Source organism: Ornithodoros turicata, chromosome 3 (assembly GCF_037126465.1).
Source record: "Ornithodoros turicata isolate Travis chromosome 3, ASM3712646v1, whole genome shotgun sequence".
Classification (NCBI taxonomy): Eukaryota; Metazoa; Arthropoda; class Arachnida; order Ixodida; family Argasidae; genus Ornithodoros; species Ornithodoros turicata.
The window spans coordinates 23,560,432-23,702,143 of NC_088203.1; the positions used below are offsets into that span (position 1 = coordinate 23,560,432).

At 45.4% G+C, this 141,712-nt stretch overlaps 2 protein-coding genes across 4 annotated transcripts; one reads left to right on the top strand and one right to left on the bottom strand.

The window, feature by feature from the left end:
• Nucleotides 1-8,495: 8,495 nt before the first annotated feature.
• Nucleotides 8,496-29,912, bottom strand: LOC135390054 (uncharacterized). Its single transcript, XM_064620068.1, has 5 exons — nucleotides 29,802-29,912; nucleotides 21,281-21,438; nucleotides 18,687-18,803; nucleotides 10,345-10,450; nucleotides 8,496-9,137 (listed from the first exon to the last, which is right to left on the bottom strand). The coding sequence occupies exons 1-4, from the start codon at nucleotides 29,836-29,838 to the stop codon at nucleotides 10,370-10,372; spliced, it is 393 nt and encodes a 130-aa protein (XP_064476138.1). The 5' UTR covers nucleotides 29,839-29,912; the 3' UTR covers nucleotides 8,496-9,137; nucleotides 10,345-10,369.
• A 12,831-nt stretch (nucleotides 29,913-42,743) lies between these two features.
• On the top strand, nucleotides 42,744-121,407 carry LOC135388301 (mucin-5AC-like). 3 transcript variants are annotated; one of them, XM_064617764.1, is made up of 4 exons: nucleotides 42,744-42,913; nucleotides 50,853-50,902; nucleotides 51,148-51,237; nucleotides 74,932-75,245. In XM_064617764.1, exons 1-4 carry the CDS (start codon nucleotides 42,862-42,864, stop codon nucleotides 75,106-75,108), a joined length of 369 nt encoding a protein of 122 aa, XP_064473834.1. In that variant the 5' UTR covers nucleotides 42,744-42,861; the 3' UTR covers nucleotides 75,109-75,245. The 3 variants fall into 3 exon arrangements, with proteins under 3 accessions (XP_064473834.1, XP_064473833.1, XP_064473832.1); XM_064617763.1 differs by lacking the exons at nucleotides 51,148-51,237; nucleotides 74,932-75,245 and adding exons at nucleotides 111,601-111,690; nucleotides 120,050-121,407 and having other exon boundaries at nucleotides 42,765-42,913; XM_064617762.1 differs by lacking the exons at nucleotides 42,744-42,913; nucleotides 50,853-50,902; nucleotides 51,148-51,237; nucleotides 74,932-75,245 and adding exons at nucleotides 106,024-106,186; nucleotides 110,419-110,468; nucleotides 111,601-111,690; nucleotides 120,050-121,407.
• Nucleotides 121,408-141,712: the final 20,305 nt, after the last annotated feature.

Here is a 141,712-nt window from a genome sequence, read left to right on the forward strand (position 1 = left end):
ATTGTAAAGCGTTACATCCATGTTTGTTGAACACACCCCAGGAAGCACTGAATGGTATGGCAACATTTCACCAATGTCATACTGAGACATTCCCCAAATGTCACTAATGTCCACAACTTTAACTTCATTTGCAACATTCATTTGGAACACTCGAGCAACGTGTACACAACACTGCAACAACAATGCGGCACCGTATGTACACATTTTTCGATGCGTGACTTCATAAGTGCCGTGCCTCTCCCGCCTGACTGGAGGTGGGGAAACCCCGTATGGTGATCAAGCAGGCGAGCTACCTATGGAGGTAGATTCTGCGGAGGATGCCGCCTGCGCGTCCCACTGGGTAGAGCATATACTGAAACACAAAACTGTTGGGGTACTTTGATTAAGTGTATTGCGGCGTAAAGCATTTGTAACGGTGACGATGATACATCCTTGCAATTAACCCATGTATCTACGACTCAGGAACAGGGAGGGATAACGGAGGTATTTTCCGTTACCGTTTCCATTTTCGTTACTGCTATATTTTCGTTTCCGTTATCTGTTTCTGATACCAGCTTTTAATTTCGTTTCCGTTACGTTTCCGTTACTGTTTGCGGTAATGGAACGGCTGTTACAGAGCTGCGGGCGGACAGCCCGTCCGGCTCTGTCAGCACCCTGTTTTGCCCAAGTGCTGCTTCGATGTCGTACACACTACACAAGTAATTTTACGTCGTTGGGATGCGCCCATCTTGCAGGATTTTTAAAGAAGTGTATCAACATGTCTTCAGTCACTCTGAGTCCAGCAACCCAATATGAGCGTAACCTTTATCCAATGTCGCATTCATATAGGCGGACGCTCCCAGTAGTAAACACTACTGCCATAGCCATGGTGAAATGAAGAAAGTAAAAAATAAAAATAAAATAAAAAATCATATGCTGTCATCCTCGTGCTATGGTGGAGTAAAGTGCGTGGAGTCTGTGTTGTGTGAGTCTCATGCCTTGATGTCATGTAGGTAGGGAATGTCACGAGTAAGTAAGCGAGTGATGCACCCTCGATATCCAATATTGCTGTCGTGTTTCCATGCTGTCTTGTAGTATTTAGAGCATTACAGGGAATAGAGCCATAAAAATACAAAAATAAAATGAAAAGTCACTGAAATGTTATCGCACAACAGTAACAGCCATTTCCCGAATTCAATACTGGACGATAATTTTCGTTTCCGTTTCTGTTTCCGGTAATGGAGGACAGTGGTACGCGTTTCCGTTATCGTTACCATCTCCAATTTCGGTAATATACCGTTTCTGTTTCCGTTACCATTACCGTTACCCTTCCCTGCTATACCGAACGACGTTCCTAGCATCTCTTTCTGTCAAGTACCATGTTTTTAAGTCAGGCTTGTGCTACTGGGATAGTAACTGAGAGGAATGCACGAGACCCCTCACAAAACCTGGACACATTATGAATATGTTGCCTGAAATGTTGTATTTCTTTTCCAAGAACCATCGCTGTAACGCTGTCCTAAATGTTGCAAAAATACAACGCAAATGCTGCCTCCACATTGTATTTGTGTTGGTTAAATATGGCTGCAATTGTCTCTACGTTGCGGAAACATAACCCAAATGTTGCCCTAAACGGGCAATAAACACGTGTACGACGCGCACTTTTTTTAATGCACTGTGATACGTTTCCAACGGTGAACGTTTTCAAAAATAGTTGTCGCAAAAAGTAAATAATGGCTCCAATCCAACTGAATATACAGGGTGTTCCACGAAAATCCCCCGGCTGAATAATTCGTGAACAGGTGGCGCTAGCCAAGAAACTTCTGTTTGGTAAAGACGGTAAAGAGATAATAAAGGCCATGAACTGAGTAGTGAGCAGGTCATTTCAATACGCTCATTAATTAGAAAAACATCGTAACTTTTAACTTTTACTTCGCACGCTTACGGAACTTCTGTTTTACGCATCGGGACCTTCAGCGAAAAATATTCAAAGAAAGAAAAAACGCGTCGACACTTAGTGATTTTTTCGAGTAATTAATCGGTTTCGGTTTACATATTTCTTGCGCTGAGCAGTGCGCCAATGCGCTCTTTGGATCAGTTAACCGGCTGTCAATTTCGTGTTCATTCGCATGGGTGACACACGGGTTGACGGAAGATTAGGAAGAGACGCTTTGATATGCCGTCTCACAGCGACTGGTAAACAGCACTGCCGGTTCTGTCGTTCCGTAGGTGAGATAGCATGCTGTTATCATGGATGATAACGAATGCGCCACGAGCGTGTGAACTAGTCGGTACACTCTTAACAATAAACTACATCACATAGCACGCCCCTAGCCAACCGTCATATCGAATGACAACGGTCTCGCCCGATTTGTTGAAGACAGGAGGCGGAGTCTTTCTTTTTGTCCTTATGTACGGCATCATTGGTACAAAAAGAAAAGAAGAAGAAGAAAGGCGTACGCCTCCCATACTTATCAAATCCAATGAGAGAACGTTGTCATGCGGCATGATGTTTGACTATTCTCTAGAGAACTGGCCTAGGATTTTCCCTCTCCCTCGCGCGCCCCGCTCACCCGGAGCGCGCCAATGGGAGGACGCGTGGGCGGAGTTAAAGTCCCTGGATGAAGTCAGAGCCGTATATTAAAAGGGAGTCTGGCCATTAATGGGTCATGCCTATACCTGAAGCTCCACCCACTTTTTCAGCTTTCCGACCAATGAAGTCTTGAAATATGGGGCGCTATCAATCAGCCTATCCTCACTATTTGCCCCCTTATCCAACATGGGCAACGCCATTTTGGGTGGCAAGTGGATTGGATGGGATTGAAATGGATACCTCTCGCAATCTGCAAAAGTAGTGGATTGTTGGTGCAAATTTGATGAGCGCCACCTAGGGAGCGTACGGCACGTCGGGAATTGTCGTCTGCTTCCGTCGTTGTACCGCTGCCGGTGGAACTACCTGCCGGGACACATTCTGTTGTCGGTATGATTTTTAAACAAATCTACATGAATAGTTGGAATATAAGAGGCAAGAATGTTTATATCCATGAAATCCAGCAATTAAATATAAGATTGTACAGCACAGCGCCGTTTTCGTTGTGATTTCGTTGTGATCGCCGTCTTCACTAGGCCCTAGGTCTAACACCGGCGACAAAACGTATTATTTTCAGTTAGATATCGATGGATGAGCGTACGTTGAAACTGATTTCCAAGAAACGTATATGAAAATGTACATTTGCAGCGTAAAACCAGAGTAGTCCGTGAAAATTTTTTGTCGCGAAATCTCCGCTTCACCACTGTTTGTTTTCGTCGCCATTTTGGGTGGCAGTAAGGTGTCATGGCGACCCCCTTGGTAAAAAGCAACCCAATCAGAGGAGCGAAACTGTGATTGACAGGTCGAGCCTCTTTTTGTGACTCCTCCCAATGGCCAGACTCCCTTTTAATATACGGCTCTGGATGAAGTCGACTTTCATTGCCATCTGGGGGCAGAGGTTCGAACGTAGACGGAGACGTGCTTTTCGCGATGCTACGTCCACTGGGTCGTTCCATTCACCATGGCCCTGAGTTGGCCCGTGTTCCATAGATTGCGCTGCTCGATCTCTGAATCTAGGGACGCGCGTTCCTTGGGACCACGAAAATGGTCGGCGATAAGTACTGCGTCTGAGCGATGCTCGCGTTTGTCTGTTTGTTTGTTTTTGCTTTTAATGAACGTTTTATGATGGCTTGTTTTTGCTTTTAATAAACGCTTCATGATCGGCGTCTCTGAGCGATGCCCGCGTTTGTTTGTTTGTTTGTTTTTGCTTTTAATGAACGTTTTATGATGGCTTGTTTTTGCTTTTAATAAACGCTTCATGATCGGCGTCCTTGGGCGATGCCCGCGTTTGTTTGCTTTATTAAACATATGGAACACGCGTTGTTAGAATGATCTTGATAAGACGTCCGCGGAATCGTTGCGCCCGTGTTTGGTTGATAGTAGGGCGTTCTTCGGCGTGTGCCTTCCCTGACAACAGGGTTTCAGAGGACAGCCCTCAACCCCATGTACTGTTGTCATCGCCAACAAAAGCCTGTCCATGCAGTTCCTTGCAATAAATGGCATGTGCATTAATTTCGCAGCCCGCTGTGGTCAGTTGCATGCGTCTCCTGGTTTCACATAGAAAGATGATGCGCGCCCAGTCGATTGACAGCGGTACGGTGCCACCAAAGTTTAATGAAAGAAACCACCAAAACAGTAGTTTTCTGTCGTCATTAGCCAGCATTACCCAACATACTCACAGAAACGGCCTGGGCGTCTCGTCAAAGTCCTTCTGTAACAACGAGTGTCATCATGTTCAGTAAAAGGGGGAAAAGAACCAGAGTCTGCTGTCGGCATTACCTAAACGTACGCACAAAAACAAACAAACAAACGCGGGCATCGCTCAGAGACGCCGATCATGAAGCGTTTATTAAAAGCAAAAACAAGCCATCATAAAACGTTGATTAAAAGCAAAAACAAACAAACAAACGCGGGCATCGCTCAGAAACGCCGATCATGAAGCGTTTATTAAAAGCAAAAACAAGCCATCATAAAACGTTCATTAAAAGCAAAAACAAACAAACAGACAAACGCGAGCATCGCTCAGACGCAGTACTTCGCCGACCATTTTCGTGGTCCCAAGGAACGCGCGTTTTAGGTCCACAGATCGAGCAGCGCCATCTCATCGCGAAAAGCACGTCTCCGTCTACGTTCGAGCCTCTGCCCCCAGATGGCAATGAAAGTCGACTCCGCCCACGCGTCCTCCCATTGGCGCGCTCCGGGTGGGCGGAGCGCGCGAGGGAGAGGGAAAATCCTAGGCCAGATCTCTAGAGTATAGTCTGATGTTTGGCCAGAATAGTGCTATGTGGTGAAATTCATTTTAAGGGTGTAGAGAAGGAGAGGGAACACCAAAGTGGTCTCCTGCGGTATTACGGTTGTTCTTATCTTCCGTCACCCCCGTGTGTCAACCAGGCGGATGAACACGAAATTGACAGTCGGATAGCTGATCCAAAGAGCGCATTGGTGCACTGCTCCGCGCAAGAAATATGTAAACCGAAACCGATTAATTACTCGAAAAAGTCACTAAGTGTCGATGTAGTTTTTCTCTTGCAATATTTTTCGCTGAAGGTCCCGATGCGTAAAACAGAGGTCCCGTAAACGTGGGAAGTAAAAGTTAAAAGTTAAGACGTTTATCTAATTAGTGAGCGTATGCAAATGAGCCGCTCACTACTCAGTTCATGGCCGATGTTCCAAGGATCTTTAAGAAAACTGAAATTTCTTCGATAGCGACACCTGTTCACGAATTATTCAGCCGGGGGATTTTCGTGAAACATCCTGTATATTCACTGCACTCTTTCGCCCTCATGCCCCGCCCAGCGATGTCCTGACGACAATAGTGAACGTCATTTTGACGTCACGCCTCATCAGCAGTTTATACATTAATTTCGTTGTAATATCGAGAAGTGAGGTCAATTGTAAACATATTCCCAGTTGTCCAATCTAAGGCAGCCAGTTCAAACTGTACCAAAAACACTCAATATTCCATTTCACGTGCGCACTATGTTTTCAGTGCTGTATTGCTCCACCAGGACACCGCAATGCTCCCGCAACCGGTTCCCTCGCGAGCTGCAGCTTCTCTCAGTGGGGTCCGCCATTGGCTAGGAAAGCGAAATCTCCCCCACCTTCAGCGCCTACACTCTTAAAAATGAACTTCACCACATAGCACGCTCCTAGCCAACCATCATCCCGAGTGACATCGTTCTCTCCCCTGATTTGTTGAAAACGGGAGGCGTCCGCCTTTTTGTGAAAATTAACATTTCTACATAAGTGTCACAAAAAGGCGTACACCTCCCGTTTTCAACAAATCGGGGGAGAGAACGATGTCACTCGGGATGATTGTTGGCTAGGAGCGTGCTATGTGGTGAAGTTCATTTTTAAGAGTGTAGGATTCGGTGTTGCTATACTTTGGAACTTGGTGATGTGACCCGGTCCTAAGGATAAGGAGAGACTCACGAGGTTTATGCTCTTTGAATGGCATTGTTTTATGTTAAAGACGCTCGCTAGAAGGAAAAGAATTTCATATTTGGATATCGCGAGCTACGTTCTTTCATTGGGCATAATAATTGGAGAATGTTCGTCGACCTATTTTGCGCCCCTTTAATAATGTATTTTTGTTGGAAAACTATGGCTGTAAAGCTGTCTCAATGCTGCAGCAGAATAACACACACAATCCCTCTTTGTTTTATTTGTATTGAAGGGACGTTGTCTCAATGTTGCGGAAATGTTCTCCAGCATCGCTGCTGGCGCAAAATTTTCAAGTGGGCATTACCCACGTTCGCGCAATGTTTGAGATATTTTCACAACCGTCTTGAAAATTTTGCGCGATTATAGGGTACTGTCAGGGGCTTGGATGAGTAATGTTGCTGGAAGGTGACTGAGGAACGTTCAGACTCTGTTCCCTAGCAACACTGGTGAAACATTGTTCTGCAACGTTGCACACTCTTAAAAATGAGGGGGATGTCGAGGTAGCTTGCCGTTGTTGGCCGCACTCAAGTGGGCATCGTCACGACTATAGCAAAAAAAAAGGAAGTGGGAGAGGAGTGTTGAGGACTTCAAAGTGGCGTATCTGTTCCTGCACTCTTAAAAATGAACCGTATAGCACGCTACTAGCCAGCCATGATCTCGAATGATATCGTTATCTGCCCCGATTTGTTGAAAATGGGAGGGTACGCCTTTTTGTGACAATTATGGACAGCATAAGTGTCACAAAAAGGCGTACGTCTCCTGTTCTCAACAAATCAAGGCAGATAACGATATCACTCAAGATGATGGTTGGCTAGTAGTGTGCCATGCGGTGAAGTTCATTTTTAAGAGTGCAGGAACAGATACGTTACAGATAGTAACGTTGGTCCACTTTTGGTAATATTACAATAATGTTAACAGATGTTGCAAAATGTTGTTCCACATTTACAATGTTGCTTCAACGTCACTGCAACAATGTATGCTACTAGGGAAGTGACGGAACGACAGAAGGAAAAATATCTGTTTCGAACACGTGAAAGCGTGGAAAGGACGGCTGTGAGAGAGAGCGCACGAGCTTCTTTGCCAGGGTTTCAAGCAGGGTGTCGGAGCGAATCGAAAACCTGAACCGAAAACAGAAAAAAAAAGAACGCTATTTTGGTGCGAACCGGAACGGAATCGAAACCGTATACGTTTTTTTCGCTCAGGAGGGAAACCGAAAACTTTATTTAACGGTCTTCGGTTCAATCAAAAACTTCGCCGGTTTGGACTACGAGTAGGCAAATGAAACTGTCGTCGTTTGTTCTGGAGTCATGTCATAGATACTTTACGAGGGTTACGGTTACGGTGCAATATATGTCGGTATATTATGACCCTTAGGCTCTCTTTGTAACGTTTTATTGTTCGCGCACATAGACTTAGATGTACATGTGACCGGTTGTGACTCTCTAGCAATGTGCGACCCGAGGGTGCTGCGAAACGGCTTCTCTATCGGTAATCTCGCGTAACGTGTCCCTTGTTTGAGAGCAGCGAAGTTGAATACATGTACGTATCCGCGAGGCAAGCGCGTGCGAAGTTTCGCCTCTTTTGTGGACAGGACACGAAGAAACGAAAACGGAGCCGTCGAGCACGTTTGTGAGTGAAGGTGTTCCTCGATTTGCGCCGTACTCGTGCGGTAGTGCTTGCTGGCGAGCAAGCAGTAACAGGCATTCGGATAGGACGCGATCGCAACAATCCAGCAAGAAAGTACTTTACGTATGACATCATGACAAACAAGTCCGTCTGTATCATGCGCTTCAAGAAAAGAAAAAGACTATTTGATCAGACAGTCACAATACAGGAACCGGGAGCTACCAATTTCACAGCTGCCTATTAATATTAAATACGATGTATGCATATAAACGGGTTTACATTTTGCAGCATTGATTTTTTTTCTGGGAATGAATATGTCCACCAGAAGCGGAACCGGTTAAAACCGATATGAACCGTTATTTTTTTTGCTCCGGAGCAGAACCGGTACCGGACCGTTTCTGATAGAACCGGAACGAAAACCGGAACGAAAAACGTTTCGGTTCTACACCCTGGTTTCGAGGGAGAGTTCATTATAAGTGCGTCACGTGGCGGTTGCTCACTGAAATAATCCGGTTTGTCCGCCAGTTGTGCTCATAAAGATGCATCGTGAGAAATAACCCAGAGTCAAAGCGATTCCGAGATGTCACTAACGAAGACTGTATATCTTAATAATATTTCCTCTTTCTATAAACTATGTCAGCAACAGCAATGCGCACAAGAGTTGTTTACAACTTGTGCACTTCTATAAGCAATCTAAGACAGCGTCTAATATCCTACACCAGATTCCCTGGGTAAATGGAACTCCTGATAAATGAGAAGTTTCTCCTGGTCCCTTCTGTTCAAAGATTCTGATGTAGGTTTGCATCCGAAAGACCAGAAGGTACATCCTCTTCTAAAGAAACTCAGTACGTGCATATCAACAGCACCAGCAGCGATTTATTTCGTTCCAACAAATAACCGACCAATGACTGTGCATGAAGGCCGCAATGCGGAAATGTGTTAACATTACACGTAGCTACCATGCTGTACGAGAAGCTGTAGTTCCGTCCCACGTGGGTCGGCTTCTTTGCGTCCGTCTTCACATGGAAGTAGATAGCCAGTTTGAAGAGTCCCATGTGACCTATTGTCACATGTAGGCTGGAATGTATTTATTCTGTGCCCAGCCTTCAGCTTCTGGGTGCTTTGTTTACAGCATGCATCAAGTCATTGTGTTACTATTCACTTGCCACGACTGATCCTCACACATATTTGTCGCCGTAAATTTCTTAAACCATACGTGTAGGCATATTGCCATGTCATCGTGGTCGAGCAAAGGAGAATGAAACTACAGCATGGAGTATAGTGGCTGGTGGATGGTTGTGTTTTATGCTGTGCAAGACGAGGCAGCCATCCTGCGTAACGAGCCCACGCTGGCTTGGGAAGAGAGCAGAATGTACATGCCTAATAACATAGATATGCTTATAATGAGCATGTGTATTTGCTTGGAAGAGTGCTTCAACACGTGATACCAGAAACCGTGGTCAGAAGTGAGAAAACTGTGTGGAACCCGTCCCAGTAGCTGAAAAGAGACGAAATATCAGTTATCAAAATGTCTTCTCCAGCTCAAGGCTCCTTTGAAAGCAAAATGATGCCTGGGATTTCACACTAAAAGCGCCTGTTTCAGTTGTAACAGTGCCTGATTCGCGCTCTTGCGTTTACGGTTGCGCTTGCGTGTTACGTCCGCTGACAGCGAACGATTGCAACGGAACATCATTCAGGAAGGAACGAAAGTACACGTAAGACGACGTATGGAACCGTAAAACGCTGTATTGTGAATCAGCCTTTACCCTTTAAAGTGGAAATACAGGGTGTTTCACCTAGTATGATAAACTGGTGACGCACTCGCCGGAGGATCGTGGGACTTTCGGCAATTACCTTCTAGAAACTTTTGCCGACATTTAAGACGGCTTTTGGAAAATTTTTAATTCAGGGAAATTTGTTTTTTCAATTGTACTTTGAAAATGGCCGAGAGAACTTCACTTTTTTTTACAAGAATATGAAGTCCTCCACGGATAACCACAGACCCAACAAAAACTATGCACAGTATCGCAACAGAAACAGTAAAAAAAAATTAGTGAACATTAAGCTTTAGTCCCGCCTACTTGATTTTCGCAAAGAAGCGCGCGCGACATGTGCATTTAGAGTATGAAGTGTCCCCGCCTCTTGTTTTACCTTTCTTTCCCCCGCTTTAACCTTCATGCTGGTGTCTACCGTCTTATCATTACCTGTTTAATTAGGAGGGTCCGCGTAAAAGCGACATAACAGTAGAGGAGATGCTCCTAGTTGAAAGTCATTCCACGTTTAAAAAACTCTAAAACGTTGTTAAAATATCCATCGCTGAATTTTGCGATGCAAATCACCCGAAATATGAACTACGCACAGAAAGAGCGGCAGGCAATCCACGTGAGAGGCCACATACTCTGTACACATCCTCCGCTAGACACTCAATCTGTACCTTTGCACAGGATGTGTCCTGGAGACCGCAGGGAGTTGGCATAGAGGTGTTGGAGTTTTATTGAACGTCGTTTATATTCTTGTTTATTATTGCATTCCAATAATATAGCATCCAGCTTCGCCGTAGCGATCTCCTTCTTTGTACATCAACCATCAACATTGATGCGTGACTAGATGTACGCTTTTAGAATGACGAAAATGGCGCCTTAAACTGTCACGAAGCTGGTAACACCGGATTAGTTGCGTGATAAAATATTTCTTTTCATACTCACTTCAATGAAGAAATCCATATGGATATTAATAACACTCCTCGCCATGACAGTGTCCGTAGCCATAACTCATTCCACGTTCCTTATGGGACTTCTTGTAAGGCCCTCTCTGAAAGGTCATCGCAAGGCCTAAGATTAGAAACACAAATGATTTTATTTGAGCTTGAGTGTTAGTGGTTAGGTGTTCGCACAAGTGTACCGATTCGGTGATGTTGTGCAAACCACACATTCTTTTTCCGTCTCTCCTCCTCCACTAAAAAGTCCGCGCACGCGTAATGAGGGGCGTGTGAAGCAGCAGTGCATCGCTAAGTTCCCGGTGAAAACCCATGACAGTGATTTCGATGCATCGAGATTATAAAGAATGTTAGTAGGACATTAACCAACGAATAAATCAAGTTTTTATTCACTACAAATACTTCAAGGGAGACCTGGGAGAAAAAGTTGTAAGAAGCTTCACGAGCTTCCTGCCTATTTTACACGTTTGACAAGCTCATCACTCTTAAGAATGGGTCGGGGTGGGGATACACTCTTAAAAATGAGGGGGGGGGGGTGATGGCAGGATAGGCTCGCCGTTGTTTTGCCACACAGAAGTGGGCGTCGTCACGACTATAACCAAAAAAAAAAAAAAAGGAAAACGCATAGCAAAACAAAACACAAAGGAAGGACGGACGGATGGAGGATAGAGGAGGTTGAAGGATGGGGATGGCGGTGAGGTGCACGAGTTCATCGGGGAGAGTACAGTATTAGATGGGTCGATCAGCAAGGCCTGTCTTCAGCAGGAAGAGAATGAGGTTTCTTGCTTTGGCGGAACGTTCGGCAGAAGAACCAGCGGGGTAGAGGATGTCTGCTAGCGAGCCCGAGGTGGAGCGAGGGAGATGTGTTTCGCGCGCAGAATGGTATGCTCGGCAGTCTCGCAGGATGTGTCGATTGTTTCGCGTTGTTGACAGTTGCCACAGCAGGCGTCACCCCTAGAGCCTATCTTGAACAGCTGAGAATTGGTGAACGCGCACCCAGTGCGGAGCCTATGGAGCATGGTCTGGATGCTTCGAGGAAGATTTTGCGTGGGAAGAGGAGGGCGATTATGATGCATGATGTCCCGTATTCCAGGGTGGCGCTGTTCAACAAGGAGCTGAACAGACATCTGCCTGTCGGCGTCGTCCGGAGTTGGCAAAACATTGCTGCAGCCCAGGTGTGCCGAGGACGCCAGCTGGTCCGCCCTTTCGTTGCCGCCGACACCGACGTGGGACAGTATCCATTGGAAGGCGATATCGCCTCCAGCTTGTTTATGTTGGGCGCACGATCTTCTGATGCTTCGCGCTAAGATGTTGTCACACATGGGGTTCATCACGTCCCATAGGGCGCTTCTCGAGTCTGTGAGTAGGACTGCTCTGGCAAACCCTCGTACCTGGACCGCAGCAGCTGCATGCAGGAGAGCCAGGAGCTCAGCAGTCGTGGAGGATATCGGGTAACGCGATGATCTCCCTTGCCAGGACACGTTCACTGACGGGATGTGGAAGGCACACGTGGCACTTTTGGTACGAACGTCAGTAGAGCCATCAGTGAATACCAGAGTATGTGAGTGGTAGACGTCAGTTATGAGGTTCTCAGCCGCCGTTCTAGCGACCAGGGGGCTACATTCCCTCTTTTTATGAAGGCCCGGAACGTCGAGCGTTACACCCGGTACAAACTCTCGCCATGGCACTGAAGGTAACCCAGCAGGATGTTGAGGCGATCGCTCACTGTGGGCCAGGGCACTAGTAGCGTATACGCTGGCTAAGCGGCCGAGAGACGTGTGTGACCTTTTTACGAGGGCAGAGAAAAGAGAGTGCTTGCTTCTGGACGTGGCCAAGTTGTCTAAGTGGCGGAGCCCCCTAAGCTCGGAGTGGATACTGACAGGCTTTTCCTTGGCTTCCAGGTAGGTCTGGGTAATTCCAGAAAAGCTGGGTATTCCAAGCGCCGTTCTTATCCCTGCCCGATGGAGCCGCTCAAGAGCCTGCCATTGTGAAGGTCCCAGATCCACGTACGGCGACACGTACAGGATACGCGAGAGAATGAGGGCTTTGTGTAGCGTGAGCAGCGAACTTGAACTGCAGCCCCATGATTTGCCACTGATCCTTCGGAGTAAATTAAGAGTCTTCTTGCCTTTACACACCGTTTGGCTTACTAGCCTAGACCAGCGTAAAGAGCTGTCAATGGTGACACCAAGGTAACGACAAACCACACATCTTGGGATGGGGGTGCTGTTGATGGAGAGATTAGGGAAACCCTTGCCCACGTACTTTCGGCGGGGAATGCAAACCAAGCATTGAGATTTTTCTGGAGATGCGACAAGTCCCCTTCCAAGAAGAGCCGCACTGAGGCCGTTCAATGCAATTTCGGCGGTGTCACGAAGCTTCTCCTTGTTGTCTCCCACAACGCGGAGGCAGATATCGTCCGCGTAGATGGTAAGCTGAAGGGTATACGGAGATGGGCGAATCCTGCGGTGGACACCGGCCATGATCAGGTTGAATAGAGTAGGAGAGAGAACACTGCCCTGTGGGACCCCACGTTCGAACTTTTTCTTTGAGCTCATGCGCCCATTGACGCACACATCGAACGTACGGGCAGAGAGAAAGTCCCAGAGGTATCTCAGCAGGCGGCCCTCGATACAAGCACCTTGTATCGCAGCCAAACATGCTGCGTGAGTGACAGAGTCGTAGGCCTGCTTTACATCAAGGAACAGAGCGAGGGCAAATGCATTTGACTCCCTTGCCTCTTTGAGCGATGTAGTCACTTCAGCGATGGCGTCAGATGCAGACCAACCCTTCCGAAAAGCTGTAATGTGTTCGGGGAAGTGATTGTCGCGCTCCAGGACCCAACACAGCCTCTTGTGAATTATCCGTCCCAATAGCTTGCCGACACATGAGGTTAGAGCAATAGGACGGTAGGAGGACAACTGCGAGGGGGGTCTACCCTTCTTGAGGACTGGAATCACCCTAGCATGCTTCCAGTCAGGCGGTATGGCCCTAGAGGTCCAGACAGAATTGTAGAGATGAAGGAGAGCCTCCAGCTGCTCTTCACCCAGATTCTTCAGTGCCTGATTGGGGATTCCATCTGGGCCAGCCGCGCTCCGTCGTTTGAGGCTACGAATGGCGTATTTCAGTTCCGACATGGTGATATCGTCGTCCACCGGAGAAGGGTCGGTGAGTGACTGGCGAAGTGTGGGGCGGCAATCACTGGAACTGGCGGTCTGCGCTAATTCCCTGGCAAAGTCTTCAGCTATGACCTTCGGATCACGTCGAGACGCGACCGATAGCGTGACGAGCGGGTTTACGGGTTCGGGAAGGCCTTCAATAGCTTTCAAGGTGCTCCAGACTCTAGTGGTCGGCGTATGGGCAGTGAGGGACCCGCTGAACTGTCGCCACTGAGTCCGCCGTAACTTCAAGCTATATCGTCTGTGGGCAGCCGAGACACGCTTATAGGAGATCCAGTCTGCTTGAAGACCTGTCCTCAGAGCCCTCCTTTGTGCCCGTCTACGTGCCGCGCGGAGACTTAGATAATGAAGATCAGGTGGAGGTCTACGGGCCGGATACGAAATTGTTTTTGAGCTGTTCGCCAGGGAGTTCTGAATACCATCAAGCAAGTTGTCTGTGGTGGCTGCAGTCAGTCCCTGCCTAAATTTTGCCCAGTTTGTGACAATTTTCGTTCTCCTGGCTTCGCTACTCCGACATGGCGGGGAAAAGAGAATAGGAAAATGGTCCGAGCCCCATGTGTCCGCTTCGGCTTCCCACTTTAGGGTGACATCAGGAGAAACCAGGGTGAGATCAAGGGCATTTACGTAGCGCGGAGGTCTCATGTAGGTGGGCGAGCCAGTGTTAAGCACCACAAGGTCGCTGGTAGAAAGGTAATCGGCAAGGGCATTCCCTCTTCTACAGTTTTTCCTACTGCCCCAGAGACTGTGGCTCGCATTGAAGTCCCCGCATATGATGAGAGGGCCAGGGCAGGCAAGACGCAGCGCTTTTAGGGTGTCGACACAGGGTTGGGCTTGGCCCCAGTGGTACACTGAAACCACCGACACCGATCTGGATCCAGACTTCAGGGAACACCCAACATATTCTTCGGTTGACGAGCAGAGCCCAGACAAGTTGATCTCTGCCTGGGCAATGGACCGCTTGACGAAAAGAGAAGCCCGCGGAATGCCGTCGGCCTGGTGGCCCTTGGCGTGGTAGGATACAAATGGCGATATCTTGAACGATGGTCGGGAAAGACTCTCTTGGATCGCCAGCACGTCGAAGTCGGACTTCCGCAGGAGGAGCTTAAGGTCGGCTTGTTTATGGGAGGGACTTCTGGCGTTCCATTGAAGGATGTGGGGGAGGAACACCCTCGTGTTCCTTCTGTCAGGCATAATTGCTATGTAGAACGATTGTTGGGTTGTTGTGACGATGCACTTAGCTCTGGTTGGCAGACACGAGCAGGGGCGCAATCACGGTTTCCAGATGTAGGATCCATTGGATTTCAGCTAGAACGGTACATCCGGGGACGGCTGAGACAATGGCCTTCAACGCAGCAAAGAGTAGCTGAATGATGACCAAGGGCAGATCTGTACCCTGTGGCCGGTTTAACGCCTTTTGGTAAGCAGGCGAGGAGATGGCTGGGGGTCGTGGGGAAGTGGGAGGGCCCGTAGTCTTCCGTTTACGTATCTGTGGGGGCAGGCTCTCTTCCGTCACCGAGACCACTGTGGGCTCCAGCGGGGGGAAGTCAGTGTCCGCCCAGATGACTTGCTGAGGAGACGCGTGGGGGCTTTTAGATGGCAGACGGGCACCTGGGTTTCCTGGCTTGGACGGGGACATTCCACGCCTGTATGTCTTTGGCTTACTCGACCGCTTTGCATGGCGGACTTTGGCTTTTGCCTCTCTATAGCTGCTGTTGGAGCGTGAGCGTTCCCTTGCGATGCGCCTTTGCTCCTTAAACAACGGGCAGTCCCTGGACGAGGCAGAATGCTTTCCTCGGCAATTAGCGCAAGTCGGTTCGGATTCTGGACACACTGGGTTCTCGTGGCAGGTACCGCAGTTTGGACACATTTTTCGCCGGCTGCAGCAAGCAGCCACGTGACCGTATCGGAGGCAGTTGTCGCATTGGACTACACTACACTACACTTCACCACATAGCACGCTCCTAGGCAACCATCATCCCGAGTGACATCGTTCTCCCCCTGATTTGTTGAAAACGGGAGGCGTCCGCCTTTTTGTGACAATTAACATAAGTGTCACAAAAAGGCGTACGCCTCCCGTTATCAACAAATCAGGGGAGAGAACGATGTCACTCGGGATGATGGTTGGCTAGGAGCATGCTATGTGGTGAAGTTCATTTTTAAGAGTCTACACTCTTAAAAATGAACTTCACCACATAGCACTCTCCTAGCCAACCATCATCCTGAATGACAACGTTCGCGCCCCTGATTTGCTGAAAACGGGAGGAGGAGCCTATTTTGTGCCAATTATGCACGGCACAAAATAGGCTCCCCCTCCCGTTTTCAACAAATCAGGGGCGAGAACGTTGTCATTCGGGATGATGGTTGGCTAGGAGAGTGCTATGTGGTGAAGTTCATTTTTAAGAGTGTAGTATTGCTGAAAAGCCGCCGTTGTCGGCCTCACAGAGGTGGGCAGCGTCAGGACTAACGCCCTGGGGGAACGTGGGTCCTGGGCCGACTTCTATAGGAACTGTGCCGACATATGCTTGTCAACGTCTGTGGGAAACCCAAGAAAAACCACAGACACACTAGACAGCACAGCCGTCACCAGGACCTCTTAAAAATGAGCTTCACTGCATAGCACGCTCCTAGCCAACCATCACATAATGCACTCTAAAAACTAAACTTCATCGCATAGCACGCTCTGCGCCAACCATTGCCACAAACGATAGGGTTATCGCTTCTGATTCGAAGAGAGAGGGGGGCGTACGCCTTTTTGTGTCAATTAGGATATATGATAATTGACACAAAAAGGCGTACGCCTCCCTCTCTCCTCGAATCAAAAGCTATAACCCTATCATTCGTGGCAATGGTTGGCGCAAAGCGTGCTATGAGGTGAAGTTCGGTTTTTAGAGTGTGGTCCGAAAATGCGTACGTCTCCCGTTTGCAACACATCAGGGTGGAGAACGATATCATTCGGGATCATGGTTGGCTAGGAGCGTGCTATGCGGTGAAGCTCATTTTTAAGAGTGTAGGTGAAACATCCCGTACACACTCTAAACATATAACTTCACCACGTAGCACGGTGAGGGCCAACCATTGCACAGAATGATATTGAGCACCCCCAATTTGTGGAAAGCGCGGGGCGTACGCCATTTTGTGACAATTAACATAGCTGCACAAGTGTCCCAAAAAAGCGTAGACCTACCGCTTTTAGCCAATCAGGGGGCAGAACGATGGCAATCGGGATGGTGATTGGCTAAGAGCATGCTATGTGGTGAAGTTCTGTTCTCAGAGTGTACGTAATATCAATCACCCATCGTGAGGCGTGTTTCTTTTTCTTTTTTTTTTTGTTCTTCTTGTTGCAGTTGTATTTTGCGCCGCCCTTCACGCTTTCGACTGGGCATTCAAACTCGCAGGCGTCTGACAGGCAATAAACAAGCGAAAAGAATCTTGGCGGGATTGACGACACTGCCAGCGTTTTGTACTACCCTTCTCAGGAAATTCGCGCTTCCCAAGGGAAATATTCTGTGTGACAGTTCCTCAACGTAGTATGTTCATACAAAGCGGTGAAAAATGTGTGTTCCAAGTGCCTTCCATGGCTCATAAAGCCCCTCCCTGGTCATTAACGGCAAAGGGTGTCAGTGCGCACTTCGTGAAATTTGTCAATTTGTTCTTTTGATTTGTGCGGATTATAGATCGGGATCCAAATGTCGCTATGGAGAAAGTCATCTCGCTGCTGTGTATGCTCATGATTAGGGCCCGCGATTTTATGTATGCAATATGTATGCAAATATGCTGCGCAAAACGTCAAACTAGAAATATATCAAGAAATAGAGAAGATCAAGAAATATGCAGAAATATGATGCACGGAATTTCGCTGCAGGAGCTTTTGTGTGCCTTGGAACTGCTTAAATACGTAGATTGTCTAAAAAGCGTTCTACAAATGAAAACGCATGTTCCTTATTGGCAGTTGGAACGCACGTTCACGCGTCCATACTCACATATTCTTCCTTGATCATTGCTATATGCCACCACAGCCATATACGTACGTTTTCAAAAGTGTGCACACGCACTTGCACATGCATTTTTACATGGGGCGATTAACAACTTCTTGCTTTCCCAGTTAAGAAAGCCATGTACCACGAAAATATGCTCTGTGCCGCTGGATGTTACTCCGGTGAATTAGTCCTAGGTATAGGTGATCTACGCTGTGTGCAGACAGCTCTTTGTTGTGATGTTTATTGGCTCTGAGAACGGCACCCACAGACTGCAATACTTTGATTCCCTTTTTTCATCAAGCACAAGTTGAACTCGCTGTCGCGAGCTCTCTTTTGAGAACTTGGTTCTGGGTGCTAGTGGTGCTACCCGAATCCACTGTTACGAAGTACGAATGAGCCTAAAATAATTGCAGTAGCTTAGACGTGTAGCAAGAACATGGGCTTTGGGCGGACAACCTGGCTGTTGAAATAACCTGTGAGCAGTATGAAAACAAAGGGAACGGCAGCCGTTAGGGAAAGCGTCGAAGTATGACATAATTTGCAAACACATCGCTCCGAAAAATGCGGAAAACTATGCAACTGTCAGACTGTATGACGACCAGAAGCAATATGCCCAAATATGCAATTATATGAGACACGAAACATGGAATTTTGACGTTTTTGTGAGTGGTATGCGTAGAGAGATTTTAGAATATCATTTAGAACGCATTCTAAAAATATTCGTTTTGCATGAACCCCCTATGGATTTATAGGACTGACTCTATAAATCCGGGACTTACTCATGACAATGCAACCACAAGAGGCATTTGCGTAACAGGTGTATGAATGGCACGGAAAAGGCGCTGTATCGTCATGTGAAATTTCTGTGAAACATGTCTTTATCTCGTACAATGAAACGTCTCTCTTGTAGCTTTGGCAACTGCAAAGGCGAAGATTTGCGCAGTCCTCGGTAGCTCAACCGGTAACGTGTTATCTTCCTTATAGCTGAAAATCGCTGGTTCGATCCAGGTCGTGGGAGAGGTAAACATTGCTTCGAGCCCCGTGTGTTAGATATTTCAGGTGCATGTCAAAATAACCTCAGACGCGTGCAGCATATCGACACTGAAATAGGCGGACACGTCTTGCGTGTACATCCACTGCGATTACTAAGATGTGCTCGTCACGAAAGTTCTTACCACGCAGTCCGCCCCCTCGGGTTCATTCCGTTTTTGCCACTTCTGTGATTTTGGAAGATAGGGCATTGCACACGTGTAGCTGCAGTGCTTAAGATAGGCTTTGACTACAAGTTGCCCCTGCAATGAATATTCCTTAAGAACGGAGTTGCAGAGCAGATCGTAACATATGCATAAAGCGAAACAAAGATGAGATGTACTGTTTATTTATTTATTTATTTATTTATTTTTTTTGCTTTTCAAAAGAATTCTGTAATGTGTCACTTATACAACAGAATGCGAAGCTCTTATAATAACTATATATATATATTTACAGTGCACTTGAGAAGGACGCTGTAACTGTGCACCCCGAAAAAATAAATTCTGATATCATATTCTGGAGAAGGTAGAGTACAATGGGAGCAAATAAAATGTTATCCAATCTCTTCTACCTACTCATCATCACATCACAGCCATTCAAATATTTCTGATTTGGTGCACCTCTTTAATTACCTTGTAATAGTCGTGGTGACTGCAGACAATCCAAGCGTACACCCATCAGGACGCCGTTTCAATCCCGAAGCGGTGGCGTGTTTCCGCATAACGAATGATGACGTGACCTTGACACCAACGCAAAGGGAACGAGATTCGTGTGTTGCGTCCTTCGTGATTTATGATCGATAGAAAAAAGAAATGCAGCTGATGCTTTCGCTTTCCCTCTCCTTCTCAAGAAGTCCAGTCATCGCGGGAGATGGTTTGAACAGACCAATCAAATTCGTCCCCGCATTGTTGCGTCTCTTGAAAAGGAGAGGGAACGAGAAAGATTAAATTGCTCTTTCTCTTAAATCGAGAACCACGCCACCGATGTGAATCCCATTCCCCTTGCGTTGGTGCCAAGATAACGGCATCGTTCCTTCCACTATGAGAAAGTTTGGCATTTTAGTGCCTCTTCAAAATGCATGTTGGAATGTCGAGAGTCCTGACAGAAGGAGGAGATAGAGACAGGGAGGAGAGAAGGGGCTATAAGAAGTTGCCCTCCACGGCGGTGAAACGTGTGGGTCTAAACAGAAGAACCGAGCAGATGATAAATTAATTCCGTCGCTCGTAATGGTTTAGAACAGAAAGTTCTATCAGTCAACTACGGCGTGATTTTTGAATTTACGTTCTATATTAAGTGGCGGCTTGATATTTGATTCTTGCAACACTGATTTAGGTCACAGAGTGATCTCTTATACTTTTCTGTTCTTCATCATTTAAGATTGACAAGCCGCAACCAACTACGCAGCACTTCCTTCGGATGCCGTATTTAGCACCGATCACACGCATGCTATAGTCAAAAAACCTGCGGCACGCCATGACCTGCGACCATTGGTAGCTGAAAGGTCAAAGCCATCTGCTTAAAGCAACTTTTAGAGTGTAACCGATCTCGAGTAGGTAGCCTTCTCATCGGATTTTTTCACTCGATTGGTCTAAGCTTGACGTCGCATGTAATTTCACACAACGTTTGCGACTGTAATCGGCAACGTCACTAAGAGAATCTTCATCCAGCTTCTGAATTGTCAATCTTAATCTTGACAGCATGACGTCATCAAGCAGGCAGACAGATGAACAACAACCCACCAGAACCCCGCTGCTACTTCTACTGCTAGCCTGTATACTGCTTTTGCATTCTACGTATATACGGTGTGTTACAGTGTAACACCTAAAGTTATAAAACATTCTAACTGGCGACGTACACCACGGAGGATTGTAGGACTTTTGCAATCACCTTCTGGAAAGTTTTGCCACCATTGAGGAAGGCTTTCGACAGTTTTTAATTGCTGGAAATTTATTTTTGTAATTGCAACTTGACAATTGCCAAGCGAGCCCCCCTCCTTTTTTTAGAGAAATATGAAGTCCTCCACGGATAACCGCACACCCAACAACAACTACGCATAGTACCGCAACAGAAACAGTCGAAAAAATTAGTAAAAACTACGCTTTAGCCCCACCTGCTTGATTCGCTCAAAGAACCGCGCGCGAAATGTGCGTCTAGAGGGGGAAGTGTCCCCTTTTCATTCGTTTTACTTTCTTTCTGATAGACGGTTGTCACCAGCATGAAGGCAAAGGCAGGAGAAAGAACGGTACAAAAAAGAGGCGGGAACACTTCTTCCTCTCCGAGTATCTTCCGTGCGAGGTTCTTTGCGGCAATCGAGCAGGCGGGAGTAAAGCATAGTTTTACTATTTTTTTCGACGATTTCTGTTGCGATAATGTGCATAGTTTTTGTTGGACCTGTGGATATCCGTGCATTACTTCATATTTCTGTAAAAAAAGTGGGGTGCCATGGCAATTTTCAAAGTTTAATTGAACAAAATTAATTTCCTTCAATTAAAAATTGTCCAAAGACACCATAAATGACGGCAAAGGTTTCCAGAAGGCAACTGCTGAAAATCCCACAATCCCCTGGCGAGTATGTCGCCAGTTAGAATTTTTTATCACGTTAGATTAGGTAAGGTTTGGTGTATAATCATGACCTTACGCAGACCGTCATGCACTGCACTGGATGGCTGAATAAAGATTCATCCTCAGCTTTAAATAGGCTGCCTCCTAGCATGTGGAATCAGGTTGCCAAACTTACTTGAATCCTTACTGGTGAACCATGGTGTGATTTTTTTGTAGTCCTTGCACAGCCGTCGCTATCTCTGCCATAGCTGGCTGGTGGTAGCTCGTATGGCCAGCCGTCAATGTCCGTGCATGTTCCATAGGAGCCCGTGACGCAATCGTGGAGGACGCATACTGTGAAAATAACAGCACACAAAATATGCAGTTTGCATTTCCCTACTACTGGTGCTGTGAATCCTGCAATAGCGTCCTTTTGTACGGGCAACATTGCAGACAATGCGCGTTACAGTAGAAGTACGGCCACTTGCGCGCAGCGCTTCAAAGCATATGAAATGACAACTATAATTTCTGTGTAATCCTAATTGGAACGCTCTTTTTGGCGTGTGTGATTTCGTTTTTTGTACGATAATAACTAATGGTCCGTGCTGTATACGTACAAAAAAGCATGCACTCGTTGACTTAGACATATGCTCATGAGAGGTACTATCATGCATGAGCGCAATCGGCACGCCTCCTCTACCATGTGCTGGACATGCACGATATCGCTACCAGAAAAGTCTAAACAACAACAACAAAAAAGGAACGCAGAGAAAACGTAAACGAGGCTCCGGGGCACAAGCACGGCGCGTCCTGGGTGCCCTATATCGTCTGCTCGTCCGCGGTGCGTGGCGCCCTCCGCGGCTCCAAAACGAAACTCCGCCGTCACAGGAATTCTGGCGCTGGCGGCAGGCCGGAGGAGAAGCGACGCGCGCAAGTGGCCGTGGTAGAGGAAACTTCTGTGAAGATCATACAAGATTGATGCAGATATTTTAATTGCAGACATGATGTAACAATTACAGCAGAAAAAACTATTCAGCAAATAAGACCCGCTAATGGGAATCTCCCTACAGGAAACACAGCAGCCTATATACCATTAAATGATATCCGCAGAAGGATACGTCCCTCTGTAGAACTCCTTTAATTGTATATAGGTTGCTGTCACTCAGTGAGTGTGCGCAACGGTGTTCCGTGATCGGATATATTGCGAACGACGACGATGCCGCAATTTGGCTCGTGTGCCGAATTCGAAACTACCCGTATAGCTCCCAGCTGAGGTCAGTGTTAATATGTGGGAGGTAAGCACTGATTCCAAAGGCGTGTGTCGGAAACTTTCGTCCCCCGCTTGTCGAGATTATTCGAAGTGTGGCATGTCGCCGCTATGGAAGGCTTATACTTACCAGTAAACCTACCCCTATTATTATTACTATTATTATCAGGTGACTATGCTAACCGCATTTAATCTATCGAAATGTTTCTTAAGGGTAATCCTAAACAATTTTGGAAACACGCGCGTCTTTCCAAAAGCAAGAACATACATATCTTCCCAGCGCTCGGTTTCCGCATGCCTCGACATGCATATCTTTCGTCAAGATGCCGCATTATAGTTCACCGAATTCGCCTCGGTGTGGCTTTCATAGCACAGTGACGTTACCGCTTCAGGCAAGTTGACTCTCCCCACTGCAGTCACTGCGGTGCTGTAGAAGATCTGGAGCAGATTCTTCTCCATTGTTCACACTACTAACCTTCCCGAACCGTACTCCCCGGATCCCTTAACGGGCTAGACTCTCGACCCCTCTCTATCGAAAAATCGCTTGGTCCCTAGCCACGTGCAGCCCACCAATGGTCTGCCGTCAAAGCTCCCTTCACCTTTCTGGATACCACAGGACTTCGATCCTTATTGTGAATAGGAGCTCATTATTTCATTCCCCGCACCAGCACCAGCAATGGGGTATAGTATCGCCCCTGGGGCTGAAACTCGTCAGTCATCATCTTGTAATAAAGTTGTTGTTGTTTCATCTGATACAACCTGGAAGTCTCAGCTCTTCGCTACACATTTTTCTTCAGTATATAAGCACAGTAACGCACAGCCAGTATACCACACAAATTCGAGCTCTGCGTGGAACGCGTCTTATCACCTTTCTTGTATTGCGGTGTCCCACGAGGAGGTCGACGCAGCTATTAGGAGGCTAAAACTAGGGATGTCGCGAACCTTTTTCGAACCGCGAAGTTCGATGTCGAACCTGGGGGTTCGAATGGTTCGACGACCCTTCGAACTTTTCAACAGGTTCGCGGAGGTTCGCAAAGTTCGACTACTTTTTAATGTTCTTTTTGAAAGCAAAGCATTGACTTTTTTGTGCTTCCTTTGTGGTCCTTACATGTATTTCAATTTACCAACGACGTCAGGAATGATGTCGTTGAAAAAGTGAAATACATGTAAGGCTTCAGAAATAAAACTCTGAGGAGGGTATAAGAAAAGTGCACCGCAAGGGGGACAAGAAACTTTAGCGCCGGAGGCCTATAGCGCCGAGGCGCTATTCAAAGCGTCGTCTGTCCAAGTCTGCCATGTCTCTACACACGACAAGTCTGTCCATGTCTGCCCAAAGCAGGCGCACAACATATCGTTTGTCAGTCAGGCCTGTAGTCTCACGAAAGCGCTGCAGGACAGGGTTATCCGACATAACGCAAGCAACATAAAGCAGTAAATGAGCCATCATCTCAGGACATATTGGTTTCCTGAGATGATGGCTCATTTACTTGCTTTATGCTGAGGTGTTCGAGATGTTGTTTGAAATGCTGATGTCGTCAATCTGAATGTAGGTCACATGAATTCGCATAGTAGAGGTTTTCAATGAGGAGTTGAGCGCACGTGGACCTTGAATTACCCAGCCAAAGATGGTCTCAATGGCGACGAGTCCGTCATGCAGCTTCTTCATGTTGCCGGTAGCAATCTTGTAATAGTAATCGGCTCCTATGAGCAACGGGACTCCAGTAATGTCTAGAGAAAGAGCCGGGTCATCAGCAACGGACATGCTGTCAGCACGCAGACGGGAGAGGAGAACGTTATCTGGAACGGGTAACGTTTCCATGCAGAAGTCTTCAAATTCCAGGGCTTCAATCTCGACCTTGTTTTGCGAGAATGCGGAATGAAGGGTCACGTTGACTCTACGAGATGGTGAGTCAGTGTTTGCACACCGTCCAAGGGCAAATATGGCGAGATCTTCATATCCTTCAGCGCCGCATCGTAACTTGTGTCCCACCTTGTAAAGGTAAGGTGGCTGCCGCCATCTAATAAAATGCGGAGAAGCTTCTTGCGTGCTCCAGTCCGACCCTGTGGCCAAATCCTTGCTGTTTGGAGCAGTACAATAGAACTTGTGTTTACTGTCGACACGTTGACTTGAGAAGTGACTGGCGGTGTCGATTCAAGAAGAGCGACAGGAGGACAGGACACCTGAGGGGCTTGCCATAGTTTGGGCCGCTGCAAGAAACATTCGAAGTTTCCATATTCTTGCAGCAGAGAGATGTGAGATGTTTCCCTTTGCAGCGGGAACAGAAAAGACGAGCAGCCGACCTACAGTCCTTTGCGAGGTGTCGTCGTTTGCCGCACTTGAAGCAGCACCCGGACCACTTGAGCTTGCTAAGTTTCTCCTTAAGGGGTAAGGGGCAGCTTACAATCTGCGGCACGATGCTGGGAGGAGTCGCAGAGAATACACTTGATAACAGGGGAGTCCGCCTCTGTAGTCAGGGCAGAAGCCGAAGGTACAGAAGGCTTCCGTTTCCGGGTTTCGGCACCATAATTTCCATCCATTTTTCTTCTTACCATGCATTCTCTGTGTTCAATTTCTTTACGCAGGAAGGTCATCAGAGATGATAGATTCGAACCTTCGTCGGTAATCCTACGTTCACTGCTATTCTGAGGAGCAGACTCGGCAATACCTTCACTGCTATCTTGAGGAGCAGACACGGCAGCGGGCAATTCGTTCGTATTCGGACTTCTCTGACGATAATACTCCAGTTCGAGGTCAGGTGGAAGCTTCCGAAGTAACTCTGTCATCAGCACAATGCCGTAGGAACTCTCTGACACTTGTAGGCTCTTGAGGTTGCGCATCCGGACAGTCAAGACGTCGTAGAGTTGCCTCAGTCTTCTTACGTCGTCAGAGGACCGCACATTTGGTAGCTCGACGTCATGACTCATGTGCTCGGAAATCAAACGGTGACGGCTACCAAATTGCTGCTTCAGAATATTGATGGCTGTCGGATAATTTTCGTTGGTCAAGTCCAGCCCTTTGATCACAAGTTCCGCTTTGCTTCCGCTTAAACACTTTGCTTCCGCGTAAACATTTCCACATCTTTTATATTCCACGTGCTAGATATCTTAGTGTGCAACCCCTGACATCCAATCAAAACGTGAGCCAGTATGGGCTCATGAACGCACCGGGGTACCATGAGCACTAATAAGGCAGATGATATGTCAACAAGATGAAACCGCTGTTCCATCTTGCGCATTTGTCGTGCACGTCTAGGTATTTTTCACATTTTTTCACATTTTAAAAATTTTACACATTTCCACATCTTTATATTCAACGTGCTGGACATCTGAGTGTGCAACCCTTGGCATCGAATCACAACGTGAGCCAGTATGGGCTCATTAACACATCGGTGTAACATGAGGAAAAATAAGGCAGACGACATGTCAACAAGTTGCAAACCGCTGTTCCATCTTGCACATCTGTAATGCACATCTAGGTATTTTTTAATATTTTGAAATTTTAAAACATTTCCACATCTTTTATATTCAGTGTGCTGGACATGTTAGTGTGCAACCTTTGTCACCGAAACAAAATGTGACCCAGTATGGGCTCATGAAGACACTGGTGTGATATGAGCGAACATACATACATACATACATACGTCTTTATTTCCATCAGAAAGATGGAGATAAAGACGTATGTATGTATGTATGTTCGCTCATATCACACCATTGTGTTCATGGCCAGTGTCATCATGTTCAAGATGCATGACGCACATCAAAGTGTTTGACATCCCTCGTGCGCTGCCTGCCAGCTGCACCCCAAGTAGCACAATGTACTGAAAGTCGAGTGCAATAGGGGTGGACAGGTAGGTGGACGGCCTTGAACAGACTCATGAAACTAAAGAACATTGATAAGACACATACCGACCACCCCTGTTGCACTCGACTTTCAGTACATTGTGCTGCTTGGGACAGTGTTCGACAAGGCTGAAAAAGAGTTCGCGTTGAGAAACGTAACGCCTCCGCTTATCACGTTGACAACCTCCTGCCGATTGCTGGAATGGATACTGACAGCAGCTTCGTAGACTATCCAAGTTGTGTATGCTTATGACGAAGTGCCCAAGCCCTGAAACTTTGCATAAAGTACCTTGAAACACAAATTTTTATTTAGAAATAAACAGCTGCGCAACAAAAACAAACCTTATAACACCCTTCAGGGAGGACAACACCATGTGTACGTGATGGATGAGAACAGGTTGCGGATTGTGCGCACAACACATCCTGATGTCTGGCGCCTATACCTTGGACCAAAATATCACCACATCCTGTTTGTAAAGCATCCATACGCTGCATCTCTGATGTACATGTCAGAAGTAATGCAAATGCATGTCAATCCCGCGTATGTTTTCCTTGGGTCAAATGAAAATGTGCCATTCTATCAACAATGGTGTTTATAGTTCAGAATCGCAACACACCTGTTATCGTTCGGATTCAGTGGCCGCTGTATCACCGATACCCACCGCCGTTGACGATTAAAAGTTCCCGGCGTTCCCGACAGCACATGTTGCTTGATACAGCGTACACCAACGTCGTCAACAACAGCCGCTACCCTGTCTACAGCCATGCGCAGCATATGTACTCGAGCCTCCTGCGGCGCGCGCGCACGCACACGCACACGCACACACACACACACACACACACACACACACACACACACACACACACACACACACACACACACACACACACACACACACACACACACACACACACACACACACACACACACACACACACACACACACACACACACACGCACGTACGTACGCACGCACGCACGCACGCACACACGCACACACACATCTGCAACGTTTATACAACTTAGAAGCCATGTCACGATCATGCTGAACATGTACACGAAAAACGCAGCTCATTTATTGATGAGTGTGACCCAAAGTCGATCAGTTCTGACTCTTCCACTAACTTCTACTGGCTAACCATCGTTGTTGTGGCAAAGGGTCAGCAGCGTAAGGATCATCGACGTTCCCGTAATTCAATCGGTCGGAGCCGATGTACACATCTTCACCGCTCAGTGACAGGGACCCGTCACTATCGCTAAATTTTCTGTCAGACATTGCGGCGTACCGCATGACAACTTCCAATCGCAAACAACTGTTTCGATCTTCAGTCGCTCAATGGGCGACCTTCCACCGTGAAACCCACAACGATGTCGCGCATGACGTTGCATGAGAGGGAGTGAATCTCAGCTGCAACTTCCGTCGTCTGCTATTACGGCATATTTCTGTAAATTTCTCGAAAACCCTTTGTTGTTTCGGATAAAACTTTCGCGACCGTATTTCTGTAGCACTCGTGAATATAGTTTCAGCTAAGTATCGGAATCACTTGATCTATACGAGACCGTCCCTATAACAGGGATACTTCTCGTGTGGTCGAAGTAGGCTACGTTGGTCTGTGTTGAAGACAGTTGCACTATTTTGTTAATAGTAGTCAGAATAATGGCCTAAATTGTACCATAATTTGTTAACGGATCCCCAAACCTTTGAGAAGTGACCCACAAATTACTGTGGTGCTAAACCAGACATTTATTTCGTACGAGCCAAAAATGACAGGCTACATATTTTCATCAACTTACCCCACCCTATGGATAAGTTGAGGACATCAAAAAAATAATGCCGGGTTTAAATTTTGCCTTTTGTTTCGGCCAGCCGAAACGGTCAGCGACGAGAAGTGCACGTGGAAACACAGGCCAGTGACGCAGCATAATAACGGTGAGGTCATATTTTATTAGCCGAGGGGCAGAAGTGAGCAAATTGAAAGTCAATGCTCGCGAAAGTTACAGATGGGACAAAAAAAAGGTCCCTCTTACCTCGACCACATCTGCAAAACAGCGTTTTACGTCTCTCTAAGAAGCCACGTGCGGAGCGTCAACACGTGACTTCAAAGCCCAGACAACAACTGTGCTCACCCTGGTGTAACAGACGAGAAAAAAATTATAAGAAAATGCCACGCAAAAAAAAAAAAACTGTCCTCAACTTGCCCCTGTCTTCAAGTAGCCCCACTTTACCCTATACTTGGTTTTCGACGAGTGCTTCCGCAACATGATCACTGTGCAAGCAACAGTTCGAAACATGCGGGAGCACTATGTTGTGACTCGGAGGAGTCATGCAGCTGCCAAAGCCAAGTACAGACGTCTTTACATTTGCTGCGGAATTGAACTGTAATAGCTGATTTGTCCCAAAACATGGGAGCTATAGGACGTTTATGTTTATTCGCTCGGCGCAGAGCCAGAGCTCAGCGGAGAAAAGAAAATTCCATACGCGACCGAGCGAGAAGGACAATGCGCTTGCGCAGTGTCTCTGGCTGTGTCGTCTGCTTCCGGTTGCCACAGGGCGCTGTTTATTATTTTATAATAAAAGGTCCGGGATCCGTGCGTCCCGCGGTCGGACACATTTTCTTACATAACCTGTTTATCTCACTAGGACGATGGTACATATTCCGTGTTCTACATAATATGTACAGCATGGAATGTTGCCTGAAGAAATGCATACTCTGCATGAAGGCCGCTGTTCCATCGAAGCTATTACTTGTGTTGCAATCCCAGTATTTTTTAAAAATTGTTTACACCAGGGGCAAAATATAATCACGGCTAATTCCAGAATCTGATTCGTGCGGTGAGGCGGTCTAGAGAAAATCATTTCAAAATTTCAAAATAGCCGCAAACTCCTAGCTGAGGAATTGTGGGAAGGATCTGATGAGCACGCCCTCCGGACTCCGAGCGAAGCGAGCTCCCTTGGATGTGAGCGACATCCAAACACATAGCAGGCGGATCTGAACAAATTTTAATATGCCTTCGTGCCAGCTCCGTGACATTATACCCGCTCTGCGCCTCCGTCATACCGGCGCCACCGAGGGAATAAACATGAACGTCCATAGACCAGGAGCGTGTTGTCGTGGTGCTTTTTCTACTCTTTTTCTCTTCACAAGTACTCGAGTAGCCTGACCCAACTGTGCCAAGTCTCACATCTCGATATTTTTTATATCGCAATCAATCAATCAATGTGGTGAATTTCTGTCCTTAGACTGTAGCGGCCTTCATGTTGCGAGCAGACCCGAAGTGGAGCAATTTCGCGATTTCGAATTATTCTTAAAGGTGGATGTCAAAATTTGAACTGATACGAACGCAAAACTTACCAACAGAAAACTAAGTTTGCAATACGATGCTTCATCTTAGAACTAAGAGGTCAGCTGATACACTTTATGTAATATACTATATATGTCATATCGCTCGAAATATATATATATATATATATATATCGAAATAGAGCATTAGTCGTCTTTGATTGGGTAGCGGATCAGATACGCACATGTAGCAGATAAATCTACGCTAACTTGCTTAAGGTACGTTCAAACTTAACCTAATGACGTAAGCATATTTGGAAGGGCTTACATATCAGGAGATGAAATACAACTAAGACTGCCTTCATTCTGCGACGTCTCCAAAATTGTACTGGATTCTTGGGAAGCTGCGTTCTAGAGTGCTGTAACCATACCGAGTGTGGCGTTTAATCACTCCGGATCGTGCTCCGGATGCAGCAGTTTCTGCAGTGCCATCTGCGAAGTTGGACACAGATTGCAGTGAAGGGCAATTTCAATTGTTCCCGTTACATATGCATATACCTCAGAAACATAATTAGCGAGTAAGAGAGTATGAGTAGCAGAGCAAGCGTTTGGGCTGGTTGGTTCATATTGGATTAAAAACAATTCAAAACCCCCAGTGCTGGGTAGGACGAGGACAGAGGATAAAAGGACAAGGACCGGCACTGAACTGCAACCAAGTGAAGTTTATTTTTCGAGCAAACCAGTGACGCCCCTCTCACCCCGCAAAAACCGACCAAAAGAGAGCGCTATACACCAGAAACAAGTTCTTCCAAATCTGCTTGCCTATTTGTTGTTTCGTGCGTTGATAAATTCTTCGATTTTCTTTGTGAAATCGATGAATGCCATACAAACACAATTATCCCCTTCCTCTCGAATGAACCTAGCCTCCTGATAAAGAAGCTTCCCTCTTCCGTGCCCGTGAAAAAGAATTTGCGTTCCGCGCTTGGAAAAGCTTGGAAAATGCTTGGAAAAGAGGGAGGGAATCAACATTTTTTCTTTGGACATTGTTGACATTTATCACAGCCTTGACAATCAAGCCATTCTTAGATGTGTGCAGGCTTTGATAGAGGCGCATGGAGTAATAAGGTTTCAGAACGGGGCAGGGCTCGGTATGGAGCAATTCATAAAACTCTTGGAGCTTACCTTGACGTCCACCATGATGGAGGTAAAAGGTCAGGTATACAGGCAAAAAAACGGGAGTATGTATCGGGTCAAGAATTGCAACAATCTTGAGCTTACTTGTCCTCGCAGAGATTGATAGAAATATTGTTAACGCCAACGTTGAAAAAAAATTAGGGATCTTGAAGGGCTTTCGTTATGTAGACGATTATTTTTTCTGTGTCTAGGGGAACGTAGATTTGCAAGATGTCATTGACAGAATAAGACAAATCGGAGCACCCATGTGTTTCACGGTTGAGTGGAATAACGGGACGGAACTAGTCTTTGGATTTGTACATTAGAGGGTCGGATTCCCATTTTTGTTAGACATACCAGCAAAGAACGGAAAAGCCTGTTTTGCCGTATGAGTCTTGCCATCCAAAAACTATAAAAAACAGCATCATAAAAAATGCTATAAGAAGGGCGTTAGACAACTCCTGGTGTCATGAGGTCATGAAGAGCGTCCGTCAGCAGATATTCAGATTTGAGAAGTCAGGGTATCCCGATATCAATCAATCCAATCAATCCAGTGAATCCAGTCAATCCTGTCAGTCCAGTCAGTCCAGTCAGTCCAGTCAGTCACTTTATTTTCCATCATGTGATGAAAGGAGGACCGAGAAAAAGTTGGAAAATACAACTTGACGAGCCCGGGCCCCCGTTTTACACTACCTGCGACAACATCACATTTACAGAGTTCAAAACTACAGTGATAAGTGCATTCACTCATGCAATGATCAGAAAAAAAAATCAAATGAGCTCAAGAAACACCAATGATACACATGTTTCGACATGGGCATCGAACATCACGTATAGTCATTCAACGAGGCACACATAATGATGCCGCGAAATTCACAGATTGACGTATTAGACAAAGAAACTGCTTTAGAATTCAGCGTATTTAATAATTTAGGTAGTAGGAAATTTATGGATGGTTTTCCATAATTTGTTCTTACTCGTGGAGCTTTCCAAGGATCACAATGACGTGTGTAATACGACAATTCCCTTAATTCCAGCTGAGCATTACATTTTACTTTATGCAAATTTTTATATAAACAGCCGAGTTTAAAATCATACAAGTTGTGGACCCTTAGGATATTATATTCCTCAAAAAGATGTACAGTGGACTCACTGTATCCGACATTTGCAATCAGACGTACCATCTCTTTTTGAAGTATTAATAGTCTACTCATATTTTCTTGTGTCGTCGTTCCCCATACCAAGAAACAATAGTTTATATAAGACGAGAAAAGTGAATTATAAAGTAATAATTTTATACGGAATGGGAATATGTACCTATACCTGCCTATCAGACCGGCAACTTTTGACAGCTTCCTCTCAATGTATTGCACATGTGAGTCCCACGTTAGTTTATGGCTAAAAATGACACCCAGTGACTTTACTGACTCCACTATGTCAATTTCTACATCGTCGTAAACCAACGCAGTAGTCACACTAATTGACTTATTTTTTGGCCTAAAAATAATAGGTTTTGTTTTTGACAGGTTAACGCGAAGAACATTTGCCTTTGCCCACGCAGATAATCTAGAAATAATTATATTTGCCTCGCTTACATTGTTTCGGTATTACTTCCGCTTAAAACCATAGCAGTGTCATCAGCATAATATATTAATTTGAAGTTTATGTCTATATTAATTATATCATTCATATACACAATATAAAGCAGCGGACCAAAGATACTGCCCTGGGGTACTCCATAAGATATATTACGAAGCGAGGACTGAATAGTGCTGTCCATAAAAACGTACTGTTTACGACTCGCTAAATACGACCTAATTAGTTTCAATGGGATCCCTCTAATTCCTTAGCGTTCTAGTTTTATCATCAATACCATGTGGTTTATACAGTCAAAAGCTTTCGTAAAGTCTGTGAGTATGCCTAATGTTAGTAGGTTATTTTCTATGCCTTTAATAATCAATTCCTTTTGCTCTAATAACGCACTTTCAGTTGAACACCCGGGACAAAAACCATGTTGGAAATCATTGAGAACATTATGCGTTTCAAAAAATTCAAACAGTCTCGAAAGGATAACTTTTTCCAGGCACTTTGAGAATAGCGGGAGCACTGAAATAGGTCTATAATTTCCTAAATCGTTTTGATCACCTCACTTAAACAATACAGCAACCTTTGCTATCTGCATATCAACAGGGAAGACACCATTTCTTAAACAAAGATTATAGATGTGCTCTAGTAATGGGGCAACCGTATCAAGTACACATTTCACCGGTCTGATATGTAAGCCGTCCTTGTCCGTTGCATTACTATTCTTTAATTTCAGAAATGTACTGAAGATTTCATTTACAGTTACTGGTTTCAAAAACAAAGAGCTACATACGGAGAACGGTTCTAGGAAAGTCTCAAATAAGGTGTAGTCAGCAAACATCGGTGTACCTACTGATACAAGGTGATCGTTGAATTTTTCGGCAGCTTCATACAAAGATATACCGCCGAAAAAGAAACTAGGCTTTTTATCGGTGTTTTTGGGATGCAGAACTTTGTCAATCTTCCTCCACAAATCTTTTGGGAAGCCCTTTCCATCAAACACTTTTGTGTAATAGTCAATTTTTGCATCCTTTATTTTTTTATTTACAATATTACGCGCCTGCTTATATTTTGCAAGGTCAGACAGATCTGTACGCTTTAGAAAATCCTTGTACATTTTACGCTTGCTATCGATCATGCGTATTAGCTCTCTATGCATCCAAGGTTTCCTAAACACTCTTGGTTTCTAAATTTTCCTACGTGGGAAAGACTCACGATAAAGGTGCACAAACATCGATATGAATGTGTTATATGCCACATCGACATCACTCTCTAATAACACAGCATCCCAGCAAGCGTTTTCTAAAGCTGTACGAAACCTCCTTATTTTCTCGAGTAGAGCTTGGCACATAAATAGGCGCTTCGACTTTCTTCTCCCTTTTGAGTTCAGTCATATTTATAATAATACTAACAGGGAAATGATCACTAATGTCACTTTCAATGACATCACATAGAACTTGACCCGTAGTATAATTTCTGACAAATAAGTCCAATAATGTTTCTGTTTCATGGGTAACTGGTTGGTTCTTGTACGTGATTGTTGAAACCATACGACTCAAGTAGTAATATAAGATTTCTCTGATTTATAGATGGTGCAAGCAAGTCTATATTAAAGTCGCCACCGAGACCAAGTTTGTAGGGGTTTATGGATACAAAGTCCAAAAGGGATTCTAGAAACCCGAGGAAATTTTCTATTACGCCATGCGGCGGTCGATAACAGACGCAAAAATAATGTGACGAACTTTTACATGTCAGTGCTTCATAATTTTCATTATTACCAGTAAAATCGTCAGCCATCTCACAACATAGTTCCGTTGATGTTAACATAGCTATGCCACCTCCGCGTTAAAAACGTCGGTTTCAATAAAACTTTTCGTAGTTACACAAGGAAAACATTTCTGACTCATCCGTGTACCATGTCTCAGTCAGCATTATAATGTCATAAAAATCATTAGTAGACACAGAAAAGAAGTGGTCCAGGAATTCTGTTTTGCCCGTTGCAGATCGTGTATTTACATGAATGCACCTCAATTTGTTTTCATTTTCATGAGACAAACCATTTGTCATGGTTGAAACAAAGATACAAATAACTACAAACACTCAACCAAAAAGAACTGATGTTCTGAGGCTGGAACAATATAGAAGGGACAAATACATACAAAGCCTCAATTTGCCTAAGAAGGCAATTTGAGGCTTTGTATGTATTTGTCCCTTCTATGTTGTTCCAGCCTCAGAACATCAATTCTTTCATGTTCAACAGTTGCCGCCTGCGTCGATCCCGTCGTACGAATGTGTGTATGAGGGAGCAAAAATGTAAGAGTGAAAGGAGGATGAGTGAGAGAGAGTTGCTGGTTGTCCCTTCAGATGACGCACCCTGGAAGTCGCTGAGAAGGTGTGTTAGCTTAGCTCAATTGGTAGAGCCCTGGACCGGCAATCCAGAAGATGTGGGTTCGAGTCCTACAGCTGGCTAACCTTTTCAGTGACTTTTATCTTTCATACTCAACCAAAAATTTTACAAAGATCATCCGTACAATCAACCCGCATTTTTTCTGCCTTTTCCTGTTTACGTACATGTATCTTGCCGTTCTTTACCCAGGCATATTTCCACCAGTGTGATTTCTTTTTAGCGATAACTTCGCCCAACAATTTCTTAAGTTTGGGGCACAAATGTTCGTTTACATATATTGGAGCGGAAGGTTTTAGACCAATGTCTGAACACGTCAGACGTGCTTATCTTGACTTATCGAGAAACTCATCACGTATTTTCTTTTCTTTAAATTGAACAATAATGTGTCCCAAACTGGAAGTTTCACGTCTGGCCAGAGGTATTCGGTGTCACGCATTAATTGTACTTGTAGGCATGTCAATGCAGAGTTTTTCAGCAATCTTTTCAATAACAGCGCACAGGTTCTCTTCTCTATCGTAAGGAATTCCTTTAATTTCGAGATTACATCTCCGCGAGTATTGTTCAAGTTCCACCGTCCGCTTGTCAAGTTCTTTGACCGTGTCACGTAGCACGTCACATTGATGATTTAGTTTAACATTATCCACTTTCAGTTTGTCGTAGCTAATTTCTAGTGACCGAAAGCCGTCATCGATTGCTACGATTTTCGCATTTAGATAAGTGAGTTGCGACTTCAGCTCACGAATTTCTGTGCGTATGCCTCTTTCAAGCGCCTCTCGACTCTCTTTCAAGTCCTTTTTGAGCTCTTCCTTCATATCACTCAATGCCCTTAAGAAGTCTTGTTTGTTCATGGTGACAGAGAGGTACACTACAAGCTTATCACTCCGCTAATCACTCGGCCTGGGCAGCAGACGAGATTTAACAAGTATAAATAGTGGAAGGGATAATACTACCCTGCAGAAAAAGAAGCAGGTGATTTAGTCGTCGTTTAGCAACACATTTTGCTGCCACAGGCCAAGTGTGATCCGTTCCGAAGTGCAGTCTGTTTTGTACTCAGTGAGACAAAATAAATGTACACAGAAGGTTGTACAGCAACTCTCGGTCGACTAAAATTTTATATATGTGGAAGCTACCACATCGTGTAGTTTCCATCCAAAACTAGGACTAGGCAAGGTTGTTTGGTTGTTGTTGGTAGGTTGTCGGCATGTTGATGTGCTATAGCGTTATAGGACATCAATATAGATGAGGGGCGAACACAGTAGACAGCGTGATGGCTGCAAACTCTCAATTGAAGATTTATTCAACAGAACAAGAAACCGAAAGCATAATAGAAAAAGGCGGTGCCCATGCAACGCAGAACCACATTAATCTCTGAGAGGGTAGGAGTGGGAGAGCAATAAAGAGAAATGACCGTTTTGTTCCAGCTACGGGAACTCTGCAAATTTAGGACCAATATGATGTAGCCTTGCATGGCTCGCTGCAGCTGTGACACGCTTTGAACAATTCCAGTATGGGGTGCTTCAGAGACAATGAACTTTCGCTGTTTCATTGGGCATTCAAGTGTGCAGAGGATGCATCTCTAGAAAATTAATTAGCGTTCCTTAGTCATAACTATACCTCAACAGGAAGTAGTCCTCTACCATTCAAAGAAGCTAGTAGTTCTGATCGGTTTCTTCTCCTGCTGTTGACGTCATACTAATGTTCTGCACCTGTCCAAAGAGTCCAAAAATGTCACAAAGTCTGCAACACGTAACAGATCTAGTGCTTCCATCTTTGGACTTTGCATACCTGCTTTCAGCTATTCCTTTCATGTCAACTTGAGTGCCTGGATCACACACACACAAAGCAGTCTGGCGCCACTTCAACACTGGAAATCTCCTAAAATCAAATTTGTTTATGTTGACAATGTTCAGTCCGGGACAAGTAGGATAACACAAGTTAAATGGAATAGCTATATTATAATTTATACATGTGTGACACCTGTAGATATACCTAAGAGGCTGTGTTGAACTAGTCACCTCGGTGAAGCAAAATGAGTGGTTACTGAATGGCAGTTTGCTTCGGACGTCTTCGCAATTCGCCTTCTACGTCATCTTCCTAGTCATCGGCAGCAAAATGAGCTCAGCACACACGACACGACTGCTGTATCTAATAGCAGAGTGCTTCGAACCACATTCGTTTTCGCGCACTCTCCTGTGGAATCTTGTGGTAGGAAACACCCGTCGTCGAAGATGAACGAAGATGATTTTTGCATCCCCGAACACCAAAACTATGCCAGGCACATGTAGGTCTCTCGAATACATGACACAGCAGCCACGGACATGTCATTCACTTCCATTTCCTGCTTCGCGCGACCAGCATGACCACCCACGACGTAGACAATAAACCACAATAAACGCGATAACACAGACGGCCTTGCAGATTGCGCGGCGGATCGTAGCTCGTAGCGGCGAAGTAGCTGAATGCTTTATTAATGTAGAAACTATGGAAGTGAGCGTCATTTTAAAAATTGCATTTAGCTGCAAGATAATGTGCGTCAACTTCGTTCTCTACAAAATTAACTCTCACGTAGTAAGGGTTGACCAATCCCTGGGAGCCCTAGACCCGAAACCCAAGTTGCTCTTTTTCGCCGTTCGTTGGCAGCACCGTCCATGTTCCGGCACACTGCAAAATATTTATAAGAATGCAGGTTGCGAATAGTAGAAAGGATTCATGGATCTTCGTTTATCTGACACTGGAATGTATGAATGAGATAAGATTCCCAGGCAGCACAATGTACTGAAAGTTGAGTGCAATAGGGGTGGACTGGTAGGTGGAAGACCTTGAACAGACTCTTGAAACTACCCAAGGAGCACAATGTACTGAAAGTCGAGTGCAGTATGGGAGGACGGTAGGTGGAAGGCCTTGAACATCCGTGAAACTAAAGAACATTGATAAGACGCGTACCGTCCCCCCTATTGCACTTGATTTTTAGTACGATGTGCTGCTTGGGTTCGCGCTGTTCCCTGAGCCGCTGGTAAGGAAAGCCTGACTGCAGGATGATAATAGATATATTGGTGATTGAGTATCCTGGTTTACTGAAATGGCGCGACACTTGCAGATTAGGTTTCTTCGCGACGTCAGATTTGTGGTTATTGAATCGCGTTCTAAATGACGTAGCTGTCTGTCCGATATATTGGGCGTTGCATTCATTGCATTGAAGAAGATAGACAACATTGGAAGAATTACAGTTAAAGTCGCCATCAATGTTGACCCGATAATTAGAATTGCTGCTTTCTGCAGAGTTAGCGGCTTGCATTGATTTACAAATTTGGCATCTACTTGCGTTACAAGGGCGGCAACCAATGTTATTTTCTGGGAGCCGAATTAAGAAGTAATGTTTTCTGTGTGTTATCAAACAATGTTGTTGTGCACGATAGTGGGCGAAAATATGGTGGTTATTTTTCACTTTACAGTCCCTTTAAGACTTCCACGCATACGACGCCCGCCAAAAAGCTCAACTTCAACGCGCTGAAGGGAACAATCGTTAAGATTTCTTAACAAGAAGGGTCGAGAACTGAACAACCAGTGAACCAGTAAACGGGAGAACGAATGGGTTCTCGCAGGAAGGAGATGAGAACCCTCGAGCTGTTGCTCTGTTTGGGAGCGAACGGTTCACCGATTCTTCCGATTCTTCGATTGAGTTCGTGAATGAATGGTTCTCTCTGGCTCTTTGCTCCTCCGATTCAGTTCGGTTCTCCGACTCAACCGGAACCGGGCTCTCGGCCAATCATGAACAGCTCCCCCTGGTGGTGGCGGTGGCGGTAAAGAGATCGCCGTTGTCGGCCTCACAGAGGTGAGCAATGTCACAACGGACGACGTGGGGGAATGTGCGTTCTTCTTCTTCTTTTGCGAGAATCGGTTCTCACGATTCACTCCGATGATTCGTTCTCTGTGACCCTGCTGGTAAAAAGAAGGCTCGATCTCATTCAGCGCCCTCATCACTTTCAATGGGTTTCAATGAGAATGGATGCACCCAATTCGTTTAATGTGAATAAAGCAGGTATTTCTCATTTAAGTAATTACTGGTGTTGTGGGAAAGCTGACTTTAAGTTTGAGCGCTCCAACAGGTGTTGTGGTGAAGGAGTCTCCTAGGAAATCAGAAGTTAATTTGTCCAATGAGAAACAATAACTTTCAATGAGAACTCAGGCACCCGATTCGTTTCATGTGGATAACGCAGATCCTTCTCATTGAAGTAATGTAAGGTGTTGAGGGAAAGCTGGCTTCATGCTTCAGTGCTCTAACAAGTGTTGTGGTGTAGAAGACCCCCAGGAAATCAGGACCCATTCAAGTAATTGGCCCATTGGGTGCCAATGAGAAACAATAATATCCAACTGGACTGATGTGAACCGACGTGTCGTGCAGTGAAGATCTCCTTCACAGAAGAGCAACGAATTGGAGCAATTGGTTTAGCATCCAACCATCATCATCATTGCCGCAATTGAATTAATGTGAGCATGTTGTGCGGGTAATGCTGCTCTATGCATAGATGAAAGGAAGACATATTCGAGGTATAGAGCAAGTTGGAGAATATTGAATACAGATGTGAATTGAAATGAGTTTTAGAACCTCTTCTATTCGAAACGAGTTTGAATTCCTCACACTTCAATGGGCACAAACTGAGCAACTGACGAGTTTTAATCTATATATTTTTTTTGCAATGCACGCGAGTGAAACAGAATATTATTTTCCCCAGGAGCTCGCATAGCTATACGCAGGAGTGCCTCAAGTGAACTATGCTGTCTATCCATGCATAATTTTTCACATTACGTTTGCAACTGGTGGACTGATTTATGTAAACAAGATGTAGCACACTATACAGGGTGTTTCACCTAAAGCGATAAAAAATTGTAACTGGCGACGTACTCGCCGGAGGATTGTGGGACTTTCAGCAATCACCTTCTGGGGGGGGGGGGGCAGAAAAAAAGGAAAAGGAAAGATAAAAGGGAATCACCTTCTGGAAACTTTTGCCATCATTGAGGAAGGCTTTGGACAATTTTGACAACTGCTTGATTTTCTGAAAGGAGCGCGGGCGAAATGTGCGTCTAGAGGAGGAAGTGCCCCCGCCTTCATTTGTTTTGCCTTCTTTGTGATAAGACGGTAGTTGTGTTTTCTTTGTGATAAGTCGGTTGTCACCAGCATCAAGGTCAAAGCCGGGGGAAAAAAAGGTAAAAACAAGAGGCGGGAACACTTCCTCCTCTCCCCGCAACTTCCGAGTGCTCTTCTTTGCGACATTCATGCAGGCGGGGCTAATGCCGAATTTTTACTAATTTTTTAAAACTGTTTCTTTTGTGATACTGTGCATAGTTATTGTTGGGTCTGTAGTTATCCGTGGAGGACTTCATATTTCTGTAAATAAAGTCAGGTTCGCTTTGCAATTTGCAAAGTTCAATTGAAAAATAAATTTCCCTCAATTAAAAATTGTCCAAAGCCTTCCTAAATGGCGGTAAAGTTCCCAGAAGGTAATTGTCGAAAGCCCCACAATCCTCCGGCGAGTACGTCGGCAGTTAGAATTTTTATAACTTTAGGTGAAATACCCTGTATATAAGGGTGTGTCACGTAAGACTGACCAGAATTTTATTAATTGATTTTTCTTCCGCAATGCCTGACTATAAGGTATGGCTAACTTAGTATGCCTTGGATGGGTTGCCATCTAGGGCATACTAAGTTAGCCATGCCTTATAGTCAGGCACTGCGCTACCGCCGAATATGCACTAACGATGCCGAACTAGACAACCATCTCAAACGACTAGAACAACCCTTCATTGCTCGTGAATACCCGGACAAACTTGTGAAAGACGCTATAGCCAGAGCAAGATCCACTGATTGCAAACAATTTCTCCAAAGATCTCCTCGAGCCAATGGAAATTCTGCAGTAAATCTCACTGTCACATTCAGTGGCAGCGTTCCTAACATTAGCCGGATACTCAACCGCCAATACACAAATCTTTCACAATCTGATCGGATGAAGGAAATATTCTCACAGCCACCGCGCGTAAGTTATCGCCAGGCGCGGAACATCCAAGACAGACTAGTAATAGTAAATGCCAAAATTAACAAACTCCCAGAAAATAACATTGGTTGCCGCCCTTGTAATGCAAGTAGATGCCAAATTTGTAAATCAATGCAAGCCGCTAACTCTGCAGAAAGCAGCAATTCTAATTATCGGGTCAACATTGATGGCGACTTTAACTGTAATTCTTCCAATGTTGTCTATCTTCTTCAATGCAATGAATGCAACGCCCAATATATCGGACAGACAGCTACGTCATTTAGAACGCGATTCAATAACCACAAATCTGACGTCGCGAAGAAACCTAATCTGCAAGTGTCGCGCCATTTCAGTAAACCAGGATACTCAATCACCAATATATCTATTATCATCCTGCAGTCAGGCTTTCCTTACCAGCGGCTCAGGGAACAGCGCGAACCCAAGCAGCACATCGTACTAAAAATCAAGTGCAATAGGGGTGGACGGTACGTGTCTTATCAATGTTGCTTACCCAAGCAGCACAATGTACTGAAAGTCAAGTGCAATAGGGGGGACGGTACGCGTCTTATCAATGTTCTTTAGTTTCACGGATGTTCATCATAAATGGGAGACAGAAGACGAAAGTAGGGGAAGTAACAAAAAAGGGGTTTATTAAAACTTAAAAGTTATAAAAGTTAGGGAGGAGGCGGAGCTTCCGCCGTAACGTAGACATCCTCCCTAACTTTTATAACTTTTAAGTTTTCATAAACCCCCTTTTTTGTTACTTCCCCTACTTTCGCCTTTTGTCTCCCATTTATTTTAACTATATATATATATATAATTATTTTTGTTTTGTTTTTTGCTTTTTGCCGTGCAGGCACCGACTTAAAAGAACGAAAAGCATTTCTGCATGTGGGACAGCCTGCATAATGGCTGCTCTGCTTATGGGTTGTCTCAAGTGACAGTAATACCAATGCCACTTGAGAACTGACAAACTCCAGTCCGATTTTCTTGTTTGGGAACTTTTATTAGACACCTAAAGCAGGCCTTGAGGAAACGCCCGTTCAATAACTTTATCTGGGAGTAAGAACATAAATGTAGAATGTCCCGTGGAGACGTCGATGTATTCAGGGGAAGCTTTGTATTCGAAATTTCAACAACAAAAATACTTAAACGAACTTTTTCACAATAAACGGTCACAAGATACCGGTCTCCTCAGCAGCCTGTGACATCGTGTGTGGGACAGCGGAAGACCTCTGACCCCCCCATCGCCTAACTTTTAACTACCGCAGGACTACGCACTAACGAATCTTTTAATAAGGAATAGCAAGCCGTCCATTCTGGCTGACCCTTCCTGTGAAAATAAATAGATCCCCCCCCCCCCACACACAATTGGCGACCTGCGCCCCTACGTCTTTGATTACGTAACGTCGCCGCGCAACGCATGCTCGTGGGCACTATCAGCTTGATCAGCCGACGCGTTTTCCCCGCTTCTTGCCCACCACAGTAAAATATTTGTAACACAAACACATTTGTAAACAGAGGGTCGTCTATGGGACACGCCGTTATGAACACGACGCTGTAATAATCTTCTGTAAGCATCTGATGGCACAAAAGTTTAGATACGTTTTCCCAAACAGCGCAATGTACTGAACGCGCGAGTGCATAGGGGTTACCGGGTAGGTCAAGATTGTTCGTCTTCATGGGTATCTCTGCGAAATGAAGCACCACACCAATATATATTGAACTTTCATAACGTTGTGCTGCTTGGGTATCTTTCTTTCTTTCTTTTTTTGCCATCCCACTCACTTTGTCTGACAAGTCCCATCGTCACAAGGACATCGTGAATCACACTCGCGGTCATTTTAGCAAATCATCACACTCGAACCCGGAATCACCTTATCGCAAATTGAGTAGGAAACAACGTTTACGATTTGGTGTGTTAACGGCAGGAGGCAAAAGTTATATTGAGTACATCATGACACATGATGCTAATCCAACAGGCTTATCTGAACATGTGATCAATTATTCCATTGTTACACATCAACCCTAGGAGAAGCCATTCTCTTTTGGAGAGCGAGATGGGACAGTGCCTGATAAGCCCTGTCTGAAAGAACTGGTGGGGTGATATGTGATATAAGAGTCGGGGCGTCGCCGCGGACAACAGGTACTGTGAATACCGAGGTCATTCTGTCCTTGTACCGCCGTTGATCAAGATGAATACCAGTCTCAAGACACTTATCGTGCTCGCAGCTTGCATTGCGCTTGGTAAGTCCCTTACAATCCTTCAGCTAGGTTGTGGTTTAGGCAATAACTTAACTGTGCGTAAAACACAGAACAATAAATATCTTGCTTCGTTCCTGACCTCGACACTAATTCGCTCTCGACGTGACCCATTTGACTCCATTGAGTGTAAAGTACGCATGGGCCGTACCGTATTGACTGTTGTGAGTCTGTACATTCCCCCGTCGGTTACTGTGACAGCTCGCAGTATTAGGGATATATTTGCCTGTCTCCCAGCCCCGTTTGTTGTTGTTGGGGATGCCAACGCACACCATCCCTTGTGGGGTAGCAGAAAGGTTGACACCCGCGGCAAAATCTGGGCGGACGTTATAGAGGATCTGCGACTGCATCTTCTCAATGATGGGTCATCTACGTTCCTCGGCCGCTGTTTTCGGTCGGACTCTCTAGACCTCTCTCTGTGCTCCAAGGATGTCTCCAGGTACCTGTCGTGGGCGGTTGGCCTGGACGGTCGGGGAAGTGACCATCTTCCCATTTTCATTGGTTTTAAAAAATTTCTTCAGAAAGAACGGCGTAAAGCTGTAACGATAACGGATTGGTCAGCGTTTCGCGCCTTGTGTTCCACCAGCACCCGACCTGACCTCTCAGCAGACGAGATGGCAGGATGCATCGAGGAGGCCCTTCGTTCATCAAGCAAGTATGTTAAAGTCGTTCCTGGACATCTCGGCTCAAACCCTAGGGTTGAGCAGCTGCGGGCATACCGTCGACGCGCCGAGCGCACTGCTCGTCGGACTGGGTTGCTCAAAGACATCCAAGAAGCCCGCCGCGCGTGCAAGGCAGTCACTAAGGAGCTGGCTGCGATTGATCGTAAGCGCTGGAGGCAGTTCTGCGGATCGTTGTCGTCTTTTGACAGCCCTGCGAAGATCTGGCGAGTGGCAAGAAGTTTAAGCGAACCTCCCACGAACCAGCATCCTTTAGGTGCGCTTGCGCTGTCCTCCTCAAAGTCCGAAGCAGAGGTGGCTCAGGCCTTCTGCAACACCATTGCCGCTCCTTCGAAGGCTGCAAGTTCAACATGGTTTTCTTCCCACGTGACTACGTTAGTCGAACGGATTCAAGCTGCGCCCATAGTCACTGATCCGGACATGGATATGGATTTCTCACTGGCCGAGTTCCGAAGCGCGATGCTGCTGTCTCGTGTTCGGTCCTCTCCTGGGCCGGATAATGTCACCTATAGGGCTCTCCGCAACCTTGATCAGAAATGTGGGAAGTATCTGCTGGAGGTATTTAATAGATCATGGAGGTCAGGGAAAGTACCCGACAGTTGGAAGCGCGCACGTGTTATTCCGCTATTGAAGCCAGGCAAACCACCATCGCAGCTCTCCTCCTTTCGACCAGTGAGCCTGACTAGCTGCCTTGGGAAGTTGATGGAGCGCATGGTACTCGCTAGACTGGAGTGGTGGCTCGAACATCGCCGCGTCTTCCCGGAAGAAATGTCAGGCTTTCGACGGCGCAGAGCAGCAATAGACTCGGTACTCGATCTAATCACTTCTGTGGAAGACGCAAAGGTGCGCAAGAAGACTGTGCTGGCTGCCTTCCTCGATGTTAGGCGGGCGTACGATACTGTCAGCCACGCTTCTGTCCTCCATGGCCTTGTTGATGCCGCCCTGCCTTTCAGAGCTCTCTCATGGCTTACGGATTTCCTTCATGGACGGGAACTGTTCGTCCGCACAAGCCAGGGGGATACAGACTTTGTCAAGCTGACCCATGGGGTGCCCCAGGGGAGTGTTCTGAGCCCCATCTTATTCAACATTGTTATGGCTGGCCTTCGAGGTTGCGTCGGTAGGAAAGTGGCTATCTCCATCTATGCCGATGACATTTGTATCTGGACCACCGGTAAATCCCGTCCTGCCCTCCAGCGACGCCTCCAACTCGCTCTCGATGCTATCCAGCAGTACCTGTCCCTGGCGGGCTTAGACATATCGACGGAAAAGACAGTAGTAATTCCTTTTACAAGGCGGAACATGAGGCCCTTCCAGCTTTCCGTGGCAGGCATACCGTTGAAGCACGTGTCTCACCATTCCTCGGTCTCACTGTTGATGCTAGGCTCTCCTGGCGGAGGCATATTGCAAGCTTGGAGATCAAGATCCACCGTTGGATTGCAGTGATCCGTCGCTTGGCAGGCATGAGATGGGGCAGTGACACGAGCTCTCTGTTGGCCGTCCACAGGGCTTTGGTTCGAGGGTCCCTCGCGTATAGTTTGCCGGTGCTTAATGGCCTGCCGACATCTTCTGATCATAAGCTGCAGTGCCTCCTGGCGCGAAGCCTCCGTGTGTGCCTCGGCGTCCCCCGAGCAGCAGAGACCCGAGCAGTTATTGCCGAAGCGAGGGACTCCCCGCTGGAAGTTCTTCGCTACGGTGAGACCTGCCGACTTTTTCTCCGCCTTTTATCCCATCATCGGCGGCACCCGCTCGTTTCGAAGATCTTGAGGCGCAAGCACTGCAAGGTCCGCTCGGTGATGACTCAGTTGAAGCCTAGCGTCCCGCGTTTCGTAGTGAAGACAGTGGCTTCCAGTGCCCCTCCATGGTCTCTGTCAAGCCCAGTCACCTACCTAACTGTTCCTGGCCTGCATGGAAGGAAAAGGGATACAGCCCCGTGTGTCGCCAAGCAGCTTACCCTGGGCATGATGAACGACAACTACGCGGCGTCAACGTCAGTTTTCACTGACGGGTCATCTACTCGGGGTGGATCATCCTCGGCATTTGTCATTCCATCCCAGTCAGTCTCCTGTGGTCACCATCTTTCTCACAGAACATCGTCTACGTGTGCCGAGCTTTACGCCATCCTATTTGCTATGCAAAAAATATCCGCCAGTCCAGCTCAGTCCTGGGTCGTCTTTACAGACTCAAGACCCGCGCTCCAGTGTGTGGCCAACTTGGGGATACGTGGACTCCTCGGTCCTGTTGTCTTTGACATCCTGCAAGCTTATAAGAAGGCGACCATTGTAGGGCACACTGTAATATTGCAGTGGATCCCCGGACATGTCGGTATCAGCGGCAACGAAGAAGCAGACAGAGCCGCATTGAACGCCCATCAGCACGCAGCTTTTTCCCCGATCATGATGTCGTCGGGCGACCGAAAACACCTCCTCTTGACTCTCACCGGTCCCAAGATGCAGGCTCAGTGGGAACACGACATAGCTCACTCCCTTCTCTCTGATGTAGACCCCACGCTTTCTCTCGTCCTTCCTCCGCGACTACCGCGCCCATTAACTGCTCTCTTCCACCGCATGAGGCTCAACGTTGCCTTTACACCTGCCTTTCAACATCGTCTCGGCTCCACCTCGTCTTCCCTCTGCCCCACTTGTGGAGTGCACGGCGACCTCAGCCACGTCATCCTGGCTTGCGGGCAATACCACCACGAGCGTGCCCTAATGGAACTCTCTATGCAACGCATCGACAAGCGGCCGTTCAACCTAGCGAAGATCCTCGGTCCGTGGTCGAACGCTGCCCACCAGTCGCAGGGCCTTCGTCTTCTGGCGGAGTACTTGTGCTCCACCGGTCTGGCGACGGCTCTTTGAAAGCCCCATCATCATCCCTTCATCCTCCCCCAACGCGAAATAGGGCAGTGTACCGCCTCAGCGGCGGTGAATCGCCCAGCCCATTACCATCCAATGTATGTGTGTGTGTGTGTGTGCTTCGTTCCTATGGGTAGGAAAGCAGGGCATCGTGCATCGCCATGTACCGACACGAGGTCATTTACATGGATGTGTCATGTTTTCGCAAAAATGAGCGCCTATTAATGTAAATAAAAGCGCATTGAGTATGTCTGTCGTCCGCACTTCGATAATTACTGGTATGTGGCGGCAATTTCTCCTGTGGGGGGAAGATAAAACTTCCTTAGTTTTGTAGATGTCAATTTTCAGACGGCTTCCGCGAATATGAATAGACAAATTCAAATCACAAATTCACATTCAAATCATTCAGACAAATTATTCGAATTAGTCTTTAGCAGATCGGTGCTAAACTGAACAATCAGAGCGTTGTGTGATTGTGTGATGGAGATTCTTAACTGTTGGTTGAAGTTGGTTGGTTCGATCTAGAACTCCGTCATAGCAAGCATTATCGTTAGCAAGCATTATCGAAGATAACGGCCTAGCACTGAACTTGCTTAAAACCAAGGTGTTAGCTTTCACAAAAAAGACGTCTCCCTTGCTGTTCACTTACTATATTGATGGAGTAGCGCTACCTCGTGTGTTTTCAGCCCGTGATCTTGGTGTGATTCTACATAGTAGACTTACATTTAACCTTCATGTCGCATCCATCGTCAAAAAAGCCCACTCGGTTTTGGGAGGTATTATGAGATTGTCTAGGAATTTTAAAAATCCGTCTTGTTCGCTTATCCTGTACAAATTGCTTTAATTCCTATTCTGGAGTTCGCATCTGTTGCTTGTAAGACTAATTCGGAAAAATTTGAGAGCGTGCAACGCAAATTTTTGAGAACTCTGAACTACCGTTTCCCCAATTTTTGTGCTTGTTATTCTATTCCTCTTTTGTCCACAAGGAGAACCTATCGTGACCTGCTGTTTTTTTACAAATGTTTCCATAACCAATTCGATTCAGCTGCGATCGTATCAAGGCTCAATTTCTATGTTCCACATTGCAACACTAGAACCCACGGAACATTTTATGTATGTGGTAACAGTTACGAGAAATCGCCTTCTTTGAGGCTTCAGATTGTATGTAACTCCCATTCCGGGGTTTTTGATCTGTTCAGTGTTCACCTATTTCGGGTCGTACGCCAACTTCGATGCCTCCTTCATGATGGGTTCAAAGCTAAGCCAGTTGTTGGCTCGCCATCTACATAGTTTTGTCTTTGTCGTAGTATTTATGTTTTTGTTTTATTTTATGTAATTATGGTGTTTTAATTCATTTCTTTGTATTGACTGCTTGTATTGTGCACCATTAGGGAGGCCCTCTGACCGTTCGAGGGCACCAGAAAAATAGAAAGAAATAAATATTTAAAGTTCGCGCGCTCCAAAGCCGCTTTGGTAGGCTCGCGCAAGAGCTCGTGGCGAGTCATGGGCGAGTCCTTTCGCCATCGCTACCACCACCACCACGGGCGAAGTGGTGCACTTAGTGCGCGTTATGGGATAACGACAAGTTGAAGATCGGGCTCAATGTTATCAGCACTTGGTCCGCATTCGTAAAGAATTGAAAACTATACAGCCGTATCGTCGGTTTACACTTGGTGCTGTCAAAGTAGTAATTTTTGCGATGACCTGAGCTTCTCAAATTTCGCGTCGTCACTTTACCGCGAATTTAGAGCTCCGTAAAATATGCTTGAGAGTGGCTGAAAAGTATATAAAATTGTATTTTGCAGTGATACAGTTTCACTAAGTCGAAGTGACACCCTGAGTGCAATTTATTGTAACACTATCTTGGCACACATTTAGGACACTTCAGCAACATTTACACTAGCCCACATCGACCCCACACCCATTCTGACATCATTTCATCCTTCCCCCTGGTCCGCGACTTGTTAATGTGTGCTTATAGTCGTCAACGTCAAGTTCATCAAGAAATGTCTAATTCATCACAAAAGCACCGGCAAGCCCCGATATCCTGGCGATGTCTCAGGAGTTCCGGCATTGCGACTCGTACAGTAGCATGGAACATGCATCGCAAAATTAGCGTCTCGCCAGATATTTCCTAAACGTCCGGTTTAGCTAATTCGCCAATTATTCCATGATTCAGACCGTCACGATAACCACTTCTGTAGCATATCGGCTCGCGGCTGACACTTATACCTTTTATGCTTATGTCTCATGTGGTGCGGTCCATGGAAAATACAATCCTGCTCGACAATTCGTTTTTATTCCCCACCTTAAAATTTCTAGCAGCTTTTTGTGGGCCGGAGGTAGGCAGGGAAGACGCTATTATAAGGGAAGCTGTCACATCCAGGCTCAGGATTGTGACGTCAGACACATTAAAGGGAGACTTCGGAACGATCGGAGAAGAAATTGCTGCACATCGTAGTCGGTGCATAACTATATACCTATCATCAACGGTGTTTCATCCCCATGTGACGAATTATGCCTTGAGCAAAAAAAGCAATCAAACAGAAAAAGGAACGTGGAAAGGAGGTAGCAGAAGTTTTTCCGTCCCAAGGCCACCGCGTTGACGTCACTCTGCATGGAGTGGACAAGTAGCTTATAACGCCGGTCGCACCAGCCGCTCTGTTACCTTGCCTACACAAAACCATGGACGAAGATTCGGGATCAGAATACTCAGACACTGCTTCCCTGAGAGTCAGGACACATCGCAGGAATGGGCTTCCATCGACGCTCGGTGGTCGCACCCAGACTTTTTCAAATTTCAAAAGTGGCTTTTATGATTGCCCCTTCGTTTTCAACTGGGACATTTCCAGAGTTGTACGTAACGCGTTACTAGTAACTGGGTTACTAGTCATCAATTACTTCTTTCAGTATTTTTTAACGTAATGAATTAACTTTGTGAGCAAGTAATTTTCCAAGTAATCTGATTACAATTTTCGGTAATCAATTACTGAGTAGTGGATTACTTTTTTAACCTTCTGTCAACAATGGCAACCCGTTTCAGCAAGCCAATCTGTTCTGTTCCACCACGAGTTCGACTAAAGGAATGACGCAGAGGCCACTCTGACGGTCGTATCTAGTCCACACTTGTTCCATGATAATATCTTGCAACCGCGACCTACTGGAGCAACAGTAAAATAGGTGACTGTATTGATAAATTGTGCGGGCTGAACATAACAATAGTAACAAAGCGAAGCCGATGATTCGATGTTTTTTAAAAGTGTATATAAATCTGTAATAAACGCGTCCCAGGCAGCACAATGTACTGAAAGTCGAGTGCAATAGGGGTGGACGAGTAGGTGGAAGACCTTGAACAGACTCTTGGAATTAAGGAACATATATAAGACACATACCGTCCACCCCTATTGCACTCGACTTTCAGTACATTGTGCTGCTTGGGGTATATGTGTTTTGTATGTTGCTTTCAAATGTATTTCACTTATCATGTATGTTGGTGAGTTATATTAGAATTTGCAACAAGAGCTGCATGGTTGCATTCACTGCAGGCATGTTGGCTTTGCTATGCCCCACAATTTAAATGTAACGGGAAAAGTAACGCCTTACATTTTTTATCGGTATTACATTTTGGATGAAATAATTTGTAACGGTAAAGAATTATTTTTCGCGCAGTAGTAACAGTAATCCTAATCAATTACTTTTTTCGAGTAACGTGTACAACTCTGGATATTTCACAACTGCGTTCTGTTCGTGTAAATGACTACGGGGATACCACAAGTTTGAAATTCAATTGGTTGCGAAGTCTCCCTTTAAAGGACTAGAGTGGTTTAGTACCCATTGTGTTTTCGGGACATGTACGGTGAACGTGCTCCGATGCACAAGTACTACTCCTAGTAAAACACGCCACCAACACATTTCACTTTTTCATTTGTGCGAGAACCTGGTCCGAGATATTACACTTGTCCTTTTCCCGAACGCGCTTTAAGTTCATCACCTCGCCGTCGCTTCGCCAATAGCTCTCGCGGGAGGACCATGTGTTGCTTATTTGAAAACAGGGCCAACTATAACGGTTTTCACGTGCTGCCGTGTGACGTTTGGAGCGTGCCAACACCAGGAATAGCGGATATGGTAACGGAGATTATCAAGCACGAATGTAATTGACCTCATGTTTGCATCGTTTATGCACCTTCTCTCCTTATTTATGCTCAGAAATGTGTTGTTAAGATTATACAGAAAACGAGGAAGCATTAGTCCCGACGCTGGCAGGACGGGCTACTCCACTGCCAACAGTATCTGTACTCTACTGTCTTGTAATCTCAGAACAGGGCAATTCTCAGCACAGGGCAATCTTCCCTTAGCCGTTATCCTACTAACTCGTTGTGTTCTTGCTTTCAGGAACAGGCGCCCATGGAATAACATGCGAACCGGCATTTATCGCAAGATGGGTACGTGGAGTACATTAACTTACGCATAAATCCCCTCAGTTTGTCATGATCTATTGCATCCCACACGGGCTGCGTAACAGCAAAACGTCGCCGCCGAATTGTGGCGCAAAATAGGCCGTAATTGACCATGTAATTGGCCCCAGTCCACCGGGGTGATTGAAAGATGTCATCGTGTTCTATAGCACTGTTACCAATGCACAAGAAGAGAGAATAAATTGTTAGGCATGTTTTCTTTTATTGCATAGTTTTTCAGCGGTCGGGCGCTGCACTGCCATTACCGATGTGCATGGTCCATAAGAAACTACGGCTTAGAAGATGATGGCACCCCATGTATCGTAAGTACAACATCCTTCGTTAATATGATATAAACGATATGTCGAATAGACACTCATGACGTCACTGCTGCTGCGCTCTGTCCTGCGTGTTGTGTCGGTATTTGATGGCAATCAGAACCAAGAAACTGCAGGAATAGTTTCCGTTTTGCTCTGAAGGAGCAGTGAGATAGCCTCGATAAATCTCACGTTTTGAGCAGCGCCATGTTGTGCAACAAACAAGATGACCTCTTATCTGGGCTTCTTATGTGGTCAACTTCTACAAAACCCCAACTCGAACCAGGAAAGTCGAACGTCACTCCCGCCGTCCCGACCTGCTGACGTCACGGGAGCAGATCAGGCCATACGAATGTCTGCTTTCCTCATGCGTTTCACTCACTTTGATTGCGCAGTGATCATGCACCGCGCAGCGAAAACAGAGTGAATTCGGAGAAGAGTACTTCATTAATGAAGCGGGTTTGAAGCGATGGATTGATTCAGTCAAAGGATCCTGAATGTCACTTCGTTGTTCGTTTCAGAAAAGTATCACTTTAGGACACATCTTAGTCAATCGTTCTGGGGATCCTGGGAAGAAACACAATCTGCTATATTCGCATCATGCGCATTATATTGTTGGGCCGCACAGTCTTCCCTTTAGATGCGATGCGCAGTAGAAGCCTACGACGTCCTCCACATGGCCAAATCACACGGACGGGCTTATTAAACTCGTTTTCCATTCGCAAATTTTATCACGGACGGAAATGGGCAAAATATGGGCCAGAACTATGTTAGAAGTATTATAGTATAGGTATTATAGATTCATTATAGTTCAAAAACTCTGCATTTAGAGGAGTTCACGCACACATGTTGTACTCACGTAGATTTTGTGGACACTCCTGAAAACACTTAATCGAATCTCTTACCTGCGAAAGCACTGTACAGTCGAGTTTGTTTTCAGCATAAAAAGACTGAGCTCTTTGTTAATCCTGCAATTGGCGATGCTCTTTGTAGGTTACGTCTAACGTCCTTGTTGATAGTTCCTGCTTGAATGTGGTATCGTACATAGCTCAGTGTTCAGATAGTGCTGCTTCTTGGCGAACCACTTTTTCTTTGTTTTCGCAGCATGCGTAAAGATACGCAGCAACCAAGGAAGCCCATTAGCATCGCAGACATTTAAGTTCCTACTTGTTCGACTCTATAATATCTACTATTGCGCATGCGCTGATTGGAAGGGGCACTCTTGTATGGGACACTTATAGCGGTGGGAAACCCGTTTTGTTTTTATTGGACCCGGTTGAACGGGTCGTTCCGATCACATCACGTCATTCGTTCATGAGTCAGCTACCTCAGTGGATCATGTGACCCTGTGACGTCACTAGTTTTCTTTCTTCTCCACATGCGGAGCCCCTGGATGTACCTAGCCATTGTGGCGCCAACTTCGACGCAGCCTGGATGTTTCAACTGAGTCTGCAATTGAAACCAGCCGCTTATCTCATCAATAACAAGTTAATTAGCTAATTCTCGAACCTATTTTAATGAAAGAGAGCATGAAATGATTTTTGCTAATTCCGAGTACTCTGCCGGAAACGGTTCTCGCGATCCCTGATTATCATAAACACATCAACCATTAACCGTATTCAGTGGACCGGGGCTTCAGATACCACGCAAAAATAACGGGTGTGATCGCCGGCGTTTCCGCTGGCTAAATAAAACAAATATAAACAAAAATTCACAAAAGAAACTCTTCTGACGACTTCCACGTATACGACGCCCGCCACAAAGCTCGACCTGAACGCGCCGAAGTGAACCAACGCTAACGTTCCGAACGAGAAGGGCAGACAACCGAAAAACTTGTAAACCAGTAAACGGGAGAAGGAATGGGTTCTCCGCAGGAAGAGGCTGAAAAATGTCGAGTCGGTGAGCTGTTTGGGAGCGATGGGTTCCCCGACTCATCGATTCAGTTCGGGAATCAATGGTTCTCCGACTCCTCCGACTCTTCGTGAATGAATATGGTTCTCTCTGGTTCTTCGATTCGTCGGACTCTTCGACTCAGTTCGGTTCCCCGTCTCATGCCCGAAGCAGTACACCATCATTGGTCCAATATCGGTCCAATATTGGCAGCCAATATATGTTACATTGATCCAATATCGGTCGTGCAACTCGGTTCGATATTGCTCCAATGAAACTGCCAATATTGGTCCGATGTTGCGAGCCAGTGGTGAGCCAATGAAAGATATGAATGACCTGTAGCTACTCAGGCAGCACAGCGCGACGACCCAACGTCGATGCGCCGACCGGGTCGGCTACCGACCATGGTCCGGCATACGGTTTGCAACAGGGGGACGTTAATGGTCCGTTATCGGGAGCCTGTATCGTACACCAACGATTTCCCGAGGTGCAGCCAATGCACACTTACGGGTACCTCCTACCCCCGAAACAAGAGCTAATTTGCGCGATTTTTAAAAACAAAGTCAATATGTCATTGTAGAAAACTTTTTATTGCATTATAGTCACAAGATACATAGGGTCTTTAAGGCATCACTTCACCAGCAATGAAAAAAAAAAAAAAGAGTGTTACATTGAAAGTATATAACTACCAGTCCCGCATATGTACTTTTTACTTTACAAATATTCACTTAACACAGGTTATATGGAACCGAGATAGAAGTTGGAACTCGTTGCCAATTAAGTTAGACTGTTGAAAGGTGGAAGTCACTGAAAAGGTTAGCCAGAACATAATTGTAGGCCGTTTCTACGTTAGCTCGGACAGGGAGGTCCCATGGACCTCCTGAATTTTCATGATTTTTTATATATATTTAGACGCTCATCGCAGATGATGATCAACATTGGTAAAATTAATCATTCGAATACTTTCCGTGCAAAAAATCGAGAAATCCAGTCCTGAATTCGATTGTTGCAATTGTGCCGTGTTTTCACATGTATACATCCTGAGTTTTAAAAGATATCGTAGTGCAATTTTTTTGTGCTTTAGTATACCTACCTGCCAGCACTCCGAGCGCAAATTTAGGCGCACAGGTGCGACACTGTATCGTATAAAAAGCGGCGAGCATGGTCTGTCGCGCATGCTCTGGCTGTAGATATCTCCGACACGTTCGTACGCAGTGGGGCCGCGTTTTAACGCGCTAATCAGCAGTATACGCCTTTGGAGAAGAAGTTTTTGCGTTAGATGAAAGGCTTAACATCGGGCCATATCCTGGCAAAATATATACGAAATCAAGTGGGACCTTTTTGAGAAATACACGCGCAAAATCCATGTTTATTTCGAAATATGCCTAAACATTTGCCTATTTCAGCACATGCCGCTAGGAAGTATATGCAGGATAGATATATCAGATGAAAGCGCATTAAAAGCTGAGTGAGCTGATACAAGTATTACGATCAGGGACATCTATAGCAAGAGATATCAGGCGTCGAAATTAGGACAAAAGTGCGCGAGAGGGCATGTTCACCATTTTTTTATAGCACACAGCGTTGCACCTGCGCGGTAAAATTTGCTCTCTGACAGCTGGCCTGTAGGCATAATAAAGCAGCATCAAAAAATTTCACAACAATATCTCTTAACACTCGGGAGGTATACGCGTGAAAACACGGCAAAACTGGAACATCCGAATTCAGGGCCGGATTTTCTCGATTTTTTTGCACGAAAGCTATTCGGCAAAAATGTTGATCATAATATACGATGAGCTTATAAATATAAAAAATACTGATGACCCAGGATATCGATGGGACCTCCATGCCTGAACTGACGTAAAACCGGCCCGTAACTAAATTTCAAACGCAGTTACACGTAATAAAACGTAATGAAAATTGACGTGAAGTTCCTAAGCTACTTTAGAAATGTAACAGGTTACCTTCAAGTTATTTTCTACTCAATATATATACTTTTCAGCTATTGACCTGTCTATATGGTTAATTCAGGCCTTGCTGTAACAATGGGCGATTCAAGACGTTTCAAAATAGTCTTGATATACAAAAATATCAATATCTGCTACGACAAAAGAAGCCTACATTTATAGACTTCTTTAGAGAGGGATTTGATGATTTTGATCACGTAATAAGGCACATGAAAAAGGAGCATAAAGCAAGTTTATGCTCTACGAGTTGTCCCATACATACATATCGTAGAACCGTGCCAAGTTTTAATCCTGCTACTCAATGCCGTCTATCATTATCAATATACTGCTTATCGTTAACATGCGCGATACCTGAGCTTCCTAATGCTCGGCTAAAACATAATTTCTAACGTTCACCGAGTAACAACGGGAGTTTGTCGCGCCGTGCACGTGCCATCTTTCATCTCAAGTCATCGGGGGAGGACTCAGCCTGCGATGTTTGTAGACCAGAACCGGACAAAAGGAACTTTGAACTTTCTTCAAGTTACTTTGACGAACTTAACCCCCCACCCCCGAAACAAAAGAAAAGGGAAAGGAACGAGCTCCTCAAGAAGTTACTGGAGCTCAAAAGCAAAGAGCTATGCAAAAAGTTACTGAAAATAGCTAAGCCGAGTAGCCTAGTTACAGTATCGAGTTACTGGTAAGGAGTTACGCCCAACAACATGGAACACGTGAACAACTTGAGAATCCGTACTACATGTGTCATGATCGTTCTATACCTTCTTTAAGAAATTAGAAGAAATATTTGCGCACCTTTGCTAATACGAGGGCAACGTACACACAATTTGGAAACCACAATCTAAGGAACAAGGTGTGAGAAGGTGGTAACTTCCTTAGTTACCTCCTAAGCCAACATAGCGTCTGATAAGGGGCGTAAAAACGTGGTAAAAGAAATTATCATGCGTCCAAATTACAACAAAAAGGTGTACGCCCCCCTCGCTCACAGAATCAGAAGTGGTAACCCTATTCGTGGCAGAGAGTGAGGTATAGGGGGTAGAACTTTGCAACCTTTTAGGCACAACATATGCGACAACTACTACCCCCTAAAAGGTCTAATTGCTCCACCCTTTTTTCTGAGAGTGCAGTATGGCACATGTAGTGTGACTCGTACCCTTGTCTTTAGGAGAAATATTAATGTATCAAGGAGATGCGTTTTCTTATGTCTTTCTTGCTACGAATGCCTCTTATTATAGATAGCTGAAGTTCTTTTAAAAGAAAAACAACACAGCATACCAGATTGTATTCCTTTCAAGCAAGCATCACAGCGCGATAGGTTCATAATGTTGTAACCGAAGTGCGGGGTGGATTCTGAAAGTGGAAGATAGCTTGAGGTCAGGGTTACACTGAGAAAAGTACACCACACCACAAGATGCACGCGTTATTAAATACAGACCCCATAGCTAAACTTACAGTTTTCAGCATGACATGACAAGACCCGCTAGAAAAATCTTGACCATCGTCACTGGCTCCGAGGCAGAGATCTGGTGGTGTGCACTTCGGTGATACCTTCATCGAGGCATTGATTTCTTTAAGCACGCTCTGGTAGTGGTCCAGCATGCCATTCTGAATGAAAGATCAGGATAGCTTTCATTCACTCACAGTTTCGAAGAAATTGACATATCATGCGTCGATCACATTACGCAAACGGATTAAAGCGGAATAATTTATTCAATTCGGAGGTTCCTTTTCTTCTTTTCTTTAAGTTTAGAATGACTACAAAAACGAACCTTGAGCTGAAGACCTCCAGCATTCCACTTTTGTACGAACTCAGAAGATGGAAAGCACAGCTGCAGCACGCAGTCGTCCTGGGAAATGGTTATATTTCGTTTGATGTCAAATACACAATACATACGATTCCACACTTTACTGAACTATATTTTCACCAAAACGGAGTCCATTATCCTAAAAGCAACGCATATACCACAATGGATCACTGAAATTGAAACTATGCGATGCTGCGCTCCTAAGTTTCGAGAGAAGCCTTCTGGAGCGATGTCACTCATCTTGAAAAGCATCTATGAGTAACGCTTATCAATGCGAGGAACAACACAAAACGAAATAGCGCTTACCACTCGATGAATCGCTTAAAAATGTTGGAATTCCTCGGAAGTTTCGGGAGCACGGCCGGATACATTCGTTTCTCGCAGCGAGAGCGACGGGGTCTGCGACAGTGCAAACACGGCTGGATGATCGAGGAACATCATTGGCCAGATTCGAAACTGTCCGTTACGTGATTGTATCAGTCGGCGCCTCACAGTCTGGGAAGAGAAATCCCGCCCGTTTCAATAGACAATTCAATTCAATTTCAGAAATTGCATGGATGGCCCACCAGAGAGCGCAGTGTTGCGAAAGTCCCGCTGCACCTTGGGATTTAGTTTTCATGAGTCAGAGAGAAGAGCGCAAACGGTTTCGGTTTTCTTTCTCCTTCACCTGCCACAACTTCGAGCAACAGGCAGCGAGCACGAATGTAAACCATTTCCCACGACGCATTGCGCGATGCGCGTGACTTTGGCGACGGAGGGCCGCCGTGCGGAGCACAAGGGCAATATCTGAAATCGCCTATTGAAATTTATACCTCGTTTTCCTTCGCAGCCTCTCGGCCCTAATCTCGGACCGTGACCCTACGTCATTCTGACGTAACAATGACGTAAAAGATTAGTTTGAATGCTGAAAAGTAATGTAGCGAAACAGGGTAGATTACTTTGAGCGGCGACGGGTTTCGTGATGGGTCCGCATGTGCATTTCCGTTTATTGTGTTGCATAAAGTCTGTATGTGCTCGTCACAACAAAAAATTCATATCTTTCTTCGTTTTTGTTTAATAATGATACAAAAGCACCGCTGCACAACGCGCTTCACCGCGTAACACCGTTAGTAGTATAGAAAGGAGTCCTATAGCCAAAAGTTTTCTCTAATCCAATTCCAATCCAATTCTAATCCAATTCCAATCCAATTCTAATCCAATTCCAATCCAATTCTAATCCAATTCCAATCCAATTCTAATCCAATTCCAATCCAATTCTAAGCCATAATCCAGTTATAATCCAACACAATCCAGTTCTAAGCCAACACAAGCCAAATCCAAAGCCATCTGATTGGTCGCCATTAGCTCCGCCCACTTCACGTTGATTGGCCCCTGCTAAGCCTACTGATCTTTGATTGGCTGACCGTAGCTCCGCTCCTTTATGCTAATTAATTGGCTTGACTCCACCCAGTTCGTGCTGAATGGCCCGTGCTAAGCCTACTGATCATTGATTGGTTGACTGTAGCTCCGCCCCTTTATGCTAATTACTCGGCTCTTCACGCTGATTGGTGCATGCGTATCGCTGAGCACGCCGCCGTTATGCTAATTAACCGGCTCCACTGATTGGTCCATTGTAGGCCTACTGATCACTCTCCCATGCTTTCTAAGCCCTCTGATCGGTCGTCCCCACCGATTGGCCCGTTCTAAGCCCACCGATTGGCCCGCTGAACATAGCCTTCAGTAGCGCCCGTCAGACGGCAGCGGTCCCGCTGCGGCTTTATCTCAGATGTTCAAACTTACCTTGTGGTGTGCGCCCACTTCATGCTGATTGGTCTGATTCAGACGTCTAAGCGAAAGCCTACTGATCACCCTCTCAGTGTAAGCCTGCCGATTGGCCCGTCCTAAGCCCACTGGCACCGGATGGTGCAACCCTTTACTGGCTCCACCCACTTCACGCTGATTGGCCCATTCTAAGCCTACCGATGGCTGGCCCTGATTGGTCCACGCTAAGCCTACTGAACGGTGATTGGCTTACCTGAATTTGTCGCTCCTAAGCCAGGCAGCAGCTTCAGACAAGACACAGGACAATTGTTGATTTCAACCTTTATTTGGTACAACAGCCTCCCGGTCCAGCTGCATCAGAGAGATCATTGGTCCATAATTCTATGTGGGCATCTCTCACGCCCACTCAGCTCCCTCGGTAGATTCCAACTGTTATTGGTTCATCTGACTGCACGTGGCCGCTCAGCCAGCTCCTTATTGGTTCTAGTTGGTCACAGCTCCCTCATAGGCTCCAACCCCGATTGGTCCATCTAACAGCAAGTGGTCACTCACCCACTGCTATTGATCCATTGAACTGCAAGCCACTCATTGGTCACTCACACTCATCTCTAGACGAGATAAATTTAACTGTGGGGGGTTGGTAGGCTCCAAGTGCTATTGGCCCGTGCTAACCGCATGCCTCCACCCTGCTGCTCGTTGGTTCACAACGCGCATGCTCTGACGGTGCCAAAGAAGGTTCCCTACATATTTAATAGAAATTATGCTATTGGTCCAGCTGCGTCATAGGGCACGGCTTGGTTCTGCTGTGGCTGGCCCTGATTGGTCCATGCTACTTACTTCGTGGCGGAACTCTTTAATGGCTCCACCCACTTCGCATTGATTGGTCCATTTTAAGCCTACTGACTTCTAAGCCAGTCCACGCTAAGCCTACTGATCACTCCACCAGCGCTCTGATTGGCCGCTACCAATTGGCCCTCGTTCTAAGTCCACTGACACCAGATGGCACAACTCTTCACCAGCTCTGCCTACTTCATGCTGATTGGTCCATTCTAAGCCTACTGACTTCTAAGCCGAACCACGCTAAGCCTACTGATTGTCCCTTCACACCAAAGCCTACCGATGTCTGGCCCTGATTGGTCCACGTTAAGCCTACTTAACAGTGATTGGCTAGCTTGTAACTCCTAAACCACAATGCAGCAGCTTCAGACAAGACACACGACAATTGTTGATTTCACCCTTTATTTGGTACAACAGCCTGTGGGTTGGTTCAGCTGCATCAGAGAGATCCCGGTCATCTCTTGCGCTCATTGGTCACTCAGCTCCCTCGATAGACACCATATGGCTCATCTAACTGCAAGTGCTCATTGGCCCATCTGACTACAAGCCTCTCATTGGTCACTTATGTCTAGAGCTCCCTAAGAGGCTCCAACTGCCCATGCCTCCATCCGCGGCCGCTCAATGGTTCACAATGAAACTTTTTCACATGCTCTGCCCTACACAGACAAGAGATGGCGCCGCTTGTCTTTGCAAAGATGGACAGCTGCCATTGCATTGGTGACTCATTTCTATCCAACTGCGTCATAGTTCTAGAGAGCCAGCGTTCTGAACAGCTTACATGCCGCCGCCTGTTCACATAGACGCAGTTGGAAATGGGGGAAATTTTTTTTCCAGGGTACACATCTCAAAACACGCTCTACACAAGTAAAGTTGGCTTCCCCCGGTTGCATGCCTGCGTTAGGTGAAGCCCGTCCCATCTGGCTGCTCACTGGTTCACAAACTTTTTCACATGCTCTGCCCTACACAGACAAGGGATGGCACCGCTTGTCTTTGCAAAGATGGACAGCTGCCATTGCATTGGTGACTCATTTCTATCCAACTGGGTCATACTTCTAGAGAGCCAGCGTTCTGAACAGCTTACATGCCGCCGCCTTTTCACATAGACGCAGTTGGAAATGGGGAAAAATTTTTTTCCAGGGTACACATCTCAAAACACGCTCTACACAAGTAAAGTTGGCTTCCCCCGGTTGCATGCCTGCGTTAGGTGAAGCCCGTCCCATCTGGCTGCTCACTGGTTCACAAACTTTTTCACATGCTCTGCCCTACACATACAAGAGATGGCGTCGCTTGTCTTTGAAAAGATGGACAGCTGCCATTGCATTGGTGACTCATTTCTATCCAACTGGTTCAAGAGAGCCAGCGTTCTGAACAGCTTACATGCCGCCGCCTACCGCTATTCACGTAGCAACAGTTGGAAATGGGGAAAAAATATTTTTCAGGGTACACATCTCAAAACACACTCTACACGAGTAAAGTTGGCTTCCCCCGGTTGCATGCGTGCGTTAGGTCAAGCCCACCCCCTGAGAACAAGCTTAGGATCGTTTAGGATGTGTGTGCTTTGCAGTTCAACCTAAAAATTGTTTCAATCAAGCAGAATGGCAAATGATGCAATGGAGCGCGTTCATTCTTGAGAACGAATTTTGTGACAGAACATAAACAAAACAAAACATTTCAATGTGCAAAAAAGTCATCGTGCCGCTAATCAGGAAAGCCAGCACGCGTTCGAAATAAGCAGGAAGAAGCACATGATCGAGAAAACGACGATAGTTGAAGCTGTGCAGAGAAGCTGGTTTGAGGGAAAAACAGCTTGTATGATCAATAAACCCTATAGAGCTTGGGCCTGTTTTTATTTTAGACAGCGTGCGTTCAACACACGAAATTAAATAAATCGAGCAGAATGACAATAGCATAGTGGCGCTATGTGGTGAAGCTCAAGATGCACTGACACTCCAACGCTGATTAAACAATGCTATGCACGCGCGTACTGAAGCTAAAAAAAAAAGACTCAACCCAAGCTGAGTATGAAGAAACACAATTGCCCCCCTCAGAACATTCTGTTCAAACATAGCCGGCGTACACGACACAGCTCGCACTCCTGGAAGCACTCTTAGAAATATAAGTCCAAGGCACAACGTCGCACAATGAACGAGTTCATCTCGGAAAAAATGCGCGCTCACCTTCGCAGACGGGTCACGAGCACCATGCCCCAATATCTGAAACATGCGGCGCGTGGACAGCTCACGCGACTTTAGCCAGCCCATGCAGTTTTAGACTTCAACATAAGAAATCAACTAAATCCAGCACAAAGCACAGTGATGCTATGTCGTGACTGACGCTTATTAAACAACGCTATGCAGTGAAGCTTCGCACGTACTCAATGTTAAAAACGGACACTCAACCCAAACTGAGCATGAAGAAACACAATTTCAGATTGCCTTCACAGAACACCCCGCGCCTCTGCGTTCCTTCTCTATACTGGAAGCAGCAATATTAAGATCGTCGCACTATGAACAAGTTCATCAAGAAAATAGACTCACCTCATCACATCCGTATAGCGCACGTAGATTCTTGTCGCGCGACGCGCCACAGCAGGGTAGGGAAACACGGGCGCGTGGACAGCTCACACGATTTCAGCCTGCCCGCGCGCACCTCACAACATGCGATGACATACCAAAATGTCGCGCGCACCTTCCAGGCACCCGTTACCGTGCCAGCCGCACGGACAACTTGATAGCCGAAACACAGGCGCGTAACACACCCCTCCGGTTGGGACCATCTCTTTTATATCAGTGCACGCTCGCTTCCGCAAGGTTGCAAGTACGAGAAATTGGGTCACCTTGAAGATGTGTTGGAGCCATGTGTTTTATATCAAAACGCGCTTCATGGCCAAACTCTGCGGCGGACCCTAGCGTAAAAAAATGTTGCGTCAAGGTGATGTAAATAGACCTTCTCCGAGAAACTGGGTCACCTCGTAAATCATGTTTTCCGAGGCCGCGCGTATTAAAACCAGTGATCACACCACGCTGTGCGACCACCTGCTCATTGCCGAAACAAGCACCAAGAACAAAGGGTTCGCTTATGCAGTTTCCAAGAAGTTCCAAATGTCCTTCGCAGCTAACGGGCGCGCGCTCGGGCGCGATTGTGTAAACAAAATCGCGCCACCCTCCAAAGGCGCATTTGAGTTCCGTCCGACAGTCGGCTGTGGGTCAAGCGCACAACGAGGAAGATGAGGAAAGTTCTCATTTTCAGTTCATTCGGTGTGCGTAGAAACTGAGAAGTCATGTCACCTAAGCCAGTATTATCGTCTAAGCGAGTATAGTTTGTAGAGAGGTTACGACGCTTTCTTAAAGGGACCGAAAAGTGAAAAATAACCCCCATATTTTTGCCCACTGTCGTGCACAACATCGTTGTTTGATAAGACACAGAAAGCATTACTTCTCAATTCGGCATATTTTTTACGTATAAATATTTTGAAGATTGCCGGAACATGGACGGTGCTGCCAGCGAACGGCGAAAAAGAGCAACTTGGGTTTCAGGTCCAGGGCTCCCAGGGATTGGTCAACCCCTACCACGTGAGAGCTAATTTTGTAGAGAACAAAGCTGGCGCACATTATCTTACAGCTAAATGCTATTTTAAAAATGACGCTCACTTCCATAGCTTTTACGTTAATAAAGCATTCAGCTACTTCGCCGCTACGAGCTACGATCCGCCGCGCCATCTGCAAGGTCGTCTGTGTTATGTTATCGCGCTTATTGTTTACGTCGTGGGCGGTCGTGTTGGTCGCGCGAAGAGAAGGGAATGACATGTTCATGGTTGTTGTGTCAATTATTCGAGAGACCTACATATGAGTGGTGTGGTTTTTGTGTTCGGGGATGCAAAAATCATGTTCGTTCACCATCGGCGGCAGGCGTTTCTACCACAAGATTCAACAGGAGAGTGCGCGAAAACGAATGTGGTTGAAAGCACACGGTTATTAGATGTAGCAGTCGTGTGGTATGTGCCGAGCTGATTTTGCTGCCGGTGACTACGAAGATGCCGTAGAAGGCGAATTGCGAAGACGTCCGAAGCACACTGATGCTCAGTATCCAGTGATTTTGCTTCACCGAGGTGACGAGCTCAACACAACGTCTTAGGTATGTACAGGCGTCACACACGTATAAGTTATAATATAGCGACGACGTATTCCATTTAACTTATGTTATCCTACTTGTCCCATACTCAACTTTGTCAAGATCAACAAATTTAATTTTAGGGGCCTTCCAGTGTTGAAGTGGCGCAAGACTGCTTCGTATGTGTGATCCAGGCACTCAAGTTGACATGACAGAAATAACTGAAAGCAGGTATGCAAAGTCCACAGATGGAAGCACTAGATTTGTTACGTGTTGCAGACTTTGTGACATTTTTTCTTTTTTTTAGTCTTTGGACAGGTGCAGAACATTAGTATGACGTCAACAAGAGGAGAAGAAACCGATGAGTACTACTAGCTTGTTTGAAGGGTACGAGAATAGTTCCTGTTGAGATGGAGTTATGACTTTATGACTAAGGAACACTAATTAATTTTCTAGAGATGCATCCTCTACACTTGCATACCCAGTGCAACAGCAAACGTTCATTGTCTTTGAAGCCACAACTACTGGAATTGTTCAATGTGTGTCAGAGGTGCAGTGAGCCATGCAAGGTTACCACATCATATTGGTCCCAAAATTTGCAGAGTTTCCCTATCTCGGACGCAACTGTCATTTCTCTTTATTGCTCTTCCGATCCTACCTTCTCAGAAATGAATATGGTTCACCATACACTGCATGGGCACTGCCTTTCTCTGCTCATGCTTTCGGTTTCTTATTCTGTTGAATAAATCTTCACTTGAGTTTGCAGCCATTACGCTGTCTACTGTGTTTGCCCCTCATCTATATTGATGTGCTCTAACAGTATAGCACATCAACATCCCAACAACCTTCCAAACAACCTTGCTTAGTCCTACTTTTGGGTGGAAACTACACGATGTGGTAACATCCACATATATAAAGTTATAGTCGACGGAGATTTGCTGTTTTTGTACAACCTTCATTGTACATTTCTTTTGTCTCACTTAGCATGCCTGAAGAAATGTTCTGATCTTCATCAAGATGACAGGTCATTGTTTGATCTGCAGCATCATTTTTCCTGTAATCTTTTCACCAACAGAGAATACAAAAGTGAACAAATGGTAAAATATAACTAGCTTGTTAAATTCAAAAGGGAAAGACGAAACTGTTTATACTTCTCTTGTTTATTTTGTTGTAGGTTTTACAACTGTACGTTCAAGTACGTCAAAACATCAGAGGGCAGGAAGTCCTACTCTATTTCCTAAATCCCTGGACAATAAAAAAGGAAGATAGTTTGAATTGGGACAAAACGTTGCTTCTGCTCTTATATTATATTTCAATTAAATGTTACGATGCATTTGTAGTGTAGAGTGAAGCCAGTTTCAATTTGCAGGGCTGCCAAAGTACTTTACAAAAGTACATCTCAATTACAGTAACAGAGAACTTATGCAATAAATTATTTAGCCATTTTGGAGTACTATGCACACCAATGGTGCATTGTTAACTTTGAACCCAGATCAATGGTTAATAATAGTTGAAGTCAGCCCTCAAGTCCTTCTTTACAAATGTTAGTTGGCGACATGATAATGAATCAGTTACAAGTACTCCGTTTAGCAAAACAGAGTTAAGTAAGTGTTAAATCCCAATCTTGGTTCAATTATTAGTTGACGTTTGGAAACGTGGTCACTAAGAAGTATACTAAAAGGTTACGAACACAATTCAGCTGAATGACACTGATGAAAATTGTCTTACTTACTCCTCACATATACAAGTGAGACATGAGTATAACCTACAAATACATCTATGCCCACAGGTTACTTAACCTTCCAGGTACAAACTAATAATTATAATATGCTGTGACAGCAAAGAAAAAGCAATGAGAAAAACTTGCAGCAAACAAGAAATGAAAATGTGCTGACAACAGTTCTACAGGTCAGCGCACTGATGGGAAAGCATCCCTAATAGCATGCATGACGCAGATCGAGATCCAGTTGAGTATTTTCTATTGTATTTTCACGGAGCACCCCATATCCTTCTTGTGAATGGCCGGCAGGTGGTATAACGGAATTTCCTGCAGAAATAAGGTTTTTCCGTCCAGTTTGCCGTTCAAGTAGCGCGTAAAGACCACACGGCGCTGCCGTGTATGTTGCCATGCTCTTCGGTTTCTCGGATGTATGTAAAAGACACTTGCAGAACTTCGGTGTCAAGGCACAGTATTTCGAAATATTCGTTAGTTCTGATGCAATCGTCTGTCTGCTTTTCACACGCATTCTCTACCTCTCGGCAGCAAAAAACGTAGTATCCACCGTAGTATCCGTCGGTTTGCATTTCACACATGAACACCTGCACGACGAAAAAACAGCGCTTGTTTCGGCTTACATAAGTGCTTCTCCCTGATACATGGAAATTTCACAAAGCAGTCCATGTTCACGGCACGGTGAGCTACTCCTGAGGACGAATGTGACTCCGATTAATCTCTGGACGAGGAATCTTCTGCTGCGAAGAACACACTTTCCAGCACGCTAACGCACGGACAACAGTTCTGTGTGAGTGACAGTTCTTGAATGCGGAATTCCAGCGCACTTATGTCCAAGAGGCTCGACATTCTCGACGTAGAAAGCGGTCACAAATGCCCACTGCCATTTTCGTTTTCGCCGGATTAGCGCCGGGAAGTGCGCGTATGACATGCGTCCTCGACAGATGGCGCGGGGTCATGCCATTGTTGACAGACTGCTCGGTTTCCTACTAGGTCCCTGGACATGCGATTATGAAAAATTCGATTACAGAAAAACTACAGCGATTTCAGTGGAGTTCTTTGACATTTGAACTTTTGAAGGTTCAAGCTTTTCGCTGAACATAAAGTTTCGATGGGTTTATATTCACTTTTCGGTCCCTTTAAAGCAATTTTATATCATATCCCAAACGCTCTGCGCGATCAAACAGCATTATGGAAAGAAGAAAACCGTTGCATGCATCACGGTGCGTGCGCGTTTCAGCGTGCTCAAACAAGTTCTGGCTATTAGTAAAAGAAGTAGTTTTGGGTTCCCAGGCGGGTTCTGCATGGTGTTTCCAGCGCATCAGGCGACAACGTAAACTGTTCTGCCCGATCAAACAAGTCCCGCTGCCACGCGCGTGCCATATCATAACTTGTTTCAGCGTGCTCAAACAAGTTATGGCTTTTGTGGTCGTATGATGGTGCAGATTTGTAAGAAACACTGAAGAGATTCAAGAGCACACACTATGGAAATCGACAGCCGAATTAGAAAAGGTATTGCGATTTTATCCTCGCTGTCTAATCAAAAGCACTATTTTCAGCAGGGCGAACGGTCCTCGATGTTTTGACGGTGTTTTTCGGTTGGATTCCGGAAGATGCAGTACCGCGGGGTCTCTATGAAGCTTTAATCGGGAAACCATTCACCACCATCGACAGGGTAGACGATGCTGTGGACGAGATCCTACGAGTATACCACGAAATTGAGCTAGAAAAATGAGATGCGAACCTACTCATGATATCACGCGATCTCGGCGAAGTCCTAAAGAGATACGGCTACAGAGACATCGCGGGCATAGATATTCTTCAAGCTCTCCATCTGCTGCACGTCTTAGCTTACCTCTGGAATGAATGCTGTCGTATCATGTACGAACCGGATGGCTGTCCCCTAAAGATCGAGTGAAACTGCTGTGTAATCCTCACGTAAAATAAAGCTCTTTCTTCCGCGCAAAAGATTTTTGAATGCATGAACAGACGGTTTCGAACGTCCAGCCTACCTCATTCGACGCATTTTTTGAAATTGCCACGCGGGCGTTTGACATCGCGTATCTTTCTAACCGCACATGGAGTAACCCTAAAACAAAGTATGGGGAATAAGGTACTTTCGAAGCCTGATGTGCGAAAATACTCTCCCTCTATATCTGTAAATAGGCAACACGCTGTGCAATTCGAGCTCCCACCGCACACCATTCAGGATAGCACATCGACACAGTGTTTGATAGAAGAAGGGGTAAATCGATTTCTTGCCCCCGCCCTCTCTTCACAGAACTGACGAAAATCACATTTTCTGTAGGACGCGTGGTCCTTGATGTTGTAACAACCTTCTTCCAATGGATACCTGAACAGGAAGTGCCGGAAGGAATATATGAAGCTTTCATCAACAAAAGATTCAGCGCAGATGACAGGGTAGACAGCGCCGTGGACAAGATCTTACGTATGTACTACGTAATCGAGCGAAAGCAAGGAGTCTCATTTCTATTCAAAGTATCACGTAATCTCGATGAAGTCCTAAGGAGGTCGAGCTACGAAGACATTGTACCTGTAGATATTCTTCAAGCTCTCCTTCTGCTACGCATGCTGGTCTATCGGTGGAATCAATGTTGTTGTACGATTTACCAAGTGAGCGGTCGGTTTATATTCCCAAGGATTGAGTGAAACAGCTCAGGCAAATAAACGTTTATTTGCATAAAAAATCTATGGATGATCTCAATCTACGTAAACAATGAAGATTTCGCGCTGTCACTACATATCTCCTCAATGTGGGCTATACGCCGCGTGGTTCGCGTTCGCGAGTTGGATTTGGTTTACATCATAAAAATATAGTGGTTGCTTCATTCCCGCATTTATTTCGTGCGAACTTTATGTCACAAACAATAAAGATTATGAAAAAATTGTTTGTGGTAAACACTGTAATCACAACACTTTAGCGAGAACGTCTTCTAACGTGGAGATAACACGTTCCTTTCCCTCGACGACGGTAATGTTCAAGCTCGTGTGGTTCTTTTTCCAGTAGTCACGCACCACGGGGATGGAAAACCCGGCATTTATGATTGTCTCGCTGATGGCTTCTCCGTTTCTATATCGCTCCAACAATTCCAACTTGTATCTCACAAACTGTCTTATTTTATGAGTACTCCGCACGGGAATAGCTCTCAAAATATCGCTAAAATTACTCTCTTCTCCGTGTTCATTTAAAAAGTTGTTTAGACGTTGTAAATCTGCCAGCATGCGTTTGCATACGAACTGATCCATCTCACACGACACACTGGGCCTTCGCACTTTTGCGGTTGTCAAGTCGATGCTCATCACTTTTCTCATGTCGGAGGATCATCCTCTTGAATCTCTTCAGTGTTTCTTACAAATCTGCACCATCATACGACCACAAAAGCCAGAACTTGTTTGAGCACGCTGAAACAAGTTATGATATGGCACGCGCGTGGCAGCGCGACTTGTTTGATCGCGCAGAACAGTTTACGTTGTCGCCTGATGCGCTGGAAACACCATGCAGAACCCGCCTGGGAACCCAAAACTACTTCTTTTACTAATAGCCAGAACTTGTTTGAGCACGCTGAAACGCGCACGCACCGTGATGCATGCAACGGTTTTCTTCTTTCCATAATGCTGTTTGATCGCGCAGAGCGTTTGGGATATGATATAAAATTGCTTTGAGAAAGCGTCGTAACCTCTCCACAAACTATACTCGCTTAGACGATGATACTGGCTTAGGTGACATGACTTCTCAGTTTCTACGCACACCGAATGAACTGAAAATGAGAACTTTCCTCATCTTCCTCGTTGTGCGCTTGACCCACAGCCGACTGTCGGACGGAACTCAAATGCGCCTTTGGAGGGTGGCGCGATTTTGTTTACACAATCGCGCCCGAGCGCGCGCCCGTTAGCTGCGAAGGACATTTGGAACTTCTTGGAAACTGCATAAGCGAACCCTTTGTTCTTGGTGCTTGTTTCGGCAATGAGCAGGTGGTCGCATAGCGTGGTGTGATCACTGGTTTTAATACGCGCGGCCTCGGAAAACATGATTTACGAGGTGACCCAGTTTCTCGGAGAAGGTCTATTTACATCACCTTGACGCAACATTTTTTTACGCTAGGGTCCGCCGCAGAGTTTGGCCATGAAGCGCGTTTTGATATAAAACACATGGCTCCAACACATCTTCAAGGTGACCCAATTTCTCGTACTTGCAACCTTGCGGAAGCGAGCGAGCACTGATATAAAAGAGATGGTCCCAACCGGAGGGGTGTGTTACGCGCCTGTGTTTCGGCTATCAAGTTTTCCGTGCGGCTGGCACGGTAACGGGTGCCTGGAAGGTGCGCGCGACATTTTGGTATGTCATCGCATGTTGTGAGGTGTGCGCGGGCAGGCTGAAATCGTGTGAGCTGTCCACGCGCCCGTGTTTCCCTACCCTGCTGTAACGCGTCGCGCGACAAGAATCTACGTGCGCTATACGGATGTGATGAGGTGAGTCTATTTTCTTGATGAACTTGTTCATAGTGCGACGATCTTAATATTGCTGCTTCCAGTATAGAGAAGGAACGCAGAGGCGCGGGGTGTTCTGTGAAGGCAATCTGAAATTGTGTTTCTTCATGCTCAGTTTGGGTTGAGTGTCCGTTTTTAACATTGAGTACGTGCGAAACTTCACTGCATAGCGTTGTTTAATAAGCGTCAGTCACGACATAGCATCTCTGTGCTTTGTGCTGGATTTAGTTGATTTCTTATGTTGAAGTCTAAAACTGCATGGGCTGGCTAAAGTCGCGTGAGCTGTCCACGCGCCGCATGTTTCAGATATTGCGGCATGGTGCTCGTGACCCGTCTGCGAAGGTGAGTGCATTTTTTCCGAGATTAACTCGTTCATTGTGCGACATTGTGCCTTGGACTTATATTTCTAAGAGTGCTTCCAGGAGTGCGAGCTGTGTCGTGTACGCCGGCTATGTTTGAACAGAATGTTCTGAGGGGGGCAATTGTGTTTCTTCATACTCAGCTTGGGTTGAGTCTTTTTTTTTAGCTTCAGTACGCGCGTGCATAGCATTGTTTAATCAGCGTTGGAGTGTCAGTGCATCTTGAGCTTCACCACATAGCGCCACTATGCTATTGTCATTCTGCTCGATTTATTTAATTTCGTGTGTTGAATGCACGCTGTCTAAAATAAAAACAGGCCCAAGCTCTATAGGGTTTATTGATCATACAAGCTGTTTTTCCCTCAAACCAGCTTCTCTGCACAGCTTCAACTATCGTTGTTTTCTCGATCATGTGCTTCTTCCTGCTTATTTCGAACGCGTGCTGGCTTTCCTGATTAGCGTCACGATGACTTTTTTGCACATTGAAATGTTTTGTTTTGTTTATGTTCTGTCACAAAATTCGTTCTCAAGAATGAACGCGCTCCATTGCATCATTTGCCATTCTGCTTGATTGAAACAATTTTTAGGTTGAACTGCAAAGCACACACATCCTAAACGATCCTAAGCTTGTTCTCAGGGGGTGGGCTTGACCTAACGCACGCATGCAACCGGGGGAAGCCAACTTTACTCGTGTAGAGTGTGTTTTGAGATGTGTACCCTGAAAAATAATTTTTTCCCCATTTCCAACTGTTGCAACGTGAATAGCGGTAGGCGGCGGCATGTAAGCTGTTCAGAACGCTGGCTCTCTAGAAGTATGACCCAGTTGGATAGAAATGAGTCACCAATGCAATGGCAGCTGTCCATCTTTGCAAAGACAAGCGGCGCCAACTCTTGTCTGTGTGTATTTTATGAGTGTATTTTTAGTGTATTTTATTTAGTCCCAGAGGCTATGGCGAACCTTCTACCAGAAGTCGAGCATAGCCCACCCTGACTCAAAAGGGATAGGACATGGCTACTACTACTACTACTAGAGCATGTGAAAAAGTTTCATTGTGAACCATTGAGCGGCCTCGGATGGAGGCATGGGCAGTTGGAGCCTGTTAGGGAGCTCTAGACATAAGTGACCAATGAGAGGCTTGTAGTCAGATGGGCCAATGAGCACTTGCAGTTAGATGAGCCATATGGTGTCTATCGAGGGAGCTGAGTGACCAATGAGGGCAAGAGATGACCGGGATCTCTCTGATGCAGCTGAACCAACCCACAGGCTGTTGTACCAAATAAAGGGTGAAATCAACAATTGTCGTGTGTCTTGTCTGAAGCTGCTGCATTGTGGTTTAGGAGTTACAGGCTAGCCAATCACTGTTAAGTAGGCTTAACGTGGACCAATCAGGGCCAGACATCGGTAGGCTTTGGTGTGAAGGGACAATCAGTAGGCTTAGCGTGGTTCGGCTTAGAAGTCAGTAGGCTTAGAATGGACCAATCAGCATGAAGTAGGCAGAGCTGGTGAAGAGTTGTGCCATCTGGTGTCAGTGGACTTAGAACGAGGGCCAATTGGTAGCGGCCAATCAGAGCGCTGGTGGAGTGATCAGTAGGCTTAGCGTGGACTGGCTTAGAAGTCAGTAGGCTTAAAATGGACCAATCAATGCGAAGTGGGTGGAGCCATTAAAGAGTTGCGCCACGAAGTAAGTAGCATGGACCAATCAGGGCCAGCCACAGCAGAACCAAGCCGTGCCCTATGACGCAGCTGGACCAATAGCATAATTTCTATTAAATATGTAGGGAACCTTCTTTGGCACCGTCAGAGCATGCGCGTTGTGAACCAACGAGCAGCAGGGTGGAGGCATGCGGTTAGCACGGGCCAATAGCACTTGGAGCCTACCAAGCCCCGCTAAAGTTATCCTATGGTAAAAGTTAAATCTCCCACAGTTAAATTTATCTCGTCTAGAGATGAGTGTGAGTGACCAATGAGTGGCTTGCAGTTCAATGGATCAATAGCAGTGGGTGAGTGACCACTTGCTGTTAGATGGACCAATCGGGGTTGGAGCCTATGAGGGAGCTGTGACCAACTAGAACCAATAAGGAGCTGGCTGAGCGGCCACGTGCAGTCAGATGAACCAATAACAGTTGGAATCTACCGAGGGAGCTGAGTGAGCGTGAGAGATGCCCACATAGAATTATGGACCAATGATCTCTCTGATGCAGCTGGACCGGGAGGCTGTTGTACCAAATAAAGGTTGAAATCAACAATTGTCCTGTGTCTTGTCTGAAGCTGCTGCCTGGCTTAGGAGCGACAAATTCAGGTAAGCCAATCACCGTTCAGTAGGCTTAGCGTGGACCAATCAGGGCCAGCCATCGGTAGGCTTAGAATGGGCCAATCAGCGTGAAGTGGGTGGAGCCAGTAAAAGGTTGCACCATCCGGTGTCAGTGGGCTTAGGACGGGCCAATCGGCAGGCTTACACTGATAGGGTGATCAGTAGGCTTTCGCTTAGACGTCTGAATCAGACCGATCAGCATGAAGTGGGCGCACACCACAAGGTAAGTTTGAACATCTGAGATAAAGCCGCAGCGGGACCGCTGCCGTCTGACGGGCGCTACTGAAGGCTATGTTCAGCGGGCCAATCGGTGGGCTTAGAACGGGCCAATCGGTGGGGACGGCCGATCAGAGGGCTTAGAAAGCATGGGAGAGTGATCAGTAGGCCTACAATGGACCAATCAGTGGAGCCGGTTAATTAGCATAACGGCGGCGTGCTCAGCGATACGCATGCACCAATCTGCGTGAAGAGCCGAGTAATTAGCATAAAGGGGCGGAGCTACAGTCAACCAATCAATGATCAGTAGGCTTAGCACGGGCCATTCAGCACGAACTGGGTGGAGTCAAGCCAATTAATTAGCATAAAGGAGCGGAGCTACGGTCAGCCAATCAAAGATCAGTAGGCTTAGCAGGGGCCAATCAACGTGAAGTGGGCGGAGCTAATGGCGACCAATCAGATGGCTTTGGATTTGGCTTGTGTTGGCTTAGAACTGGATTGTGTTGGATTATAACTGGATTATGGCTTAGAATTGGATTGGAATTGGATTAGAATTGGATTGGAATTGGATTAGAGAAAACTCTTGGCTATAGGACTCCTTTCTATACTACTACCGTTTCTCTGCGCCGATCGAGGTCTCGTATGCGTGAAAGTGGCGCGCTTTTCGAAGCGTCGTCAGAGCCGTCGTACAATTAATGTTATTGCAACATAGCGGTGTGCACACAAAAAACTCATCCGTCAAATTCACTGTTTGTTGAATAAAACTATGAACGCTCATTTGCGGTACCATTGCCACCCCCGCAGCTCACGAGCAAAAGAAGCATATTGAAATTGACTATTGCATAGCATAGCATATTGACTTATCATTTCGCATATCGAGCACACGAACACACACAAAAATATAAAGAAAAGCCCATAAATAAAGCTCAATATTTAAAACGCGAACCGATTTCTCATAAACGCGTTTACGGCTCGCGCCACACTCTTAAAAATGAACTTCACCGCATAGCACGCTGCTAGCCAACCATCATCTCGAATGATATCGTTACCTGCCCTGATTTGTTGAAAACGAGAGGAGTACGCCTTTTTGGTGACAATTATGAACAGCATAAGTGTCACAAAAAGGCGTACGCCTCCCGTTTTCAACAAATCAGGTCACATAATGATATCATTCGAGATTATAGTTGGCTAGGAGCGTGCTATGCGGTGAAGTTCATTTTTAAGAGTGCACACTGACCGTTCGACCCTTTGCATGATCCTTTGCGGTTTTATCGTCTTATTGCCTGCCATCAGCGCCATCTCACGGGCGCATAAGTACAATCACGGTGTCACACAAACATTGCAGTCTTGCACACCTGTGCGTCAGGAAAAATGACAAACAGCAAAAAAGGAAATTACGAGCGTGCTTTTCCGCGCATTTTCCACGAAATTCAGTTTTACGCCGGTAGAGTTATCCGTTTCCGACACCAAAGAACCGAAGCAACAAGGCAGGGCGGGCAGATCACAGGTGTGGCCTTCGGGTTCTCAGGAGGAAACACCGACAAGGCGGGTCGCTTTCCAAGATAACACGTTGGGCCATTGGTTGGTAAAAGATGTCAACCACTTTTAATATTCACGCCTTTTTCGAATGTGCTTTCTCAATTGGATTGATTGGGCCTCCTTAGGCCCAATGAAACCGGGATCGTGCCAATATTTGACCAATATTGTGTGCTGCTTGGGGTCAGTAACCAGAGTCTTGGCCAATCTCGGACGGCGCAGCTCTGCGTGGAAGCAATAGTGTAGCACGTGGAGAGAGAGCTATGCGTTCGAGCTTGGGAGGAATGTCGAGAGATGGCGCCCACACAAGAATAGTGCAGTGTTGATTCGTCCAGTGCGTGGCGTGAGGGAACGGGAAAGCCACAAGAACGAATGTTTTTGGTTCTTCGCTCGACCGCGGCTGTGTGTGTGGGGGGGGGGGGGGGGGCGCTTTGGATTCTTACGAACTGGTAACGATGGGTGTAGCTGTTTCTCGCGAGACGGGGAAGGCCACCATGGAGGACTGAACGAGAGTTTGCGAGAATCGGTTCTCAGGATTCACTCCGATGATTCGTTCGCTCTGAGTGAATCCTTCTAGTATTCACAATAGCAAACTTCCGTACCGTTTAGCATGGCAGCAGGGCACGGTTCCGGAAAACACAAGCGTCTAACTCACTTTCTGTCTTCCAGATTGAGATAAAGAGATTTGGGGTGTGCTACCAAGGATATTGCGTGGATAATCTGCCTCCTACAACTGCAAAACCGGTCCCCAAGGAAGCAACAACAAGGAAGCGGCTGGAAGCGAACAACAACCAGGACATCGGTGATCTCCTCAATGACCACGACACAGCAGACAAACATCCTTGACAGCCACGCAGGGGAACAAGTACGCGACCACCAGGATTACGCGACCACCAGGATACGCGAAGTTTCACAGCACCCAGAATTGTCATCTACTGAGAGGGAAAAAGTAACAGTTTAATGAATACAGTTTAATGCCAATATATGTTCGTACGAGTAGATTTAAAAATTCATTTTTTGTCCGCACTACACTCTAAGAAAAAAAAGGAGTACTTTTACTCCTTTTGGGGACTAAATGCATTGCCACAAAAAATAGTCTCTTTCGGGAGTAAATGCACGGGAGCAAATGAATGTCACAGAGTGGAGACCGCATTTCACGCGCTGTTGTAAGAGTCCCAGGTACATAATTAGTGTGCATGCATGAAAATACTTTAAAGCAAACCGTCAACCGTGATATATCGAGTGATATAAAACCTTTCGCCATACTAGGGCACAATTTGCGAAGAAAGATGCGCTAACTGTTTCTTACTCTGTGTGGCTGGAAAATTGCTACGTTGTGTGAGTTATACAGCCTTATGTCGTTCAAATTGACCAAGGGCACATATTTACGTAGACTATTGCATTCAGGAGACCATTCACGAAGTTTAGTGACAATTTCCAGTCCTTGGGAGTAAACGTCGGGACTAAATGTTGGGTTAGGGGACTAAAATGGGGAGTAATCGCAGACTAGGGGAGTAGAAGCTGCAATTACTCCCCGTTTTACGCCTTTTTTTGCTTAGAGTGCACGAGGCAGTCTGCAAGTTCCTCCACAGCCAAGCCGGGTAGCCAGACCTCGACCATCGCGACACCTGCAGTTTCGGAGCACTCAGAATCTACACCCACTAGAAGACAATGGGTAACAGCGAGGAAGTAATATACAAGTCCCACAAACAGGGGCCGGATTCACAAACGCGATCGTAAGTTACGCTAATATGCGCTAAGACGTCGTAGCCTGCGACGCGCGTACGACGGCAACGTAAGCGCGATTCACAAAGCTACCGTAGTGGAGAGGGTACCCCCTTTGACGAGGAAGAGGAAGTCGCTCGCTTCCTGTCACGTGTACCTCGGAGAGAAACACCCAAAGGGTGCAAGACTATGTTTTCGCTACGGTAACGATGACGAAAATTTGTAATCGCACCAATAAGAGTCGTCCCATTAGAAGAAGAGGAAGTTGTTCGTCCCCAAATGTTGTGTTACTGCACGTGTTCTCGGTCTTTCGGTAGCCATAATGGATGCCATGCAATCACAGGCGACACGCGTTCGATGACACAGCAAATATATTCCCAGTATGTTCGTCACGGGGAGGGGGTGGGTGAGGGTGTTTTGTAAGCGGTGTGTGGCACTCAGTTTTGCAGCTTTCATGGCTTCTTTTGCCTTTCTTCCAGACAATTTGAAGGGGTGTTGGGGGTGTCTTAACGGTGTGTAGAGGATGCTTGAAAAATCCCTGCGACCCGATTTTACGGAGCACAAAGTTGAAGCATTTGTTGAAGGTTACCAAGCAAAAAAGTGCCCTAATGTCACTTCGGGGATGGTCTCTAAGGTTCTGTGGCAAAGTGCAATGCGTTGGCGCGTATTACGGAGTCTTTGTTTGCCGTCTCCAAATCCACCGCTGCCAAATAACGCCGCCATCTTTCTTTGTAAGACTGCTCGGGAGCTCTCGCAGGATTCCGCCGTAAGCTGCGAAGATTTTGCGACGCGCGCCCTTCGTGAATCTGCACTTCGTCGTAACTTTCCCGTACGACGGAGTTACGACAGATTCCGTCGCACGAGCTCTTTGTGAATGCGACCCCAGATTGCCGAAAACGATAGCCACATCTGAGACGCAATTCACGAGCACGAAAGCACCTGGGTTTCAACCCACCACCAAAGAAACAATTACACGCGACACAAAAAGCACAACGAACTTTTCTGACGACGGCAACTCCGACAAGGAAAAACATTCAACAATATACGGTGTTAGGCCTACGCGAAAGCAGGTCCACACAGACCACAACATTGCGGCGGAACACGTATACGACGACCAGGATACCTGAAGTTTCACAACACCCAGAATTCACATCTACTGAGAGGGAAAAGGTAACAGCGACGACGCACACTGCAAGTACTTCCGCAGCCACGACACCTATAGGTTCACAGGAGCCAGAATTGAAATCTAGTACAAGACAATGGGTAACAGCGAGGAAGCAGTACACAAGTACCAGATTGCCGAAAGAGGAAGCCATGTCTGAGACGCAATTCAGCAGCACGCGAGCACACGTGCTCCAAACCACCACACAGGAACCAACTGCACACTACACAGCACAGATGGCACGGCGAACTATTACGACCACGATAACTCCGACACACTTTCAACGATATATGGTGTTCGGTCTACGCGGAAGCAGGTCCAGACTACTACAGAACGGCGACACAATTCACGAGCACGCGGGCACCTGGAGTCACCCAACCACCCAGGAAGCAACCACAAATTATCGAGACTTCGAGTTTTAATGAAAATTTCGTCTAATTGTTTTGCACCCAACTGCAGCAGAAAAGCTGTCTTTTTACATAAGCGGCTGGCATGACACTGATGTAAACTTACTTCTGCAGGAGATTACTGGCTACCTACACAGGTTACATGTTCACATTACACGCAGGCTACATGTTTTTTTTTCTTCTCGGCAGCCGGTCAGCACAGACACAATTCGGGAAGCAAAACTCTAGATACAGTGCAGCAAGATTCGCAAGTCCACCAGCCAACACCAAACACCTTATTACAAATGGAGAAATGCTGACATGACAACAGTGGGAATAGTGGGTATTGCCGGTGTATACATTGAAGAACAATATTAACCACGAGCCTGGGAAGCTTCCTTGCACTGGCTTCAAAACTGTAATCCACATCTCCAGGAAGCAGGCCATTACATTAAAAAGAAAGATACTCAGAGCCCCAAAGAATTCTCGGCGAGCTTGTGCTGTGAGGTACGTACCACCTCTTCCCCGGGAGCGCCGAGCCCGTAAATCATTCCAATTCACATTATGTAATCTTTCTGCAATTCCAATGACACTCCTCTTTTCATATGTTGTCTTTTCAATGTGTATTAATTGTGTAAAAAGAAAAGAAAACAAGTCGTCGCACCCAAAAGTTGAACAAAGAATGTCGGGCATAGAAATCATAAGGAGAAATCATCCTTATGATTTCTATGGTGTCAGGGCCGCATGTCTTTAGCGAGGACAGAATGCACCTGAGGCGGTATGTTTGTTTGTGCGCTTACGAGGCTCTTCCGGGAGAGACGAGTATTTTTCGGTTGTGGCGGCAGTCCCAGAAAAGGGGGCCGCCAGAATTACCATCCCTAGGGTGAAACCAGTCTTTCAATCGTTTCATTACTCCGTCGGAGTTTCCCCTAATTCCACATGTTCTAACGTTCTAGTCAAGCATGTCTTGTCAGTTGTTTCAGCCGCATTGTTTCTTGTGATGCAGCGAGCGTCAAAGTGGCACTCCGCGTAATTAGCTTTAGCCGATGTACCGCGGCCGGCTTTTGGCAACTCCGGAACCGAAACTCTGCTAGCTTGCCCTCGCACTCAAGGCCGCATTTTCTTTCTAGAACAGGTGATTACAGCACGGGAAGGGCGCAGTATTACTTACTTCATGTTTATTTTATGCTTACTGCACATCTGTTTCCTCGTAAATTGATTACGGAAAGAATATTCACCATTGAAACCAAGCCGCCAAGGACAGCGCGCAGAGAGCACTGGCACATGGCAACACTGGCCGCCACAATACGGCGCATCCCTCCTTTTGACGCAGAGCCAGCACCACCTTTGCTTCTAGCCTCTCCTTATGATTTCTATGGGGCTGCCCATAGGATAGGACGCATCCGCCAAGGAGGATTCCACGATGCGCACAGAACGGAGCGTCCTGAACAATTCGCGGCGGTCCTCTGAGTAACCATCATGTGGCGTAACCCTGTGTGTTAGTGTCTCAGGTCTTTTGCGGGTGAAGCACCTGGGATCGTTTGCGCGGCCCAATTTGTACTCGAGCGTTCCTGTCCGTGCGAATACGCAGTAGCAATCAGGCGTCGTCTCTGCTGAGGACCGAAATGACGGTAAGAGGTTGTGATGTGCCCTCTGCAGTAAGGGTGTCGGGATGGAATAACGAGACGCGGGTCCTTATGACCTGCGGACAGACGTATTCGATAGGGGGAGTCCTGAAGACTGGCGACCTCTGTCTGGCGAAGTCTGTCAGCTCCATTAGTTTCCCAGCACGCCTTTGTGTGAATGCAGCCACAGGAGCGCAATGGGACTCCCTTGACTGGCTTCAAGTTTGAAGGCCGAGATCTTCAACTTGTCGTTACACTGTGAGGGGCGTAAAATGCATCACTTGGCCCGTGGTGTGGTGCAACTGTTTGGCGTAGTCGGCCTCGCAAGGTGGGCAACGTAACGACTAACGCAGGTCCGTGAAAGCAGGAGTGTCACTTGGCCCGTGATTCGCCAGAAGCTGTCGCGCGAGCGCCATAGTTGAAACGTTTGCTTGAAATCACGGCCTCCGAGAGTTCTTTCAAATGCAGCGGCGTGACGTTTGGAGCACGCCAACTTAAAGGGAGTGAAAAGTGAAAAATAACCCCCTTTTTTTGCCACCAGACATGTTCTTTTACATTTTTTGCCATTCAGGCACATACTCACTCCTTCGTAAGGAAATGGCACTCTTTATGACTGGAGGTGGCAGAGGATCGCTGCCTATCCGTGCGTACAGATATTTACTTACTGTCGTTTCTTCTAGCGCGGAAGCTTAATGGACCTTCAGTTCGGCAGCCAGTATTTGCACAAAAGTTTGCTTCGAACTGGGGTGCACCACCCTTGACGCTCTGTGCTTTCTCAGGTCGTGTTTTAATTATTGTACAATGTGATAAAGACGGAGCGACGGGGTTGTAAACCGTTTAGTGTTTCGCTTCTTTCCACTCGTGTTTTTTTTTTCTTTTGTTCTGTTGTTCATTTAAGTGGAATGTCACACCGTTTGAGGAAATTATAAAGTATTATTTCCTGTTACTTCAAGTATAGCAGGACTCGCCTTTTTCCACGTGCAACAGTGAAATGCAGATGAATAAAAAAAGGAGTGGCATTATCACAGCACAAATAATAATAATAATAATAAAATGTAAGCATTTTGCCATCACTATTTTACCAATGCGGTTACACTGCGAATTTTCGAGTGCTTGCCTTCAGGAAAAGGTAGAATTGACAACTATGCACATAGACATATCTAATCATCTGCCATAGCCTAGGGAGTACCCTCAGTTTACTTGTCAACGTTCAACGCCTTGAGGGTAGAGGGTCGGGTGCGAGTGAGTTATTGGGAAAAAAATATACATATAAGGGCACCGGTCGGATACGGGTCAGATAATTCTGAACCGCGAAGGACTACCCTTGGAAGCACCATCTGAACTCGTCACAATCCCGAAATCCCGTCCCTGGATCCCGGGATTGACAGCCGAAAATCCCGGGACTGCAAAAAAGTCTTGGGATCGACAACCCTAGTGGTCACATTGGTCGCGCGAAGCGGATTGCAAAGGTTAGTGAAAGTAATCAGATCATTTGCCTGTCGCTCCTGTGTTGCATATTTGAAGGACCCACAGATGCCTCGTGTACGTTCTGCTGTTCGGGGATGCAGAACCGTTCACATTTGATGACGGGCGTTTTCTAGCACAAGATTACGAAGGATTCTAAAGAAAAGTTTATTTATTTATTAATTTATTTATACTACTAGCATACAAGGTTGTTGTAGGGGTAGGAAAAAAAAAGAAAAAGAAAACGGATAAGAAACGGTACAGTGGCACAAAGTGCTAACAATCACCAATAGTACAGAGACATCCTAGAGACCTAGAGGTTTAAACCGTCAATCAACTTAGTGAACTCTTCAAGGGAAGTCGCATTAGCAGCATCATAAGAAAGGTTATTCCCTTGGACAGTGCAATAGGGGGAAGAAAGAGTGTGTGAAGCAATCTGTGAAGCACAGTGACTGTTTATAAGTTTGTTGTGCTTCGTTCTAGTGAGAAAAGAAACATCACGGCGTACGCAATCAGGCTTGGATATCCCAGACTGCCCATTTATGACTGAGTAAATTAACTTAAGACGGTTCTTACGGAATCTGTCTGTCACTAGTTCAAAACCAAGTGCTTGCAGTACACCCGTAGCCGACGTTGTACTTCTATACTCATTTAGAATCAAACGCGCCTCTTTACGTTGGACCCTTTCAAGTTTTCCTGTGTTTCTTACAGGGTAGCGCATTCATACTGCTCTAGCATAGTCCAAGATGGGCAGAACTAACATTTTGTATGCAGTGAGTTTGACTTTAGGGGTTGCACGCTTCATAGATCGCTTCAGAAAATACAAATGCTGCATAGCTGTTTCACAAACATATTCAACATGGGCATTCCAACTCAACTTACTCGAAAAGATGATACCAAGATATTTGAAATGTGTCACCGCGGATATTTCGACATTACCTAGATGATACCTATATGGAAGGGGAGACCTCTTGCAGGTAACTGACATGGAACCATGCTGATTTTCATCTGCCATTGTTCACACCAGCTTTGAATTATTTGAAGACAAGAGTTAAGTGCCAACTGGTCAGCGGAGGAGTTAAAGCTCAGCTACGCCGATTTTCGAGTGTTACAGAATGGAATGGTTCTCACACGATGTGTTCATAAGGGAACACTGATTATGTATGCAAAATAGTTATCCCAAACTCCTCGCGGTTTTCGGAAAAAGTGAATTTTTAGTTTCACTGACATCCCGTCTTGTGTCCCGCAAACCCTGTGTCGACGACACATTCGAGGTCTGCCCGCGCTCCGGCTTGGCATGACTTTTGGCTTGGTTTCTTCCGCCAAGCCGGCCAGTTTCTTCTGCCGAGCCGTCTGCTGCGCAGATTCACATTGGGGAAGTCATAAACAGTTCGCTATTAGGGAGCCAGTATATTTCTGGACTTCACTAAACCCATGAGGAACGTGAGTTTTGCTTCCTTCGACTGCAAAGCATTTGCTAGGCCAGTACAGACTCCCTGGTGTGATTCGTGTTCGTGCTGCGTGCTGAGAATGCGTGAGCGTTTTGCTCCCGTCTGCAAGAACACTTCCGCATGCAGATCCAATGTTTCAAACCAGAATTTTCCGAAAGGCGAAAGAGAAATCGATTGACTGCAACAATCGGTTACAACTCCGACTGGGTGCCACCTTCGAAAGCAGTGATTTGATCTGTTCATCTGGCTCATACGAATGTTACGGAAGCAATGCGCAACTTGTTTCACAAGAAGCCGAAGATGTCTCGTCCGGGATGCTGTGCCAACCTTATCTGCAGCAGGAGATTGCAGGGGCAGGACTAGGCAGCAGATAAAGGTAAGACACGTAATGTTAGACAAGTCAGTCATGCGTAGAAGAGAAAAATGCGCTATCTGTCAGTTACTGCTTCATCCTTTAGAGATTACGCCCCAGCGGGTGTATTCTCAGTACAGATTTGGAATTGCCTTATTTGTTAAATGATTACGCAGGCATTCTGGCACCACCGAAAAGCTTGCACTCCACGTCTCAACTATCACCGTCTGGGTTTCAAGCTGAAGGCTGTCACCAGTGCCAACCAGACGCCCCTTCAAAGTTCATCTGTTTTTCTTGACGGAACAGTGACACCTGGTACTGAGACATTTCATTTTCTGATTAATCAAGTGCATTCTATCACTTGTGCTCGACTTCTTGTGTTCGTATACCCTTGCTGTTGCTCGCTAGCTTAGAGCAACCATGCCTGAGGTGCCAGCGCTTTCCGAGTACATTTAAGCAGTATCATATGCACGGCAGCACATCTTGTGTATTTTGAGTAAGGTATAAATTCAATGTTGGCTCAGGCTGTTGTATTTTGGTCACAAATAAGGTGTTCTTCCAGAGCGCTCAAGGGCAGTTCAAGCAGTTTCATGTGTGCAACAGCACATACTTTTTCTCAGTTTTGACTAAGGTAAATCGAAATCTTCCAGTTGATGTCTTTCGGTCATAAATTATGTTTTTCGAGACATTCAAACAGCATCATGTGTGCAACAGTACATACTTTTTCTCAGGTGAAGTAAGGTAAATCTGTCCGCCGTGGTGTTCTGGCAGTGCAGCAGAAGCTTGTGTTGCACTCAAGTGGTATTATGTATACAAAAACTTGTTTTATGCCTTTCTGTAGCTGCTGTACTAATATTGTGAGTACAGAGACATTCCTGCATAACATATCGGAGCATCTTGTGTGCTATTGTTGGTATGATCTGCAGCAGTATATTGATAATGTTAATTATTCAATGACTTCAGCTAACATTTACATTCTTACTTCCAGGTAAACCTGTCACGCAGATGCCCTACCCCTTGGTATGCATATAGTTCAAGATTGTACCGAAACAATCCACCTGGAGTATTATTCTTCAATTGGCAGTGGCATTACTATCACAACACACCACATACTGCATGTCTATGGTGTGTGTACAATGCATCAAACCTATTCTCAGGTACAGGCCAGCTGGTACGCAATTACAACATGAAACAACTGACACAGAGACCGTAAAGTCATGCCTTTTCCTCCGTGCCTCGGGTTTCATGTTATTATCCTCACATGGAGCTCAATTCGCCTGTGCTGTGCAGCATGAGCAAAAGCATATATTGTTTGTGGTCACATGACACGGAACATAAATGCAGTGAAACCTTCCTATGTTGGACACCCGCGGTGCAGCCGAAGCGTCCCCTACTTATAGAGGTGTCCGAGTTACAGAATATGACGGGAACAAAGAATGGAAGAGATCACAGCTGTGAGAAATGTCCCCCTTCTCCAATTTAAGGTCCTTAGTGGTACCTGGTGGTGGTGCCTGGTTGTGGTACATCTACCCACTCTTCACTGATAATTATTACTGATTTTAGTATATTCAATTCCGTTCAGATTCTGCTCAATGACATTACCTTTGGAGCTTTTCGAGCAGCAAGGACTTGTCTCTGAAGCGTCAGCTTACTTCTCATAGCTTTGGTGCAGTGCTCGTTCAAAGGCTCTAGACAAACTGAAGACAAGTGCTCACATAAAGAATTACAATGTAGACTGACAGCACTTGTTTTTGGACTCTAAAAACTAAAGCAACAAAATGCTGAGACCAGTATAGGGGAAAAAAGGGGCAAAAGTCAAGGCCACTGGCTCATTTTGGGTCTTTTTGGTGCAAAGATGGGCCGATATTGAGGTAATTTGGCCAGGGTTTTGTCCGACTTTGCAGGGAAAACCCTATCCTACTTCCAAGATAGGGAGGTGTCCGACATAGAGAATTTCGTCCCCATGTAGTTTCAATGGGAGCCTGCCCGTGCAATGAAATCATGGGGAGTTGTCCGAGGTAGGGAGGTGTCCGACTTTGGAGGTTTTACTGTACTATAGAGCATTCTACATCATGTAATCTAACAGTTGTTCACGTTTGGATATTTTAACCATGGAATTTACCCTGCATGCACCATACCATGTCCAAACACTAACAACTGCTAGAGAGCAGCATGTACTGTTTCCGTATAGCACTTATGGCTTGCTTCCTGTGATCGGAAACAGTGGTCTCTTTTTTCTGCTACAACCAGTAAACTACAGTAAAGATTTAGAAATACTGTGTCATACCATAAAGCACTATGGGAAATAAGCAGTTTGAAAAACTGGAGAAGACTGTCATTAGAATGAGGGACATGTTCTACGGTGAAATTTTTTGCAGTGTGTGCGGTACCATGTAATGCACTGCAGGCCTACCACAGTATGGTAACGGTCTCAACACTGATTTGCTCAAAAAAGGAATATGTGCGTTTCTTGTACTAACTTCCCCTTATGCAAAGTAGTAGAAAAATGTTTTCAGCCAAAGGGGAGGGAGAGGACATCATTCTGGAGTCTCGTTGACCTACAATGTGTCGTGTGTGAAGGTCATTTTGAAGAGTGTAGGTGGTACAAGACTGTGTTCCCACATTCTTGGCAGTGTTGACTAATAACCATAATAAAGTAGAGGGTACATTTGTTGCTTCATATATTTGTGTCATGGCAAAGTATGTAGAGATACATCTGTTTCAACATGCAGGTTACAAAACTGCTTTTTATGCTTAAACTATGACAAATAGTTGTCTCTTCAGCACCACTAACCATGTGCCGGCCTCCATGACATGTCTGTGACATTCCAAAGTGATTAACATGTCCCATAGATGTGTGCAATGCTGAAGATGACTGTGTACCTTCTATGGATTCTTGATTCAAGAAAAGTACTGTGTGATTTGCTAACAGCGCCTGGCTGTACCTCCACAATTCTACATAAAAATATGTAAAGTTTGCGAAAGGAAACATCATGAAGGTCCATAGCGAAAAACCCTGAGACGAGGGATAGGAAGGGACATACGCAATGTCTCAACATAGCGTGTTTATGTCCCTTCTTGTATCTCCTCTTCAGGTCTCGCCATCATGGACACTATCACCAGCTCGCTTGCTGTTGAACCGTTCTTTCAACGATAAGGGTCACTTTCATGGACTGGCTGTCAATAAAAAGAATAATGGAAGAAGCTCAATATGATCCTTAGGCTGTGCGTGGTCATTGCTTTCTGACAAATTGTGACTTAGAATTTCAGGACAGTGCCTGCAGTGGTAGTATTCTTGTGTTCTCACCCTTGACGCCCATTGTGTGTCATCAGTCACCTGTAATCTGCTAATATGCACATAGCTAAAACAATGTATATTTGTATTTCTTTGAATACAGTTGATACAGCACATTGTTTTTTTACATGTTCTTTGGAAAGTATAAATAAAAAAATTATCTACTCTGCAAGTCTCCTGTCAGCTCTACGGAGCAGCTTCGAATTTCACTAGAAGCCACGTGTGAAACCTAGACCGAACTAGTGGTGAAGGTCCATATAGGTCATAGATAGATACTATTATTATTATTAGATCATAGGTCAGGCTTAGGTCCTGGTTGGTAGCAACGCATTTGAATCTTATTAAAAATTGGTGCAGGAGGTGACCAACGTAACTAAATACACCAACTGACTCTCACAAATTTTGTGGTGTTATACTTTTGAAACAACATTAATATGCCGCAGTGGTCTTTTCTCCTTTGTTCCTTTTAACCTAGAAGTATTAGGTCTTCGGCATCACCAGCCTTAGTTGCTGAGCATGCAGTTATTTACATTGAGCACTGCAGTTTCATATTTGTTTCTCTGGACAAGCAAGCCCGCTTCCCCATTTTGATAAGAGTCTTTCAGCTTTGACAGGGCATTTGTGGACAAGGAAAACATTTGGACTATTGTGTATTTTGCTATGAAGTGCACCGTACGAGGCAGAGGACACCATCAACCATTTCCACTAAGGTTATTAAATTTGTGATAAAGTACATATACCTTTTGTCACTGACTAATTTGGTGGCAAAGTTACTTGAGTGGCAGTTGTGCAATTTTAAGCACATGTTTCAGAAAAATAGGATATGGGAAGTGCTGACTGGTTGAACATGTGGAGTACCCAATATAATAATTGGGGGTATACGTCGCGAGACAACTGAGCGTGGAATACACAGCACAGTGTAATGTTCCTTATTCTGGCAATGTTAGCATGGTTCAAGTGGGAAATGTTGCACTACCCTTAATAACATCTGTTGGGCCCAGCAAACAGGGTACACATATCCTGATCTGAAGACACTATGCCTAACTCAAAAGCAATATGAGATCGACCCGTATGTGTTTATTTGCGAAACTATTATGAATGAAATATGGCCTGTGTGGTATAGAACAATGCGCACACTCAAGTAAACATGCAAAAAATACGTATAAGGGCTCTCGACCTACATGCCGCGATGCGCTCTACGAGATAAACAACACACTACAAAACTACATCCCACACTTTTTGTTCGGGGCAACTCTAATGAGCACTTTCATATAACCGACGAATGGTTCAACGAATGCAGTTCGAGTGGTCACGATACATCCCTACGTCGTTCATTGCAGTCGCGCTATGATGCTGCACAATATATGTATCTCGTGTAACAAGCCTGGCAATCGCACGATGTGCATGGGCAGAAATACGGCCTTCTTTCTTTGAAGACCAGTCCTCTGCAGGTATATGCTCAAACGATCACCAAGTCTCATGTTGTTGCTCAATCGCTCCCATTCCTGCACTTGTAGTAAAAGCAGCAAACGGGTTGACGTGAATGGCAGCTGAACGGTTGAACTGCGTTCTCGAGCACATAATCACAATTTCACGCCGATAATGATGTTGAGGTGAGTTCGCGGTTGTTTTTTCCATCGTTCAATAGTTCTCGGGATTACCTCGGACGAAACGCTCATCGTAGCCGGCGGCCATAACTGGATTTCCTCGCAAACGGGAGAAGACGCCAGGGAAGTCAGAGAAAGCCTCAGCTTTCATCCAATCAGACGCACGATTCTCTATCTACGTAGATGGAGCAGGTTTATCCCAGCTACGTCACAAAAATGGCTGCGCCCATGGCTTGTTTTGGTTTCTTTGATGAATTAATTTTCGTAATAGGAAGACAAAATTGAGAAACGAAGGTGCGTTTCGGGGGCAGTTGGATGTGCTCGTTTTGAATATCACAACCGTTTCAACACATCGGGAAATCGGCGTAGCTGACCTTTAACACAGCTGTACATTACCATGTTTTCAGCAAAAAGTCTCACCTTTATTATCTGCACAAAGTTCAGCAACAACATTAATATAGATAAGGAACAACAGTGGATCCATTACAGAGCCTTGAAGGACACCTGATGTTACCCTAACTGAATCTGAACACTGGTCACCTACCAAAACAAATTGTTCACGGTGTGACAAATAGTAGTCCAACCATTTGAGAATTTGCTGGTTTTGAAGAAGAGACGCAATTTTCAAAAATAATTTTGGATGGGATACTCTCTCACGAGCCTTAGAGAAATCTATAGGAAGATTATATCGAACTGGTTATGATCATCTATACACTTGGAAAGGTCGTATGAGAATTCAGTTAGTTGAGAAACTGTTGACAGACTTTGACGGAATCCATGCTGGGCCCTATTCAACAGGTTATTCCTCTCAAGGTATGTCATAATATGTGAAAATAAGATGTGCTCTAAAACTTTACTGGTGACGCTTAATAAAGATATTGTATAGCTTGACACAGAATATTCGTCACCAGATTTGAATACTGGGTGAACTTTACCGACCTTCCAGTCTGCCGGAAGCATACCATCAGAGAGTGACCTTTCATGGAGCTTACATAGGTATTTCGCACACCATTCGACATAGCGTTTGAAAAACCATGTAGGAATGTCATCAGCGCCCGGCGATTTTTTGTCGTCCAATGTTAACAGCAAGTTCAGTACGCATGACCAGGGCCGGTGCTAGGGGTGTGCGGGGCCTGAGGCAAAGGCACATCGCGGGGCGTGTTTCACACGATTAAGTGCATACTTGATATTTAAAAAAAACGTAATCGCGGGGCCTATGCAAGCGCGGGGCTTACGGCGGTCGCCTTACTCGACCCCCCCCCCCCCCGCCCTGTCGCCGGCCCTGGCCTGACTCAGATATTACGATATTCTCCATAGGGCATGGGCGGCTAATGCTGAATAGTGGTCGCGTGCCATCACAAGGTCGCGCGCTGACTTGCTCGTGCGTTGCCGTAAACATTTTATAGGTGCTAGCTACACTAGCATCACTCATCATTCCCCCTGGTCCACGACACGTTAATGTGTGCTTATTCTTCAACGCCAAGTGTGTGCTAGCCTGTGGACGACGACAGTGTCGTCTTGCTGCCACGCGCTACCGCGCTGGCTCGTCCTAGCTCGTCCTACCGGCACCGTCCTAGCGTAAGGCCACGAACATCTCCGCGCTTATACATTTCATCATAGCCTGTCAGAACCCATGAAGAGGAGAACCACTTTTGGTGACTGTACATTTGGGGACCCTGACATCGAACAGCACACTCCGGTAGACAATTTTATTTACCATCCCAAATTTCACAACGACTACCGTCATCGGGCATCAAGGTCCGCGCACCTGCTCAGGAAGCAGACGATGGCGCTAGGGCCCGCTAGGGCCACCAAGCACATCCTTCCACCGGGGACTCACAATGGGAGGTTACGTTCACTCGGCACCCTTCGGCCCCGTAGAGGTCGTGGTACGCCGTGATCCCGCACTCTTCAGACCTCCAGCTACATCATGATGACCCCTGATGCCCACCCCGGCTGCACTAGCGACACTTCAGTGAGCAACGCGCTCCGCTATACCGGTCTCGGTATATAGCTGGTCTTACGCCCTGACGCCGCACATGCGTCAGCTCGACAACGCTTTTCGGAAGTCGCTTCCCCATTGTCTTGCTACCAGCGGACACCACGCGAAACGTCCACTGGCGCAGCCCGCTGCAGAGCGCACTACATCGCCAACGAACGTATACGCTTGTTTTTCAGCGGCGCACGCTGCCACGATCCCAAGCCCTACCCTCAGCTGTTCCTCACCTATGTGTCATCGTCATTCTTCCCTTCGTGGTACAGACGCAGACCTCAACCGCAAGCACCACTCCGCGTCTCAGGGGGGGAGTGATGTGGCGGCCCGTGAACGACAACAATGTCGCCTTCCTGCCACGCGCTAACACGCTGGTTCATCAATTTTACGGGCACCGTCCTAGCGTGTGAGTCTACATGTTATCACAAAAGCGTCGGCAAGCCCCGATTTCTGGGGAAGTCTCAGGAGCAGAGCCGTCGCGAGGGAAGTTTGCGCCCGGGGCAGGGTAAACGTGAAGCGCCCTCTCTCTCTCACACACATACACACCCTGCCATCGGAAGCTCTGTAGACAAAGAAAAGAAAACGCTCATTCGTTCTGCCGAGATCATAAATTCAAATCCTCTTCATTCCCGCTTTATACTGTACAAACAACATGCCAGGGCGGCTGCCGCTCTCGCCCCCCCCCCCCGGATCTGCTCAAGAGTTCCAACGTTGCGACTCGGGTGAGCTCCATTGGACAATAGAATGGAACATGCGTCGTGCAATTAGAGCCCGGCAAATTATTTCCTAGAACTCCCGCCTAGCTAAGTCGCGAATTATTCAGACCGTCAAGAGAACCACTTCTGCAAGAATATCGGCTTGCGCCTGACACTTGTACCTTACTTATGCTTATGTTACGTGAAGTTGTCACATGCTTAGATGGAATGGTGCGGGCCATGGAAAATAGGAGCCACCATTAACAATTTCTTTTTATCGCCTACCGTAAGATTACTAGCGACTTTTTGTAGGCCAGAAGCAGGCGGGGAAAACGCTATGATAAAGGAAGCTGTCAAATCCAGGCTCAACAATGTGACCTCAGTCACGTTGAAGGACTAACGTGGTTTAGTACTCATTGTTTTTCTGAACCTGTACAGCATGTTAACGTGTTCCGATGTACAAGTAGTACAGCTTGGGACAAAAGTTCACGGAAAAACGGGGTGTCACATTTCTCCATTGCATCGACACCCTAGCAGCAAACATGGGCTTATGCACACAGTGAGATGTCCATATCACTTTCAGACAAAAAACGGATAGTAAGCGTCAAAATCGATCAAATTCTTGACCTTTATTCTATGCCTCATGGGCTTCCATTTAGCCCTTTTGACGGATAGTAAACGACAAGAATTTGATCGTTTTTTGACGGTTGTATTAGAAGTGAGCCACTGACTTCTATTTTATGCGTAGAGTCTTCATGCTTATATTTCCCTTTATTACGGCCGTATACCACTACTTATACCGGATAGTATACGTCAACACAGAACGCTGTATAGGCGTAACAGACCACTTTGTCGCTGCAAGGTAAACGACTTTGTACCTGCGTAATCTTCAGAACAAATTGTATGCAAAAAACTGCGCGAATTGAAAGGAGCATACAAAAAGCGACATTCGACGTGCTTCTCCGGCAAAACGGTTACGCCTGCTATTGCGCGCTTCACGCGCACAGACAGACAATCACTTTTTTAGGTGCTTATCGCAGATATTCCACACTGCGAGTAACATTCTACATAAAATATATATATATACTTGTATCGAAGAGCTGTCATATGAATGATAAATGACTCCCGCATGCGGAGTACGAGCTCACATCACTGTACAACACAACACTGTGCAACTTACATTATCTATGTTTATTGGATATATGTGTGCCCTGTGTTGCAGACCTGTGTCTTAAAAAGAGATTTTGTGCAGCATAAGGGTCACCGCACATATGCCGGCAATAGAGTTAGCACTCACTTGGGCAGTAAAAAACGTAAATTTTTCTTACAGTGTATCATGCAAATTCCTCAAGACAGATACAGTTGCTTGAAACAAACAGGCAAGGAGGGCAGCATTCACTGCAAACAAAATTGTTCAGCGCAATATATATTATACTAAACACAATGAGTCAAAGTTACATTTTGTTCAATCTTCCACAACCATAGTTATACAAATACATTAATTTTGTCATTGCACAATTTAACTAGCAGAAGTCTTTAAGGAGCATCTGTACATATTTTTCTTCACGATGGAAATTGATGTTCTGAGGCAGGGACATAGAAGAAAGGACAAACACACAAAGCCTCACGAAACACTCAATGAGCAGGTAATCCAGAAGATGTGGGTGCGAGCCCAGCAGCTGGCTAACTTTTTTCAGTGACTTCCTTCCTTCATTCATAGTGTTCTTGTTTTCGCATGCAGCTGATGCTGATAAGGAGGAGTGCACAACAACATACTCCCATTCAGTCCTCTATCCATTTTGTGTGATGATAGGCATCAGTTAGGTCCTGTATATAGTCTCTTACTACGGTAACATTTTTCGAACATTGAATAGCCTTTTACGAGGAACCCATGAAGCAGCCCATGCATCCATATGCCGATATAAATAAGGCTCCCTCACATAGTATAACCCAAGTAGCAATGGGCTGTTACCAGAGCGCTATTATGCTTCCTGGGTGACACTAGGCTCCTAGACTGCCTCTGAGCGATCGTGCACTCATGCCCCCCTGCTGCCCATGTGCCGCTTGCGTCTTTTTCGTTTTCTGTTTCTGTTTCTTTTTTTGTCTCTTTTTTTTTCTTTTTTCTACAAGGAATAGCAAGTCGATTTCTGTCTGGCTGACCTTTCCTTTCTGCTTGCCTTTTTTCTTTTTCGTAATAAACATATCTCCCCACCCCACCCCCAAGTAACAAAATCGAGGCGTCACCCTGGCTTACAAGCCGTTCCAGTGTCAGTTTCGGAAGTTCCTGTGTTGCAGGGCAAATCAGCATCTTCCACGTTTTACTAAGGAATGTCTTTGGCCCAGGAGGCGTCTCAATCTCATCTGACATATCTTTCTAAAGAAAACCAAATGTTTTCGCATGTAATACAAGGACAAATACCGTTATGCATAACTTACAAGTGTAATTGCGGATTGCTTGACCGTCCTTGACTTGAGGAAGCTTTCGTGTTGATGAATGTAGCAGGGTTGACATCGGTGTAGATGAGGGCAAGTTTAATCCTTCTTGCGGGAGTTCTTTGACCTGACGCCATGAGTGACACGTGACGCAGTACTATTTCTGTGCCATGAAACAGCTTGAACAGATCATACCGGCATGTGGTCTGATGCTATCAATCCCAGGGAGGTCTACTGCAGGTTCATTGCCTATTGGGAAAATTAAACTGCATGCAGATGTGAGGGGTCCGACCATGGCCCGAGAATTTTGTCTAAGTCGAACTGGCATTGATCGACGCGTTGGAGAGCAGTTTCCATGAGGGCGCGCTCGCGATCGTACTGTCCGCAGACCAGGAGGACGTGATGGAGGTCACCGCGCACACCACACGTGGAACAGAGGCTGGACGCGCACACACCGAGGAGGTGTTTGAAAGACGGTGTAAAAGCCACGTAAAGGAACGCGGCATTCAGCGGGGGAGAGTAAGGGACAATGTGGGGTCAACGGAGTAAAGCAGAAAGTGGGTGGTGATGTCACGTTGCCATTGAGACTGCATCATGGGGCCAGTGAGGCTTGAGACGAGGTAACGGCGATCCCCCAGAGACAAGATTAAGGGGGCACGCCGGGTGTACTGGTGCGCGCCTGCGGCTGTTCGATGTGCGTCCTCGTTTCCGCTGATGCCCACATGACCCGAGATCCACTGGAAGACGATAGAGTGGCCCTGTGCGCTTGCTTTCTTGTATACTTGTAGAATTTCAATGACCACAGGACTGAGGAAGCCGCGAAGTCCCGTAGTTGCCACACACTGCAGCGCAGATCTGGAACCCGTAAAAACGACCCAGGAGCGAACAGGGCGAACTTTCTTCATAAATGTACTGTACAGTACATTGCTGAACAGGATACATTGCGCAATCTACATGCTGTTCAAGAGCAGGATCTAAGGCAGCTGAGGGTGCATGCGAGGTATTGAGCAGTGGAGCATGGCTACGAGGAGTGTCTCCTGTTCCTGGGGATGCATTTGCTTCAACACACCGTGCTGAGCTATAACCTGCACTAATAATTTGAACCGCAACTACAAAGACAGATTTTGAAACTGAATCACTAACACAGACGCTTCGACGGCGGAAAACTCATATAAAAAAAGAAGGACGAAAGAGGTAAGAATCACTTGTACCAAAATGATGCGCTTGTAGATGGCCACACATAAGGTACCAGCCCGGTGAACAGTGGGCGTACGCATATGAATTTGCAGCGTGGAGATAGCCGGGACAATCACAACTTTGGCCGACGTGCTTGCAGGCCGACGGCGTGCTTGGCCGACTGATTCGTGCGAAGTTGTCTCGTTCGATGCCGTTTCTTCCCGCCATACGTCTGACATGCAATAAATCGGTAACGTTTAGTTAACTCAAGACACCGAGCCCAAAACGTGGCGACTTACATTGGTGTTGGACGATGCATGATTGAGGCCATGAGACGCCAGTCGCCAAGACGGTGTCGGCTATCCCAGCAAACACTTGGCAGTTTGCACACGACACCACATGCCTGCACGCGCTCTCAGAAAGCAGGGCCCGTATAACATTTGAAGAACAATATGCGTCAACATAGCCGTAGAGGACTGATATTGCCACGCAAAGCATCAGTTTATCCGTCAAAGCGAAATGTTATGCGTCAGAATATAAGAGTAAATCGTGTTTCCAGTGCCATTTACGCATAAAACCCTGCCCTTTACGCTTAGAGCGGACACGTTGACGGGTACCATGAATAAAGCACAGCTTGAAAGATAGAGCGTCAGCCGTTTTGTCGAAATTTTCGCTTACTAAGGGTAAAATTGGATGTAAGCATAAATTTATCCGTTTCGTTTGTGAGAGTATAATAGCCGGTAACCCGTTTCTTATTCGGTCTCTTCCCGATAGCTAGCACGCGGGCGCCGCGATGAGAAATATATGTTAGTGCCATGCTCCGTCTTTTGTCCCAAACTCTACGTCCAGTGATACTCGCCACCACCATATTTTACTGTCGTATTTGTACCGGAACCTGGGCCGAGATATTAAACTTGTCGTTGTCCCGTAACGCGCGTTAAGTGTATCACCTCGTCATCGATTCGCCAAGAGCGCAAGGTTTTTTATTTGAAATCGGTTCAATTTAGAACGGTTTTCACAGCCGCGTATGTTTGGACCACGCCAACAACAACAACAAAAAAGGAAAACAGATAAAGGTAACGAAGATTATCAGGTACGAATGTACGAGGGGTGTTCCAGTCAAACCGGGACTTTTCATTTCTCGCAAAAGTAAAATGAACTTACAGGCGAGAAATTAGTTTTATTTTTCAACGTAATCTCCAGGTGGCACTAATGCACTTGTCCCAGCGTTTCACGAGGGCTTGGATGCCCGTAGCGTAGAAATCCTTACCGGCGCGTAGCAGCCATGATCGAACCGCATTCTTGACCTCATCGACGCAGCTGAAGTGGTGGCCACCAAGGAACGCCTTCAGTGGCCCGAAGAGATGGAAATCGCTGGGGGCGAGGTCTGGACTGTAAGGGGGATGTGGCAGCAACTCCCAGCCAAGTTCCTGTAAAATGCGTGTCGTGAGGTGCGCGGCGTGCGGAAGTGCATAGTCCTGTAGGAGGACTCCTTTGGTGATTAGGCACGGCCGCTTTTGCTTCAGCGCCTTATGCACATCCCTGAGAACCTGGTAGTAATATGCACTATTGGTGGTGGTACCACTGGGTCGAAAATCAACATGAACAACGCCAGCCCTTTCCCAGAAAACCGTGGCCGTGACCTCACCCGCAGACGAGGTGCTTCGGAACTTGTTGGGAGCTGGCGAGCCCGGATGCTTGCACTGTGTTGATGCGCGTTTAGATTCAAGAGTGAAATGGTGCACCCACGTTTTATCGCACGTGATGATCCGATCAAGGGACGGCTGTCCTTCAGTGTCGAAACGGTACCTTAGCTCTTGGGAGATTTCCAGTCTTCTCTGCCGGTCAAAGACGGAGAGCTGCCTCGGGACCCGACGGGCACTAACTTTCCGAAACTGGAGGTGTTCATGAATGATAGTGTCCAACGTTCTCACAGAAAGGTCCGTCTTTCGAGTCAGTTCGAGACATGTTATCCGTCGGTCCTTGAGGATCAGGCGCTCCGCAAGTCGGATGTTCTCAGGAACTCTGACACTGGGCTCTGAGCCGCCCCGGCCGGAATCGTCCTGCACTGATGTACGGCCGTCTCGGAACCGTTTGCACCACTCAAACTCTTTGCTTCGGCTAAGTGTATCGTGGCCCTACTAAGCCTGAAGTCTTCTGTGAATTTCAGATGACTTTAAGCCTTCACTCACGAGAAACTTCATGACAATTCGCTGTTCGATGTGCGCGCTCACCTCGTTGGCGGCCATCTTGTCCAGCGCGTGTCTTCTGTTTTGCACAAATTTTGGACCACCACATGGTGAACGCCGAGGCCTGTCGCGTGTGAAAATTACGAAAAAGAAGTAGCGCGAGCCATTTGTACGCTCAGGAGACAGAAAGTCCCTGTTTGACTTGAACACCCCTCGTAATTGCCCTAATTTTTGCATTGTGTATGCACCTTCTCTCATGATTCATGCTCAGAAATGTGTTCTTAAGATTATACAGAAAACCAGGAAGCATTAGACCCGACGCTGGCAGGACGGGCTACTCCATTTCCAACATTATCTGCATTCTACTGTGTTCTAGTCTCAGCACACATCAACCTTCCATTTGTTAACCGTTAGCCTACTGATTTGATGTGCTCTTTCTTTTAGGAACAGGTGTCCATGGAATAACATGCGAACCAGAATTTATCGCAAGTCGGGTATGTGGAGTGCTCGAACTTACGCATAAATTTTCTCATTAGTCATGATCGATTGCATTCTACTGGGGGTGCGTAACAGGAAAAAGTCGCCGACGAACTGTGGCGCGAGATAGGTCGTAATTGGCCACACTTCGCCAGTGTGCTTGAAAGATGCCATGCTGTTGTTTGTATAACACTGTTACCAATGCATAACCAGACAGAACAAATTATTAGACCTGTTTCCTTTTATTTGTTAGTTTTTCGGAGGTCGGGCGCTGAACTGCCATTACCGATGTGCATGGTCCATAAGAAACTACGGAATAGAAGACAATGGCACACCATGTATCGTAAGTAGAACATACTTTGAAATCGTTAATATTATTAATATTATATAAACGGTACGGATACATGCTCATGACGTCACTGCTGCTGCGCCGTGTCCTGCGTGTTGCGTCGATATTTGACGGCAATCAGAACCAGGAAACAGCAGAAAAGGTGTTCCTTTTGCTCTGAAGGAACAGTGAGATAGCCTCGATAAATTTTACGTTTTGGCAGCGGCATGGTGTGCAACAAACAAGATGGCCTCATGCGAAAGAACGAGGGATAGGGCTAACCTGTTGAGCGCGCGAGAGAGTGGGGCGACGCCCTCTACAAAACCTCCACTCCTTCAAAGAGGGTGTAAGTGAACGAGGGAAGTCGAATGTCACTCTGTGACGGTCGCAGTCCCGATCGGCTGACGTCACGGGAGGAGATCGGGTCAGGCTGCTTTCCTCGTGCGTTTCTGTAAGTTTGATTGCCCAGTGATAATATACCGCACAGCGAAAACATAGTGGATCCGGAGAAGGCTCCTTGAGTAATGATGCGGGTTTGGAGCCATTAATTGATTCAGTCAATGGATCCTGAACGTCACTTCGTTGTTCGTTTGAGAAAAGCATCATTTTAGAACACATCTTAGTCACCTGAAACCGTAGTGGGCATCTTGGGAAGAAACACAATCTACTATCTTTGCATCATGCGCATTATATGGTTGAGCCACACAGTTTTCCCACCAGATGCGATGCTCAGTAGAAGGCTACGACGTGTGCTTCACATAGCCACCTCACACGGCCGGGCTTCCTAAGCGCGTTTTCCTTTCAAAAATTTTGTCACAGAGGGAAAAAGCCAAACTGGGGGCCAAAACTATGTTACAAGTATTTAGAGGAGCGTTACACATGCGCACACGCTGCACTCCCGTCGGTTTTGTGGACACTAATGAAAACACTTAATCGGATGCTTATCTGCAGAACCCCCGTACTCTCGAGTTTGTGTTCAGCATAAAAACACTGCGGTCTTTGTTAATCCGGCAATCCCTTCTTTTTTGTCCCCTTGCAACTGGTGTTGCTCTTTGTAGATTAGGTTTAATGTTTACGGAGTGTCCTTGTTGATAATTCGTGTCCACATGTGGTATCGTATATAGCTCAGTATTAAGATAGTGCTGCTTCTTGGAAAACTACTTTCCCTTGGCGTTTGCAGCATGCTGATAGACATGTAGCAACTAAGCGACCTCATTAGCGTCGCAAACATTTAAGTTCTTTCTCGTGTATTCTTGTATTGGTCACGTATGGCAACCAAAGAAGGCAATTTATTATTTTTTCGCGCCCTCAATCCTCTCGAACAAGAATTTGTATTTCCCCCTCACCACCTTCTTTGTACCCTTTCTCTAATGTGTCATCAGTATAGATGTGTGTACCACCTGTCAAATGCATCGCACCTGCTGAAGGACGGACACTAATAATCACGCTGTACCCACTTCTTCCTCCTGTCCCCTCTCCATCTGTACACGTCTGTGCGTCAATCATAACCACGGTTGCTTCGCGGCGCTAACACGGCACAAAAAAATCCTCAGCGAAGGAAGTTCAGTATGGCAATTTTTTTGGCTGGAGCGTCTCTCCTCTCCCAACGCCGGCAATGCGCATGGTATTTCCGCCGCCCGCTCAAGACGTCGCGTCGGCCGTCGCCAAGTGAGAGTTGGCCCTAAGCTTGCCGAAGATTGTGTGGCAGGGGTGGTTTGCAACTTCCTGTCAAAATGACGTAAGGGAAGTTGCAATGTCACGTGGATTTAGGCTTTCGGTCCGAACTTCTGCTGGACTCGTATAGCGTCAGCTTGTTTTCGACGCAAAAATAAGCGGATGTTCAGCGTTTAACTACACTAATCCTGCTGAAAAAGGATATAAAATGTATCACGAACCCTTGGAACCTGCGCCTTTGAAAAAAAATGTTATCAGCGGAAACGAAAATTGAACTAAGGTGGGGGGGAGGAATATGTTTAATGGAAATAAACTTAACGAAGTGGTGTAGGCACTTTTCACCAAATGCCGTGCTGTGTACTTTATATGTTGAATTGTACGTGATTGTAATAACATTTTCAACTCATAATGTGAAATTAATATCGCTAAAATCGCACAGCTTCGTCCCAAACTAAAAGGAAACGACTACATGCGTATTATCCTCAAAGTGCAGACGATTGCTGCGTAAAATACTAGATGTACATTTTGTTGTGCCATGTCTGAAATGTTGGTTGTTATCTTTGTTGTATGAAGCGTCAAATTGACCGCGTTGTAACAGAACATTTCGCGCAGCAAAAGATCGCGATTTCAAAGCGCACGCCAAACGAAACCGAAACATGCACGATCTGTCACTAAATCTTATTATCTTTGTCATAAGAAAAGTATCTGCTTAGTATTTGTTAATGTGCCTTGCTTCTTTGGGGCGCAGACGTTCGCAGGAGAACTCATCTAGGTTGACAATGAAAAAATGACTTCGTGTTGTGTCTGTCCCTTCGTGTTCCCTATAGTCTCGGGGTTTTACATTATGTATCATCTAGGTTGCCGTTTAAGCCAGAGTTTATAAAGTTTCGCTTTGCTCCAATTCAGCAAAATTTCAGACCGGAAGTTCGGAGACCCAGCATGCGTAGCGGCACCTCTCAACTTGAAAACCACCCATTCTTCTTTGGACTGGATCAACAACACACGATTATCTACAGTTAAGGAGCTCGTCTGTGCACGGTCGCCATTGGCTTCTACGTCTCCTCCGATTCTTCGATTGAGTTCATGAATGAATGGTTCTCTCTGGCTCTTCGGTCCTTCGATTCAGTTCGGTTCTCCGACTCACCCGGAACCGGGGTCTCGGCCAATCATGAACGGCTCCCCCTGGTGGTGGTGGTGACGGTAAAGCGATCGCCGTTGTCGGCCTCACAGATGTGAGCAATGTCATGACCGACGGCGTGCGGGAATGTGCGTTCTGGACCGACTTCTAAGGACTCCGTTCTCTGTTTTGTAAATAATGGAGTCAAGAGTGGAGAGAGAGCTATGTCACGTTCGAAGTAGTCTCCTAGGAAATCAGGAGCTAATTTGTCCAATGAGAAACAATGACTTTCAATGAGAACTCAGACACCCAATTCGTTTCATGTGAATAACGCAGGTATTTCTCATTGAAGTAATGGAAGGTGTTGAGGGAAGCTGGCTTCATGTTTCAGCGGTCTAACAGGTATTGTGGTGAAGAAGATTCCCAGGGAATTAGAAACCAATTCAAGTAATTGGTCCATTGGGTGCCAATAAGAAACAATGATATCCAATTGGACATATGTGAACCGACGTGTCGTGCAGTGAAGATCTCCTTCACACAAGAGGAACGAATTGGAGCAATTGGTTTAGCAACCAACCATCATCATCACTGCCGCAACTGAATCAATGTGAGCAAACATGTTGCGCGGGTAAGACTGCTCCATGGATAGATAAAAGGAAGACACATTCGAGGTATAGAGCAAGTTGGAGAGTATTGAATTCAGCAGTGAATCATTCCATTTTAAAATCTCTTCTATTCGAAACGAGTGTGAATTCCTACACTTCAATGGGCACAAACTGAGCAACTGACGAGTTTCACCTTGCATCAGGTTTAATCTATATATTTTACGCAATACACAGGAGTGAAAGAGAATATTATTTTCCCCGGGGGGGGGGGTTATTGGCAGAAAAAAGAAAAAGAACAAAAAAGAAAGGGGAAAGGTCAACCATGCAGCCCCAGGAGCTTGCATAGCTATATCCAGGAGTGCCTCAAGTGAAGTTTCCTGTCTATCCGTGCATACTTTTGCACATTATGTGTGCAACTAGTTAACAGATTTATGTAAACAAGATATAGCACAATATATAGGGTGCTTCGCCTAAGGTGATAAAAAATTCTAACTGGCGACGTACTCGCCGGAGGATTGTGGGACTTTCAGCAATCACCTACTGGAAACTTTTGTCACCATTGAGGAAGGCTTTGGACAATGTTTAATTGCGAGAAATTTATTTTTTCAATTGAACTTCGAAAATTGCCAAGCTAACCTCACTTTTTTTACAGAAATATGAAGTCCTCCACGGATAACCGCAGAGCCAACAAAAATTATGCACAGTATCGCAACAGCTAATGTAACAAGCCTAGAAATGTGACACAGAGTAAACACAAATGTGTTTTGCTGTTCATCTTGATTTCGGGTGACTTCTCATAGTTTCGGTTTGTGAATCTGCCTGTCCCAGTAACATTGAATAAGTTTCCATTGTTTGCCGAAAGGTAGAGTCCCATGCATGCGCGGGTGAATGGTGTAGACCCCAGTAAACCACGAATATCCTGGAGACGTCCAAAATGTGTCGCAGACGTCCAAAACGTCGAGACATCCTATGTACGTCCCATGGATATTCATGATGTGATCTAAACTATGTCGCAGATGTCACAACTGTAGGTATGTTCCATGGACGTCACATGGACGTCCAGCCTGTCTCCTCAAAATATTTTAGTTGTTGGGGATATCCAAATCTGTATACCCTCTGTACGTCCCAAAGAGAACATCTTGGGTACATCGAGATTTGGATATTCTGAGGTTATCGCATCACGGACAAAAAAGTACGTGCCAAACAGGGGCTGAATAACGTTTCTCAGAAACAAAGGGCGGTCCTGTGCAACATTGCAAGATTTCGCTCCTTCCCAAACTGACCATCTATGTTACTTCAAAGTAACATAGACGGTCCAATGACCATTTATTGCGAAAGAGGCAGAGATGCGGAATTCTGTGGCACTCCCAAATTTGACTTTCGATGAACGTACTGAGTGTCTCAGACCAAGAGTAGTAAGAAACACAGGCGTTACCTTGTTGCAGAGTTAATACACCACGCAACACCTCACTTGACTATTATTTTTTGTGCATAATCGAATTATACTTAGACAGCTCACCCTCCGTTTTGTTTCGGAGGCGAGCAGTACCCTCGAATTCGCGGAAGTTCGCGCGGCAAGCAATATATAGTGTTTGTTTTCTCTTGGAAAGGGAATGCTACTACCTTTCGAAGCTTTTTGGACTCTGAGCTTTTCCATTTCTCTGTTTGCTTTATTTAAACCGCCGCGCTCTGTGTCCGTTATGGGAAATACCAGAAACGGGCACAGAGGGGAAACAGGGAACGAAATATATAGTTACGTGGTGGCCGCTCTGTATAGTTACAGGTCCGTTAATCGTTAATGGTGCCAACACCATCCCCCCCCCCACACACACACACATAACTCTCGCAAAATGTTTCAAAATATGCAAGTGATCTTGTAACTGCTACTTTTGTATTAGTAGGAAATGAAACTGCTTAAGTTTACTTTTTGCGTAAGGTTCTGAAGCTAGCTAGCTTTGAAGATGATAAAAGCAACTTCAAGCTCCCAATAAACATCCATGCGGAATCTCAATCTCAAAGCTGTCAATATCCCACGGACGTCTACTATACGTTTGTGGGATGTTCGTGGAATGTGCAACAGGGGAAGGTTTTTTGTCCCCTTGACGTACAGATGATGTCTATGAGATTTGTGCCATGCTCCCTGGGACGTTCAAACCTCCGAGTCAGGGTATCACGTGGATGTTCAGGGGACGTCTCTGGTTTACTGGGGACGCTACACGCCTGGATTAGTTGTTGTGCTTTACACATAACATGCCTCCAGGAAGCAGAAGAAAGCCTCCCTGAATGGGCAGAAGTAGAAGAAAACGGGACAAATGTTCAATCTGAAAAGTGAGTCAAGTTAATAAGTTACAAAGTTAAAAAAGGTAGAAGTTAATGTTGCGCGTACCTGGGCTTTTGTAAACAGCCAACACTACAATAAAATAAAGCGGGAGTTTCATAGGCACATTCCGTACGAATAAGACTCGGCCGATTATCGCAAAGTTCTGATCCTTCAAGCTTAAAGATCAGGTTCTAACGTGTAGTAAAGCGCTTAAGGGTACAGACTTAAGCATCTCGAACGATTTCTCTAGTGCCACGCGACTCGCCCGCCGCAAACTGGTCGAATCTAGCAAAAATCAGTCACAGCCCTTTAAGCTCAGGTACGACAAGCTATTCATCGGTTCGAAGTGCTACCAATACAACCACGACGAATCCCATGTTAAAGAATTACCGGCGTAGCTACAAGATGTGAGTAGTGTATCACCTGTTGTTAATAGTAGATCAGTGTCTTCGCTTTTCGTTGTTTTTATGAACATTAGGAGTGTTATTCCAAAACTTGACGCTTTATGTAGTGTTTTGTACGACTGTTCCTCGGATATCGTCATCTTAACAGAGACCTGGTTGTCACCTGATATACACGATATAGAGATGAACACTTGTTTTGGCGACTATCATGTATTTAGGTGTGATAGGCAAGTAAAGAAAGGAGGTGGCGTACTGATCGCCGTTAAAAAGCACTTGTCCGCTACCTCTATTCATGTTGATACTGAAATTGAATCATGTTGGGTGTCGCTGTCCCATACCTACCCTGACTTTGTCATTGGTGTGTGTTACCGCCCACCCAATTGTTCTGCTTTGTTTGTCCAATATTTGCATGACATTTTAGCACTCGTCAGCAATAAGCATGCAAAAAGTCATGTTCTTCTGCTTGGTGGTTTGAATTACCTGCATATAGATTGGACTAACCTGAGTGCCCCCTCGTCTCCGGATGCTAGAGCTTTTATCGACCTTTCGTTAACTTTTAATTTAGAGCAACTTGTATCTGTACCAACTAGAAGTCCTGTTTCAACCGAATCCATACTTGACCCTGTTTTTGCCTCGCATCCAGAGGACGTTACTTCCCTCTCTGTTGTTGATGGGTTAAGTGACCGTAAGCCCACAGAACCAGTAACCGCCCATCAACATCCAGCGAACGTCGGGTTATGGATGCTGGGTACGTCTCACGAACGCACTAAAGCACTAATTCTAATTTTTCCGTCAAAATTAATGGTGACTTTGACTGTAAGTCATCTAACGTTATTTATGTCATTCAGTGCGACATGTGCCAAGCACAATACGTAGGTCAGAGCAAAACATCATTTCGGATCGGGTTCAACAACCACCGGTCTGACGTTACAAAAAAGCCAAACCTCCCGGTCTCTCGGCATTTCAAACAACCAGGTCACTCCCTAAATAATGTGTCACTTTTCATTCTCCAGTCAAATTTTAGCTCAGATCGGTGCAGAGAACAACGCGAATCCTATCTCATTCACAAATTCCAATCAACCATTAACGAAAATCTCGGAGCACTGTCAACGGTAAGAAATCTGGCCGCCTAGTTGAGCTTCTTTCCTTCCGTTCCTTTCTGTTCTTTCTTTCTTTTCTTTTTTTTTTTCAGCAAAGTCCGAACCAGCACACACCCTACCCAGGAATGTTTTCCCCCAAAACGGAGAGGGACCAAAGCAGAATGACCTCACCACCCGGACTTGACCATCTGGAATATTCCCGTACCTGACTCACCGACAACCGCCTGTGGCGTGCCTTGTACCGATGATGACGTCACACACCAAACCTATTTAAGCAATATGTAACCCCCTGCGCATTTTTTGTCCTGACGAAGACAGTGCCACTGTCGAAACGTCGACCCGATTCTCATTCAACTTTTAATTTCTGCCCATTAAATGAACTAGTGTTCCTAACTTCCTTAAAATCTGTTGTCCGCGTCTTTTTCCTTCCACAACTGTAAAACTTCGTGGCCGTTTGACTTTTGTACTTCCCTCGACCTATATATATATATATAGGACAAATAGGTTAATATATCAGACGGCTACGAAGTTGAGTAAAAGTGAAATAATAAGACTTGGACTACAGATTACAGGAAAGTTAACAAAAACTAATTTATTTAATGGGCAATTTAACACATAGATTATAAAAAGAATGGTCGACGTTTCGACAGTGGGACTGTCGAAACGTCGACCATTCTTTTTTTAATCTATGTGTTAAATTGACACCGATGCGGGTCAATTGTTGCAGTAATTAGTTGGTTTTGGTTTACATATTTTTGTTGCGGCTGGTCACGGCGAAGCGCAAAAGGACGTAATTCACCGGTGTAATTCATTAGTGGAAGGCGTAATTCATTGGTGGATAAGCGAGTGGAGGAGCGTCCTTTTGCGCTGCACAACCAAAGCATTATCTTGCTGTTGTATTGGTTTTGCTTTTTGCTGTGCAGGCACCGACTTAAAAGAACGAAATGCATTTCTGCATGTGGAACAGCCTGCATAATGGCTGCTCTGCTGCTAACATTATGGGCTGTCTCTAGTGACAGTAATACCAATGCCACTTGAGAACTGGTAAACTCCAGTCCGATTTTCTTGTTTGGAAACATTTATTGGACACCTAAAGCAGGCCATGATGAAACGCCCGTTCAATAAATTGATCTGGGAGTAAGAACATAAATGTAGAATGTCCTCTGGAGACGTCGATGTATTCACATGGAAGCTTTGTATTCGGAATTTCAACAACAACAAAAATACTTAACCGAACTTTTTCACAATAAACGGTCACAATATACCGGTCTCCTCAGCAGCCTGTGACATCGTGTGTGGGACTTCCGACCCCCCCCCCCAATCGCCTTGCTTTTAACTACCGCAGGACTACGCACTAACGAATCATTTAGTAAGGAATAGCAAGCCGTCCATTCTGGCTGACCTTCCCTGTGAAAATAAATAGATCCCCCCCCCCCACACACACACACAATTGGCGACCTGCGACCCTACGTCATTGGTTCGGTAACGTCGCCGCGCAACGCATGCTGGTGGGCAGTGCCAGCTTTATCAGCAGATGCGTTTTTCCCGCTTCTCGCCCACCACAGTAAAATATAACTTCGAACCAGTCTTTTCGTGACGTCACACATTCGTAAACAGAGGATCGTCTATGGGACATGCCGTTGTGAACACGACGCTGTAATAATCTTCTGTAAGCATCTGATGGCACAACAGTTTAGACACTTTTTCCCAAACAGCGCAATGTACTGAACGCGCGAGTGCATAGGGGTTACCGGGTAGGTCAAGATTGTTTGTCTTCATGGGTATCTCTGCGAAATGAAGCACCACACCTATATACATCAACGTTCACAACGTTGTGCTGCTTGGGTGTGAGTTTCTTCCTTTCTTTCTTTCTTTTTTTTGCCATCTCAGTCTCTTTGTCCGACAAGCCCCACCGTCACAAAGACATCGTGAATCATACTCGCGGTCGTTTTAGCAAATCATCACACTCGAACCCGGAATCACCTTATCGCAAATTGAGTAGGAAACAACGTTTACGTTTGGGTGTGTTAACGGCAGGAGACAAAAGTTATATTGATTACACTATGACACATGATGTTAATCCAACAGGCTTATCTGAACATGTGATCAATTGTTCCATTGTTACACATCAACCCTTGGAGAAGCCATTCTCTTCTTGAGAGCGAGATGGGACACTACCTGATAAGCCCTGTCTGAAAGAACTGGTGGGGGGATATGTGATATAAGAGTCGGGGCGTCGCCGTGGACAACAGGTACTGTGAATACCGAGGTCATTCTGTCCGCCGTTGATCAAGATGAATACCAGTCTCAAGACACTTATCGTGCTTGCAGCTTGCATTGCGCTTGGTAAGTCCCTTACAATCCTTCAGCTAGGTTGTGGTTTAGGCAATAACTTAACTATGCGTAAAACACAGAATAATAAATATCTTCCTTCTTTCCTATGGGTAGGAAAGCAGGGCATCGTGCATCGCCATGTACCGACACGAGGTCATTTACATGGATGTGTCACGTTTTCGCAAAAATGAGCGCCTATTAATGTGAATAAAAGTGCATTGAATATGTCTGTCGTCCGCACTGCGATAATTACTGGTATGCCGCGGCAGTTTCTCCTGTGGGGGGAAGTTAAAACTTCCTTAGTTTTGTAGATGTCAGTTTTCAGACGGCGAATATGAATAGACAAATTCAAATCACAAATTCACATTCAAATCATTCAGACAAATTATTCGAATTAGTCTTTAGCAGATCGTTGCTAAACTGAACAATCAGAGCGTTGTGTGATTGTGTGATGGAGATTCTTAACTGTTGGTTGAAGTTGGTTGGTTCGATCTAGAACTCTGTCATAGCAATCATTATCGTTAGCAAGCGTTATCGAAGATAACTGCCTAGCACTGAACTTGCTTAAAACCAAGGTGTTAGCTTTCACAAAAAAGACGTCTCCCTTGCTGTTCACTTACTATATTGATGGAGTAGCGCTACCTCGTGTGTTTTCAGCCCGTGATCTTGGTGTGATTCTACATAGTAGATTTACATTTAACCTTCATGTCGCATCCATCGTCAAAAAAGCCCACTCGGTTTTGGGAGGTATTATGAGATTGTCTAGGAATTTTAAAAATCCGTCTTGTTCCGCTTATCCTGTACAAATTGCTTTAATTCCTGTTCTGGAGTTCGCATCTGTTGCTTGTAAGACTAATTCGGAAAAATTTGAGAGCGTGCAACGCAAATTTTTGAGAACTCTGAACTACCGTTTTCCCAATTTTTGTGCTCGTTATTCTATTCCTCTTTTGTCCACAAGGAGAACCTATCGTGACCTGCTGTTTTTTTACAAATGTTTTCATAACCAATTCGATTCAGCTGCGATCGTATCAAGGCTCAATTTCTATGTTCCACATTGCAACACTAGAACCCACAGAACATTTTATGTATGTGGTAACAGTTACGAGAAATCGCCTTCTTTGAGGCTTCAGATGGTATGTAACTCCCATTCCGGGGTTTTTGATCTGTTCAGTGGTCACCTATTTCGCGTCGTACGCCAACTTCGATGCCTCCTTCATGATGGGTTCAAAGCTAAGCCAGTTGTTGGCTCGCCATCTAGATAGTTTTGTCTTTGTCGTAGTATTTATGTTTTTGTTTTATTTTATGTAATTATGGTGCTTTAATTCATTTCTTTGTATTGACTGCTTGTATTGTGCACCATTAGGGAGGCCCTCTGGCCGTTCGAGGGAACCAGAAAAATAGAAATAAATAAATATTTAAAATTCGCGCGCTCCAAAGCCGCTTTGGTAGGCTCGCGCAAGAGCTCATGGCGAGTCATGGGCGAGTCCTTTCACCATCACCACCACCACCACCACGGGAGAAGTTGTGCACTTAGTGCGCGTTATGGGATAACGACAAGTTGAAGATCGGGCTCAATGTCATCAGCACTTGGTCCGCATTCGTAAAGAATTGAAAACTATACAGCCGTATCGTCGGTTTACACTTGATGCTGTCAAAGTAATAATTTTTGCGATGACCTGAGCTTCGCAAATTTCGCGTCATCACTTTACCGCGAATTTAGAGCTCCGTGAAATATTCTTGAGAGTGGCTGAAAAGTATAGGAAATTGTATTTTGCAAAGATACAGTTTCACTAAGTCGAAGTGACACCCTGAGTGTAAATTTATTGTAACACTATCTTGCCACACATTTAGGACACTTCAGCAACATTTACACTAGCCCACATCGACCCCACACCCATTCTGGCATCATTTCATCCTTCCCCCTGGTCCGCGACTTGTTAATGTGTGCTTAGTCGTCAACGTCAAGTTCATCAAGAAATGTCTGATTCATCACAAAAGCACCGGCAAGCCCCGATATCCTGGCGATGTCTCAGGAGTTCCGGCATTGCGACTCGTACAGTAGCATGGAACATGCATAGCAAAATTAGCGTCTCGCCAAATATTTCCTAAACGTCCGGTCTAGCTAACTCGCCAATTATTCCATGATTCAGAATGTCAAGATAACCACTTCTGTAGGATATCGGCTCGCGGCTGACACTTATACCTTTTATGCTTATGTCTCATGTGGTGCGGTCCATGGAAAATACAATCCCGCTCGACAATTGGTTTTTATCACCCACCTTAAAATTTCTAGCAGCTTTTTGTGGGCCGGAGGTAGGCAAAGAAGACGCTATTATAAGGGAAGCTGTCACATCCAGGCTCAGGATTGTGACGTCAGGCTCAGGATTGTGACGTCAGACACATTAAAGGGAGACTTCGGAACGATCGGAGAAGAAATTGCTGCACATCGTAGTCGGTGCATAACGATATACCTGTCATCAACTGTGTTTCATGCCCATGTGACGAATTATGCCTCGAGCAAAAAAACCAATCAAACAGGAACGTGGAAGGGAGATAGCAGAAATTTTTCCGTCCCAAGGCCACCGCGTTGACGTCACTCTGCATGGAGTGGCAAGTAGTATATAACGCCGGTCGCATCAGCCGCTGTGTTACCTTGCTTACACAAAACCATGGACGAAGATTCGGGATCAGAATACTCAGACACTGCTTCCCTGAGAGTCAGGACACATCGCAGGAATGGGCTTCCATCGACGCTCGGTGGTCGCACCCAGACTTTTTCAAATTTCAAAGGTGGCTTTTATGATTGCCCCTTCGTTTTCAACTGGGATATTTCCAGAGTTTTACGTAACGCATTACTAGTAACTGGATTACTAGTCATCAATTACTTCTTTCAGTATTTTTTAACGTAATGAATTAACTTTGTCAGCAAGTAATTTTCCAAGTAATCTGATTACAATTTTCGGTAATCAATTACTGAGTAGTCGATTACTTTTTTAACCTTCTGTCAACAATGGCAACCCGTTTCAGCAAGCCAATCTGTTCTGTTCCACCACGAGTTCGACTAAAGGAATGACGCAGAGGACACTGTGACGGTCGTCTCTAGTCCACACGTGTTCCATGATAATCTCTTGCAACCGCGACCTAGTGGAGCAACAGTAAAATAGGTGACTGTATTGATAAATGGTGCGGGCTGAACATAACAATAGTAACAAAGCGAAGCCGATGATTCGATTTTTTTGTTAAATGTGTATATAAATCTGTAATAAATGCGTATATGTGTTTTGTATGTTGCTTTCAAATGTATTTCACTTATTATGTATGTTGGTGAGTTATATTAGAATTTGCAACAAGAGCTGGATGGTTGCATTCACTGCAGGCATGTTGGCTTTGCTATGACCCACAATTTAAAAGTAACGGGAAAAGTAACGCCTTACATTATTTATCGGTATTACATTTTGGATGAAATAATTTGTAACGGTAAAGAATTATTTTTCGCGCAGTAGTAACAGTAATCGTAATCAATTACTTTTTTCGAGTAACGTGTACAACTATGGATATTTCACAACTGCGTTCTGTTCGTGTAAATGATTACGGGGATACCACAAGTTTGAAATCCATTTGGTTGCGAAGTCTCCCTTTGGTGGTTTAGTACCCATTGTGTTTTCGTACGGTGAACGTGCTCTGATGCACAAGTAGTACTCCTAGTAAAACACGCCACCAACACGTTTCACTTTTTCATTTGTGCGAGAACCTGGTCCGAGATATTACACTTGTCCTTGGTGGTGGTGATAGGGCTTGCCGTTGTCGGCCTCACGTATGTGGGCAACGTCACGACTCACGCCCTGGGGGAATGTGCGTCCTAGGCTGACTTCTAAGGGAACTGTGCCGACATATGTCTGAAAGCGTGTGAGGAAAACCCAGGAAAAACCCCAGACAGCACAGCCGGCACCGGGATTCGAACCTGGGTACCTCCCAGTCTCGACGTGACATGGCCACCACGCTAACCACTGAGCCACGGGAGCTGTCCTTGTCTCGTCCCGTTGTCCCAACACTTGTCCTTATTATTTATGCTCCGAAATGTGTTGTTAAGATTATACAGAAAACGAGGAAGCATTAGTCCCGACGCTGGCAGGACGGGCTACTCCACTGCCAACAATATCGGTACTCTACTGTGTTGAAATCTCAGCACAGGGCAATCTTCCCTTAGCCGTTATCCTACTAACTCGTTGTGTTCTTGCTTTCAGGAACAGGCGCCCATGGAATAACATGCGAACCGGCATTTATCGCAAGATGGGTACGTGGAGTACATTAACTTACGCATAAATCCTCTCAGTATGTCATGATCTATTGCATCCCACACGGCAGGGATGGGCAGTAATACTCATACTTTGTATTATAATACTAATACATATTACTTCCTAGAAATCGGTATTATAATAGAGATACAAATACATTTCAAAAACGAGTATTATTATACATAATACTAATACTTCTGTGTATTACACGAGTAATACTTGTAATACATTGATACTTAACTTGGGGAGAAAGAAAGGAAAAGAAGAGAAGAATTACTTAGGTATATGCCCATTACTTACTGAGACAATCATTCTCCAATGACGTTTTATTCACGCTTACATTTTTGCACATGGCCTGATCTTTCCGAATAAGATCAGATAGCGCTGATCAATTCGATCGCAGTGAACAACTTGCTCTCACTGTGGCAGAGCCCTGATTTCATCCACTCTGGACGATAAAATATGGGCCGTTCAAAAACCTATGACTGTCCATAGTGCAACCGCCATACAGGGGTAACTGGGTGCACAGGACAAACTCTTTCATAAGACAAAGGGCTTGCACTTGTATGACTCATCCGCACGGATTCTGAAGTGGAAGGAATGCGAGGAAACCTCCAGTAACCACTGGCCCCAAAGTCACTGCCTTTGGGATAATTTGGGGCAAGGAAACACTGTAATAGCAGCCTTGTTCGCGTTCAAATGTTTGTGGGACACGAAAAATTACTGATAAAGTGCACTGGTGACACTTTGCAGGTCGAACTTACGACCTCTGGGAAAGTATTACACCTTCAAAAGTATTATAATATATGTAATACCTCGTTTTGTGTATTATAATACAGATACAAATACATTTCAAAAATGAGTATTATAATACATAACACAAATACTCAAAAGTATTACAGTAATAGTATTATAATACAAAGTATTACTATTACTGCCCATCCCTGCCACACGGGCTGCGTAACATCAAAACGTCGCCGCCGAATTGCACGCAGGGTAGGCCGTAATCGACCATGTAATTGGCCCCAGTCCACCGGGGTGATTGAAAGATGTCATCGTGTTCTATAGCACTGTTACCAATGCACAAGAAGAGAGAATAAATTATTAGACATGTTTTCTTTTATTACATAGTTTTTCGGCGGTCGGGCGCTGCACTGCCATTACCGATGTGCATGGTCCATAAGAAACTACGGCGTAGAAGATGATGGCACCCCATGTATCGTAAGTAACATCCTTCGTTAATAATATGAATATGATATAAACGATATGTCGAATACACACTCATGACGTCACTGCTGCTGCGCTCTGTCCTGCGTGTTGTGTCGGTATTTGATGGCAATCAGAACCAAGAAACTGCAGGAATAGTTTCCGTTTTGCTCTGAAGGAGCAGTGAGAGAGCCTCGATAAATCGCATGTTTTAAGCAGCGGCATGATGTGCAACAAACAAGATGACCTCTTATCTTGGCCTCTTATGTGGACAACCTCTACAAAACCCAAACTCGAACCAGAAAAGTCGAACGTCACTCCCTGTCGGTTGCAGTCCCGACCTGCGGACGTCATGACCTGCTGACGTCACGGGAGCAGATCAGGCCATACGAATGTCTGCTTTCCTCGTGCGTTTCACTCACTTTGATTGCGCAGTGATCATACACCGCGCAGCGAAAACAGAGTGAATTCGGAGAAGAGTACTTCATTAATGAAGCGGGTTTGAAGCGATGGATTGATTCAGTCAAAGGATCCTGAATGTCACTTCGTTGTTCGTTTCAGAAAAGTATCACTTTAGGACACATCTTAGTCCATCGTTCTGGGCATCCTGGGAAGAAACACAATCTGATATATTCGCATCATGCGCATTATATTGTTGAGCCGCACAGTCTTCCCTTCAGATGCGATGCTCAGTAGAAGCCTACGACGTCCTCCACATGGCCAAATCACACGGACGGGCTTCTTAAACGCGTTTACCTTTCGTAAATTTTGTCACGGACGGAAATGGGCAAAATATGGGCCAGAACTATGTTAGAAGTGTTATAGTATAGGTATTACAGATTCATTATAGTTCAAAAACTCTGCATTTAGAGGAGTTCACGCACACATGTTGTACTCACGTAGGTTTTGTGGACACTCCTGAAAACACTTAATCGAATGCTTACCTGCGAATGCTCGAGTTTAGCATAAAAAGATTGAGCTCTTTGTTAATCCTGCAACTGGCGATGCTCTTTGTAGGTTACGTCTAACGTCCTTGTTCATAGTTCCTGCTTGAATGTGGTATCGTATATAGCTCAGTGTTCAGATAGTGCTGCTTCTTGGCAAACCACTTTTCCTTTGTGTTCGCAGCATGCGTAAAGACACGCAGCAACCAAGGAAGCCCATTAGCATCGCAGACATTTAAGTCCCTACTTGTTCTACTCTATAATATCTACTATTGCGCATGCGATGATTGGACGGGGCACTCTTGTATGGGACACTTATAGTGGTAGGAAACCCGTTTTGTTTTTATTGGACCCGGTTGAACGGTTCGTTCCGATCACATCACGTCATTCGTTCATGAGTCAGCTACGTCACTGGATCATGTGACCCTGTGACGTTACTAGTTTTCGTTCTTTTTCACATGCGGAGCCCCTGGATGTACCTAGCCATTGTGGCGCCAACTTCGAAGCAGGCTGGACGTTTCAACTGACTCTGCAGTTGAAACCAGCCGCTTATTTCATCAATAACAAGTTAATTGGCTAATTCTCGAACCTATTTTAATGAAAGAGAGCATGAAATTATTTTTGCTAATTCCGAGTACTCTGCCGGAAACGGTTCTCATGATGCCTGATTATCATAAACACATCAACTATTAACCGTATTCTGTGGACCGGGGCTGCAGATACCACGCAAAAATAACGGGTGTGATCGCCGGCATTTCCACTGGCTAAATAAAACAAATATAAACAAAAATTCACAAAAGAAACTTTTCTGACGATTTCCACGTATACGACGCCCGCCACAAAGCTCGACCTGAACGCGCCGAAGTGAACCAACGCTAACATTCCGAACGAGAAGGGCAGACAACCGAAAAACTTGTAAACCAGTAAACGGGAGAAGGAATGGGTTCTCCGCAGGAAGAGGCTGAAAAATGTTGAGTCGGTGAGCTGTTTGGGAGCGATGGGTTCCCCGACTCATCGAATTAGTTCGGGAATCAATGGTTCCCCGACTCCTCCAACTCTTCGTGAATGAATATGGTTCTCTCTGGTTCTTCGATTCGTTTGACTCTTCGCCTGAGTTCGGTTCCCCGTCTCATGCCCGAAGCAGCACACCATCATTGGTTCAATATCGGTCCAATATTGGCAGCCAATATGTGTTTCATTGGTCCAATATTGGCCGTGCAACTCGGTCCGATATTGCGCCAATGAAACTGCCAATATTGGTCCAATGTTGCAAGCCAGTGGTGAGCCAATGAAAAATATGAATGACCTGTAGCTACTCAGGCAGCACAGCGCGACGAACCAACGTCGGTGCGCCGGCGGCGACCGACCGGACCGGGTCAGCTCCCGACCATGGTCCGGCATACGGTTTGCAACACGGAGACGTTAATGGTCCGTTATCGGCAGCCTGTATCGTACCCCAACGATTTCCCGAGGTGCAGCCAATGCACACTTACGGGTACCTCCTACACCCCAAACAAGAGTTAATTTGCGCGATTTTTAAAAACAAAATCAATATGTCATTGTAGAAAACTCTTTATTGCATCACAGTCACAAGATACATAGGTTCTTTAATGCCACCAGCAATGAAAAAAAAATAAGAGTGTTACATTGAAAGTATATAACCACCAGTCCCGCATATGTACTATTTACTGCACAAATATTCACTTAACACAGGTTATATGGAACAGAGATAGAAGTTGGAACTCGTTGCCAGTTAAGTTACACTGTTGAAAGATGGAAGTCACTAAAAAGGTTAGCCAGAACATAATTGTAGGCCAGTTCCACGTTAGCTCAGACAGGGAGGTCCCATGGACCTCCTGAATTTTCATGATTTTTTATATATATTTAGACGCTCATCGCAGATGTTGATCAACATTGGTAAAATTAATCATTAGAATACTTTCCGTACAAAAACTCGAGAAATCCAGTCCTGAATTCGATGGTTGCAATTATGCCGTGTTTTCACGTGTATACATCCTGAGTTTTAAAAGATATCGTAGTGCAATTTTTTGTGCTTTAGTATACCTACCTGCCAGCACTCCGAGCGCAAATTTAGGCGCACAGGTGCAACAGTGTATCGTATAAAAAGCGGCGAACATGTTCTGTCGCGCAGTTTTGTTCAAACTTCGACGCTTCTTGCTCTGGCTGTAGATATCTCCGACACGTTCGTACGCAGTGGGGCCGCGTTTTAACGCGCTAATCAGCAGTATACGCCTTTGGAGAAGAAGTTTTTGCGTTAGATGAAAGGCCTAACATCGGGCCATTTCCTGGCAAAATATATACGAAATCAAGTGGGACCTTTTTGAGAAATACACGCGCAAAATCCATGTTTATTTTATTAAGATCCGCTAGAAAAATCTTGACCATCATCACTGGCTCTGAGGCAAAGATCTGGTGGTGGGCACTTCTGTGATACCTTCATCAAGGCATTGATTTCTTTAAGCACGCTCTGGTAGTGGTCCAGCATGACATTCTGAATGAAAGATCAGGATAGCTTTCATTCACTGACAGTTTCAAACAAATTGACATATCATGCGTCGATCACATTACGCAAACGGATTAAAGCGGAATAATTTATTCACTTCGGAGGTTCCTTTTTTCTTTTCTTTTTATTTAGAATGACTACAAAAACGAACCTTGAGCTGAAGTCCCCCAGCATTCCAGTTTTGTACGCACGCAGGAGATGGAAAGCACAGCTGCAGCACGCAGTCGTCCTGGGAAATGATTATATTCGTTTGATGTCAAATACACAATACATACGATTCCACACTTCACTGAACCATATTTTCACCAAAACGGAGTCCGTTATCCTAAAAGCAACGCATAAACCACAATGAATCACTGAAATCGAAACTATGCGATGCTGCGCTGCTAAGTTTCGAGAGAAGCCTTCTCGAACGGTGTCACTCATGTTGAAAAGCATCTATGAGTAACGTTTATCAATGCGAGGAACACCACAAAAAGAAATAGCACTTACCACTCGATGAATGGCTTAAAATCTGCATAAAATCTGTATGCTCGTCACCAACAAAAAATTCATATCTTTCTTCGTTTTTTGTTTAATAATGATAGAAAAGCAACGCTGCACAACGCGCTTCACCGCGTAAAGGGCAACCTCCATGGAGCGAATGTACAGCGAAAAAGCTGCGAACTTCGCTCAGCGTCGGACGCCCTGCGCGAGGCGTCAAAAATGTAAGCGTCCGCCGCCGATCTGCCCATGCCAGATATCTTCGCCCAGCGTCCGCGATTCCGGAAGCGTCAACTGCAGATGAACCAATCAAAGTGCTCTTCCGCTACGAATCTATGCCAGATCGCCTGCACGTGGTCGTCTGCTCTCGTGAATCATCGTCATCGTCCTCTTCTTGCAACTGGGTGCTGTCGTCTGCTCGCTGTTTCGTCAACTGCATCGTTAGAACGTGAGGCATTCTTTGCCAAGAAACATGTTTTCCTTTCGCAGTAGTGAATATGCCTTTCGGTACGTTACTGGCCGTATCTTTTCAGACAGTTGTTGGATTTAGTTGCAAAATTTGTGACATTAAATGCACTTTTTCGACCAACTGATTTCACTAAGCTTTCACCTTATACCCTGGCAACAGTGACATCACAGCATGATTCCCGAAGCCGTCCGCTGGTTTTTCGCCCCATGGAGCTGGTGCCGGCGAACAACTGGCGGCGGAACGCGCGTGGCAGTCTGCCGCGCGAACTTCGTTGCAAAAAATTCGCTCCATGGAGCCTCTCTGCGCCGATCGCGGTCTCGTATATGTGAAAGTGGCGCGCTTTTCGAAGCGTCGTCAGAGCCGTCGTACAATCAACGTTATTGCAACATAGCGGTGTGCACACAAATCACTCATCCGTCAAAGTTCACTGTTTGTTATCAACGCTCATGTGCGGTACCATTGCCACCCCCACACTCTTAAAAATGAACTTCACCACATAGCACGCTCCTAGCCAACCACCATCCCGAATGACAACGTTCTCGCCCCTGATTTGTTGAAAACGGGAGGAGGAGCCTATTTTGTGCCGTGCATAATGGCACAAAATAGGCTCCTCCTCCCGTTTTCAACAAATCTAGGGCAAGAACGTTGTCATTCGGGGTGATGGTTGGCTAGGAGCGTGCCATGTGGTGAAGTTCATTTTTAAGGGTGCACAGCTCACGAGCAAAAAAAGCACATTGAAATGCGGCTTATCATTTCGCATATCGAGCACACGTACACACAGAAAAAGATAAAGAAAAGCCCATAAATAAAGCTCAAGATTTAAAACGCGAACCACTTTCTCATAAACGCGTTTACGGCTCGCGCCACACTGTCCGTTCGACCCTTTGCATGATCCTTCGCGGTTTATCGCTTTATTGGCTGCCATCAGCGCCATCTCACGGGCACATGCCGCATTATAAATGCCAAGTACAATCACGGTGTCACACAAACATTGCCGTCTTGCACACCTGTGCGTCATGAAAAATGACAAACGGCAAAAAAGGAAATTACGAGCGTGCTTTTCCGCGCATTTTCCACGAAATTCAGTCTTACGCCGGTAGAGTTTTCCGTTTCCGACACCAAAGAACCGAAGCAACAAGGCAGGGCGGGCAGATCACAGGTGTGGCCTTCGGGTTCTCAGGAGGAAACACCGACAAGGCGGGTCGCTTTCCAAGATAACACGTTGGGCCATTCGTTGGTAAAAGATGTCAACCACTTTTAATATTCACGCCTTTTTCGAATGTGCACCAATGACAGAAGAGATTTAAAGTAATCGAGGTCGATTACTTTGACCAGGACAGGGCCCCAGATCAGCATGGGGGAGCGATCCTATGTTTTGGTCACATGACCAAGGTCAGTCCAGACCGGGAAATGATCAGAGCAGCATCGGGGAGCGATCCTATATTATTGTTTACATGACCAAAAGGAGACCAGAGCGAGAAATGATCAGGGCACCATCGGGGGACTACCTCATCTTCTCTTATGTTCTACCTCCTCAGTTCCCACACCGCTGGGAACCAGTCGGGCACTATCGCCCGTTCAGGAGCCGAAGCTCCCATTGCGTTCCCATTCATTTCCCGAGGGTTTGTGCTGCCTGGGTATAGTAACTGCAACACCAGTCTAATTTTCATTGGTTTTAATATGTAGCACGGCAACAGGAACGCATCACATTAGAAACCAGCTCCCGTGGCTCAGTGGTTAGCGTGCTGGCCATGTCACGTCGAGACTGGGAGGTACTCGGGTTCGAATCCCGGTGCCGGCTGTGCTGTCTGGGGTTTTTCCTGGGTTTTCCTCAGTCGCTTTCAGACATATGTCGGCACAGTTCCCCTAGAAGTCGGCCCAGGACGCACATTTCCCCAGGGCGTCAGTCGTGACGTTGCCCACTTACGTGAGGCCGACAACGGCAAGCCCTTTCACCACCATCACATTAGAAATCACTATTTTTGCTTTAAATTATTTTGTTATATTTATGTGTAGATACTAAAATTGCCATCGGTGGCACGCGATGGTGGGATCGTAAGATCCCGCTTGCTCTGGCATCCGAGTAGTCCCGCAGAACTACCCATCATAGAAAGCATATGCCCTCACCAGCCTTTTTGGGAAGCGTCGCCGCAACAGCCAGAATCATTGGCAAAGTCAGCAAATTGTACACACAACCCGCACCTGCAGTAAAAGGGAGCGTAACTCTCCTGTAACGGTGAGGGACGCACGTCTTAGCAACTTACAATGAATCTGTAATTAACTCAAGGCGCCAAACGTACAGCTGCAGAATTCATCCCTATCGAGTATTGATTTATTTATTATTATTTGAAGTTCCGGTTCCACTGTCGTTATCTGCCTCGCCGCCCATAAAACCAATAATTTTTGTAAGTCATTTTAAAATTATCAGTATATCGACCGTACAAATAAGAAATATTTGTTGCAGGAATATTTCGCGGGAGCACAAGTTAAATTTTATCAATAGAATATCAATGGAATATTAAAGTACAGCCATGCTCCACCCATGATTACCAATGGAGTGCCAATGAAGGTGGAAGGTTGGAAGCTAGCTACATTAGCACTTTGTTTCATAGCAAACCAGTGTAACACCAGTTAAGCGCCATTGTTCAGTGACCAATTCCAGAACGTAATTATATGGGCGACATGGCTTCAAACTTCAATAACAATGGTATTCGGGGTCATTTTCTAACACGATGCACTTGATTTGTTAAGTTTTGCATGCTTGCGGATGAGCCAAGATAACACCAATAGAGCCAATAAACCGCCATTTATTGGCTCTTAATTGACTTGATTGGGCCTCCTTATGCCCAATGAAACCGGGATCGTGCCAATATTGGAATAATATTGTGTGCTGCTTGGGGCCGGTAACCGGGGTCTCGGCCAATCTCGGACGGCGCAGCTCCGCGTGGAAGCAGTAATGCCTGGTTCACACTGTTGCATTTTCATGCGTTACGGATGCGGCGCGACACAATTGCCATGACAACGAAGCACGACACTCCGAAAAGCACACGCACCGCAAGAGTTGAGCTCGACCGAAGTCCATGCGGTACGGGCTACCTCCGGAGATGCAGCTGACCAATGAGCGAACGCGCTCCGCGCAAGCGCATCACTGCTGTGCTGTCGCGTGCTTTTCCAACATGGCTGCCTCCGGTGAAAGCACGTTGGCAAAACAAGAAGCTCTAATTTCAGAGGTCGAGAAATACCCGTGGCTCTATGACCCACGCCGAGCCGAGTACAGAGATTCATTCAGAGATTCAAAGTTTCGCCGACCACATCACGTTGCCCGTTCATGGCTGCCTGTGGAATGGAGACGTGGTGGAGTGGAGACGTGACTGGTCAACCACAAGCGTTTGACGTATCAAGAACGCATATGTCTGAACAGCGTGTCGTACGACAGCCGCCTCCGCACTGGATCCGCACTGTAACCGCAACGGAGAGAAGTTGTAGTGTGAACCACGCATATGGAGCACGTGGAGAGACAGCTATGCGTTCGAGCTTGGGAGGAATGTCAAGAGATGGCGCCCGCACCAGAATAGTGCAGTGTTGATTCGTCCAATGCGGGGCGTGAGGGAACGGGAAAGCCAGAAGAACGAATGTTTTTGGTTCTTCCCTCGACCGTGGCTGCGTGTGTGTGGGGGGGGGGGGGGGCGCTTTGGATTCGTACGAATTGGTAACGATGGGTGTCGCTGTTTCTCGCGGGACTGGGAAGGGAACCATGGAGGACTGAACGAGAGTTTGCGAGAATGGGTTCTCAGGATTCACTCCGATGATTCGTTCACTCTGAGTGGATCCTTCGCGGTCGACTCATCACTGAGTCCTCTAGTATTCACAATAGCAAACTTCCGTACCGTTTAGCATGGTAGCAGGGCACGGTTCCGGAAAATACAAGACTCTAACTCACGTTCTTTCTTCCAGATTAAGATCAACAGATTTGGGGTGTGCTACCAAGGATATTGCGTGGATAATCTGCCTCCTACAACTGCAAAACCGGTCCCCAAGGAAGCAACAACCAGTGTACCAAGTACAGCAGGAACAACAACCAGGACATCTGTGATCTCCTCAATGACCACGACTCAGCGAACACCTTTGACAGCCACGCAGGGGAACAAGTACGCGACCACCAGGATACCCGAAGTTTCACAACACCCAGATTTGACATCTACTGAGAGGGAAAAGGTAACAGCCACGAGGCAGTCTGCAAGTTCCTCCACAGCCACGCATGGCAACCAGGCCTCGACTATCGCGACACCTGCAGTTTCGGAGCACTCAGAATCTACACCCACTGGAAGACAATGGGTAACAGCGAGGAAGCAACATACAAGTACCAGATTACCGAAAACGATAGCCACATCTGAGACGCAATTCACGAGCACGCGAGCACCTGGGTTCGAACCCACCACCAAAGAAACAATTACACGCGACACAAAAGGCACGACGAACTTTTCTGACGATGGCAACTCCGACAAGCAAAAACATTCAACGATATACGATGTTAGGCCTACGCGAAAGCAGGTCCAGACCACAACATTGCGGCGGAACACGTATACGACGACAAGGATACCTGAAGTTTCACAACACCCAGAATTCACATCTACTGAGAGGGAAAAGGTAACAGTGACGACGCAGACTGCAAGTACTTCCACAGCCACGCCGGGAAACCAGTTCTCGACAGTCACGACACCTATAGGTTCACAGCACCCAGAATTGAAATCTACTACAAGACAATGGGTAACAGCGAGAAAGCAGTACACAAGTACCAGATTGCCGAAAGAGGAAGCCATGTCTGAGACGCAATTCGGCAGCACGCGAGCACATGTGCTCCAAACCACCACACAGGAAGCAACTGCACACGACACAGATGGCACGACGAACTATTACGACCACGGTAACTCCGACAAACTTTCAACGATATATGGTGTTCGGTCTACGCGGAAGCAGGTTCAGACTACTACAGAACGGTCGACACAATTCACGAGCACGCGGGCACCTGGAGTCCAAACCACCACCCAGGAAGAAACCACAAATTATCGAGACTTCGTGTTTTAATCAAAATTTCGTCTAATTGTTTTGCACCGGCCCAACTGCAGCAGAAAAGCTGTCTTCCTACATAAGCGGCTGGCATGACCGCTGATGTAAACTTACTTCTTACCTACATAGTTTTCATGTTCACATTACACGCAGGCTACAGTTTTTTTTTCTCAGCAGCCGGTCATGAAAGCACGTGCATGCACTGTGAATGGCACGATTTTGCAAATAAAATTGGTAATTCATCATTGGCGGTATTACAGATTTTATTGCTGTTCAGTATCCAATTAAATACCTTACATTTTCGCAAGTAGGAGCTTGTTTGATACGTTTGGCTTAGATGTGTTTCGTCCTTCGTTACACAGTTCCGGTAAGTTCCAAAGTAGAGTGGAGTGGAGTGCCGTTAATATTGAGCTGTCTTCCTGCCATATCCGCGGGAAGTTGCTCAAAACATAAAATAAAATAAAAGCACCAAAAATAAAGCTTGATATCAGTCGCTTGTGGATCTTGTCTTTGGAGGGCAAGCGTGTCCTGGTGACGCGCGGCAGCAAATGCTAGCCAGCAATGCTGACAGCATTGGGGAAGAGCATTTGGTAAGCGGCACTAGTTCTAGCAGGAAAAGTTCGGAACAGAAGAGAACAACTGTCAACGTATAAAGGGCTCTGACAGTATTCTGCGGAAGTTCGCACAATGCCCTGATTGGTTAGAGGCGTGTGTCCAGCCATGTGTGGCTTGGACAGGAGAGGAATCTCTCGTGAACGACCTGGCGGTTGTCCGGGCCGCCCATAGGATAGGACGCATCCACCAAGGAGGATTCCACGATGCGCACATAACGGAGCGTCCTGAACAACTCGCGGCGCTCCTCTGAGTAACCATCATATGTCCTAACCCTGTGTGTTAGCGTCTCGGGTCTTTTGCGGGTGAAGCACCTGGGATCGTTTGCGCGGCCCAATTTGTACTCGAGCGTTCCTGTCCTTTCGCTGTCCGTGCGGATACGCAGTAGCGATCAGGCGTCGTCTCTGCTGAGGACCGAAATGACGGTAAGAGGTTGCGATGTGCCCTCCGCGGTAAGGGTGTCGGGATGGAATAACCAGACGCAGACGTATTCGATAGCAGGAGTCCTGAAGACCGGCGCCCTCCGGGCGACCTCTTTAGCAAGTCTGTTAGCTCCGTTCGTTTCCCAGCACGCCTTTGTGTGAATGTAGACACTGGAGCGCAATGGGACTGCCTTGATTGGCTTCAAGTTTGAAGGCCGAGATCTTCAACTTGTCGTTACACTGTGAGGGGCGTAAAATGCATTACTTGGCCCGTGGTGTGGTGCAACTGTTTGCCGTAGTCGGCCTCGCAAGGTGGGCAACGTAACGACTAACGCAGGTCTCTGAAAACTGGAGTGTCACTTGGCCCGTGATTCGCCAGAAGTTGTCGCGCGAGCGCCATAGTTAAAACGTTGCTTGAAATCGCGGCCTCCAAGAGTTCTTTCATATGCAGCGGCGTGACGTTTGGAGCACGCCAACTTAAAGGAAGTGGAAAGTGAAAAATAACCCCATGTTTTTGCCACCAGACATTTTTTTAAAATTTTTTGCCATTCACGCACATACTCACTCCTTCGTAAGGAAATGGCACTCTTTATGACTGGAGGTGGCAGAGGATCGCTACATATACGCGCGTACAGATATTTACTGACTGTCGTTTCTTCTAGCGCGGAAGCTGAACGGACCTTCAGTTCGGCAGACAGTATTTGCACAAAAGTTTGCTTTGAACTGGGGTTCACCACCCTCGATGCTTTGTGCTTTCTGTGGTCGTGTTTTAATCATTGTACTGTAGAGGAGGTGGTGTTCCTCCACATGACTCCTGATCGGCCGGCGATGATGGAATATCTCAGCGGGGAGATGATCGTGACCTCACGCTAGGAAGGTGCCGGTAGATCTGGCTGCCAGGCGCAGTAGCGCGCGGCAGCAGAAACGCGTTGTCGTCGTCTTCCACGGGCCACCACATCACTCCCCCCACCCCCCTCAGACGCAGAGCGGTGCATGCGGTTGAGGTCCGCGTCGATACTATGAAGAGTAGAATGAGGACGACTCGTGGATGGTGGACGACTGGACACACGGCGTGCGATTGTGGCCGTTGATGCAGCAGCAGCAGGATGGCGGGAACAAGAGCGCTGCGATCCGGGCGGATTCCAGTGATGAGATGTGAATGCTGAGTGCTTGAATGCTTGAGTGGTTGCTGATTGTGTTGAGTGTCTGCTGAGTGCGTTGTGTGATCGTTGCCGAGCGTTGCTTGTTGCTTGTTGTTGCTGAGTGAGTGCGTTGAGTTGCGTTGAGTGATTGTTGCTGAGCGTTGATTGTTGCTGAGTGAGTGCGTTGCTGAGTGGGCGACAGTACCGGGACCGGTACAAGAACGTGAATGGTGTGTTTGTCGCCATAGAAATGCCGGGGAGGACCATCATGAAGCAGGTGGAGGCCGGAAACTGAGCTTGCTGTGGTCTCCCTGCGGGTCCCCGGTGGAAGTTGGTGCCCGGTGCGACTTGCCTCCCAGAAGGTGGTTCGCTGCTGGTTTGCAGCCGAAAAATTTAGGATGGTGAATGGCCGAATTACGCCGAACATGGTGTTCGTTGTTCACTGGCTGCGACACTGATCTCTATGTATAAAGGCTGGATCGCGCATGGAGGGGCTCGTAGGGGAGAGGCGTGCCTTCGGGCCGCCATGTTGGTGGGCCCTAAAGTGCTGTGTGTGCCCATAGAAAACAATGGGAGGCAACAGAGATTGTGAGTATTTATTGCGCTGCTAGCATTGATCGTTGTTTGTCATCACACAACTTTGTAAGGTGCCAGTATACTGATGTATCCTAACGGTGTTTCACAGGTGTCCCGCCGTTCGATTCTTAATTACGTTATGTTTTGCATTCCGAGACTAGACCGTCACCGCAGTGCAGCGCTGGGGATTGTACTACAGCATTTTTCCCAGCCAATATTTCAATAAGAAACGACTTGAGGTTAACAACAACCATGTATATAATATCCCGTACTGCGTTCTGAACAAAAATTGTTCCATTAAGAAGGGTCCGGGAAAAGATATACTCGCATGGCAGAAAGAGATCGTTCTATTTAGAATCACAGCCGTTGTTTTAGCCGTGTGTGCGTTTAGTATGATTTATATCAAGCATCGCCTTAGAAAGAGCCTTTTAGTAAACGACAGCGGTGCTTTGCCTCGCAAATATGGACACACCGAAGCAGCGCAAATAATTACTTCACGCAATTAGATCACACTCGTTAGGACAGTTAATCAGGTAGTGATGTAAGCTTAATCAATTAAGTTACTTAGAAAGTGGTAACGCCTCCTTGAGACACAGGACTTATCTCTCTTTGAAGTACAGCCCTTCTATGTTTGGTTGTTGCTTCCCTCATTTGTTCTGCGTATTTGCAGGCGCGGTTGTGCCAAACTGAATGTCCATCTCGAGTACTCACATGCTTTTGCTGAATACAATTGCAGCGTGAGCAAAGCTGCTTAGGGACGGGGGCCTGCTATCCAGCACTGGCTTTGTCATGCTTGTTATGTGGAGCACGTTACAGAAAATGCAGCTCCACATCTGAAACACCAATCAGTATCATCGTCATCTAAAAGGGGCACCGTTGTGAATCCAGACACGCTTTCTGGAGATCCTCTATGGCACTTTCCGCAGTTTGCACAATTTTCTTCAGCATCGAAGTCTCTCATAGGAACCACTTTCATTAACTGTGACTCCCATCTTACCCTTTGATGTGCAAGGGCCCTCTTGCACTACACACGTATGGTCTGCAAATTGCAACAGAACGATTTGGAGCTTGAGACAGTTGTGCTTTTGTCATTTGGACCTCGTGTATCCTGTCTGTGAAGCGTAAACAAAAAAGTCTAACACGATATGCTTTTGTAAAGAAGATCACTAATGATGAGTAAAGAGAGTATACATATTTCAAGATCAACATTTATTTCTTGCACCTATGCGTTTCAGGATACAATGAACGTGCAGGGAGGTCGCAAAAGACTACATTTATTGGACATTACGGCGGATGTGAACGGCGCGCTCGGTCCTGCGTTGTCGCGGTCGAGACGCTCACCCCGGTGAGCTTTTGCGGTGCGCTCGCACATCCTGTGGTGCAATCGTACCGTTTCCTTTCTTCTTTCTTTTCTGCTTTGGGGTGTACCGTCTTTCTTTTTTTTTGGGGGTAGCAGAATTCGCTTGCGCGAATTCAACCTCCCCTTGTTATTTTACCAACCACCACCACCACTACATTTATTGTTTTGTGACCTTCCTACAATGACAGTATATATTTTAGGGATGACAATGGACAGGTGCACTCTCTAAATTTGTAGCACTCAATTTTAGGTTGGAATGAGCAAAGGATAGCAACTTCCCTCCTGATATTTTCTCATATATGCTGAATTTTAAATTTAATGTGATCAATGGTAGATGTAAACAACATCAGTACCAGAGAAATGCATCCTCAATAAATAAATTTCTTCTTATAGCATATATGTGCATGCCTATCAACTGAAACAATTATCACAGTTCCCTGACATGTTTTAATTTCTGAGAGTGTACTGTAGAGGCTGCTTAGATCTACAACAGTTCATACAAGGTATTATATACGTCAAAAAGGGGAAAAAAATAAAACACTGTCAAGGAGCCCGCGAAGAGGGAGAAGTGCAGGAAGAAGTGCAGTCTCTTGCACGAAAGTTCTTGTTCGAATAAATATTAGTTGCTCCTAACCGTTTTTAATGTTAAGGTATTATATACTGTGAATGTCTTTCAAAATCACATGTGACACATATGCCTTTACTTTCTGGAGGTGCTGTGGTAGTCAAAGTTTGTGGGCATTACGCAGGTTCTGCACCCATTTCTTGAGTATGTCGAAGCAGCTGTGAAGTAACCTGTATTGATGATTATTCCAATTTTTATGGTGCATCGACAACAAAGGCAATAATACATCAGAACATTGGTTTGGGTGCAACCAGTTAAAAATGAATGTTGTTTAATAAATGCATTGGACGAATGTTAAAACATCAGTTTAAAACATGGCTTACAATCCCTGTATCTTCTAAAAATTGAGAAGATTAAAAACTATTCTAAAAAGAATATGGGGAACTCTTCTAAAAAGAATTATAATTATTATATTGCTGGGTGAAGGAGCCTAAGGTGTGTTTCTGATGTGAACATGTAAGAAAATGTGCAAATTTGAGAGAGGCTGACCACAGTGCGTGCACTGAGGTGGTTCCTTCCTGTAAAGTGGAAACCAGTGGATGAGGAACTTGATACTTATCTGTACTCCCAGTCATATCACACTGCACAGATTATTCACTGGGTAGTCCACATGACGAAACCTGTATTGACGAGAGACCACTTTTGCCTTAAAAACTGCTACAAATAGCACGGCACGCACAAATTATTATTATCTAACAAGCTGACGATACAGCTGAGACACAATGCGTTATCCAAGTCGCGCCACACCACCGTCACGTAGCATTCTGTGTCACAAATCAAACCAAGGCACAAAACAATACCAATACATGAAAAAAGGTGACAATCTTGGTCTAATTATGACGTAATACCGAACTTGTGCGCGAAGGTAACTCAAAGAAATGAATGTGGCACTTTCTTCCGCAGAGAACACCCTGTACCATGCTAGCAATGCATGCAAAAAAAGCGCTCGAGTGCTCGCACATATATTGATGACAACACTACCAGTGTACTATAACATGTTCTTTCTAGCACATTATGCACTCACACTGTATTTGCCACCAGGTAACATGCAAGTGTGCTCGATTGAACCTCGGAAGAGCGATCAAGCAACCTGCATCCAGTGCTCGTTTTGAGCAAAAGAACACTTCATAATGGTCAACTAAATATACAGAATGGACGCCTATTTATTCCTTGATAAAGAATTACTCACTTGTATAAATTTAGTCCCTGTAACCTTGCCAGTACGGTTGGTACGACCGTAATTGCAAGAAGTTGCCATGATCGCTGCGGCGACTGTTGTGGGTACAGTAAGATGGCGGCCGGTTTCCTCACGCTCGCGCTCTCTATCCGCGATCCAGCCTTTTACAATCGAGATCAGTGGGCTGCGAGCACTGATCTCGATTGTAAAAGGCTGGATCGCGGATAGGGAGCGCGAGCGTGAAGAAACCGGCCGCCATCTTACTGTACTTACAACAGCCGCCGCAGCGATCATGGCAACTTCTTGCAATTACGGTCGTACCAACCGTACTGGCAAGGTTACAGGGCCTAAATTTATACAGGTGAGTCACTCTTCATCGAGGAATAAATAGGCGTCCATTCTGTATATTTAGTTGACCATTATGAAGTGTTTTTTTGCCCAAACCGAGCACTGGATGCAGGTTGCTTGATCGCTCTTCCGACATTCAATCGCGCACATTTGCATTTTACCCGGCGGCAAGTACAGTTTGAGTGCATAATATGCTTGAAAGAACACGTTACACTACACAGGTAGTGTTGTCATCAATATATGTGCAAGCACTCTAGCGCTTTTTTGCATGCATTGCTAGCATGGTACACGGTGTTCTCTGCGGAAGCAAGTGCCACATTCATTTCTTTGAATTACCTTCGCGCACAAGTTCGGTATTACGTCATAATGAGACCACGATTGTCACCTTTTTTCATGTATTGGTATTGTTTTGTGCCTTGGTTTGATTTGTGTAAAGAATCCTACGTAACGGTGGTGTGGCGCGACTTGAATAACGCCTTTGTGTCTGAGCTGTATCGTCAGCTTGTTACGATAGTAATAATTTGTAGCCTGTCGTGCTATTTGGAGCAGTTTTTAAGGCAAAAGTGGTCTCTCATGCAGGTTTCGTCATGAGGGCTACCCAGTGAATAATCTGTGCAGTGTAATACGGCTGGGTGTACAGGTAAGTATCACGTTCCTCATCCACTGGTTTCTACTTTACAGGAAGGAACAACCTCAGTGCACGCACTGTGGTTAGCCTCTCTCAGTTTTGCATATTTTCTTACATGTTCACATCAGAAACAGACCTTTAGGCTCATTCACCCAGCAATATAATAATTAGAGATTATAATTCTTTTTAGAAGAGTTCCCCATATTCTTTTTAGAATAGTTCTTAATCTTTTTAATTTTTAGAAGATACAGGGATTGTAAACCACGTTTTAAACTGATGTTTTAACATTTGTCCAATGCATTTATTAAACACCATATATTCATTTTTAACTGGTTGCACCCGAACCAATGTTCTGATGTATTATTTCCTTTGTTGTCGATGCACCATAAAAATTGGAATAATCATCATCAATGCAGGTTACTTCACAGCTGCCTCGACATACTCAAGAAATGGATGCAGAACCTGCGTAATGCCCACAAACTTTGACTACCACAGCACCCCCAGAAAGTAAAGGCATATGTGTCACATGGGATTTTTAAAGGCATTCACAGTATATAATACCTTGTATGAACTGTTGTAGATCTAAGCAGCCTCTACGGTACACTCTCAGAAATTAAACTTGTCAGGGAACTGTGATAATTGTTTCAGTTAATAAGCATGCACATATACGCTATAAGAAGAAAATTATTTATTGAGAATGCACTTCTCTGGCTACTCATGTTGTTTACATCTACTGTTTATCACATTCATTTATCACATATTATATTCTTATATATTATTATTATATTATCACATATTCGATCACATTAAATTTAAAATTTAGCATATATAAGAAAATATCAGGAGGGAAGTTGCTATTCATTGCTCATTCCAACCTAAAATTGAGAGAGCGTACCTGACGATTGTCATTCCTAAAATATATATTGCCATTGTAGCAAGTTCACAAAACAATAAATGTAGTCTTTTGCGACCTCCCTGCACGTTCATTGTATCCTGAAACGCATTAGTGCAAGAAATAAATCTTGAACTTGAATAAACTTGATGTTGTATAAACTTTACATAAAATGTTGAATAATATAATGAATGATATAAAATATTGAATAAACTTGAACTCATATATTCTGCATAATGTAAAAACCCCAAGACTAGGGAACACGAAGGGACAGACACAACACGAAGTCTCAAACACAGCTGAAAATTTTACTTCACAAAACAAGAAATATATACAAACAGAAGGGAAGGGAACACTATTTGAGAACAAAATAGGAGGTCATTTCGGGGGAACGAGCAGTTTGTTCAAGGCCGGACCGAGGATTACGGAAGGTTTGCTGACACAGTTTCCACAAGAAGTTATGAAAAGGGTCTCCCTCAAAACTTTCAAAAGTCTTCTGTGAGGGTCCACTTCGGATGCCTTTACAATTGTTTCATCCCATAGAGGGAAGCAATCTGAGCATTCTTCTAAATGTTTTGCAATTTCAGAGTTTGAAGCTTTATTTTTTACTTTTAAAGAATGCTCTCTCATACGATCATTTAAGCAACGTTTTGTCTAGCCAATATAACAGAAACCACAAGCTAAGGGGATCTGGTAAACAACGTTTGAAGAACAGGGGACAAATTTATTCCAGTGATTCTTGCAAAAAACTTCAGGTTTGGCGTAAGGCGGTCAAGACGGAAGTTGTTCTTGAAAACGATGTTGATTTGAAACTTCTTCGCAATGGTTAACAAGTTGTGAGACACTTTGTGAAAGAAGGGTAAAACCACCCGTTTGGGGACAGAGGGCTTAGTTTCAGGTGAACCAGGAAGCAAGGTGTTTAACAAAACATCTAAAGCACCAAGTAACATGTGATGGGGGTAACTAGCATCATTCAAACGGAGAAGCTGACTTTCCACAGAGGGGACTCTCAAACTCTGAAATTGCAAAACATTTGGAAGAATGCTCAGATTGCTTCCCTCTATGGGATGAAACAATTGTAAAGGCATCGTAGTGTAAAGGCATTGTAAGGCACAAGTGGACCCTCACAGAAGACTTTTGAGAGAGACCCTTTACATAACTTCTTGTGGAAACTGTGTCAGCAAACCTTCAGTAATCCCCGGTCCGGCCTTGAACAAACTGCTCGTTCCCCCGAAATGACCTCCTATTTTGTTCTCAAATAGTGTTCCCTTCCCTTCTGTTGTATATATTTCTTGATTTGTGAAGTAAAATTTTCAGCTGTGTTTGAGACTTCGTGCTGTGTCTGTCCCTTCGTGTTCCCTAGTCTCGGGGTTTTTACATTATGCATCATCTTCACCAGCTCGCTTGCTTCCTAGCCATTTTTTCATTGTCGTATGTTCTCTTTACTCATCATCAGTGATCTTCATTACAAAAACATATCATGTTAGACTTTTTTGTTTGCGTTTCACAGACAGGGTGCACGAGAGCCAAAATGACAAAATCACAACTGTTTCAAGCACCAAATAGTCCTGTTGCAATTTGAAGACCATACGTGAAGCTGCATTTTTTGGAACATGCTCCACATAACAAGCATGACAAAGTCAGCACTGGATAGCCGGACCCCGTCCACAAGCAGCTTTTCTCACACTGCAGTTGTATTCAACAAAAGCATGTGAGTGCTGGAGAAGGACACTGAGTTTGGCACAACCGCGCCTGCAAATAATCAGAACAAATAAAGGAAGAAACAAACAAACATAGAAGGGCTGTACTTCAAAAAGGGATAAGTCCTGTGTTTCAAGGAGGTGTTACCACTTTCTAAGTAACTTAATTGATTAACATCACTACCTGATTAACTGTCCTAACGAGTGTGATCTAATTGCGTGAAGTAATTATTTGCGCTGCTTCGGTGTGTCCATATTTGCGAGGCAAAGCACCGCTGTCGTTTACTAAAAGACTCTTTCTAAGGCGATGCTTGATATAAAGCATACTAAACGCATACACGGCTAAAACAACGGCTGTGATTCTACAGAACGATCTCTTTCTGCCATGCGAGTATATCTTTTCCCGGACCGTTCTTTATGGAACAATTTTTGTTCAGAACGCAGTACGGGATATTATATACATGGTTGTTGTTAACCTCAAGTCGTTTCTTATTGAAATATTGGCTGGGAAACGTGCTGTAGTACAATCCCCAGCGCTGCACTGCAGTGACGGTCTAGTTTCGGAATGCAAAACATAACGTAATTAAGAATCGAACGGCAGGACACCTGTGAAACACTGTTAGGATACATCAGTATACTGGTACCTTACAAAATTGTGTGATGACAAACAACGATCAATGCTAGCAGCGCAATAAATACTCACAATCTCTGTTGCCTCCCATTGTTTTCTATGGGCACACACAGCACTTTAGGGCCCACCAACATGGCGGCCCGAAGGCACGCCTCTCCCCCACGAGCCCCTCTCCCATGCGCGATCCAGCCTTTATACATAGAGATCAGTGGTTTTCGCTATGGTAACGATGACGAAAATTTTTAATCGCACCAATAAGAGTCGTCCCATTAGAAGAAGACGAAGTTGTTCGTCCCCAAATGTTGTGTTACTGCACGTGCTCTCGGTCTTTCGGTAGCCATAATGGATGCCATGCAATCACAGGCGACACGCGTTCGATGACACAGCAAATATATTCCCAGTATGTTCGTCACGGGGAGGGGGTGGGTGAGGGTGTTTTGTAAGCGGTGTGTGGCACTCAGTTTTGCAGCTTTTATGGCTTCTTTTGCCTTTCTTCCAGACAATTTGAAGGGGTGTTGGGGGTGTCTTAACGGTGTGTAGAGGATGCTTGAAAAATCCCTGCGACCCGATTTTACGGAGCACAAAGTTGAAGCATTTGTTGAAGGTTACCAAGCAAAAAAGTGCCCTAATGTCACTTCGGGGATGGTCTCTAAGGTTCTGTGGCAAAGTGCAATGCGTTGGCGCGTATTACGGAGTCTTTGTTTGCCGTCTCCAAATCCACCGCTGCCAAATAACGCCGCCATCTTTCTTTGTAAGACTGCTCGGGAGCTCTCGCAGGATTCCGCCGTAAGCTGCGAAGATTTTGCGACGCGCGCCCTTCGTGAATCTACACTTCGTCGTAACTTTCGCGTACGACGGAGTTACGACAGATTCCGTCGCACGAGCTCTTTGTGAATCCGACCCCAGATTGCCGAAAACGATAGCCACATCTGAGACGCAATTCACGAGCACCCCCAACAACACACTGTCATCCCAGGGATATCCTAAGAGCATCATGCATGGACGGGGGTGACATCCCCAGGATGGTGAATCTGATCCTCAAATCATCCTCAACATGTCATTTTGGCACTATATAGCGTCCCCATGGTATCCTCAGATCATCCACAGATCCTACGTGAGGACCACTTGAGAACAGTGCTAGAGCATTTCTAGGATGCACCATTTTTTTATATTCATATCCCTTTTTCAGTATACACACTTATAAAATAGCCCCCAACTCGTCGGAGAACCCATATCAATGTTTTTTTTTATTGCACAGAAAACAGTCGCATCCTGACCTCATGCATCTTAGCAACGGTTTAAAAAGAAAGCAGATAGAAATATAACAGACGCAGAGAAAAGTCTGAGAAAATCACTCCGAAAGGGGAAAGAAAAATTCTTTCCCGGAACAGCATCGCAAGCTGTACTGCCCCGACGACCTTGTTATCGGCCGCGCCATTCCGAAGCAGAAACAGATACAGTTTATTGCTTATTACGCCCCGCGACCCTCCCTAAATTCGACAGCCATGCTCGTCTGCGACACAAAACAGAGGGTGAGCTGTCCATGTTTCCTCCGATTACGTGAAGAAAAACTACTAAAAGCGAGGAATTGATTGACGTGTTAGCTCTGCATCACTGCAAAGTCTATGTTTCTTACTCATTTTGGTTTGAGACATTCAGGTAGGACCTTTGCAAGTCAAAAGCAGTATAACAGAATCGCGCGTTTCTGTCCATTTCCACGAGAAATGCTCCATGTATCATAGACAGTCATCCTTTTCGGAGGCAGATAATTTTACGCTAGACCACCCTTTATTTCAGAAGAATGTCAATCGGGTCCAAGGATCGGCCGAAAAAAGAAAAAAAAATGTGTTTAGGGAGTCTGAGCCGGTAAACTAAACAAAGTAATATTTCTCGTCCCACTGTCTACCCACAGGGACGGGCACAGGACGTACCTGAATGACTCTTCACGGACAGTCCGCGAGTGTCATCCTCAGGATGTTCTGGGGATACACCTCGAAGGACGAGGACACGATGATACTGTGGGGACATCCTGAGGACCGTGCGTGTTCTTGGGGACGAAAGCACCTGGGTTTCAACCCACCACCAAAGAAACAATTACACGCGACACAAAAAGCACAACGAACTTTTCTGACGACGGCAACTCCGACAAGGAAAAACATTCAACGATATACGGTGTTAGGCCTACGCGAAAGCAGGTCCACACAGACCACAACATTGCGGCGGAACACGTATACGACGACCAGGATACCTGCAGTTTCACAACACCCAGAATTCACATCTACTGAGAGGGAAAAGGTAACAGCGACGACGCACACTGCAAGTACTTCCACAGCCACGACACCTATAGGCTCACAGGAGCCAGAATGGAAATCTAGTACAAGACAATGGGTAACAGCGAGGAAGCAGTACACAAGTACCAGATTGCCGAAAGAGGAAGCCATGTCTGAGACGCAATTCAGCAGCACGCGAGCACACGTGCTCCAAACCACCACACAGGAAGCAACTGCACACGACACAGATGGCACGGCGAACTATTACGACCACGATAACTCCGACAAACTTTCAACGATATATGGTGTTCGGTCTACGCGGAAGCAGGTCCAGACTACTACAGAACGGTCGACACAATTCACGAGCAAGCGGGCACTTGGAGTCACCCAACCACCCAGGAAGCAACCACAAATTATCGAGACTTCGAGTTTTAATGAAAATTTCGTCTAATTGTTTTGCACCCAACTGCAGCAGAAAAGCTGTCTTCCTGCATAAGCGGCTGGCATGACACTGATGTAAACTTACTTCTGCAGGAGATTACTGGCTACCTACATACGTTACATGTTCACATTACACGCAGGCTACATGTTTTTTTTTTTCTTCTCGGCAGCCGGTCAGCACAAACACAATTCGGGAAGCAAAACTCTAGATACAGTGCAGCAAGATTCGCAAGTCCACCAGCCAACACCAAACACCTTATTACAAATGGAGAAATGCTGACATGACAACAGTGGGAATAGTGGGTATTGCCGGTGTATGCATTGAAGAACAATATTAACCACGAGCCTGGGAAGCTTCCTTGCACTGGCTTCAAAACTGTAATCCACATCTCCAGGAAGCAGGCTATTACATTAAAAAGAAAGATACTCAGAGCCCCAAAGAATTCTCGGCGAGCTTGTGCTGTGAGGTACGTACCACCCCTTCCCCGGGAGCGCCGAGCCCGTAAATCATTCCAATTCACATTATATAAGCTTTCTGCAATTCCAATGACACTAGTAGTAATTGGCCTTGCCGAGGCTCAAACATGGCGATTCAGAGACATAGACCCCTGACCCCTGTGTCGTGGGCCCCTGAGTCCTTCGCGTATTTTTCCCTGCGCGGCGCCAGTGCGGAGGCTTGTCCGCGCGCTTATAACATGCAGAGACATGCAAAGAAGGGTCATACACAAAAAGTACGAGTGAAAATATATTTATTAATGCCAATTGTAATGCCAATCAGGTTGCGATATATTTATTAAAGCCAATTGTGCTGGGGATTGTGCCAATTGTGATGCCAATCAGGTGAAGGAGAAAAACCCAGCCGAAAAACCTTCACGACCTGTAACAGAAGAAACACAATACACATAATAAAGAATATACTTACTCATTACCAATTTCACAGCTTCCATATGGATATGACTCAATAGCATTAAATAGATATCTCTTATCATCATAGGGCATGAGTGCAAGCTTAGTCGTTTCCAATGTATACATACATTGGCGCTTACTACATATGGTCCTTTGTGGATGACTTACCTTCACACTATTAAACAAAACATCTTTATATACATCATGATGCAATTCCTTACGAGCAATACTTTTCTTAACACCTTTTGCTCTAGCAATTTGACTATCGTCACTCAATCGGATAGAATACATTTTTGCTTTCAGAGCAACCACCTCTTCAATTATCCTACCTCCAGTCTCATCCTTGAAGTGGAACAATGCACCCTTATTTTTATTGCTATAGAGTGGATGATCAGTGGGATAGGATGAAAGATCGAGGTGATCATCTGCAATCTTTTTGATTTCCTCTTCATACTCTGACGTATGAAACACACCGATGATAGAATCGGTATCCGAGTACATGATGGTGATGGGACAATTCAATTTTTCCAAGAGAGTGCAATAGACAAATTCATACATTATCAACTTACTATAATCTAAAATACAAAAACCAATCTGCAATGGAAAGCTACACTTTACCTTCCTTTTCTTCATCTCATACAACACACAATTCTCAGACAAAATTTCAAATCGAATGCAGTCATTCGAGGAGCTATATCTTTGGGCCTCTTCTTTGCTGAATGCTATCTTAATTGATCTAAATCGCCTGGGGGAAAGGAGCGTCCTGCCATAAAGGGCATTACAGCTTAACTTTAGTATCTTCTTCTCAAAGTCTGTTTGCGCTGCAATGCGTCGCTTAATGTTCATTTCAATGTATGGACCAAAGACCATACCCTGACGAAATTTCAACACTCTATGAATTTTGCTAACCCGCATACCTAACTTACAATACAGACTCAACAAACGATAATGTACAACATACTCTGTTTTATCATTACAAGTGAGAAGTAACTTACCCTGTGCTGCAGGTTTGTAATTCAATTGGTCTTTTAGAGCCAACTGATACTCAGACAACCAGCTTTCGTCAACCTTTTGCTTCATTGGAGCTAGTGGGAAATACCTGGTCTTCTGGTGTAGCTCCGGTGGGTAGACGAGGTCGCACACGTAAATGTAGCCATACTCTGCATCCTGAGGATGGTTAATGATGTCCAAACTCGAAAATTCGGATTCGGGCACCCACTCGAATCTTCCAATAGGCAATGGCAATGTCTGGCAACCAGCATACAGACTGTTTGCATCCCAATAGGAGATGTAACTTTGCGGTTTCTCCGGGTCAAAGTTTGCACAATATTTGTTATTGGCAGCAGCATACCTCAATCCTTGTTGGCAAATACCACCTCTAATAGAAGACTCGATGGTTCGATACATATCTTCATCTGTAAGCAACTCGATCTCGGCCTTTGTATACTTGAGGGCAGCCTGCCAACTGAATCCAGGTAGACTGACAAAGTGCAGCACTTCCAATCCATATGTCTTCATAGAAAGCTGTCTAAAATGCTGCATAACATCTAAAAGGAGCAGGACATCACATTCCAAATAGATCAATGTATAATCCTTCAATGACTTGCAATCAAAATGGTCATATGTTTCCCGAGCGAAAGCATAGTCATCTTCGCTGATGTGTGTTCCATTCAAATCGTCATAAAAACCATCCATGGCCGGTAGGCATTCTTCATTGTAGACTTGAAAGCTTTTGATCCAGGAATATGGGTACACACCCTTCCTAGTTAAACGGGCAAAGTCATTACCATACACTTGCTGTAGACACTTAAATGCCTCAATTCCTTCCGACACCTTCAAACTATCCACCAAACAAGAAAGGGAACTATTTAAAAATTGCGTGGTGTCCCTGAATATGAGATTGCCATATTCAAAATTGCGAATCTTTTCCGAGCTCGTCGCGATGAGCCTGGGCGGGCATTTCCACTTCAAAGCATGGAAGCAATGTGACAAGGAGCTGATGTCGTACTGAAGGTTGTGGATGAGCACGGGAATTTTGCCATGATTGCTGCAACTGATGTTACATTCGTTACAAATGGTAGCCAAAAAGTTGCTGACACTGCTTTCACGACTGTGATCGTGATGACGAACCTTTTTCCTGGCAACACTAAATAACACACCACAATACTCACAGTGTGTTGCAGTGACATGTTTACGAGTTTCTTCCTCTGTGAGTTTAATGGGGGCAGGGCAACGACTGATATCGACCACCTTGTTATGAAAACGTAACAGGCAGTCGACGCACCTGGAAGCGGCATCGGGGCCTAAATATTTTTCATTTGCGAGTATTTTCGAATCATATGTTCTGATTAGAATGCAGCAGAAGGAACTCATAACATGCTTCTGCACGGCACTTTTCACGTTCGTATTAGGGTCGAGGACAGACTCTGTATCGAGTCCAATAATATATGGAAATGCAAACATGTGACCAAACTTGTTAAATTTTAGAACATTCTTACCTGGCTCAGGGAATTCCATCAAAAGCTCCTCAAAATTCCTGCACACTCTCCTATGTGACACTATGTTTTCCAGTGTTGCAAACCCCCTCGTACACTTTTCACAAAAAAATCTTTTTGTAACCCATCAACGTGCTGAAATTCTTTATCCGAAAAAAGTGATTATCGAATTCTAATAATTGCACTTTATTGTTAAATGTAAGACGTGGAACATGAGAAGTGTGGATACTCCCATCCTGATATGAGTACACATACACTTCAATTTGATTCCGTTCTTCAAATTCTGCAATCTCCGAATACGATACCGGACCGTCGGGCCACCATTTGACCCGTGCCAATGGATTCGAATCGAGATCCACAAGATACTTACGATATGTTTTCCACTCATTTGCACGCGCTTTTTGAGGATGCAATAGCGCTAAAGTATTGTATTTGAAACACTCATTGTTGGGGCATTTTACATTTGTGAGTGTTTTCTTTCTTTTTTTCAATTCGGTAGGAATTACAGTATTACAGCCAATCTTCTTTTTTTCAATCGCGCTTATGTTCAATTCGATTTCGGATACGTCTCGTGAGACGTAACCACTACCTTCACCCTGATAATTTTCCAGGTTGCGCGCTAACTCGCTAATCATTTCATTTAGCGCAACCATTATATCCGCGAGACTATGAATTTCTCGCGACACGGCACTTAGAAAAGCAAAATGGCTACTCATCGAATCGCCAACTTGCTTTACTATCAATACTTTCACGCGCATATAAAATTTAAAAGGTATGGGATGTTGTTGTAATATGGAAACTATATCGTGCTGGTAATGTACCAGGTATTCGAACGGATCCTCGACAAAGTCATCATACGGTGACGCGAACAGGACGTAACGTCCAAGGTACCCTTCAAAGGCCGCAGCGGTTTCAAAGAACGGAAAGTATGGTACGCTAACACCAGGATGAGCCACCGAAACATGTTCCGCGAGATTGTTCACAACAGGCTCTGGGCTATCAGGATTTTGCACGGCATCTGCCGGCGTATTATCATCAAAAACTCCATCCATCAAAACCTGATCAAATTCTAATCCCCACTCTTCATCAAACAAAGCAGGATCTAAATTTGGAACATTAGCATCCTCCTCCATACGACGAATTACCTCCTCAACGCAATCATACCCACAGATTCCACAGCGAGGCACTAGAAACAGACATTCCATAAATTAAAATAAGAACAATAAGCAAGAAGCAGACTTACTTTTCAAAGATCTCGGCAGCACACCAAAACAAATTTTTTGGCAAAGGAAACAAGCACTGCAACCAGGGCAACAGAACTTGGTGGAAAAAACAACCCGCCAGCCACTATTTTATAGTAAATGTGGGCGGAACCGAAAATTGCATATAGAAAATCGTTAACCAATGGCATACTAAGAAAACCAATAGACATCCTTTCCATCTCATTCTCTCCCAAATCAACGATGGAAACAGACGAGTGCTATTCACTGTCCCTGGAGGACTGTGAGTTTTTTACAGCTTTTCTCCTCTCTTTCCACTAACTTAAGGAGATTTTTGTTTTAGATTATGAGTGTCTTCTGACAGGCGACTTGCCCATTGTGCAAACATTGAAGACACCACCCAGAAGTTTCTTTATACTAAGTGGTGATCATCTGAGACAATGTCGCTGCGGGGGATTGATTTCATCGAAATCGTCAGACTGGCTAGATCCTAACATCAGACCATATCTCGGATGTCATCCCAACTCGGATTGAGTATGAACTCGGCTGAGAGATTTCACTTGACTATACAGTGGATGATGTATAAAGACCTGATGAAATTAAACTCGTACTTGAATTGCAACGAACCTGAGAGTGACTTCACACTCATATTGCGATGTTTACCGTATCAACTCAAAACAAGACGCGGACAACTAAGGAAGAGACTACAAAAGTTTGTCGCCGTGAAATGTGACTTGTTAAGACGATACCGTGATGGTGAACAGATTTCACCGGCCATTATCAATGCCGGTTTGAGAAGACCAATCCTTCGGAATTATTACATTCAGCATTCGCACTACATCGTCCAACGAAAAGAAGACGGATCTCGCAAGATAGTGAGTCTGGAGGATTATCTTCAAAGTGCTTGTACATTGAATAAATGAGAGAATTTTTCTTAAATGAGGTATTCCTCTTCAGTCATTTTTATTACCTTGAGATCGTTGTGTACAAGGTTATTGTCAAATAATGACATAATGCTTTTGAGTGAATAATTCTTACAAAGACGGGAAGCAAATACGGAAACAAATAGGCCACAGTGGGAGCTGTAGAGACTCTGTATACACTTGTCACAATATTCATCAACAGGTAAATCTAACAGTTCCTCTTCAATTGGTGGTAGACCAAAGCTGTCCACATAGATGAATCTATCATTTCGATCCATCATGTACATCAACCAATGCTCTCCCGGGCCGTCGTGTGGATGCGTATTAATGACAATGAAACCTTCTTCTTGAAGTGGCGAAACTCTGTCGACAGCGTAGGTTCCTCGATACATTCTCACAGTTTGAGGGTTCATTGAAAACAATAATTCAAGATCTAGAACGTCCATGATTTAATCCAAGTGAACTGCAAGGTCAGCATTGACTGTCAATATCTTGGGGCTCTCACTTATAAGTATAATCGACACAGCGTGAGGCAATGGTTTTGCAAATTTAAGTTCAATTCTACAATTTCCCTTACGTATCGGATTAAAGTAGCCGCCAACGGACTCGTCTGCACTGAGGTTCCAATGCAATATGAATGAATTAGTTTTATAATTCTGATAACGCAGCTCGACGCTTCTATCATTCAGTTGAGATAGGAAATCATAATAGCTTCCTCTGCATAGGTCATTGTCCCAGTCGTATGAGAGTTGTTTTCGATGTCCGTCAATTGTTAGTGTTACTGAACTCACGTTGAAATGTTCAAAATTGAAAGGGCTCAGTTTGAAGTCACCCTGATAGGCGTCGGTCCGTGTCATAACCATTGAGATCCGATCTGGAGTGCGATCGGTGTATAGATTGTCGAAAATACCATCCACTGACCCAGCAGTTATTGTCTTAATTTTGCTTTCTAAACCTCGCATAGTATAACACGCTGGATGTTTCTTCAGTATAGACTGGTGAGAGAGGAAAGTTGAGTTACTGACTTTGACTTTACGTAATGACAGTACTGCATTGTGTATCTTGATTTGATGTTGATGAGTTTCTCCTGGACCAGTCAATAAGCGATGCATGTCGCTGGCGTGCACGGCAGACACCCTAACATCCAATCCCGGTAATAATAGCTTAATTTGATCTGTCAAATCCGTATTAACACGCATGACAACTTCAAATAGTTTGCCACCACTTGTTCTAGAAATGAGTGCTTTAGCAACATTCGAATTTGGATCGTTTGCGGCATGTTCACCTGAATCATAAATATACATTCCGCAATCATCTACCGTTTTCTGAAGATGCGTGTTGGTGTAGAGCAAAGTATCAAGCATACATCGGTAGGAATTCAAACAATTTGATGATACCAATCGCTGATTGATATACACATTAATATCCCAGATAACACAAGTCCGTTCCAGGGACGTTCATGGGACGGCCGTACCTGGACTTCCGCGCATCCCTGGGATCGCGAATTTTCGTCCGGTGCTAATCCCTACCTTGTCACAGTGTCGCTTTCTGTAATGCTGCTGGGACATCCCACGAACGTACCGCGCGGCCATTTGGGGCACCAAAACTGGTTATACAACGGACGTTTTTTTTGTTGTTGTTTTTTTCACTGATTTGTGTATTTTCTTATGAAATCGTGCAGTGTATAAGGAACCTATACTTTGAACTCAATCTGTATGTATGTATTTTTTATTATTGCACGCACAGTAAACACACTGTAAGCATATAAATCTCTTGGAATATATGACTAGGTAAAGTGCTCCAAACTTCAAGACTTGAATAAATTAAAGACTCTGCAATAGCTTACTGCGTATAGGATCAAACTAAACGAGTGGCAAAATGCCAGTACAGAGTTATAAAACCTTGAGTTTAAAATGGAATTTAAAAAACTTCAGTATAAAGAGCATTATAGCTGCACAAAACATACAGGCCAAAGCTTCCTCAACGCTGTTGGGAAACGAAGTTTCAAAACGTAGTACACATCCCGAAGGCACTTTTTGAGAAAGGCGCATGTAGAGTAGCCAATACTGCACCAACACAGAAAGTAAGCATTTTACATAGTACTACACATGTGTCAAGTCCTGACTAAAACAGGATATTGTTGGAGCAAAACATTCATGTGGTAAGAATGAACATCACGATG

Excerpts from the sequence above, each read along its gene's own strand:
- LOC135390054 (XM_064620068.1), bottom strand. The coding sequence starts at position 29,838 with ATGAAGGCAGTCTTAGTTGTATTTCATCTCCTGATAT. Across the intron at positions 21,439-29,801 it reads TGTATTTCATCTCCTGATAT|TATGCGTCCTCCACGATTGC; the intron begins GTAAGCCCTTCC and ends TTATTTTCACAG. Across the intron at positions 18,804-21,280 it reads GTTCACCAGTAAGGATTCAA|GGGCAACTTGTAGTCAAAGC; the intron begins GTAAGTTTGGCA and ends TATTCATTGCAG.
- LOC135388301 (XM_064617763.1), top strand. The coding sequence starts at position 42,862 with ATGAATACCAGTCTCAAGACACTTATCGTGCTCGCAGCTTGCATTGCG. Across the intron at positions 42,914-50,852 it reads CGCAGCTTGCATTGCGCTTG|GAACAGGCGCCCATGGAATA; the intron begins GTAAGTCCCTTA and ends TCTTGCTTTCAG. Across the intron at positions 111,691-120,049 it reads ATGATGGCACCCCATGTATC|ATTAAGATCAACAGATTTGG; the intron begins GTAAGTAACATC and ends TCTTTCTTCCAG.